At 33.7% G+C, this 137382-nt stretch overlaps 2 protein-coding genes and 1 long non-coding RNA gene across 3 annotated transcripts; 2 read left to right on the forward strand and 1 right to left on the reverse strand.

Annotated features, from left to right (window-relative positions):
• Positions 1–11541: 11541 nt before the first annotated feature.
• On the forward strand, positions 11542–70324 carry Scr (homeobox sex combs reduced). Its single transcript, XM_073073150.1, has 3 exons — positions 11542–11753; positions 14991–15898; positions 68228–70324. The coding sequence occupies exons 2-3, from the start codon at positions 15145–15147 to the stop codon at positions 68530–68532; spliced, it is 1059 nt and encodes a 352-aa protein (XP_072929251.1). The 5' UTR covers positions 11542–11753; positions 14991–15144; the 3' UTR covers positions 68533–70324.
• Positions 70325–75434: 5110 nt separating this feature from the next.
• LOC140742283 (uncharacterized) lies at positions 75435–110630 on the forward strand. Its single transcript, XR_012102263.1, has 3 exons — positions 75435–75555; positions 101912–101973; positions 109694–110630. It is a non-coding gene; the product is annotated as an uncharacterized LOC140742283 (long non-coding RNA).
• LOC140757816 (uncharacterized) lies at positions 104279–105692 on the reverse strand. The gene is made up of 3 exons (XM_073093687.1): positions 104883–105692; positions 104543–104671; positions 104279–104331 (listed from the first exon to the last, which is right to left on the reverse strand). Exons 1-3 carry the CDS (start codon positions 105487–105489, stop codon positions 104279–104281), a joined length of 789 nt encoding a protein of 262 aa, XP_072949788.1. The 5' UTR covers positions 105490–105692.
• Positions 110631–137382: the final 26752 nt, after the last annotated feature.

Raw genomic sequence — 137382 nt, forward strand, 5'->3', positions numbered from 1 at the left:
TTAAGGATATTCGATACTTTTTTAAGTTATTTGACTATAGTTAACTAGTAGGCATGTACTGTTAACTTTTATAATGGACATTAACACATAAATTTTCATGGTGCCACTTTTATGAGTATACATATAATGTTATTTTAATATTAATGTTTTTTATTGTTTCAGGTAGCAGGATTAGCAGAAGAAGTCATCGGAGTAAAAAGAAAATAATTTATTTTAATATAAGACACCAAAAATATATCAATAATACCTATTTTTGTAACTTGTTTTATTACCTCATTAATGTCCTGAAACATAATAATAATAAATAACAATAATCATTTATTTCAGAATTCGATTTCATATTATAAAATTAAAATTAATCACAAATGTCAATAAATATAATGAAATAAAATAAAATTAAATATAAATAAAATAATTTGTATGGTATCATCTCGTTCAGTTTATTTGTAACTCGCCAATTTAAGTAGAGTTTTTACAATCAACGCCATGTTTTTACATACAATAGTACTTGCAACTCAATAAAGGATAGAAAATTTTATTCATATGAATAAGATATGAAAAGATGTTTACAAAAAGGAATAGATTTTCTTATGAATGTCAACTAGCCTATAGTTTTTTTTTCAAAAATCATCTATGTAATACAGAAATATTTATTATGTATTATGATACATAATGAAATATAAATTATGTACTATAAACATTAATTGCTGTTAGAAATATTAATTGGCCTTTGTTCAAACAATAAAAATTTCAATTTTATGACGCTACAAGCTATAAAAATAATTTGTCCTATAGGCTTTTAAAATAATTTTTGTAACAGATTATTAAAATTATAATTTATTTATTAAATATTTAATACAATTACTATTTTAATGTACGAATAAAAGCTTGTTTTTTTAAACGTTTTCTTATATTTATTTTGCTTGTATTACTTGTATAATATGTAACAATGTAGTGTTGTACTGTAAGTGTTGTGGCTGTATGTGTTGTATATTTTTGTAAATCAATAAGAAACGTACAAAAACGTTGTCATTAAACAGTGGGCCTAGTAGTCACATGTCAGCGAAAAGCAAAGAATGTTTAGCATTAAGCGAGCGAGTGTCGAAAGGGCAAGTTCCGTTTGACAAGGGGCGACAGTTTGACTAATGCGCTAACTGTCACTTTCTTAAGGCTTGAGTCGAAATAAGCAGTAGGCTCATAATAAGAAATCTGTAGAAATTTCATTATTGGAAGAAGTTCCGATTTTATAATTTAATTATGTTCTTGAGATCCTTGCGCTAGTTAATAATGATATTGTCAAAATATAATGTCATAAAATTATATATATATATTTTTAAATTGAACATGATATAGAACGAACATGCTGTGCACTTGATAATAAATGGTTAATACCGCCAATGGACATCTGTAACCTCAGAGAAGATAAAAATTCTACCTGAGATTGGCCACTCAAAGTACCTAGTACACAACAGCGCTTAAAACTGCTGTTATATGGGAAAAATATATCTATTTTGCGATGATGTTTCCGGAGTCGAACTAAAATTTATTACTAGGGCTATTTCAAAGAAACTCTATATTTTTGTGACGGTGGAATGTGTAGTTTAAACTTGACGGAAACATTTAGGTATACTCTGGAGCAAAAACTTTCAATTAGTACAAACAACATAGTGGTTACCTACCTATAGTAGTACCTACATCAAAATTAGATTAATCCCAAGATGCAAAATACATTAAGCATATGATAATGTGTAATTAACAATAATCTACAATCATTACCTATATGGAACATATTGCTTTGGCAAGAAAAACACATATCTCACACAGAAAGTATACAATTGTACATAATAAATTTTAGAAATAGTTTTTAATAAAATACTTATTTTCAACATATTCTAAAATAAAAGTTACCGAAGGAATATGCGATATATATCTTACACATAAAAATTCCTCACAATGTGAAAGTTTTTCAGCGCCATCTGTTGAGCCGCTAAAAGCTCGGTCTTCGTTCAGATGTTTTCATTTTCGTCGGTTACTAAAATGGAGCCACTTGTACGTGGCTATAGTTTTCAAAGAAAAATAATTGTGTGGTAAATTGTAATAAATGTAATTAAAACAATATTTTACAATAACTAGGATTTGTAACAATTGCATTGTCGGAGTATTTGAATTATTTTAAATTTATTAATATAAAAATAAGCTGCATTATAAATTTGAACAAATACTTGAAGTAAGTACATTTTACTTACTTAATTTAACAGCTAAGTTATATTTGAACTTCTAAAAAATATTTTATGATTTATTCATTGTTATTATTTATGATTTATCCTTTGACTCTATGTAGAGCTAAATCTTTTTCCTGCTAATATAAAAGCTTAGATATGCTTAAAATTGTTATTTATTAGGATAAAGCTGTAAAATTCTATGTTTTAATTTTATATTATATCCTATTATATAGTAAGTCACTAAAATACTCTACATTTGTATCAAATTTAGCAAAACTCATAGGTACGTTCCAGCTTAGTCCTCAGGGGTAGCGACGCATTTGTAGTCGACCTCAGGTAAGAATCTCATCCTATTTAGGGTTTATTACAGATATCCATGGGCGGCAGTAGCCACTTAACATCAGGTGACTGCATGCGCATCTGCTACTCCTATATTACATAAAAAATACCAAATTGAATATGGTAGATTTTTTAAAATATAGCTCATACATCAGGGAGGTCATTGCTGATCCTCGTTTTCACTACTTAGAAGGTCTAATCTCGGGTATACCCTAGTGGTTTATTTCAGGTTAATCAGTTGCAGATGGAATTCCTGATTTATATAAAGTTGGTTACAGACTCCCATGGACGTTATTGACCACTCAACACTAGGTGAACTGTATAACCCCCTCGCTGCTTCTATTAGATAAAAATAATTGCTATATATTTTTTTATTATATACCTAATCAACTGCCGATATGAATAAGACTTGAATGACAGATAAAATGAGTATGGTTCGACCTGAGAGGTAGGTACCACTGTCACAAGTTTTTCTAGCATGGAGCAGTTCTATGTTTCGGTGGATGAGTGTGGATGCTGGCTGACACAGATGACGTCACCGCCTTCACCTTCAGGAATGTCAACGCGTCGATTTCAGACATAAACCCAATTCTACATACGTTCTACATCTTAGATACGTCCTGGTGGTAGTGACCATGAGGTAGACTCCAAGCCTTACTACTTTAATATTGTTCAAAATAAGTGAAACAGTGGAAGAAACGTTCAGTCCTTCTGATGGTAAAAGGATAGGTAGGTACTATAGCCTAAAGACACATGGCATTAAGTCTTAAGAGGACTGTCCTGAAATAAGTACCGCGGCACCACCGCCACACCTATTTCTACCTAATAACAGCAGTGTTAGGCGCTGCAGTGTTCCGTTTTGAAGGATGTGGTATAAGGGAGACAGACTTTTCCGAGGCGTTCCAGCTTAGTCCTCAGGGGTGGCGGCGCATCTGTGACCGACCTCAAGTAGGAACATCTAATCCTATCTGGGGTTGATCACAAATGTCCATGGGCGGCAGTAGCCACTTACCATCAGGTGGACTTCATGTTCATCTGCTACTCCTATATTATAAAAAAATAAGCTACCTTTGCTTCTGCTATTACATAAACATGCTACATATTTTCATTATGTATGAGAAAACTGCCAATATGATTATAATGTATGAGTATATCTGATGTAGCTCACGTGAGCTATTAGCTGCCAGTGAAGCACAGCAATAGCTATTTACTGCTATAGCTATTAACATCAACTAGTGCTACTTACACTGAGTGATTCACAGGTGGATATTAGTATCTTATTTATTAATAGTCATTTTTAACTTTAATTGAAGTGTGTTCGTACTTACATGTTTATGGAGCTAAGTTTGTGCTACTATGGTCTGAGATAGATGGTCTGATTGGCTAACTTACCTACCCATAGACCATAAGAGGCATTCTAACTTAGATCTCAGGATCTCAGGACAACCCGCGTGGCGGAGCGGTCACCATACTGATCTGACGCGCAAATGGACACGGGTTCGATCCCCGGGCCAGACAGATGTCTAAATGATGAATTTTGATTTCTGTTTCTGGGTTCTTGTGTTTGTGTATTTGTCTATGTGTATGTCCATGTCACCCACGACACAGGGAATCCTTATGTGGTAGCTGTGAGTGTAGAAAGCGTTAGTAGCGTTAAATAAAGCGTTAATAAAAAAATCTGTAGGGAATCGAATTCAGGCTAGATTCGAATCCTAGCTGAACTTGGTGACGCTTTAAATGTATGAGCAGGATGTAATAAAATCTATATTGTTATAACTTATGCAATTTTAATGGTATTATATCTTCTCCCATTATTTAGTCATATTTCGGGAAAGTACTCACCTACACTCTACCTCTACATACCTACCTACCTCTACATATTAAATTAGCATGTGTAGCTAAGAAAGAAAGAAATATTCGATCTCTATTCGATTAGGTACCAACTGTTCACTCCAAACTTGACACCATATTTTTCTGAAATACATATTATGATAGAGAAAATAATTAATTGGTTATTATGTAGGTACTGTTTGTCTATAAAAATTAAAACGATTTTCTGCGTTAAAACTCAACAGATTGGTTTAAAGTTACCGCTCATTAGGACTTCTAGAAATTAGTAGGTACATACCTATTATTAAGCAACAAATATTTTTGTAATTAAAAGCGAAAACTAAGGCTGGCTAAACCTATGTATCTCTACTATGTTCTTATATTTCTACTAGTTATAAGCAACTGTATGCAATACTTACATAGCTGAACATTTATGAAGAATAAGATAAACGAAAAAAATTCAAATAAGGCAAATTCTTAAAAAAAACATATAATAAAAAAGTCACTAAATAAATCCTACATTATAATATAAAAATATTATTTTATATATTTTTTTAATATATTTTCCAAAAAAAAAATCCTACATAGCTACCCTAATTCTCACCATCAGTGTCATCAACATTCTGCCCATGTTCAAAACTTTCAAAGAATGGAAATTTTCTATAATTTTCGAAAGTTTTCGCACGAAAACTCGCGAAGTTACTTTCCACACCCTACTTTTCCAACTCGAGCCGCCAATGAGAGGCGTTAGTTCCACGCACAAGGCCCCGCCCATTGATGCAGTACGCATGCTTCCGCTGCAGCGCAATGACAGTTACACGCCTCTCTCGCTTACTCGTACCTGAAACTCCACGCGTGATAGAGACAGAGAACGCATTTCCCGCGATTATGCATGCAAATTTTTTATTCAATTGCAAATTAAGTGTTGAATTAAGTAATTATGTATTATTATGGAATCACGAGTCGGTTCGTGTACAAGTACAAAGCGGTATTAAACGGTGAGTAAGTAATTAATCTCTATAGTAGAGCATTCCCTTCTGAGATGAGCATTAAAATATTTTTTATATTCACTTTTTGTGCTATGTCATTTTTTCTATTTGAAATATATGTATGTGAACTACAATACGTGTAAGAATAGTTTTGCATGAAATTATTGTTACATCAAAAGAAAGTATTTATTACCTCCATTAATTTTATAAGCAGTAAAAAAATAGTAATAATTATTTAAGGATAGTTATAAGAAACTTTAACATACCTCGACGTTAAATTTGATGAATATAGCACATACTGTTATTTAGAAGAACCAATTTTCTATAAGATAACCATAAAGTGAGCATGTATAGAAACTGTTTTTTAGAACTGTAATGTGAGCTTTATACTTGACGGTGGTTGTCTAATCATTACTATACCATTTCTGGGCGCAGATTTTCTCTCAGATTGCGATGGGGCTTTAGCCATAGTCCACCTTGCTGGCCAACTGCGGAATGGTAGATTGAGAACTTTCAGGCGTCTAGGTTTCCTCACGACGTCAATACATACCTTTGAAAAATCGAGGTTGGAACCTAGCACATTTTTTTTTTGTTACGAGGAGAAAATCTTCAAGGAGCGACGCCGAGTTATGTAGGATTTTTAGAAACCAAGGACAACCTATTGACAAGCTTACAATATCACATCATGGTCACTGTTTCCTATTTTGGAAATATCGCCCAAATTTCTGTACCTACATTTTTTCTTAAGCAGACTTACAAATTAGTTTTACCAAGAAATCAGAAAACTGTAATACCGAAATTGAGAATCCGAGATTAATACGCGTAATCGTTTACAAAAAGCTAAATATAAACATTTTAACCTAATAGAAAAATAAATAATCTAATCAGATTATACAATCTAACTTTCCAACACGAAATACCAACACCAAACTTTGAAAAAATACCTTAAAAAGTCTAACCTCTAACATAATTAAATAGCAATAAACGATTTCTGAATCAACATTAGTGGTTCGCTATCTCTGTCTGTTGTATGGGGTGAGACAGAGATGCGACACTCACCTCTGAGTCGTAAATAATGCTTGAGTCAGACAAGTCACAGTTTGAGTTATGTTTTAGAACATGTGCGTGTTGTCGCCGGACTGGTCGATTATTAAGTTGTAATAAATTTTGTTGTTCTGATAGGGTGTCCAGGTGAGAAGGATAATTGAGGACTAGACTTCTCATCGACCGATTAATGGGGATGACTCTTCACTCTAAGAGGGAAAGGGGATTTGCCTTTGCACGCCTTTGCAAAGTTTTTGTTAATTTCAGTTGGTATAAGTTTGCTCATGATTAAGGTATCGCTACTTCGAACTACACTCAAGATGGCAGGACTCTACGTGGTACGACTCCGGAGGAACCTCCGGCTATGCTTATGTTCTGTTAAGAACTATTGTCATCATTCAGATGATAAGAGAGCGAGGCATAAGGCATGCTAGTTTAGTTCTGACAGACTTGACTTGATTTGACTCTGAACAAAATTGGATTCTAATGTCATATGGGGTTGATTATACATGCGCATGGGCGACAGTTTCCACTTGTCATCAGGACGACTGCATGCCCGTTTGCTAATTCTCAAATACTAAAAATATCTAGTAGGTAACTATATGATAAAATTTTATAACATGAGGGCTTGAGATTTAAATCTTGGCCCCCCTGTCAGAGAGGCCGAATTATAAATCTTTAAGTCACCATTGCAATTAAAGACTAAATCTTTTTTTCAAATATAAAACGATGAAACAAAAAAATCCTATAAGAACTTGAGTGTCAAAAAACGTCTATTGTTTTCACAAATTGTTTCTACAATTTTGGGGTTACCCTACACATGGTAACGTAAGTCTCCTTTGGGAGAAGAGGTTAATTTCGAAGGAACAAAATATGTGTTTCCTATTTAATTTAGTTGAAATATGTTACCTATTGGATACCGTTAGTGGTATCTCATTGGTTGATAATAAATATATGGAATCTCATTCTAATATGACTTTTACGTTGATTTTTGCACTTATTGGAATTTAAATTTTAAGGTCTTAAAGCTTGCAATATGTAGGTAAAGGCTTTGTTCTGGTTTGGTGCAAATATGATTTTTAACTATGTCTACTAGAGATAACAAGTGCAGGTAGAAGTCATGTCCTATTTGGAAATAGGGTTTCGACTATGGTCACACATCGCTGCAGTGACCACATATTATCAGAATTACGAAAAAACGAAACGAAAAAATACATAGAAATTAATAGCGAATTAATGATTTTTTTTATGATTTATGTAAAGAAAATAATTATACACTCAAACTTTATAAAATTTAAAATATATAGCTACTTTAAATAAATACCTGATATACGAGTAATGGTTAAAGTATACGTAAATACCCTATACTCATCCAACAAAACGATATATTTATAAGAATTAAATTCCGATGGAAATAAGGACGCTTTTTACAGAGTGGAAGAAAAAAATAAAAGTAGAAATTGCTACATAAGAGTTGGTATCTTAGTAGCACTTTGTTTTTAAAGAAATGCGCCCTGTATAAAGGGCCCTATATGAAACCTACATATTGAATGTAAAAAGTACATCATCTACATCTCTGACTATTATTACATTTATTTGTATCTACCTAATATAGAATAACTCTACTAATTTGATTAGATTTAGTGCCTTTCATTTTCGGAGATTTCATCGGAACGTCTTGATCTTCTGAAAACTAAAACATACAACACGTGTTATTCCTGAGAGGTTCATTTGTAAAATCAAAAAATATGTTCTTGTAACTTTTTGAGTAATGCTGCTAATATACTAGTAGTCTTACACGTAATATTTAAAATACTCAAAAACTCACACTTCACTTATTACATTGTAATCTGGAAGATCTTTTTTGTATAAAAATTCTGGTACGGAGCAATTTTTACTCTTCATATGTCACGCATCTTGTCCGAGATGCATTGCGGTTGTCCACTTATCCCGACATTTTATGAATAATACGCTTAATACTAATGACATAAACACAAATCAAAAATCTGAATTGGCACGTAAAATTTCAATTATAGTACCTACGTACTGCTGTACTTTAGTGATAGTCATGTTATGTTATCTTAGTATAATCCGCACCAAACTGCTAGTCCGCTCTGAAGTTGTTGCGAGCAGTAGTCATACAATTTAGTATGACGACGTGATTCATTCCTATATTCAGAGCGGACTAGCAGTTTTACGCGACCTATACGGAGGTACATAATTTTACTATTATACTACAGTTGTCATCGTCGCTCCATTACTGACCCACTGCTGGACACGAGTCTCCTCTCAGAGTGAGTCGGGTTCAGGCTATATTCCAACGCTAGACAAGGGTGAATTGAAACTTCACCAAGCATAGCAAGTGATTTCTAGGAAACACATACCTAACTTTGAAAAATTCGTATCTTGGGTTTACGCCTTGAACCACCGTTTCAACTACTAGACACTGTAAACTGTAACGTAATAAGTGTCTAATTTGGAAGTAAAATTAACAAGGCTCTAGTGCTAGTTCAATTTATTCTTCAATAGGATGTGCATAATAGAATGGTGTTGAAAATTAATACTTACGATGAAGAATGTCAGTGCTTCATTTTTATTCATCACACGTCATATAAAATGCAATTGGTAAGTCATCAGACCAAAACAAACTTATGTCTTCCCAGACCTTCATTTCTTAGCTAGGACACCTACAAACTGAATGTATGGTCTTTCGGATTTAGTCAGTTAGTACTTATAAAGGGCAACAGAGTCGGCTTGCAATATCATATATCTACGGCAATCGCGACAATGCAGCCAAGCACGATAACTACTTCATTATTCGGAAAGGCATATGTTCATATAAATCTCAAACATATAATCATTAAAAACAAACAACAACAATACAATTCAAACATTTAACAAAAACAAACATTAAAATTTAAAAATAGAATAATCTAGTTCGTTATTCATTATGAATACGTGCGTAATTTTTATTCTTCACATGTCACGTCACTCGCGGTGATGCATGGAGAATGTCCGTTTCCCCGGACTCGTACTAAGTACTGTGTATGAAGTATTATTTTAATGCATCCCTGACATCCGAATGTAATTTTTATTAACCTAACCGGCAAGGTGTTTGTCATACGAAAGTGTAATAATTCTGTTTTTGTATTTTTAAATAAAATTTGTCTCTATTTGCTTAAGTTGTATAAAATGTAGAGTCGGTAGTTGCTAAGTATGTTTTAAATGATAGGAATACGTAATGTTTGATGTATAAGAATATGTTAAATGCTAAAGTTTTCAAATAGTAAACTGGCAAATCAATGGCCCATATTTATATAGGAATAGGTACATATAAAACCAGTGTTAAAAGGTATTCTGATGTGGTTTAAAGGACTTGCAAAGGCAGCAACACTTATGCAAGCCGTTCCTTTCAGAAGCTTTCAGAGCAACGTAGGCAGGTACGGTTGGTAGATATATTAAATATGAGGTAGGACTCTAATTTTATTTGGGATTAATTACAAATCTTCATGGGCAGCAGTGGCCACTTACTAGGTAAGAGGTAGACTGCATGTTCCGTTGTTACCTATTTATAAATTTATTTATCGATACCGAATTAATTAAATCGCCGAATTCAAATGAAAAGGAATTGTTTTAAAAATTTTGGAAATTGCAGAATTGGTTTTTCTTTTTATTTTATGAGTTTCTAATAATCATTTTAGTATGAAACGTTTTTGATAAAGTCGTGATTATGATACTGAAAAATATTCATAAATAAATTACCAACATTAAATAACATTTTTAAAATATTTTTGCCATATTTACTAGTTTTATTTATTGGAAAATTATATTCAGTTATTTTTTAAAGATGAGAAATATAAAATGTTTATTTATTATTTACCGATCTAACATTAAACATTTAAATTTAAATCAATAAAATATATACATTTTTATTTTATAACAATTTCAAATATTCATAAATCTTGTGTTAAACTAAAAATATAATAAAAAATCATGTGAATATAAATATAATTAATTAAACATAAAAAAATCTGAATATTTTTGCAATGTAAAAGGAATTTATACCTAAACACCTACCTACTCAAGGATGCGAGATTTAAATTCCTAAAAATGTATCTGGCTTCGTTACAGTAAGGTTCTGTAAGCACACATAAATTATTGAAATAACTTTGTTATAACTAAAGGTCTAAATGGTCAAACGTATTAGATATTTTTTAAAAATAAAGTTGACCTTGTGGTGACAGAAAGTGATTATTGCATCAAAGGAACTTTATTCATATGCCGTCGTCCTGAAGCTTATTTTTACCTTACTTTTAGGTATATACATATACACAATTACATATAGTTTACATGCACTAACAATAAGTTAAAAAGTACCTATAGCGAGTATACGTTCTATACCATCTTAGCGGCCTGAATCTTCAACCTGAAGTCACATAAGGTAGCGACGAAAGAACTATAGTGGTAAGAACACGATTTCATTGAGATTAAAAATTTTCTCCATTCGCAAAAATAAAATGTAAAATGTAAAATGAGAACGTATAGTGAATTTTAACTCAGTTCAATCTATTTGTAAATAATGAAAATTTTATCTACCTAAATATTAATAATCGACATTCAAATACAATGTTATTAAATTACCGTGGCTTATCAGACGTCTAAAATAAAATATAATAATAATAATTAAATAGAATAAAAGGAAATTTTAATACTTTTTTAAAATGTAATAATACTTAATTAATGGACTAAATTTGCAAAAAAAATGATCAGAAACTAGGTAATCTAGGAACTCTTTACTACCTAAAAAAAACTATATTTATTTACAATTTTCCAAATACGTTTTTAATATCAAAATATTTATTTACTCTACATAATAAAAAAATAATAACAAACAACAAACCAACAAAGACAAAAAGCAACATTCCTAATAATCGAACGAAAACAATCAACCAAACAAGCAATCCATCAATAAATCGCACTGAAATCGGATACGTAGGCTAATGACGCCACGAGCGGAGCGGGAGCGGGCGCGGGCGCGCACACGTGGCGGCTCAGGTGCGCCCCGCCCCGCGCCCCGCCCCGGCAGCAGCTCACCTCGCTGACAGAGCCGCCTGCACTCGACGCTCGAACGCCGGGAAAACACGAAACGTTTTCCGCCGCGCCGCGAACGCAACGCACGAACTTTCGGACGACCCGATCCTGTAGTTCGATTTGTTTTCGAATACGATTCTTGGTTTCATTTTTTAAGTGCTGTGTTAGTAACTTGTGGGATGTTTGTGATTTTTCGGTTACTGTGAATTTTACTGTGGTCACTCTCGAAGTAATTGGAGTGAGTATTTATTTTTTTATATTTTTTTCTTCGCATTAAAGATTTTTGTCACGGTGCAGTTGGAATTATTGAAAATTATCGCCAATTGATATGACTCTACAAAGGCGCGATGTCATAAAATCAAAGCGTAGCGCAGTAAATCTCTTGGGCCGCCGAGGATTTCAACTGTCCACTCGAAGAAGTGTGATGGTTTATTATATCGTTTGAGCTTAATTTTAGTGGCATTTAAAATAAACATATGTTGCCAACTTTCCAAGAATATGTGTGTAGAAAACTTTACTTTTTGAAAGTTTACGCTGTTTTAAATGTGGGAATTGGTTTAGGTAAAATAATTAATTCTATCTTAATGAAATGTCCGTGAGAAAATATTGAATTATTCATCGTTAATCCACTTATAAATTAATTGTCAATGCATTTATGTACGTAATATTTTAGGAAATTCTGTTTATTTAAAAGAAATTAATTCGTACAAAATTATCTACTTTACATTATGATTGTCTTTTTGTATTTTCTAACTATTATTATTTCAATTATAAAAGTGTCATAATATCATATAATTTATTTTGATACAAATTCATTTCTATAGATTGCGCCATTTTTGCGAGGCATAAAATAAAAACGTGAAACTAAAATTTAGTTTCAATTTTTTAGCAAATAATATTTACATAAATATTTTTATCGAAACAAAACTAAAGAACTTATTCGAACTGCATCAAAGGAAGTCAGTATAAGCGTCGTTGGGATAAAAAATAATAAAAACACAAGCAATGATAGCCGGCCCATTTACCGCGGGCCGGACGGAGTGACAAAAATTCTAAACTGAAATAAACTGAACATGTGTTGTCTGGGTGTCATGCGGGAATACGATTAAGAGTGGGAAACAATTATAGGATTATAATTCCTCATCATTAATGTTCCGAATATCTACAAAAATATCGATGAAAAGTTAACTGCGCATTTGTGCCACGTAGTGCATTCTAGGGTGATTTCTTAGCGTTTTATAATGGTTACTAAAATTTGATACGGTTTGTAAAGTTACTTTTATTTTAGTAAAAAACAACGTAAACGTAAACGTAATAAATGTGATATAGTAAATATGTGACTATAAATCAGTCGTATTTGATAAAATACTTAAATGTCTTAAAAAGTTTAGACTACAAATAATTTCTTGGCATTATTGGTGTCAGACTTTACTAGTATTTGTGTATAAATTTGTTAAAATGTCTAAAAACTAAAAAACAAAAAATAACTGAATAAAAGTATTGATGACATCGCCAATCCAAAATCACACAAACCACGTCAACATCAGAACCGCCCGGGACGTTAAGCGCAAAATTGCCGTCATTCCGCTAAATTCACACATTTGTCATTCGTTTCGCTTGCGCGACAAATAAATCGAATACACAATGACTGCTAATTTGCTCATAAAGATGTATGCACCGACGAAGTTCATAAATCGGGCCGAGTCACATTCGGCCTACCGCTTACACCCATAAACCTCTGCGGACACTTTTATAGCCCAACCACGTGGCGGAGACGAGATTTTTTCAGCACTTGACTCGACATGTGTAGCTTAGCATTCTCAATACTAATTTATCGTTTGTTAATAGACCCCCCAGTATATAGAATGATGTATAATAGTATGAGGAAAATTGTGCGAATTAGCTAAACTTATGCGATTCTACTATAAGAAAACTGTATTCGTCAATGTATAGACGTTTACTTTTGTGGATTTATAAAAAAAGTATTATAACAAACAATCATATTCAGTAAATACGAAGCGGTTATAATTATCTGTCTATAAATAACTTTTAACGTATTCAATTTTCAATAACACCATTTGTAGAGCAATTTTAATTTTCTAACTGTTATAATATAAATAAATGAAGGTTTTTAAAAACTTTAGATAAATTTATTGTTATCTACAGATACTATAAATAATACTATATTTATTATAATCATCTACTTATCTAGTAAGTCACAAACATTTTCATGAATAGACACATACATGTACCTACTACATATTATGGAATGTCTTGTTACCCTAAAGGGTGGCAGAACTTTTTGTACTTTGGCTGCAATATCACCAACATCACCACATCAATTAACAGACTTTATGAGTATGTACCTACATGTAGTTTATTTTTTATTCTTCTTAGCAAGTTTGCAGTCAATCTGTTAAGACATGGTTTCTGCCACCCATGGACAATTACCCAACTCTAAATAGATCAGGGATTCTACCCAAAGTTAATGATAGATGCGAAACCGATCCTGAGGACTTATATGGTCACTTCGTTTGCAATTGTTGTGTTATATACATATAACATATTCTTATAAAGCAATTTAGTTCTCAGAAGTAACAAGACATCTATGAGCGAATCCAGAATATACTACTTTTCTGCAGTTATTACAAATGATCATGATGGTATTCTATTTTAATTTACGAATTGAGGGAAATATTCACATATATCTACGTATTTATCTATTAAAGTAATTTATATTTTAACTCCTCGTTTAACGTAAACCACACGAAAACATTATCTTGCCTTTTTACTCAAACTGAAAACATTGCAGAATATACAATTTAAATATTTTTGATATAAATCTTCCGACGTTAACACGCGAAAATGTGTTAGTATGAACATAATTTCTCTTTTTAGTAAGTAGGTAGCTACCAACTTGTAAATAATTTCCGAAAATATTTTTGTTACGTTGTGTTCTTGATAAAAGTTCGTGATTATTTTAACTTTCCTAATTATTTCGAACACAAATAAATTTTGTAACAGGAATACATTGAACACGTCAACTGAATAGTTAACTGGTTAGTTATTTTAATAAATTCGGTTAAAATATACAAAGAATTATACGAAAGTAAATATTTTCTATTCGCGTGACAATTTTTAGTCTCCGGCCGTTAAAATACCAATGTAACTTTAATTACGGGTTATTAATTAGAAAGCTTACTAAAATGCCGTAAAAGAAAAGTCTAAATCAAATTCATTAGACTTTTTATAAGATAAGAGTTATAAGATAATATGAAAATAATAATAAATAATATAAACAAAAGATACATTCAATTTATTTCATTAATTAGTATTATTTTTATTTAATTCCTTCAATTTTTTAATAAAATCTAAAAATTCTTTATTCCCTCTTCTTACGTCTCGTTAGAAGCAAGACATTCGTTTCTATAACAAGGCGTTGCTTGACCAACTAATGTGTTTCATTTTATCGCAGGTCCATCAATCAAGCTCCACTCTCTGAGGACAATTGAACCGGACCGCGAACATCTGCAGCACTTAACATGTCCAACTAGACTATTCAGTGCTCGTCTGAACGATGACAACCTTGGAGTAAACTTCATAGGAAACGAGAAAAGATACTGTTATCGATGAACGACTTAAATTACAACGCAGGAATGAGTTCCTACCAATTCGTCAACTCCCTGGCTAACTGCTACGGGAATCAAGTTCCCGGGCGCACAGGGACGCCCGTAGAACAATCAGGCCATCCAGGCCTACCGACGCCTGGGGCCGATTACTACAATCCAAATGCTGCAGCTAGCGCTTATCCCAACGCTTGCTATTCACCGCCGCAAGTTGGACATCACTATCCACAACATCCATATGCAACACCTGCGGCAGGCGCACACATGCAACCGCAGACAATGATCGATTACACGCAATTACACCCGCAAAGGGTGGGGAGTACGGCGAGCCATATGCATCAGCATTCAAACCCGAGCCCCGGTGCTTTGTCACCCAACTTGATGTCCACCCCGCCGAACCAAGGCGCTAGCGCTAGCTGCAAATTTGCCGACACAACTTCTACAACTGGAGTTGCTTCTCCGCAAGATCTCTCCACATCTTCGGGTCCGGGCAGAACTTCTCCCGGCTTTGTCGGCGTTGGACAGAATACTGGGTCTACGAGCACTAAACTCGGCCTGACTACGCCTATAGCTTCGCCTGTGGAGCACAAGGCTAATGTGAACCAGAACATTTCGAGCCCGGCTTCGAGCACATCCAGCAACGAGAGCAACGATGCTAACAACTCCAGCTCGAGTAACACGAAGAACGCGAAATCTGCTACTCAAGCGAATCCGCCGCAAATATATCCATGGATGAAGCGGGTGCACCTAGGACAAAGTAAGTAGAATATCAATTCCAATTAGCTGTTTCTCATTATAACAGGACAATTTTAATAACGGCACTGTCAACGTTATGCCTTATCGACTGCGGGAGTAATGAATGAACGATAAAAAGTTCTATTCACACTTTTTTACTCGCGCCGTGAAATTATAAACAGATCGGCTTCCTTGTTACAACAAGCGTGACCACGCCTCCAGTAAAAACCAACATTTTGATCTAAAACAAAACTATTCATCAATTGGATGCCGAGGTGGAGACAAAATAAATTATATATCTGTTTATAAAGCATTAGCACGCATTAATGTAGGATCGATATGGCCTGCTGATGGATGACGTCCATAATAAGGCATAATGGCTTTGTTGGCGGGCGCTTACAACTTAGTATCCGAAGTCTTTTTCTCCTCAGTTCTTAATGATGGGGAAAGCGCATCGTCATCGTGACGTCGGCTTTAATAGATCCTGACCTTCTGGTGTTCACTGTGAATTAGGTTACAAAGTTAATGCGTTTTGAATTGGGAACTTTTTAGGACCTCTATTAGTTTTTTATTCTTATCTCGTAATGATAAATATAATCGTTTCTACCCACATGTGATCGTCATCACCGATTTGATTTCTCTAATACTTTTTAGTCAGTTTGTAAACATTTGGACGACAACTCTATCGTTCACAGTGTCAAGTAGTACTATTAAAAAAACATAAATTTGTGTGTTCCAAATAATAATAAGAGGGGAATATATCGGACTGTCATACGTCGTAGATGTCCTGAGATAAAGACAGGCGCAGATGTTACGTTCACTGTTCCCGGAATCATCGTCTTTGTATTGTTTTCAGCTATTATCCAATATAAGTGACCTTGTCGACGTTTTGTGTGGTTTTAGTAACATTGACATGACCAGATTGAAATAGGAAACGTACCTAAAATAACATTTTAATTATAGCTCCGTTAAGCATTAGAAAACTTACCCGTTATGAGTGGAGAAATATAAACATTATTAAATAATACAGCTATTTTATAGTTATATCATATATAAAGAACATATGTTAAACTTTTATTTATTCTAAATTAAATAGAAAATGTAAAGATTTCAAAAATAAAAACAATTTACAAATGGTTTCTAATATTATGTATAATTTACGCCACAAATCATAATAATAGGTAGTAGTTATCCAAATACTAGGAAAATTTATTATTACTGTACCTTTGAAATTAAAACTAAGTAATCTATGAATCAAAAAATATTTTTTGTGACTTATTACATAGTTTGAAAATTTTGTAAAAGTGTGCACATACCTAACAACCTAACACAATGTTCATTTATTCCTTTTTATAGTAAAACTATGTACTAAATTAGGCTTTAGCAGGCGTTTCTTTTAATGTACTTAACAACATAAAAGGTGCATAAATGCTAATGCTAAAAAATTGACACCTACTTATAAAATAAATAAAAAAGTCCATGTAAGTGTTAATTTAAAAGCAAACGAAATATAAAACTGCCATTGCTAACGACCTATGTAATCCTCATGCATTTAATAACGCAATTTTCAAAATTCCATTTATCTTTCACACTCTTTTGTAGAGAAAAAAGTACCACTCATATTTTACACCTTTACAATAACATTTAAAGTTTGCGTGTTCAATTCTTACTTCGTATTGACTCTACAATAAATGCAGAGTCTGGAATTTTTGCGCTACGGATGGAAAATTCTTATTACTTTTGTACAGCTTTTTACGGCGGCACAAAACTTTAATAAGTATATCTATCGCGTTTAATTATTATTTTTAAGCCTACTTACGCTAAAACTGAAAGTAATAGCTAGTCCATTATAAATTGATAATTATATTACGCCATCATTCGTGGAAAATTACAATCGTAATGAAATATCCTTCAAGTAACTTGTTATGTAATATAAAATGGCGAATGTGTTTGCAATAATTATAATGTTAACCATTCCTTGTACAAAGAGATTTTGCATAAACTTTCTTTCATTTAATTAATGTTAAGTCACTGCCGCACATAAACTATAACTGGCCCCAAATTACCCAAAAATGCTACCTGAAATCAATCACATGAGTTGGTAAGTACTAAGGTATATGGTAGTAGGTATATTTGCCATATGACATTCTACTAACCAAATAATAGCAGCTCAAACTACTTAGGTACTGTTAGAAATAAATACAAAGACAGGTTGATTTTACATAATATGTGTATTATGAAGCTGGTCGCTTAGGCTTTAAGGGTTCACAACGCGTCTGTGATCGGCTTAAGGTTCTGTTTTATATGGTGTATTAACTGTACTAACTATAAGGTGGATTAAGCTTAAGCTTACTTACTACTCCAATCTTATGAAAAATATTACGAGATTAAAATAAACTGCAGCAAACTTAAACTAAATAGGTTCTAGATAGGGACATGAATCCGATAAAGTTCTTATACCGATATCAAAGATAAATGGGACAAAAAATATCGAAACTTGTTAATGTATTTTTAATTTAATATCGTAAATTATTCATCGTGAGTCATTTTTATATTAATATCCACTAGTTGGTAACCTTGTCATACATCTTGTCCGTACCATATGACGTGTATACCTAGTAGGTATTCGAACATTATATATTAGCAAATATGAATATGGTTGCAAAAATATTGACAATTGCAAAATCGAAAATGTTTTATCATAATTTAGGTGGATAGGTTTAGATTTTTAAGTCCAAAAATTGTAATAATAGGTATTTTTAAAATATTAAAAGGCCCTACCCGCGTGACGACCCGCGTGGCGGAGCGGTTGCCATACCGGTCTGACGCGCAGAGGGGTCCCGGGTTCAAACCCCGGCCAGATATCTAAATACTGAATTTAGATTTCTGGGTCTGGGTGTTTGTGTATTTGTCTACGTGTCAATTTTTGTGTTACAGGCTGTGAGTGTAGAAAGTGTGTGTGTTTTCGGATATCCGAACGCGGTAGCCTATGTATCGAATTTTATTGAGTTAATAATTGAGGATGAAAATTTTGAAAGATTTTTATATGAAGTCATTACCAGGGACATATTATGTAAACCATTTATATTCCTGTTTCACCGGGAACCAAACCTCTGACCAAGCGACTGATTTAATCAATTTATTTTTTGTGTTTTATCTTACGTTAATATTTCAGTTATATTCTTTCAAATAAAACACTCTTTCAAATTAAAATTACTCCAAGGGTATAAACTATAATATATTTAAAAAGTGACTCAAACTAATTATCAACTTTAAGTGTTTAAGTTAAAACTTCATAAAAAGGTATAAGTCTCATTAGAAACAGGAAAGTATGTAAATTACGTAGAAAAGAAAATAGAACTTGCTACCCTCACATGTTTAAGGGCAATAACTTAGGGACGAGCGTTCGTGCAACTTGACAACTTCTTAGATTCAATACTCCACTATACTCCGTACCTACTGGTAACTACTTATTGTGTACCTAAGTCTGCTTTAGCGTTTATTTTTATTAAAAAGAAAAAGTTTTTCATGACTAAATATACAGGGTGTATGTTTTAACTGAGAAACTTTAATTCCTTTCAAATTTCCTTTAGCTTTCCTAACTTTTCCTGTAGTTTGCTATTTATCACGTCGTGATTTGATAAGAATCTGATCTTTTTATAATATAGAGTGTTCTTTTTTTCAAAATTATTGTTATACCCTAAATATTATAGAAATCTCTTAAATCTAATTGTTCATTAGTTGCGTTAATTAAAATTGGCCCCAAGACTCCTAGGCATTTTTTGCTATTCTCATACTTTCTATAAGAAATTACTAATAGAGTGTTATTGAACAGCATAGAAAATGATTTTCATTTTAAAATATTCTTTGCAAGCTAATATAACTATGTATTAGGCATCCGCCACACAATATAATATTGAAAATATTGTATTTAATACGTTTTAAATATTTTAATCTCAGGGTAAACATGTTAATTTGATCCATATTTAAGCCTATAAATTAAAAGGTCAAATGAAACTCAAACTGATTATAAATGCCTATAATGTTACATTTAATGTGACATATTTTAAAATTATGTATGGACTTAAGAGAACAAATTATATTACTTATATTTTGTCATTCCGTAGGACATTAATACAGGTGATAAAATAAATTAAAAATGATAATTTCTTACCATAGGTATTTAATTAAAAATTAAATCTTCATATCTTCGTTTGTGTACAAAATTAAAACTCCCTTGGTTACATTAACTTTGATTTCATCTATAATAAGAATATTATATGTATTGTTTACCACATGAAATCAACTACTTGTCCCATCGCTTATTTCGTTAAGTAACAATAGGTAAAACAATGAATTGCATAAAATCACGTTGTCTTAGCAAACAAATTTATAAAAGATATTCGTCATTTATATACAATGAATCATTAACGGCAACAACACATAAAATTATATAAATACGAGTTGACCCGGCAAACTTTGTACCGCCCCAGAATTTATTTATGAAATATATATCATATTTACTCACCTTTTAAACCTTCCCTGGACTTCCACAAATTATTCTAAACTAAAATTAGCCAAATCGGTCCAGCCGTTCTCGAGTTTTAGCGAGACTAACGAATAGAGATTGATTTTTATATATATAGTTTTAAATATAGAGCTCTCTTAACTCTCTTGAAGAGAGTTAAGAGAGCTCTCTATAGAGCCCCATATCATAGCGCTACGGTAATACCTCAGGAGAAAGTCATACGAGTAATGCTAACGATAATATTAATTAAAATACCATTAAACCAAACTTATAGTTAAACAGAAATAAATTACTTTATATAGACAGATAGAATAGCAAATTTTATATAAGATAGGTAAGTAATAAAGGGTTAAACATTTTCTAATAGATATTCCACATAACCAAGATGAAATCTAAAGTACCGGTAGATTATACGATATTGCTACAAGAACCGCTAACGAGTATAAAATGTACGTATAAACGAGTATTATGCATATCTTAACAATCTTGAACGGCTCGATTGTGAGCTAAAATGGATTTTAGATATGTATTTCTAAGTACAGGTACTGGACTATTAGATACTGGTTCTAGGAAATGTAGGGGCAAAATGAGAATATGATTTTAAATTCAATTTCTCTAAGAAAATTAGTTTTTTCTTTAATTGATTTTAGAAGTCTATTATAACTTTTAGACTGTTTAATGCAGTTTATAGCTACAGGTTTTATACTATTAAATGCTAGGTACTTAGCTGAGTTATATAGGGAGTCCCATAGTCAAAGTTATTGCACTCCTAATTTTCATCAACAAATTCCTCACATGATTGATACATTTTTATAATATAGGACGAACGTCACGCAGTTCATCTGATATAAAATAGTTAGTGCTGCTTAAGGTTATCTATGAACAGTCGATAAGATCAGATTCCTACCTGAGGTCGGCCACACATGTGCCGCTGAGGACTAAGCTGAGCAGAGTACCTATAATATCTTCCTTAGCACTCCCTTCAAACCAAAACGAAGCAGCACTTAACACTGCTATTATTAGGCAGAAATAGGTGTGGCGATGGTACCGCCGGAATCGAACCCAGGTAGGAACCACCTTGTAAACATTGAAATTAAGTTGATTACCTTCTTAAATTCAGTTCATTGTATAACGTCTTGTACGTTGTCTTCATTGTATAACCATAAGGGTCTTGATGTGTACAAAATGACAGAAACAGTACTTGAAGCTACTTGTTCTTTGACATGCAATCATATTTCATTGACTATTCTGACTACTTCTGACTAATGACTAATAGTTCCATTGTCTTTATATGCCACGATGAGTTGTATTAATTGAATTGCGTAATAGCTCAGCTATTGCAGATCAACTGAAAGTCATTTGAATAAAGATGGTCAATTACAATTTATTAGGCTTAGGCAGAATTATGAAGAATTCGCGTCTAAGTTTCATAATTTTAAATAAACTTATATTTATATCGTCTATAGCCGATATTATTGTTAAAAAACCTGAGAAAAAGGAACAATAAAATTACAAGTATCACAAAATAAAAGTACAGTTTATTTTAGGCTTGGTAAAAATATATCTGATATTTTATTTAGATAAATATGATCTCATAGAGACTGCAGTGAGTATTAATTATAAAGACTAGATACTAACTTGGTTACTATAATTGATTATAATGAAATACTCTAGCTAACAGAAAGATTTGTATGCATAGCTTTGTTAAACGATATTGGATTACATTTCACTCAATTTGGATAAATTCTTGATAAATATAGCTTTACATTATTACAGACCAGTTTTTCAGTAGGTATATAAACCAACAGTTGTCACAAGAGCCTTAAGGCGTGGTTAAGTCGGCCACATGCCAAGTGTCGCCGTTAACAAATTATAATATCCAAATCTTATATTTATTGCCACGCAATAAAGCATACTGTGGCGTGGTTTCTTAAACTAGGGTTAACAAGTACTTAAATTCAATACTGTCCATAACTAATCTATTGTTAAGCCAATGAACGGAGCAAATAATAAGTTAGCTCGAATTTTAACGACGATTCGATGATTAAAGATAGCAGTGTGCGGTAACCCTAGCGGAGAGACGTTCTTAATTTAAATGAAATTTAACCTTACCTGTTCTTAAGTACGACGGGCGATTAGTAAATAAATAACAAATTAAATTCCAGTAAAGATTAGCTCCAAGTGAGCGTTGGTTCATAAATAAATCAAGCAGTTCGGTCGCTCGACGGTAAATTATGACTCAAATAATATTATGGTAAAGGTACGCTCCGTGCTGCCTCGAGTTCAGTACTCGCTTATTGAGGCATTTTATAATGCGGCGAGCGTTAGTGTTTTGATTTTAATCGATGCAAATTGTATTGGGACCATTGCGAAAACCGTAACGTTGCGAAATCAAATGCATGGTTGAATTTACAATTTCACCGAAGACCTAAATATACAATTTCATGTGGTATTTTATGGTTAATGAGAGGCAATTTTAGCTATTTTAAATGGCATAAAATAATAATAGAAAATAAAATACTTTTTTTCCCAGTACAGTCGTCGCCAGAAATTATTACAGTGTTTTATTGTTTATTTATTTATTTAAGGAAGTGTACGTACTTGTATGTACGTACTATTTAAATTAATTTGTAATTATTAATTGCCTTTACTAGACTTACAATAGGTCGTAAACATTTAATGCTACTTTCCATCATAATAATTTAAGTAGGCAGCTATAAGATTCCATGTCTAACCATAGATGAAGCTAATTTCTTACTGCATCTTCCAAAACAATTCAACTTTTTCATACAACAGCACTCTATTCATACACTTTTTCATACAACGGCGTGTGCTAGTTGGTCTCAATGTCACATGTATTTTTTATCGTTCTACAGTTGGTTCTCACGTCGATACAACTTAGAACGTAATCAATTTATATCTGTAAGAACTAGCTATTCTTCTTACACATTTTTATTTGAAACATAAGTAGATATCGCACAAAATAAGATGTAAGTAACTAAGTTAATACATTGTAACATATCTGAACTAATTGCTAAACTGTAAACATATTTATCACTTATTTCAAGCAATTAGAGACTAATTGAAGACTTCTCTATAAAAACGGTAAGTTCATTTTAATATGTAGTTTAGTACGTAATTGTACCAATAATTTAATCTTCATATAGTTCCTACATTTCGTACTTCATACAATTATGAATTCTTAACATTAATTTGAAAACATTATACCTACCCACTTTCAGACTTTTTGTTTAGATTTTTTTCAAGTTATTTAATTAATATACACAACAGTTAGCAAGTTATTTAATTAGTATATACAGCTGATGTATGTAATTCTGTACTTAAAGGCCCTCCTATAGGTATAAACTAAACTTAAGATGAACCGATAAAATCGTAAGACGTCCATATCGCTGGAATTCTAGACCGAGGCCCGCCCGACGACCGCTCGGCCACTCATGCCCTTTAAATATGCATAAAAGGGTTTGAAAAATAAACCAGAGCTTGACTGGTTAGCAAAATAAGTAAATAAACCTTTGCAAGGGGATTAGTGGCGGGGCGCGGCTGGTCGTGCAATGGCGGCGATGACGCTGCAAATTCTCCTTGCAGAATCATACCTATAGATTCTGCTTTAGGTATAGCTGTCTCTTTCTGTACCCTTACCAGGAGTTTTTACGTTTCGACAAATATGACTGTTTTGGTATTTGTTTACGTATTGGCCCATAGGATTTCCTAGTTTTGACACAATCCGCTAGGGGCGCTCACAGTCACATTTGTCGAAACGTAAAAACTCCTGGTAAGGGTACTGTTTAGGTAGTGTTAGATAATATTGTTAAATCTTACCTTACTATCTTATTTTATCTTACTAACGCTTGTTACGAGTAATTACTAATCTAACCTACCTATCACACCTAACCTACCTATCACAGAACGCACTTTGATAATTTCTGCCTACCTACTAAAACTTGTCAATGTTTATTTTTTGATAGGCAAAAATTTAAAAGATGGTTAATTATCAATCAACTAGCGTTAATATCGCTTATATAGATATTGATCAATAAGCACAGCTAAGCAACCTTAAGCGCTGCTTTGAGTTAGGGGGGTGACCGTTAGTGATTTAATGGGATAGCACTTGTTAACAATGACTTGCAATTGTTGGACATCAAAATGATTACTTAGATTTCGCAAATATCGTTGAAACAACCAAAACACATACACCTACCAAATACCTACTTCATACTTAGTTTCAAGCTTACGGTATTACAACACAAAATGTTTAAAAACTTTCTGACCTAAATGTTTGTAGTGTAGGTGTGAAGTTTGGTGCGGCATTTTTGCACATTGCAATATTTTAATTAATGTAGTAGACATACCTACCTGATAGTAGCACAACCTACGCATTGCAAATAAAATACTGTGTCGCAAATTGTGAAAATGTCGACATAAATTGCCGTATTTTTTAAGGTAAAATCGAAGTACCTAAGTAAGTTCTACCACCTTTCTTTTTGGTGGGAGAGTGTGCTGATTTAACAATATATGAGAAGACCATCATACTCCTCCGGAATGGTAATGCGTGTGTGTTTAGCTTCATGAAAAACTCCTATTCAATATGAATTTGGTTACCGAAGTCACGCAGTAAACAATAACCACTTACCATTAAGTCGACTGCTTGCTCGTTATATAATATAATAAGAAAGGTACATAGTACCTTAACGGTAAAGGTACCATTAAACCCAAACAGAAGTACACAGACCAATAATTTCTTGGCGTGTGAGTTTTCATGCAAAAACTAATTAATTTGCGAACGCGATTACTTCCTCCGTTCCGATATTTACCCGTGGCTGTCAGTAATTATAGAGACAGACTGCCAATTATTTTATTAATTACTTTTGAAATATTCTTCAATGAAACTGTATAATGCTTGTGCTATTTATAACGAAGTTCTACTTTGATGTTGCAATAAAGTATTTTCAATTATCACTGAACTACCCGGGTGTGGCACTGAATGATGGAATGCCTACGGCTATGGGTTCGATTTCCGGTGGGAGCCTATATTTATAGACAATGCATGTGCATGGTAGGTATACAGAGTGATTTTTTTCAAATAGGCCTTCAGGGCCAAATCCGATATTATAAGGATTAGCGAAAAATGCTGAAAGGAGTTACAAGGCCGATTTTGACAAACAAACTAAAACTGTAACATTACTTTTTTAAAATAGCTTTTTCCTTAGCCGGGGATCGAACGAGTTCATTTTGAAAAAAAATCAACCTATTTTTTTTCACTATCTGATAGTGTCGCTTATAAGGATTAAATTCTGGGAAGTAATGTTATGTGACAAATTAAAGAAAAAGCCTCAATTTTAAGAAAATACTTATTTTTTTCATATTAATTTGGCAGTTAAGTTCCCGCCATTCATTAATTTGATTACGTACATCATTTACGGAGTATGCTTTATACAAAAGAATCTGAACTTTATTAGGTAACTCAATCAACGTTTAAAGTCACCAAACACTAACTACCTTGGGAGTTATAAACCTTTTCAATTTCTTTGAAATGTATATTTATTTTCTACTTATTAAACTTTGTTCAGTACGTAAGTGAAAACTAAGTTCGTATCAAAGATGCCAGTGATCCCCCGAACTCCCCGAGGACATACCAACTTCAATTATTGATGGCAAGTTCAGCCGATATAAAATATAGCGGTAAACGGCTATTTTTCACTTGCTTTAACATTAAATAAGTAGCTTCATGCTGTTTCGAGGGTTTTATTTGTGATATACGGGGTTAGGGTAATGAGCTTTGCGGTATTTTGCATATATCTTGTACGTAAGTAGCTAATATTTTTATATATTATTTTTATGACGTCGGCGGATTATATAGTTAGTCTCGGAAACTATCAATTACTAAGAAGTAATTGATAGTTTCCGAGACTAATTTTAATATTAATATTTCATTTAATAAGTACAAAAACTAGAAGTGTACTAAGCAAATTTCTCAATACCCTAATGTAGGGTCAATCGTAGTCGTATTAAGATCGGATTCGAAATGTCATGAACATAAGGCCAAAAAGAAAGGACCAAATAAAATACTAACTGGTAGATAGATAACTATCTATCTGTACTATATGAAATAGCAAACCCTATTTTGACGCGACTATCGGACTAACGTCTCTACCTAGACATTAGCTACATAACATAGTTTTGTACCCCGAAAATATTTCTAAGGTTGAAAGTGAAAAATCACGAAAAAGTTTAGAACTAAGAAAGAACGAAATAAACGAACATAAATAATAAATTATGTGCTGTACACTATGAAGATATAACTTAACACGAAAGTTCAAACCGGCGTTCAAATGCTAAATGTTGGCAGGTGTATCCATCGATTGATCTTATTCCGGTGGAGTGCCTCTGATGTAAAATACTTTGATGTATTTGGTACATCAGAATTAATCCCTGTATATTCTCCTCCCATTAATCTTATAGTACACCTTTTCTGCCATCAAAGATTTGCAGTTTCATTATGCATTCAATCTCGCGATATCTCGATCAATTTCTATGTTAATTTTAAAGCAATTAATTAGTTTCATATGCATAAAGGTAGCCTTTTAGTGCCAGACTTAGATAAAATGAAATAATAATGAATGGCCAATATAAATTATGAGTTTGTATACATTTTTGATTCATCATCATCAACTCATTAATGTCCCACTGCTGGGCACGGGTCTCCTCTCATAATGAGAAGGATTAGGCCATCGTCCACCGCGCTACCCAAGTGCGTATTGGTAGACTTAAACATTTTTAATTAGATTTATTGAAAATCATATCCACGCCCCGTGTATAACATATTTACCTAAAGTTTAGTTTAGTAACATTTTAGTATTTCATTACAGTGAAAATATTAAATCGAGAACATTTGATCTTATTTTACGATCCTGTAATATAATAATAATTTTAATTATAAATTAACTAGTATTATCTGTCTATATATTAATATTTTAATAAATAAGATAAAATTACACATACTATAATTTTGTAAAATAAAAATAATTATCAAATTAATAGATTAATAGATTAATTAAAATTGTTACACATAGTAATATCTTCACGTTACTATGTAATTAGTAGTCAGTCACGTACGAAGGTGTTACATAAATAGATTTCCTATCAAGATACAACAACTTCAATAGTGTTTAAACGAATCAATTTACGCAATCCTCGTGAGATCAGGTAAAACTATAATTTGCACGAAGATGTTATAAAAAATTATGCATCATAGCTAGTATGCATTATAAAACTATTTTATATCGAATAATATTGTGTTCGAATGCTTTTATCAATTAAATAAGTATCTAAGTTAAAAACATTTCGTATTTTCATTATCACCTTGATATTAATAAGAATTATAAAATTTTGATAATAATTACAAAAGTTACAACGACTTTTTTATTTAATTACTAGCTCACCCGGCAAACGTTGTATAGCCATATAAAAAAAATGTTAAGGGTGAACAACTCTTATCACTTAGGGGTATGAAAAATAGATAGTAACCGATTCCTAGACCTACTGAATATGCATATAAAATTTGGTGAAAATGGGTAAAGCCTTTTGGAGGAGTACGGTAACTAACATTGTGACACGAGAATTTTATATATGTATAAGAAGATGTAATTACGTGCACCATAAAAGCACCATAAATTAAAAACAAAAACATAATTTTGTACTATGTATATATATTCTTTCTTTATACCTAAATTAACAATATTAAATTCATAATGATTTTAAAATGTAAACATTGCGAAGATAAACGAAAATAAATAACATATAAAAACTTTACTGTAATTTACTCATTAAACGATCTAATTAATACGCAAAAAATACAATTAACTATTTTCATTACAGATGGATTTAGACACGGATTTATTGAAACTTATCGCAAGTTGCGTGTAGAAGTATTATATTACTCAATTTCCTTAGTAGAACAGTTTTATAAGTAACGCTTAGAAATAAAAAGTTATAGATACCTACATGCGGGATTCAGAGATACAAAATTATATTAATTATTTTTGAGCAAGAGACTAATATTATATTTTTGAAATGTGTCGTTTAAGTACGTTCTTTCATTTGCCATCAAACACAGCCAAAAACAATAGTTTCTTTACTTCATGGCTTTAGGTCCTCTAGAGAGCGTTGTATTTAATTTAATATGACGTCACATAGCTTATAACCTGAGGACGATCAAAACGCTTACAAGCGTCGCAAGCATATCATTTGATAAGTTATAAGGGAACAAATGAACATACATCCACATACATATCCACATACATACCCGTCAAAAATAATAAAAAAAATTTTTGCTTCGCCATAGTCGGATAAATAAAGAGCTTCATCAAAAATCAAAGTAGTTCTTAGTAAAAAAAAAATATTTCAGCCAAAACTTAAAATGTATATATAATGTAGAAAATGGATAAATTAGTTGGAAGAGAGTACTAAAAGCAAATGTTGACTGGCCTGTGTTTGAGAAACGACGCGAGATGCCTATGCTAATTCGGAATACGCAATATTGCGCGGGCGCATGCGAATCAGAGGAGCCTTTATGAGGAACTTAATCAGTGTCTGCGGCGACATGCGTTATTGAAACGAAATTAAAACACTTAGTCGGTTCTTCGGCCTGTATACTTCACATACATTTCATACATATAGTAGGGATGGAGGTTCTTTCGAGAGATCGATTCTTGAATCGATTCGATTTGAAGTGCAATAAATCGATTCTCCAAAAATCGATCTTTGATCTATTCATCTAAGAAAAGGGACGAGGGTAGCGACAAAAAAGGCCATCTGGACCAAACAAGCACTGAAATACGTATCCGTCAGCAAAAAAAAATGTCTATAAAAGATTCGACCAATTTCGAAAAGATCGACTTTCGATTTTCTAGGTTGAAAAATCGATCCACTACTGGATATCGATTAAAATAATCGACTTTTTTTGGCTCAAAAGATCGATTCTTCGATTAATTGATCACAGATCGCATCCCTAACATAGGTAGGTACTAAAAAAGTGCCTACTTCGTGTAGGCAGTTAGTGGTTAATGTAAACGAATGGAGTTTTACCAGGCACATTTTGAAAGATTTAAGCATAATGGTTTTCAATACCTATGCACTTGTTTAGCTAAATCTTGGCGAACATTTAATTTAATTGAAATAAAATCTTTACGCGCGTACGTACGGCTAAGTACCTTATAGCAGAAGTTATCTCAATAATGTTGTCTGATTTGAAAGAATTACGTTACTTAAGTAAGTTCTCAGTTCCTAAATGCAAAATCATTATATATAATCTCCATACTATATTTGTCAAATCTTTGTGGGTTATATACATCTGTGATTACCTGTCATTTTGGTGTTAGGGATATTTAATAGCCCTTATTTATTAAGCGTAGTTGCGTTTTGTGTGATCAAGTTATTGCGGTAACGTTAAAATATTTTATTTTATATTTTTGATTGAACAGAAGTAGGCACTATAAATCTACTGTGTAGGTATAATGAGTACCAACTATAAAACTGGAATATAAAATTTAACAAAAATACTGTGTAAGCTGGCTGTTTAACCATTAGAAATTCGCCAAACGAATTGTTGGAGCGTAGAATTTAGCAAACCGAATATTGTGACTTGGAAAATGTTTCGACTACACAACGTAGTCGAATGAATCATCCTTCCTAAGATTTGGTACATTACCTAAAGCTGAAATAGGCACTTAAGCGGCAAGTAAGCGTAACTGTTGTATGAAGTACTAGCTACATCAGAATGTGAAGCTTAGTCAAGGATTTAAATAACTACATTTGTTACAACTATTCTCATTACCGCATACATTAACGCGCCGTTCAAAGATACCTTTATTAATTGCCGCTAAGAAATAACATGAAATCAGAATTCAATTTACATTTCAAATCGGTCGCAGTTATTAAGGTGCTAATAGATTTACCCATTCGTATAACAATTTTATTTGCATAATGGCAACCAAAAAGATTTATACCTATAATTTGAGATATACCATTTAATAAAATTACCAATCATGAGCGTTCTAATTTAAATAACTCGTGAAGGCTATGGAAAATATAGAGCTGAGTAAGCGCCTCTTAAGTCGATGTCTTTTTTGTGTTTTGCTACAATTTTAATTGAAATTCAATGCCATAAATGGCTCAAAAAACATTTTCGTAACAGCTCACTTTACGCACAACACAATGTACTCGGACTATTGTGGAACCAAAATGAACTGAACGTCTTCATCTCGTGTACGCGACAAAAAACAATATAATACACTTATTGCTGTCATATTTGATATAATGGTAACACCGCAATTGTTTTCGAGTCCATAAATAACTTTTTACAAAAGATTCGCGGTTTACTCAAAAGCTAAACGGCTGATAAACATTTTTTTTCTTCGTCTCGGGCCGGCTTTCCTGCGGCGGGACGGTGCCTATAAATATTAATACAATCAAATGTTTTGACGTGGGCCTTTTTTAAGCTTTTATCTTGTACCTTCGCTTATTTTTTGTAAGCATCGATTTCGTTTTTATTTCGTGTTAATTTGGGCAGTGAAGTTGGTCTTTTAACAGATCGTAAAGTAGAAACGGAATCGGCAGCGCGCGTTGGCGCCAGGTGTCTATATAGGGCATTTTGGCAAATTATGGGAAATAATTCAATAAAATGGGGAGAAAGTGGCGGGATACTTACCATTATGGTTTTTTTTTTCCATTATGAGTTTAAATTTACTTCTAACATATAAATGCAATGTTAGAAGTAAATTTAAAGGACTTTTTTTAGGACTTAAATAAAACAAACTCTTTCAAAAACTAGAGAACATGAGCAAATAATTGAATATTCAACTCTAACTATTCATAATCATCTATTTCTTGTATAAAACCAAGCAATTTTTGACTACTTACATAGTCCTGAACTGTACACCTATCTACGTAAAGATTTATCTTACGGTAATGAATACCTTAACATTATTGATTACATTTACATTAAACAAATTATACCGTTATTAAGACTGGTACGCGTTAAAGTTTATAAGATAAATTTAATTTTGGTAAGTACATAAAAATAATAAATATTTACCTATATTAAATAATATTAAAACCACCAATATAAACTTAACCTACTATACTACCTACTTAAGTTTTATCTTTATGAGCAGAGATTATTTCAAATTAGCATAACGGCGATTACTCACACTATATCATTAGTTCTTAAATAAAAACATAAATCTTCACGGTGACTCTAAAGACTTTAGAACAAACACCCACTATTTTATCAGCCGCCCGTTCTAAATCCAACTGTAGTACTATCAAATACGATATAAAAGAGCGTACACATACAACTCAGGTTCGGTTTCGACAGATTTGATCAAAGTATCTAAAATGGTCACAGTTAGTGGGTTAACCACTTTAAATTGTCATCTGTCTGATTTATTTCTGTGTTTGCGGTCAACACATTTTTGTGCTTGTGTCCTGTATTTAATTTTCTTTTTCGAAACGCGGCGTTTCTTTACGAGCGTGTGGAATTTGATAGTGTCTAATATCGCTCTAGTCATTTATAGAGGAAGGAATAAACATTTTGTAAGCGGTGGAAGTAATATATTTTGAAGTAAAACTAGTATGGTTAGGTTAGGAAGGTCCAACTCCACATGTTCTGATTTGAAGCAGTTAGTTCATTTTGGTGAAAGTGTGTGGATATCCGCTGACTTGCATATCAGACGACCAGTCTTTAGAAAGGAAGATATTAGCTACCTTGATGGTAGTGACTTACTTACCGTTATTTAAAGGTGGGAATCTAATCTTATCTGGGGTTGATTATAGATGTCCATGGTCGGCAGTACCTTCAGATGGACATTATGTTCGTATATTTAAAAATCAGGAAAACTCAAAGCTTATTTGCTGTTTCAATATTATTAAGAAACAATAAAGGGCTAATGTAATTCTAAATGGCTACTGCAGTCTAGGGACACCTGGTATTAAATCTAAAGAGGGCTGTTGTCCTGCAATAAAGTAGTTACAGGTGCATTTTTCTTAGTGATAACGTCTGAGGTATGTAAATATAGTAATTTGTGTACCACCTTTTATTCCGGAATACAGCGCTAAAATGCAAAATAGAAATAGGAACGGCGTTATCATCTTTATAATAAGAGACAATTGGAAAATTTACTTTAGTTGTACCCTAATCTTTATCTTAAAAAAAAGTATTTCACTTGGATGAAAGTTCCATTCAGATTAAAACTAAGTCAGTTTTAATAATAGGCTATAAAGGCAGCAAAAATAATTAAAAAAAAAATGTTAATTGCAAAATTTGTCTGGCAATTCATAATTAGCAGCTGTTTTTTCATCACACATTCAAATTGTACTAAGTAGTACAACTGGTATTATGACACAGTTTTCCATTCGATTACTCCGATTGCCACGGGCGTATTCAGAGACGCTCGTAAACTATAATCATTTGCGGACCCCATAAATAATCGCGTAGTCCGGCCCTGGTTTTTGTTGCTGCGATGCGCCCGCGCAGGTAATATAGTCATAAATTTCCATAACCGCCACTCGATGTTATCAAACATGATTTTAATTTGATTTTGGAACCACACGTGTTGAGGTCGTTTCGTACGAGTTATGGTCGTAGGTATTGGCAATAAACGCTTAGTTTAGTAGCACGTCGTAAATTTGTGGAACTCTTAAATGTATCGTAAAATATTTTAGTGGTTGTTCAAGACTAATTTTACAGCCGTATTCATCATGTCTCGTTATTTGGTTTCCATTTAATTTTTATTTGATTATGTCACGAATATATTACATAAACACAATTATATTATAAACATAAACTTGAATGAAGATTTTTTGGAAAAGGAATTAAAAATTTACACGTTACACGGTACGTTCTAACTTAGTCTTCAGGAATGGCAACTTCATGTGGCCGACCTCGGATAAAACTATAATATTATCTGGGATTAGTTACAAACGTCCCTATGCGGCAGGAGCCGCTGACCATCAAGAGGACTGCGTACTAGCTTGCTACTCCTTAATTCCCTATAAAAAGCTGAGACATATTTACCTACATATAGTAAGTATATGAAAATAACAAAAAAAAGCGAAATACTCTAAAGTTAAAGGCGTGACGAAAACATAATATGTAAGTACTCTGCCGAAATATATTTCACTGGGCCCATTACATCGACACAGAGGTGAAAGTTGAAGATCATTACTCGCTATCAATACTAGCCTAATTCCCACACGATATCAAAACGATACAAATTGTTGTCATACGTAATCAATAACGAAATGAAATCGACTTCTAATGACACGTTGTAACTAAACGCGCCTTTTAAATATCACGTTCTGACAGACGATATGTCTTTCAAATGATATTTAGTGTTGGTATACCTATTCCTATTCAAGGTATGTTTAAGTATGAAATACTAGGCATATCTATCGAATGCTTATGTAACTGAAGTATTTTTAATTCTCATGTTGGATGGGCAGTTTGTATATAAAACTTGGTCCTCATTAATTTTTGGTGTGTAACCCATCTCTAGTATCACAGTAAGTAGAGAGGGCTTTAGGCCGTAATCTACTGTGCTGGCCAAGTACGTATTGGTGAAGACTCCTTTGAAACTTTTATGAAATTACAGGCATCTCGGTTTCCTTACGACGTTTTCTTTCACCGTTTAAACAAGTAATAACTAATTTCTTATGCGCACATATCTACGAACATCAAAGGCATGCCTAGGTTTTGAACCTCGAACCTTCCTAATAAAACCGCTATTCCAACCACTACATTATATCGATATTATATCAGTTCATTATATCGATACCTTAATTCGAAAATCAGCCAATTCCACTTTTTTTCAAAATGTTTTTTTTATTTATTTTTATTTCGTTCAACGCCATTTACTATCAAAATAAAAAAAAAAACATTTTGACAAAAAGTGGAGTTGGCTGATTTGCGAATTAAGGTATCGTTGTGTATGGTTAGGATAATACATACTTAGTTGTAGAGTAGGTGAGATAGAGTTCTAAGATATAGTGTTAAATTGTTAGCATAATTTGAATGTAGCTATAATGTATTCCTTTTAATTACTAATTTATTTTAATTAAATTGTGCATACATTCGTTGTAGACTAATATATCAATTATACGAGCAGGTATTTTACTTCATAAATATAAATCTTATTTATTTAGGCAATTAATTTGAAATAAATGCTTAAAATTGTAACCAAAAACATTTAATTATGGTATATGACACTAAAATGAGCTATTATAAGTGAAATAAAAACATTATCTTGGCAATTACAATTCAATTAAATGTCGTTTTTAGTTTATTTTAAATTTAATTACTGTAATTTCTAAATTAAATTGAATATACTTAAACATACAAAATATTTAAGTATATTCAATTTAAACTGTATAATTTTATTTTACAGATAAATTTGTAATACTTATAAATACAATTTAGAACTAGGTATAAAAGAGTAGGTAAATAATAAATTTTAGTTAATACTGAAGGTTAGAACGTAGCAATACAAAATTATACATACATTTAGGCCCTAAAATTGTTATACTTTATATAATTTTATTAAGTTCTTTGAAAAGTAAAATTATTAAAAAAAATAAGATTGAAAAAAGGCAACAAGAGCTTCAAGTTATAAGCCTAAACATCGTCTAATTTTAGTGCTTACATGGTTCATATTTATTCAATTAAAATTATTACGATAAAATGCATTTTATTTTACTCGCTTAACAACATACAAGGATAAATATCAAGATTACTCAAACGAAATTCACTTAACTTACATTTGTGTAATTTTAATTCAATCAGCATTTTATTTCTTACAAACCTACGGGCCCCTAAAATTTGAGAAGTGACCGGTCGGTTACGAAAGCACGATTTACAACCCACAGGTCGCATTATCTAGTATCAAGCTATAATCCATTTATCACCGCTTTTGTTTACGATCCTCGCGTATCATCGACTATTAATTATAATACGTTCCTCACTTCGAACTTTGACGTTCTCGCTGTGTGACAGACTAGAGATAAGAATGTTAATGTTGTTCGATACCAAACTAAACCGTTGTTATGTTTCGGTAGAGAAAACTCTAGCTTACTGGCTCGCAATAAGAATCAATGCAGCTGTTTTTCTTACCGCGAAATGTAGAGTCGAGTTTAGCTTCTATTCTAATGATTTAGAGTCCGTTATTGAATGTAGAGTTCGAAGAATTCAAACACCTTCGACCGAAGCGGAGTTGAGAATTTTGATGGATGTGGTTATAATTGTTTCTGTATCGATTATGCCATTGATAAATATTTCTACTATTGCTCATTTTATTAATGACGTGGAAACGGAAGAGCGGCCAGAGACAGCGTAACGTCACAATTAATATTGGAGCTGTCAAAACATCTGTCGACAGCCGCGACTTAAACTTTGTGTTTTGGTGTAGGTAATTAAATTTATTGAATGTAATTATAACCCTGTTTAGTTAGTTTTTTTCAACGTTTAAAAGTTTGAACATGATAAGTTTAAAAATTATAAAAAAAAAATTTAATTAAAGGTTTTAGTTGTCAATATTTTTGATTTGAAGATTAACATGACAAATTAGATCTTCAGCTCATTAAACAAACTAGTCTATAGCGTTAGAATTATAATCAAAAAAATGAATAATTATGTAAAAATATTAAAACCTTAAATGAAATATATAAAATCTATTTTGTTATCATTATTTAAGAACTTATTTAAAAAAAGAAGAATGAAAGTTAAAGGAGAAGAGTCAGAAACAAACAGATTATTTTACAAAGCGTGCCTCTTATAACCGAAAAGCACGATCCCTGCAAATCCAACAAAATACTCGCAAAATCAATAATAGCCCCTAGTTCAATTTCTCTAAAATTAACGGCACCGTATAAACCAGCGAAGCAACGAACCGGACTGGAATTTAAATAGTCTGAAGAGTGAAGTCGACTTTGCAACCACTCTATTCTTGTTTCACAAGGGATTAACTGAAATAACGGAGTTTGAAAATTAAAACTTCGGTTAACGTAGCAGAGCTCAAAATTTGAAGTGTAGTTCAAATTTTCAATGAGAAGAAAATTATTAATTGGAAAAGTTATATAGTTTTTGAGTGTTCGACGGACCTAGTAATGGAATGGGAGGCAAATAGGGATTTAGTGCAATAGAAATGGTAAGCGAATATGCAGTATATCTGATGGTAGCCGACCGGACACTCCCCAAGAAAATGTGTTACATCTTTAGTCGACCAGCGATTGTTACACTTGAAAGCATTAAGTTTTAATACATAAAATATTGTTAATATATTTATGTTGGTATTAATGTTTGTTTGTGCCTATAATTAAGGTGACACTGAGTTGTTTAGTCAAGCATGTCTATTGAAGGAAATAGTGTTGGTGCACTTTGTTGGTGCACCTAATAAACAAATAAAAGACTAAGTGGGTCTCGTATAAGGAGATAGTGTACAACTGTACACATTGTTGGTACAACTAATATTCAAATAAAGAAAAGGCACACTTAGTGCCTCGTATATGTGTGTATAAGTTCCCTTTCCATATTATTCAAATCAGAATAAAAAACAATTAACACCTACCTTCCTACATTTGATGAGGTAATCTTAAACGCTAGGTACATTCTCATATAATTATATAATACCTAAGTATAATTCTACAGAATAAACCAGATACCTACATAATATTTCAACTGACGTCATGTTTGTAAATATTAATCGACTTGGCGGAGGCACTGCCGTGCCTCCTGATTGAGCTTTAAATACTACGTTTTAAAAATAACGTACTTTGTTGCCTATTTATAATTGCATTTAAGATTTTTTTGTGGTCAAACTAATAATAAGAATATTACTTCCTTTACATATAAAAAAATATTATCATTATACATACTTTACTTAAATTATATACGATTTTCTCAAGGCCTTCGTTTGGCATTTTCACAAGGTTATATCGTTATTTATTGAGAAATATTACGAAAAAGCTGACTTTATTGTATAAGTTATTACCTTATACAGTAATATAGAGAAGATGCATTTAACAGAAATAAGGCTACGATCAATATTAAGATTGCGAATGTTACTTAATTTCCCTCGTTTACATAAACATGATGTAATGAACAAGTAATTCTTGTTTACCAGCTGGTAACATGTAATCTGGGAAGTTGTGGTATCGAATTAAATAAGCCATCACGAAATACTTAAATCTGCATATTGTAAGTTTGTGCATTTTCTCATCAACGCAACTTTTCGGTAGATAGTTAAGATTTTCTTAATTAATTAGTAGTATATTGGGCATACCATAATAGCTTATATTTGAGAAACATATACATGTATGAAGTGGAAACACATGAAGAATCATGTAGATACTTGTAAGACGGATAGATCTTACTACAAACTAATTCTATAACATCTTCTTAAGCCAAAGCGCAAGTTGTACCTATATGCTGCTAGTATAAGTATACAACTTAATACTTAATTTAAAAATAGACAAACATTTAGTAGAGAATACACCAAAACATTGAGCATGGCTCTTACAACGCTAATTTTACAATGCTTCAAAACTATCCGAGTGTTTTTAAAATAAGAGTAGGTAAGTAGGTATCTAGCTGCTAAGAATTTATTATTTCCTGACGCATCCAAACATGGCAAAACGTTCACGGCAATCTAAAATCCAATATCTTACGCAAACAGTAGGCGTAATTCAATAACAATGCCTAATCGTTGGCAAATACTGTTTAAATAATGCCGAAGCCCACACGTTTTGTATAGACATTCCGTTAAAAGGTCAGACCCGGAGTCAGGAGTTGAGGACAGGCTCGACAGCATGTGACGGGGGTCGACGTGCCCACTTCATTAATTCTTGCGCCTGATCAATACCTACCATATTGCTTGCTGAGACGTGACACAGAGGGAAACTTGTCGAAATTTTAACGATTTTAGCGAAGTTTTACCGGGTTTTGTTTGTGCTGACTCTTAGGTACATCTAGCTAAGGTTTTCCCACTGTTTGCATTTAGTATTGATATCTGATAGCTAATTAATAGATTGTATTAATAATGAATCCATCTAATTTTGTCTTCCAAAGATCAAAATTTAAAAATGTCTGGTATGCAGAAATTGATGAGATTTTGATACGAAAAACATTGATTATATTATTAGTAAGAAGAATAGATATGTTATATGTCGTTGTATACCCATTCCGATGGAAGGTCAGGCCCGGATTCAGGAGTTGAGGACAGGCTCGACAGCATGTGACGGGGTTCGACGTGCCCACTTCATTAATTCTTGCGCCTGATCAATACCTACCATATTGCTTGCTGAGACGTGACATGGAGGGAAACTTGTCGAAATTTTAACGGTTTTAGCGAAGTTTTACCGGGTTTTGTTTGTGCTCTTAGATTTATCTAGCTAAGGATTTATATTTTTTGCATTTAGTATTAATATCTCACAGCAATAGTTATGGTATGCTCGTATTAATAATGAATCTATCCAATTTTTTCTACTAAAGATTAAAATTTGGACAATGTCTGATATACACAAATTGTTGAACCTTTGATAAGAAAAACATTGATTATTATTAGTAAGGAGAATAGTATGTTATATGTCGTTCTAAAGACATGCCTTATCAGTACCTACCATATTGCTTGCTGAGACGTGAAACGGAGGGAATGTTGATGAAATTTTAACAGTTTGAGCGAGTTTTGTTTGTGCTGACTCTTAGATCTTTTTAGCTAAGGATTTTCACATTTTTCGCTTTAAGTACTTACCTACACGTGATAAAATGATTATTAGTAATTATACCTATGTTATATTTTAAACTAAATATTTTATTTCAGAAAATGTTTCGTAACTAAAAACCTTCTATAAATTCTAAGAAAACAATATTAATCTATAAATGATCTCGTTTAAAAAATATTATTTTTCGCTAAGATATACAAAACATAAACTTTAATTCAAGAATATGAAGAGATACTCCAAGATCAGCGTCGAGTGGAGTACCAACGCTCAGGGGTGAGGTCATCCACTTTCTGGACACTAATAAAATGGTCACATAGTGATTTGTCGAACAATAGGTTGGACTTGTAATATCAACATCAGAAGCAGATGGAAATACATTACAATAGCGTCAATCGAGATTTTAAAAGGAGAAAGTCTTGGTGGTTCTTCACCAAAAGGACATACTATTTCTGTCATATGCCTTATATCTTCTAAAAGGGCAACAGGGGGTATCATTTTTTTTATAATATAGGAGACGAGCATGCAGTCCACCTGATGGTAAGTGGCTACTGCCGCCCATGGACATCTGTAATCAACCCCAGATAGGATTAGATATTCCTACCTGAGGTCGGCCACAGATGCGCCGCTACCCCTGAGGACTAAGCTGGAACGCCTCAGAAAAGTCTGTCTCCCTTACCACTCCCTTCAAAACGGAACTCAGCAGTGCCTAACACTGCTGTTATTAGGTAGAAATAGTTGTGTCGGTGGTGCCGCCGGAGTCGAACCACAAAGGGTTCTACCACTCCAACTTAGTCTTCTGGCATAACAGCGCGTCTATAACCGATCTCTGCTAGAATTTGAACACTAACTTCATACTATTACTCGTTTAGTTTAGTTAAAATAGACCCTTTTAGAACAGTTTCACTGTGTCAAAAATGTGCTACTATAAAACACGTAATTAGAACACATTTTGAACTTGTAAACAAAGGCATCGACAGCTAAGCAACAAGCACCCCTAACCGCGGGGCGAGACAAACGGACAGATATTAATGGTTATATGGAAAAAATATTGTTACGTTTCCTTTCCCCAGCTTTTAAAGCGCAATAAACAATGTGCAATTAAAACGCCAATACCAGATTGATGGTTTGATTAATAGATTGTAGTTTGGATTTTGGGAAGTTTGTTACGATTAATAATGTAGTTTCGGGGTGGCGTGATTACAAATTGTTTAACTAATGTGCTGTAAAAGTTTTTATTGCGCATTATTAGAATTGAAAGGTTTAAATAAATGTTTGTGCTTGACCAATTTTCTACAGATCTTTTAAAGGTCATTAGGTATTAAAATGATATTATCTAGCAGAATTTCTGAGACATGTAAAAAAATAAATAGGTATAAGTACCTAGTTGTAAGTAGGTTGATATAGCCTATCCAATATCTAACAGGTTAATAAGAACGTTAACTATAGTCCAGTAGTTAAAGCTATAGACCAGAATCTATAGTTTTAACGTATAGTACAGCAGACTATTATTAAAAAATAAGGAAGCATTGACCACTATGACTCTACATGAAAATTTTTTTTTTGGTTTCCCATGCGTATGACTGGACATGACTCTCTTCTCAGTGTAAGAATGTTTTCTTAGGCCACTATCGACCACACCGGACGACCACCAGGGGGATTTAGTGCGGTAAGAATCCCACATAAACCCGTGGCACTCCCACGTACCTTTTGAAGGTTTCCCCATCGTCAAGAAAAAAAGGCTTTTTTATACACTTTCCTTTGCTATCTTTTGATTTGCTATTAATGAATCATATCACCTAAAAAAAATACGTCGTCTATAATTTGAACCTCAACCTCCAGAATTGTAACCAAAGCCCATACTTCAATAGTATCCATACACAGCTACTCTACAATACGCGGTCAAAATATCTCCACATACCTACAAGACACGTACTTAATACCAACCTTAATGCAGAACGCGCCAACAGATTTATGGATCAATGCATAGCGAACGGCTAACCAATTAAAATGGCGGCGATAGGTTGTCATTCTGTAATTGGTTAATTATTATCAGCGGGCTGGGCGTGGCGATCGTACAGTTACTATAAGGAATTATGTCGCGTGTATTTTCACGTTTGCGATTACTGACTGATGACTGATGACCGACTTCAGGATGCGTACGTAACACATAGGTACGTATGTAACACATAATTTACGTATGCACTAAGTGAAACACAAATTCTATTATTTGGCTGAAATTTTAAGTAGGTTCAATAATTGATCTCTAAGATAAAGATCTTAGGTAGGTACCTTACTTACACCCGTTAGTAATAATTATAATAAATTTTAACCAATTTTTGCCTGACAAACTTCTAAATTTGACAATTATTGCCTAAGATATTTACTAACGAGCGTTAGGCGATATGTAATCCGATTTGTACTGCCCTTGATATAAGGTCTCAGAGTAAAAAAGAAAGACAGTGCCCAGCAAAAAAAACTTCATTGCACCACTTGTGTGAGTAACTTTAAATTTTTCTGGAACATTTGATGAAAGTACTCTGTACAAATCAGAACTTTTTATCTTTCAATATTTTGTTGTCTTTTATTTTTGGTCTGCGTATTAGGCGTTACGTCAGTGAATGGTCGCTAGTCGCTTTACGTTCTCAGTAGAAACCTATTTCACATATTGCCACATTAAAAGCAATCAGTACTGATTACCTATGTAGGTAATACTAACTTCAAAGTAAGTTTTTACCTTATGTCAAGTAGGTAGTAGATACCATCGTTTAATTATAATGACGCAAAACAACACTGCATCTTTCTAGTCGATACTTAAAAGTACCCATAAATCATAATGCAATATTTAAGTGATATTGTAAACGACCTTTAATTAAGTATCTACGATACTTTTACTTAATTAATGTTAATAAACTTAGCCTTAGCCGGTCATTTAATTCTTTTGTATAATACGATCCTACCAGGATTTTTCTGAATAGAAATTTGCTACGGCGCTATAGGTATAGTCCATGCCAAATTGCTAATCCACTCTGAATATAAAAATGAGTCGCGTCGCCATAGCAAATCGTATGACTAGACCTGCTCGCAACAACTTCAAAGCGGACTAGCAGTGTGGCGCGGATTATACGTACCTCGTATACCACTCCGTGTACTCGTGTATGATCAAGGTGTTTTTAATAATTTATGACTGACGATTTTGAACTCTATTAAGACCCTTTGCGCGTCAGACCGGTATGGTGGCCGCTCCGCCACGCGGGTCGTCACATATCTATAGACTAGAGTCGTCATCAACGTTTCATTGGATACAGATATCCTCTTAGAATAAGTGTGCCGTTTAGGACATAATAGCAATACTTATAGGTACATATGAGAGAAATCAATTTCAATAATGCATTAGAAAGTTTCCATGTAGGTCCTATGAATGTGACCCCTTACCATCAAACCATCGAATAGTCCTCTCAATGTCCTTTTTGGTATATATTCGCTATAGGTACACATATAAATATATCAGTTAGATGTTTTAATTAAAAAATATATATTTTTACGCACTATTTTGTCATAAATTAAATTGTTTAATTTAATTAAAATGTTCCTCAAAATATCCAATACAACAGAATGTTGTATCGAGCATTGGCTATTGGGTAGGTATTATTAGAGTAATCTACTATATACCAAGCAGAAAAATCTACTAACACGTAAATATTATGACACAAATTAACGTACACACTCCAATAATAGGCAATGTTGTTGAACTGAAGTGTATTTGCGTATTTACCATACAATGGTTTACACACCGATTTAGCCAGTCAAAATATGCTCAAACAGAGTGAAGTCTTGCGAGAAACACGCGTCCAAATACTGACATGTTAGAGTTCGGTTTGTTTTGAAATGTCGTGCGCCTACTCTACCGCCGTTTCATGTCACGATCGCCCCCGAGTTTACGAAATATTTCTGGATCTAGCACGCTCATTTTGGTAATATGCGAAGCAAAAATTCATGCTAGAAATAGAATTTGAAATTGGAATGTTTAAATGATTTATGACTTTTTATGAAATATTTAAAATTAGAATTTAAAATGATTAATTAATTTTAATGCTACAAATATAATTAATTTAAAATTGGAACATTTTTTTTACATTTAAAATTGCCTTGAGATTATTTGTAGGATTGACACAGTCACGTAAAATGGTTAGTTTGTTTTGAAATGTCTTGTTGCCTCGTGTCACAATTAACTCTGAGCTTATGAAATATTTTTGGACGTACCTAATACGTAGATATTAGGTACCTACGTCCAAAAATATTGCATAGTTGCTTGCTTAGAATTTGATATATTTACTTTTCATTTATAATAAATATAAAGTTCATAATACGGTATTTTTAAGACTATTTTAAAATAAATCATTATTGAAAAATTATAGGGTTGGCACATAAGTAGTTATTTGAAATGTGTAAATTTACTCTACGCGGGCTTTGTGTCACTGTGAGCTCATGCTTACGAAACGTTTCTAAGTCTAATACGTTTCAAATAGCTTGAGTTAATACAATAGAGCGCAAGATCAACTATAGATACTAAAACTTATTAGGTAACTAAAATAATTATAGTAATTTATAATGCAAGGGTTACCAAAAATATATATAACGAGCTTTTGCCCGCGGCTTCGCTCGCGTTATGAAGTAATATTTCCACCCCCTATTTTATCCCCTTGGCGGTAGATTTGATCAAAATCCTTTCTTAGCGGATGCCCACGTCATAACATCTACCTGTATGCCAAATTTCAGCCCGATCCGTTCAGTGGTTTGGGCTGTGCGTTGATAGATCACTATGTCAGTCAGTCACCTTTGAGTTATATATATTTAAGAAGATTTGTAGCCACAGTTATAATTTTCACTGAATATTTAATAAGCTGAATATTTTTCTGGAATTTATTATTCCATAAATTAAAAACAATATGTAAATTGATTTCATTAACCTTAACTAAACAACCATTTACCTACTTTAGGTAAACATATTTCATTTTATTAATTACATAAGAGTGACCATAGCATGTGATTTATTGTATTAGTTAAGGTCAACAAATAAGTTACTTTAAACTAAACGGAATAGATATCTATTGTTTAATATAGGTATTTTATTATTTTTTAATAACTATTTAATACAAGAACGAACAAACACCCATCCATCCTCACAAATTTCGCCTTTATAACATTAGTAGGATGTTTTATTTACTTGATCTTTTATATGTTTTAGGAAGATATTTTCTTTTAAAAGAAAACACTTTAAAAATTCTTTAAAACACTACAAAATGTAAAATTATACTTAAAAAAACTCTTAAAAGCACTATTGCAACACTCGACTCCTTTTTATAAGCGTATCAAAATTGCAGTCCAATACTTTTTATTGGCGTTCGAGAACTGTCTGGAGCAGTGAGGAGAGGCGCGCCTGCGCATATCCAGATGACAGATCGACATACACCGGCCTCATGTACTTAGAAACTCGGATTAAATAAATCCATCTGCTAAGACGAAAAGTCCCAATAGAGCCGAACGATTACTTTATTAATTGGTTCAGTAATTAAATACACTACAGGACACCTTACATCGCGATTCTACTTGTAATTCGTAATGATGCGATATTAATTATGACACTCATATCTTCAATTGTGATACAGACATGTGTTAGATCTGGGACACAGATAGCCTGTGTTGCACTTATTGTTCTGCAGCAAAAACTAAAACTATTTGTTTGATGCAGTCAGTATGAATATTTTAATATTGAACCAGTTTACGTTTTAATTAATTTATATAATATATGATAGGGTGATTAGATAGATTACTTAAATGACTATAGATGCTATTAATAATCGATCATGTCTTAGTAACAAATGGTATATGAGTTGAAGCCACATAGCCTCATGGTTAGATACTAAATTTGAAATATTTTTTTAATAATATCTAAAAATTGATGTATTTAATCACCTTACCTAGTAACTATAGTGTTTCAGTAGAATTCTTTGTACCATTAACAAACAAAATAAATTATCGATTAAATATTTACTATATGTTTGGAATATAAATACGTTCTATCAAAAAGGTATGAAATTAATTTATATCATTTGCTTCCAAGCGAAATGAAATATTAGCAAAGATCTGTTTTTTGACATACGTAAAGAGTACAGTTTCATTCTGTCAACGGAGTTTATGCGTGGGCGCATGACACTCGCATTACTTAAAATGAAGAATTATTATTTACGAATTTCGCAACGGGAAAAATTAAATGTCTTCAAACTTAGTATCAAACCAGATGGAAGTATTTCAAAATATTTGTAAATTTACACTTCCTTTTAAAATTCGCTTAAAAGATTTATTAAAATCCGCGCGCAGAACCGAGTTGAACAAACCACCGGAATCGACAATCAATTCTTAAGTAACCGAATTCATACTCAACGGAATTACGTAGTAGGTGTTGCTAATATAAACTTTGCTTCCTCTCTACGTTGAAAGTTAATATACTTGAACGATCTCTAAACATAAACCATCTCTTTCCCCGCTGTTGGCTCATCAGTCGGCCAACAAATTAGTCGGTGTCACTACAATAATATACAATAAGGAGCATACTGTGCTCTTCAAGCTCTGAGCCGTCGCATAAATCGCTCAACACACCCGAGTAATGTTTTGTATGGAGATTTCTTTCGACGGTACCGTGGTTGCCGTGTAGTGGCCTTTATCTAGCCGTAAATTAATGCTTGAAATTGATAAACGCTGGCCGTTTCTTTCTTTCTGGTGCCGGCATCGACATAATTATTCCATTTCAATTTATTGCACCACGAATGTTGCACGTCAACCGGCGAAATTTAGTAGCTTTGAAACACGAACGAAAAATCCCTTGGTTCGCTATTTATCAAATGGATTTTAAAGACTGCTTAAATTTTCTAAGTAGATAACTAGATACCCGTTATGATATCATGATCTATTCTTGGCCTATTATAGCGCACATTTACATCCGCGCGACGCCGAGGTCTTTAAACTTGATACTCGATGTACTGTATTATTATAGTACCGCACTTAACAATAACTACATAATATCTATTACACACATTACGTTTTTATAATCGATTCCAAGAATGCTTTTGTGGTCCTTAAAAGTGTTCAATTTCGATACAATTACGCCGCAAGCGGTAAGTTTAAGACAACATGGTTTTGAACTAGAATGAACAAAGGCGCAGTATTAGCAATAAATCACTTGTTTTGTGCGAAAATTACCAAATGTTGCAAAAGCATGGTTTGCATGCCTTTGGAAGGTCAAGTAAAATGGAGCAAAATGCATTTTTTCTGTCTATTGTGTTTAGTGAAAAGACTTTCTTTGCGAATGTCGTGGCAATTAATCTACTAATGGCCATTGAAAGCGACAAAGACACTTTTACTCTCTTTCAAAGAGTGTAATAATTGTTTCTGAGGAAAGTAAGATTTGCATGGGCCGGACCACCAAGGGCAGGTAGTGTTCCGTAATCGGTCGATTTGTCTTATTGTCGGAGATGTCGCTTGTTTGTGTGCGGTGACCGCGACTGTGCTCGAGATAAAAGTAATAAATTACACGAAACGGAAGGTGTTTGTAATGACCGACGCCGAAGGTGTGGCCGTAAGCATTAGGCGCACTTTACTGTCTGGTTCAAATTAAACAAGTAACTAAATAAATATACTTTACAGTCTTATCAATACAATGTAAGTAACAGCTTTTACTTCTAGTCTGAATACTGATAATGCTGATAGAATTAAATTGTGCCAATTTAACCTACTCAATTATGCAACTCTGCTTTACGTAACATTGAAATTCTAATATTCTAATATTTGAAATATTCTGGGTTTGATACCCAGCTATGTAGGAAGAAGGTGACTTTTTAATACAGTTTGGATATATGTATGTATTTTAATCAGAGAACTAACTCATTTTAATGTACCTATTCTCATATAAGGCTATGCACAAATAAAGCTTAAGAAAACTAATATTAATTTTGAAATAATTCCGTACCTACTTATGTAATTTCAATCCGTTCAAAAAGTGAAGCCAATTTCTGATCTGGTTTCATAAATTTGAATATGCCCATGTTCAAAATATATCTACATATTCGCATACAGATTCACATCTTGTGCAAGAATCCTTTAACTCTACTTACCTATAATTATCTTGATCGAAATATAGGTACCTACTCATTCCTATACACCTGTCTCACACAAGAGGCCTCTAATTCAGTAATAAAGCATCGAAAAATAAAATACCCGAGACTAGATCGAACTTGGGATATTGATAACCAGTTGGGAGTTCCAACTAGTTACTAGTTATAGTATCCACAAAGACTCGTTCAACCAGATTTATTATGAAATTAATATTCAATTAGCTTTCCGCACATGGAACCGTGGCGCTGTTGGGCGTGCGTATTATTAAATATAATTTATGGCATCATTTACCGGCAGATATTTTTTAAATTATTGTCGGTCCCGTATCAACCGCGGTAATTGTGGTTCCAGTCAATTTGAGTAGCTATCGGAACATACCAACGATTAATACGGATATTTAATTACGTAACATGCTTTAAAAACTAAAACTTATATATATATATATATATATATATATATATATATAGGACATGGGTAGGTCTGTATTTTATGCAGTTGTAAATAAACATTGCAAAAATCTAAATTTATTGTCACTGATATGCTAGCATAATTAACCGACTTCCCAAAGGAAAGAGGTTATCTATATACTTGATACATTATGTATGATCATTCAAATAAATAAAATGTAGGTAATTTCCAATTACATTTTAGACTACGAAGCTTAGCTTCTGATTAGATCAGTTATATTTTTAAATAAAATATCTTCAAAGTATTTCATACATCTCTGTAATGTGTCAATCCTACGAGTACATAGCGGTCAAAATAGGTTTTGTAAGCCAATTTTAGTGCAACCAAAAGTTAGTAGGTAAACGCTTTTGAAGAATAAATATTTGACTAAAATTGAATCAAGCGGATCTAAAATATCGCTCCATAATATTGCAGGCCAGAATAAATCTTATATATAAAATTCCCGTGTCACAATGTTAGTTACCGTACTCCTCAGAAACGGCTTTACCAATATTCACCAAATTTTATATGCATATTCAGTAGGTCTGAGAATCGGCTACTATCTATTTTTCATACCCCTAAGTGATAAGAGTTGTTCACTCTTAACATTTTTTTATTTATATGACAACACAACGTTTGCCGGGTTAGCTAGTATTATTATAAGTATAACATAACTATTATAACAATAAGATATTGAATAAGACTTTCGAACCTAGAATGAATCATGCATTATGACTAATAACTTGTATAACAATCGCTACCTTTCTAAAACAATGAACTTTACACTTCTAAATTATTTCTGATAGTTATTTAACTTCGCAAACTATTTAACCTACGTGCAAGTTATTGGAATTATAATGCTACTGGCCAATAAGGAGTGAATTGGAGTGAACAGTTAATTTCTGTGAAAGCCCTTTCGCGTGAAGGAGGTCCTTATAGAGCCCAACCCAGTACGTACCTAAGTACAACTATAATCGTCCGTATAATATCCATACAGTAGCGTATGTTTCAAGGGTCCATAATAAGCGATAGAATAATTCGGATTTGATTGTTTAAGATCACATTTTTCTTACGTACGTACTGTGTAGAGCCGCGGTCTCTACAATGGTCTGTAAAGTGCAGATTCGATTCCAGCTTAGGTATAGGTTCGATATTTTAAAAGAAGAGATTTATTTTCTTAATTCATTTAAATATGTTTTATTAAATTAGACTGAAATTAAATTTCAATGAGTTTTATTCAATCACAGTCTAAGTTCATAATCAGAAGATACGCAAGCTCTTGCAAAAATCTAAGACGACAATGAGACTGAATGAGAAAATTTATAATAAAAAATTGTACCTACTTTTCTTATGTAATTATAATCTTGGTTACGAGTATATATAATTTTAGAAATCTACGTTGCTATACGACTCGTTCATAGAAGAAAATGAAACAATATTCTGTTAATATAGGTAGACACTCCTAGGTAATAAAGCTACAAATAAACAAATACTTAGCCATTTCTATACTTACGAAGCCTTACATTTCCCTCATTCCGGGTTGCCTACTTCCTTGAACGAGGACTACCTAGTACCGGTTTCTACCGGCTTACTATCTACATGGATACAGACGGACGATTTGTCTTACAGATAACAAATCTAAACATGAATTATACCCAAGATTTATAACATTATCACTATCAAATCCGAACAATCAGGCCTAGTTGGGTATGGTTACACTAAAAGTCGCTTGTCAATCTCATTTTGATATCAACTTGACACACCTTGCTGTATACAACCTGCGCCTTTTATCATAAACATTTGCGAATTTAAACTTACGCATGATTTTGTATAAAAGTTTATAGTTTTCTGCAATAGTATCACCTCAATTTAGATATTTATTCCTATTAACAACCATACAATTGATAGGGGTTAGGTAGACATGTTAATATAAGGCAATGAGGTTAAGATTGCAATTTAGTCTCCTAAAACTGTAACAATATGTGATCGACATCAGGTAAGACTCCTGTTTTATTTGAAGTCACTCATACATTATTTTTATTTTTAACACAATTTTATATTTATGTGCACGTTGAAACTATTACTTGGGTTTCGTGCCATCGCCCTACTTCAGTAGACTAGAAAATGGTAGGTATATTTGTAGATGAACCTTACCCGTGTGTAAGTCCGTAGATCCTTACGAGTCTTTTATATAGTCCTTTATGAATATTTTATGATCTCTTGTATAATTGTATAGTAACGTTATTATTTTTCTCGTTATAATAAATCTTTAAAAACAAATAGATTAATACCTATACATTAAATACAGATAATAATGAAGCGACAGCTACGTAAGACTCTACATATATCTTAAAATTACACCGCTTAGAAGTTTCATTTTTTGTACAATCCACCATTATTAAACGTAATGTCAGTGAGTGAGGATGTGAAGTGTCTCCGCGCATCAAAGTCACGTGTATTTTCAAGTGCGCAGCCGCAAAGCGGGCAACAAGACAATTCGAGATTAAGTCCGCACGGCCACCGCATCGAAATAGACCATCAAAAACTCTAATAAGAATTTATCAACGGCGCCGTCTGAAGCGCTCGAACACGTAGATTTATTGCGTGTTATGTAAATGTGTACAAGATATTAGCGTCCTTAATATTTCCACGTCGTGATTACCGCTCACATGAACGTGAGAAATTCAGTCTTAAGTACTCAGTACCCTTAGTATGAGTTTTTACGTTTTTACAAAAATGACTGTTTTTGTTTTTGTTTACGTATTTCTTGTATATTTCCAATCAGTTCTGATACAGTCGCTAGGGGCGCTGTTTGGAAATGTATCGGAAAATACGTAAACAAATACAAAAACAGTTATTTTCGTAAAAACGTAAAAACTCATACTAAGGGTACAGTACTCGCTCGGACCCAATCGGGCGATCTACGGATGCCTTTTTATGCACCGACCGCTTACCTACTTAGCTCCTCGACGCAAATAGATTTCGATGCATTGCTCATTAATATTGTTAACGTGCTTTTAAACATAGAGTTCCGACAATGATACATGCTTTACTTTCGTTCTAAATACGTCTGTTCAGTTGTTGATAGTGCAATGCGTAACAGCAATTAACAATTAAATGTAGCTGATCAAACGATGTGTCTCTATAACCTTACAACGTTTCGACAATATATTTCAGACAACATTTCTTCATCAGGACTTTTTCATCTTCAGCAATCTTTTCTTATCGGATTGCAACACAAATCCATTTGCAATGAAATTGGTTCGTTAGGTTATAAGTAAACCACATCTGAAGAGACCATAAAACGGAACGCGTTTCGAAATTTAATTCAGTTTCACTCATTTTTGTCAAACGCTAGAGTCAATAACGTGAGGCAACGAGCCAAATAATAAGTAGCCGAGACTAGCCAGTGACATTTGGAGTAGCAGAACACGATCCAACGGGTTGGTTGATGACATAATTCATAGCATGCGTGCGTTGCGCTGCATATCTCTCTATATCATTTCTCTATATATCATTAGGCATATTTCAGACGCTTCTATGACTGGCTGTCCGCGCGATGATGTATATCGTTTCGCGAATGCACCTTTCCGTTTCTTCTTCCTCTGTTTTTTAATGTATTTTCGTTGGAGATAAATTTTAAAACGCGCAGCTTGAAAATAATACCGTTTCTCATAAATAAGTTGCATACATTATGTTGATAAGGGATTATTATGTGACTAATAGATGTATCATTGTTACATTTACTATACTCGTCCTATCTATCTGATAAGTTTGGCAAATTAGTAATTGCATTTAAGGTCCTGCATTCGATTCCTAGTCAGACTTCTGGATCAAGGTGTTTTGTGCCCATAGAATCCATAAACGAGAAATCCTAGTAAAACGAAAGTAGTATTTATTGCCATAAATGATAATACTGACAATCGCATTTAAAATAACACTGATCATTAATCACATTTAAAGCTTTCACAGTTTGCTGTCCTCGTACTAATGTTTTTGATATATTAGGCAAATACTCGTACCTACTGTCCACCTGATATGTGCTACTATGAAAGTCTTTAAACCAATCTATACTAATATTATAAAGAGGAAAACTTTGTTTGTTTCTTTGGTTGTAATGAATAGGCTCAAAAACGACTGGACCGATTTTAAAAATTCTTTCCATCCATCCATCCATCCATCCATCAGCCTTTTGAGGTCCACTGCTGGACATAGGCCTCCCCTAATTGGCGCCACTCCAACCGGTCCCGTGCCCTTTGAATCCAGATCCAAACATTCTTTCACCATTCGAAAACTACATTATCCACGAGTAACATAGGCTATATTTTACATGAAATATATTTGATAAAAAGATTTTGAGGCAATACAAAGTTTTCCGGGCCAGCTAGTATTAAATAAAGAGAGTCTACTAAGTCAAATTCCGATAGATTGCCACTCTTAAGAAATAAGTTAGAAGTCAACTTATCATGATAGGTATAATCCTTAAACCAGAACACTGTTACTTATCACACAAAGATAACTCTGCTTTTGCCGTCACAGTAAACATTAAGATTACTACCTCTCTGAAAATATGTACCGGTTTGCACTGATTTCTTTTTTACTTCCCCTAAGTCGCCTGCTTTAGTCTTAGTAAAACCATGTGCATTATTATCAATTATTTTTAAGCTTTAATTAAAAATACACCACATTAAACTTATATATTTTGCAACACGTTACTAGATACTTCGGGGGATCAATTTTGACGGTCTATATTGCGTTACTGAGTAATTTATCACACTTTTTATGTGGGATAAAATCTTGCTAGTGAAATCATAACTACAATTCCCAGCATCTATTACTCTATCATAAAACGAGTTAAGTAAACTTCTGTTTAAGTAAATCTAACTTTCGTAAAGTGGCACCATGGGACAGGCTAACACATCGTCGTGATACGACCCCGGAGATAATGGACAATAATTGGCCAAGTGCAAGTCGAACTCGCACACGGAGGGTTCCGCACCATACATTTTTTATTTTGAGCATTTGTTATCAGCATATTTAGTATGTTGACAATTTGGACTGTCTACCCATTACGGTTCAATGTATAAAGCGAAAAACGCCGAAAAATAGCGGTTTCTTGTACGTCGACTCCTATTTATTTTCAAGATTTTTTTAGTTTCAGTTTAGTATTTGTTGTTATAGAGTCCACCATTATACATATTCCGTGAAAATTTCAAGGGTCTATCTACTACAGTTCCAGAGATAGAGATCTGTGGCAGATGGACAGACAGCGGAGTCTTAGTAATAAGTTTACCCTTTGGGTACGGAACCCTAGAAAGAGAAAAACAAAAACTTACTCGAATCACGAAGAGCGGGTAGCTCTTTAAAGTAGGATCGTGATAGGTAGGCGACATGTAAAAATAATTACCGTCTACTAAACAGAAATACACAGCGTTCGAAATAAAACCTTATTGTTTGCTATACAGAACCACTCTTCAACGCCCAAAGATGCACCGCTGTGCAATTATTCACTTCAAGGATTAGTAGCTTACCAACATGACCTTAACTAAATTACTCGAAGATACAGAAGATTTATTTACGTGCGATAAATTACAAAGTAAACATATTTTTGTTATCTTAAACGGATTTAACATTTGCGGAATTGTCCAATATCGAATCAAGGTTTTGGAAACGTCTCGAGAAAAACGGTTTTCATTGAAAACTTTGGATAGATCAAGGTCTATGCGCAGGGTCATTGGGCTAAAACAAAAATCAATTTTAACGCTAATAAAATTACTCCTAATAGAGACACTATATTGACATATTTTAATTAATCAAAGCTAGTCTTGCAATGTTTTCGCTTCGGTCTCGTTGGGTGGATGTCACAAGAGGTAACTAAAGGAATACAACCAGGAGGTGGATAGCATCTTTTTCCTGCTACTTGTATATTGTGATAACTAACACGCAAAGCCAAGGGTCACAAATCCAGAAATACACACGCCTTTATCCAGAACTAAACTTGTAAAAACCAAGAAATACATTATGTAATGTAAAGTACGAGTAGTAATGTAATGTAAACAAGTTTGTTTTCTAAAAAAATAAGATACACCTAAGTAGGTACCTATGTATTATGATTTTTTAAAGTGAAACATATGTATCTAAGTTAATTTCTTATTAACATACAATATTAAGTGGACGAAATCGTACGCTAATACGACTAAATAGAGATAACTGAAGAACTCATTTTAAATAATAAGATATTAAGGATACCTCAGGTAGACACAAAAGAGAATAACAAAATAATATGCCATCAAAAACACTGCTTGTAAAAAAATCCAAGCCTCGCCATTCAGCTCTTCCACCGTAAAAAGTCGTGAGATCCATGCAATCCAAGTCACGCAGTCTCTACTTAAGAGACCTTCTGTCTTAAGATATTATCTCACTATCTAACCTAACAACATCTCATGGGACCATATCAATATTAAAAATATTTTATGATTCAAATAAATAGATTGGATTTGGCAATCGTACTAAACAAACTAATTTAATTTAATATACATATACTTGTGAGATACATTGTTTTTTTTTTATAATATAGAGGAAGCAGACTAAGCTGGAACGGAAAGTATATCTTCCTTACCGCACTCTTGAAACTAGAACATAGCAGCGCTTAAGACGCAAAAATTGATCTAGCGGTGGTGCCGCTGGAAGCGGCGATACCACAAACAGTTCACATTGTGTTTTAATCGCATCATATCGCAGCACACGAGTAACATTACTACGATTGCCAAGTCCAATCTATTTATTTGAATCATAAAATATTTTTAATATTGATATGGTCCCATGAGATGTTGTTAGGTTAGATAGTGAGATAATATCTTAAGACAGAAGGTCTCTTAAGTAGAGACTGCGTGACTTGGATTGCATGGATCTCACGACTTTTTACGGTGGAAGAGCTGAATGGCGAGGCTTGGATTTTTTTACAAGCAGTGTTTTTGATGGCATCTCATTCCTTTTTGTAGGTATGCCTACTTTTTTTCCTTTCCGGGACCTTCTATTACTTGAATATCAACAACAGATTTTTTTAAAGCCCTCTCACTGTCTTACGACAATGAGCGTTCTTTTTTGTTATTGTGAGAATTACTATTTGAAGAGTATATTAATAAAAAACATATTTTCCACTAGACCACGTTTTTATTCATTTCTATTTTAATCTTGAGTCATCGAACAATATCATTTTATACACAACCAGTAATAAAGATTACAATTTATATTAAAAAGGTTCTTACAATACGCCCCCTTTATCTATATTACCCACCTTTAACAATCCTCTACATAAATACTAGCAAACATAACTCTTTCGTGGAACTAGCTAAATAGTTGAATCTCTACACTCTGACACGGTAGACTACTGTTACTATCTGAGTTAACTTTTGTTTATTTCAAATCAACCTCCATTGAAGTTGTCACGGACTTACAAATGGACACACCAAACGCTTGCAATAATTTTAAAATACATTGTTTTTGGTCTCAAATAATCACTCAGTCATCTATAAGCATGCTATCACGCGAATGGCCAAAAAGAACTCAAGTTTAATTTTATTTTAGCATAAATTACGATCAGGCCTACAATCAGGCCGTTACAGGACCACTCTCTGAAAGTAAATCACATATTATAAAGTTGTACAATTCAGTTTATTTCCTCTCTCTAACAGGATAACCTATTACTATCATTACTTATATCAACAGATTCACGTTCCATTACTTCAGACTCGCTTACATCCGTCATATCCCTAGTCACATTACTTACATCACTTGTATCTGCACATACATAGCTTGTATCTTGCACTAGTCACATTACTTACATCACTTGTATCTGTAACCGCAGGCACACGTACACCTATATCACCTGTAACACCAGCATCAGTCACGCACTCTTTTCATTCATCATCTCTTTCATTCGAACATGATAAATTAAATCTAAAAAGTTAATATTTTAACAACTGGAATTACTCCCGTTATCCTCAGGAAAAACATCGTCTAAAACCTTAACACCTCGACTGATTGTAATTTCACGTGTCTTCGTATTAAATAATCGATATCTTCTTATGAATATCCGACAAAAATCATTGGTTTTGACTTTGCATCCAATTTTCGTCTTTTCTGTTTGGTATAAGAGTATACGCTGCACATCCAAATAAGCATAAATGGGTAACATCTACTCGTTTCCCAGACCATTTTTGTAGTGGCACGCAGTCTTTCACTGCCTTCGTCGGACTCCGGTTTTTGATATAAATCTCAGTATTTAACGCTCTTGCTCAAATTCGCTTCAATTTATAATAGACTTCTCGCTTTTTCGATAATAGTTCTGTTAGCTCTTTCAACCATACCATTCTGTTTGGTGGTATATACTATATATCGCTTTCTGATGTAGAATTTCATTTGTTGACAAAAAAATATCGTAAGCTCTATTACAAAACTTCGTTCCACCATCTGATCTCATACACTTGTTCCACTTGCTAGTTGCCTTTTCAACGCGAATTTTATATTTTTTCAATTTCGTAAAGTCTCACTCTTATGTTTGAGAAAATTAACATGTGTCATTCGAGTATAATCGTCGATAAATAATAACATGTACCTTGAACCGTTGAATGAAGTAGTTTCCATGGGACCACATAAACCTGTATGTACGATCTCCAGTACATCGTGCGCTCCTGTTCAGAGTTTTGGAAATGGTTTCTTACTAGTCGACATATCCGTCGTAATGTTTACATCATCAAGACGAGTCACAATATTCTTTAAAATTCGCATATATTCCAGATTAGTACGGGCTAGTCTTCTATGCCAATATTTATTTGACATTGTCAAATTACATATCGGTGATTTGACAAATTGTTTAAAATGTATACCATGTACGTTGTGGCCAGTTGCGATGATATTATCCATAGAGTTACTAATAGTGCAACCGTTTTTCAGGAAATTAACAGTAAATCGTTTTTCAGTAAGTTTACTCACCAATAACGAAATCATACTTAAATTATTAATCTGTATTTGTCTACTGAATTCAACCTGTAGTTATTTTTAAAATTATTATTTGCAAAGTATATTAATAATACATATTTTCAGCTAGACCATATTTTTCACCGAACAATATCATCTTATACAGGTTGAATTTTTCAAATAGGCCTTGAGGGCCAAATCCGAAACTATGAGGATTAGCGAAAAGTGCTGAAAGTGATTACGAGGCCGATTTTGATAAAAACTATAACTGCATCATTAGTTTTTTAAAATATATTTTTCCGTAGCCGGGAATCGAACGAGTTCAGTTTTAAAAAAATACACCCTCTATATTATTCCACTATATGATAGTGTTGCTTATAAGGATAAAATTCTGGAAAGTAATGTTATGTGACAAATTAAAGTAAAAGGAAAATTTTGAAGAAAATACATATTTTTCATACCTTGGCATACTAATCCTTAAGGATTATACATAACATATGACTTATGTATAATTCTTTAGGACTATACATAAGTCATAACATTGAAGAATTTGTTGGTTAATCAACTAATTCTTCGATGGCCATAACGGCCATGACTTACGGCTTAGTATGAGAAAGTAATAGGTTGGCAACTAAGTTCCCGCCGAGGATTTATTTTTTAATAAATATAGATAACTGATTAATTAGTAAATTCTTATTTTTTGTTGTTCACAACTTCGTAATAACGTTGAATATGATTTTCAATATCTCTTTGTTAAGTAATCACTCGGATTTGACTCGAAAAAGTCATTCTCGCAAATTGTCAACTTTACATCTGTATATAAACTCCGCATACGCATAGCAAGTTACAAACGCATAGCAATTTACAAATCTATTATAATGATCCTAAAAATAACCTTAACTAAATCGAATACAAAAATATAAATTCTTGGGGAACAAAACGTCCGCTTTCGAATGATTTAAAACATAAGGCCAAGAAATTGTTAATATGCGAAATGTTTAAATTAATGAATGGCGGAAACTTAACTGCCAAATTATTATGAAAAAATTTGAATTTTCTTAAAAATGAGGCTTTTCCTTTACTTTTTCATTTATCATTACTTTCAAGAATTTGATCCTTATAAGCAACACTATGAGGTAGTGGAATAATATAGAGGGTGTATTTTTTTTCAAATATTACGTAAGTTGAAAACATGATTTTTTGTTTGTGTAGATATTGGTTTGTCTTTAATAGTAATTGGTAGGTTTAGGTCTAAAACGGATAGGGCAAAAGAAATTGTGTAATTAGGGTAATCCGTTTAAAAGTTATTAAGGATTTTACATTGTGAACTTTGTAAAACTTTATATGTAAGCTTATTTTCATACAGACATTTATTTAAGCGCAACAAGGCCGAAATTTGCCTAAACATTTGTTTCCTTGGAAACAAACTTATTATTATTTTATAATACGGTGACAGTTGCTTTACATCACGACAGTTATTGTATTTTGTGTATGTTACCGTTAGATTGCAGAATACGTTAGCATACACATTAACTAGTTAGTCTCAAGATTAGCTAGAAGATAATAATATGCAGATTAACTATGTAGTAAAATTCGAAACATCTTTTCAGACTTGTTCTTAGGGTTAAAACATATGCCTTTTTACGACATAACGACGTATCGTGACACATAGCGACATCGTGCCGCAAAGCGATATTGTTTCTTGAAAATATGCAATGTTTGTCGTAAATTCATGACACGACGACGCATCATGGCATGCACGAAACGACGTCAAGGGGTGAAAATTGATACAATCTTCGTTTTGTACTTTAGGTAATGGGCAAGTTAATCTGCGTTTTAACTGATTAGGCACATTAGCCGTAACATATAGTTTTATTCTCATGACATTTGTCAGAAATTCGGAATGTTTTTGATATCATATTAATATACTCTTTAGGGTTCCGTACCTAAAGGGTAAAAACGGAACCCTATTACTAAGCTGTCCGTTTGTCTGTCTGACATAGAGCTCTATTTCTGGAACCTAAATAGATGGAAACTTAATTTTTTTACGGAATATGTATAATTATGGCCACTTTAACAACAAGTACTAAAAGTAAAAAGAAAAGCTTTCAAATAAAGGAGTTTTTTTTTTCTTTATGAGGAGGAAATCTTCAAAAGGTACCCGATGACGTGGAAGTGACGCAGGGTTATGTGGGACTTTTACCGCACTAAAACCCCCCGGTGGCCGTCCTCAATGTTTGTTGGAGAACTCCGGAATCTCCGACGGAACGCAACCGAAGTCCTCCAAGCGCGATGCCCCGATCGAGCTCTGCCCTGGGAGCAGTTTTCGCTCCTCCCAAACTATCCGGTGTTCACGACAGTATGCGACCACACATACCGCCGTCCTTCCCGGGGACACATATAGGACGGTTCGAGCTCCCACTCTTGCCACGCCCAACTCCGGCAGGCAAACAGGCAGGGGATATCGTAGCCCTACTTTAGTCCAGGAACTACAGGGACAAACATATAATGACCTGCTATTTTTTGGCGTTTTTCACTTTATCTATTGAACCGTAATAGATGTTATAGTTGACATTTTCACAATGCATTCTATGGCTGCTATAATATCAATTAGTAAATATAAAAAACACATGTTTTTTGGTACGGAACCCTCAGTGTACGAGTTCGATTCGCACTTCACCCATTATTTGTATTGAAGTTAAATTGAAGTTGGAATTGAAAACTTCTTTTGTCTCGAGAATAAAAACAATTGACGTCGCCAATAATAGTAGGGGAGCCCAAGAGGGGATTTTGAAATTTCTGCTGCGCCTTGAGTATGTTCGTGTGACTCATTTTTTTACATCTTTCGAATCCTTTAGGAGCTATTCCCACCGTGAATCGAAAAATATCATACAAACTTTTCTTCACTCACTAAAGTGTAATCTATACAATCGTATAGGTCCAAACGACGCTCGAGTTTCTACCCATTTAGCATCATGGGCTCCCCTACTACTCGTACATTTCGCGGACAGGAACACAGATTCATTAACTGCAAATGTAACTTTGTAATCCTATATACTTATATAGGATACAAAGTTATTTTATGTAGTTGGTGTATCTAGATAACCGGACAGAAATTGCAAAATATTTTAGTTTTTCCATGAGTTATATACTAAACACTAATCGTATTCTCAATCTTAACCTTCTATGTCTGCTAGAAGTGCCTTAACATTTTGATGATCGGTCAGTCAGTGAGTGACAAAATTACGAACTTTGACTACTTGTAATTCTTAAACTACTGGTTCAAATTGAATGAAATTGGTAATACACCGTCTCTATACAATGCTTGCTTGGCTCCTGAAAATTCAAGCTTCTAGCTTCATATGCAACGAAGTTACAGGGGGTCAAAAATGGGCCGAATTGCTTCGGGAAAAGGATGGTACGGCCGTGCCGCTTCTTTTGGCTCGACTTGGCGGAGGCACTGCCGTGCCTCCAGATTTTTAAACAAAAAAGTAATCGTCGACAACAATTCTGATTTTGATTGATTAATGGAAGTAGAAATACGTGTCCTTTAATATCAAAATATATTTTACGCGAGAACACTGCACAATACCGGAATAATAAAAAGGCGAATTTGTAAAACAGAAGTATCAAGGCTAGAAAAACAGGTCTGAAATAGGTGGTTTTACCGTCTTAACAGATGCAGTAAACAGGAAGAGTGGCTTGGAATTCCACCTTACGCCCGTCATAGAGTCTATCCACTTACTTGTGAGACGCAGGTGAAAATTTTAAACAAATATACATAAGCTCATAAGCATTTTGCATTACATTATCGATGCCGAATTTGCGATTTATATCTCTGAATTTTACCTTGAAATGAAAATTATGATACACGTGTTGGTAGATTATTTACCTACAACATACATTTTACCTACTTAAACGAAATTATGAATATAATATTTAAGTACATTACATTTCTTAAAAAAAAGTGTCCCTTCATTTTAGAATGATTTTTTAAAATAATTTCTTATCATAGTATAAAATGATCATTTTCATTATTAAAAGAATTTCGCCCAAAATTTTACTTCCATGAACCTTTGATATAAAGTGCGGGATCCTTATACCCATTTTTTTTTTCATATAATGAAGACGTGAAAGTACCTCAAGTAAATTTGAAAATAAATTTTAAATGAAATAAAATATGAAAATACACATGCATACATGCGTTACGATTGACACTTATATACATACAGTAAACCTAGTTCATAGTAACTCCAAAACATAATTACTATGCAGGTTTGTGCAGCAAGTAGTAAAGTCCTTATCAAGCAATCTTGTTTCTGTGCCAACTAGCTGTAAGAAAAGCAAGAAAAACACTACTTTTATTTTTTCATACACTAATATGGTTCGGTCGAATAATATTAATCGATATGGTTACGGACGTTAACTGAACTTACAGTTGACTTATTAAACGTGTTATTATGTAATACTAAATGTATGTTGCATTAGGTCTCTAAGAAAACAATTGCAAAACAGTGATTTTCTAGCACAAAAGTTCAATGAATTTCTTGCAGGATGCGTGGTTAAAGCCGTAGTCAACCAAGCTGGTCCAGTGCTAGTTAGTGGACTTGTTGGTTAACTTGGTTGGTAGACACACCTTTGAGAATATTACCTAGAACTCTCAGTTACGTAGGTTTCCTTAGCACGTTTTCCTTTTAGTTAATTGAAATAATAATGCATATGAGTTATGTTAGGTTAGGTTAGCACGTAAAAAAAAGGGCTTTATAGGTAAGTTTAAGTTATATCTGTACCAATCTAATTAACACACTACACTTATATTATGGGAATACTGTAGATCGCCGTTTTGTCGGTGTCATGGGTACAGACAATTTCACTAGCACCCAGACCAGATTAGATGCAGAACGGAAAACTAACTTAACTAATCATCCAGGTTTCACAACGGGGATCAAACTCGGAACCCTGTAGCGATCGCATAGGCTATCATATTATATTTTACTATGTGCGATGTTATATTCACATTTCCTCCAAAAATGGTGATTCGGGATCGAATATAAAATAATGTGTTTCCATGGGACCGATATGTATAACATCTGCCCATTATAAACAGTCGGTGCATCGTCAAACAGGTCATCCCGCAGTATTCACAACAGCAGACACATCAATCATGAATAGCGGGTTTTTAAATTCAGATCTAGACTAGTTTTGTATTCTGAGCTAGGTTTTTACGGAGCATCTTTGGTCATCCCAGGAAATAAACGTTTGAAACGCATTTGAATTTACATTTTGTTTGTTACCTCTGTATTTTTTTGCTAACCTTGTAGTGTTTTGTCATCTACCTACTTACTGCACAGTATTTGAAGATTTCTATTGTGTATAAGAAAAAATAGCTGGTAATTATTATATGTGGTTAAATTAACTAACTATAACAATATTTACGTTGGTTGTTACAATTATGTAGAGTTATGTTTAAATTCTTAACGTTATTCGTGTAAAACTTACAATTTTTGATTTGAAGATGAATACATTATAAGTAATTGTATGATGGGCGTAAATAGATCTTATAAGCTGGAAGCCATAGTTGAAATCGCAAACGCGCAATTTTTCAAAGTTATATGCAATGAAGGAAAATATTATGTGGAAACCAGCAAGCGTGGAAGTTCTCTAAACTATTAAACACCTTTAACTTTGATAACAATCGACAAGCAGTAGGGTAATATGTTTTATAGTATAGTTAAGAATTAAACCTTTTTAACTGTGGTTAGCAGTAATTATCTAATGAGTTGATGATAATAAATAAATAAACGCTTTCTACACTCACAGCCCCACACTAGGATTCCCCAATCCCCATGTCGTGGGTGCCATTGACACACACATAGACAAATACGCAAACACCCAGACCCAGAAACAGAAATCTAAATTCATCATTTAGATATCTGTCTGGCCGGGGATCGAACCCGGACCCTTTGCTCAGACCGGTATGGTTACCGCCCCGCCACGCGGGTCGTCATGATGATTCTGTAATGGCTAAAGTCGATTACAATGACATCTTTACTCATTAGGCATCTTTAAAATGATTCCATGAGCGATCGGTTTGCGCGGGCGCCCCTACTAAATCCTTACAAATCTTATATGTACCTACTCATGTGTTATTATAAGATGATTTATTCGCAATATACTTCTTACTTTGAGTAGCTAACAAGACACTTCCATATTATACTCAATTGAGTAAGTACTTGCAAGTAGCGAATCAGTGTAAAACTGTACATAAATTCCACTAAATGGACATGATACATATTTTTGTCATTTGTTTTGATTAGTTTAACAATACAATACATATATATTTTTTTTAATTATTGAAGTCTAGTTGTACAAGATGTTAAGCATGGGGTTTCATTATCAAGATTAAATAATGTAATCTAACCTTATTCTCTCTATTTTGATTATTACTTAACTTGAAAATTTCAATCAAACAGTATACCTGCAAACAAACAGTATAATACAAAATTTTATTTTTCATTAGATTACAAAATCAATACATTAATTGTTAACATGTTCTAATTTGGTCGGTTCGCTAAAACATTAGTTGCCCTCAGGTTGAATCATCTATATGATGTTTATTCCTCCTCCCTACAAACAAATACCTACTACTTGTTAATATGCCACTTCAGTTGTATAGAATAAATATTCCTGCTCCAGCTATCAGGTAGCTACCGTCAGTAATTTCAAACACTCAACTATTAAATGCTAGCTGATTATAATCTTAGTTAAGAAAAAATGTAATTGCCTTATGACTCATCCATTACTGTCTCACTACTGGGAACGGGTCTCCTCTCCGAAAAAAAGAGTAAACTATACAAAACAATAAGTTATTATCTGGAGGCACGGCAGTGCCTCCACCAAGTCGAGCCAAAAAACAAAAAAAAAGCGGCATTTAATTTAATTAATTTTTTTTTGCAAAATTTAGTATTTATTACCTCCTTTAAAAATATGAAAACAGGTCTGAATAGATGTTTATGTAAAGTTACAAAATTCAAATATATTAAGTAGCTATACACTTTTAAATTCCCACTTCACTATTGACAAATGTCTTTTGCTAACGTTTAATTCAGAACTCTTTCTCATTTGGTAACCTGTCGGAAAGCCTATAATTTTTTTGTTCTGTATAATTCAGTAGTGTGGTATACATACCTATATTTATCAGTTCTGTAGGTATATCGGTCTTGGGATATAAAAAGTTATAGATAGAGTATACTACAATCCTAAACATGATTACAGACAAAAAAGTTATACTCCTATACAAATACATCGTCGATTTTTTTAATATTGAAGATTGTATATAAAAGAAAGCTTAAATTAAAATAGAAATAGAAAGAAACAATAAAATTAGACTTATGGAATTTTCTGTCAAAAAGTCAATTTTTCGGAAGATTTTGTTAGTAGACTTTAGCTACTAATTGTTTTAAACAAACGAAATATAATCCAGCCACCTTCCTTCCATAATAACAATTTCAAGTGTTACCTCAGTTATTTTTAAATCCAAACCTTTTTTTCTACATTATTAAACAATCTATTTCTAAAACAGCGTGACAAATGACGATTCGGATCTACAGAGCACATTATCTCAATGCTTCTGTTATTCAACTGTTCTGTGGTGCTTGATATTGGTCAAAGCCATAAAAACTACATGTGACACTTTTATTGCATGTATTCTGTTTTCATCTAGATATCATTAGTCATGTTCTCTTTGATGTTTTATCGCTAAACATTTTTATGTTGGCATATCTAGAGGCACCGTTATTAAGTACCAACGTTGATGGAAAGATATGAGCTTGATAGAAAAATATTCCAAATAGTTTCTATAATCATTTTTCACGTCCACTTTTATCCGGGAACGAAGCTGAAATGACATGGACGATTAAAAATAGGTACCTACCATTGGAAGCCATTGAGTGATACGTTATGTACCTATCTGTATAATTTATGCATTCCCAGTATAATTTTATTCTTGAAATCATGTTTATTTCGTTATGGTGGAATTTAATTAATTTAAATGACCGTAGGTAGTTTTTTTCTTTTAACTAGCTAATTAAATATATTATGCTAACGTATAAATGGAAATAAATATTTACTTTACATATTTTAACGCAATTTAAGAATATGATATGCAAGTCTAAGTGCGAATTTATTTATAAAAATAGCATATATTAACGAATTTAACAACCAGGATTTTAAGTATATTTTTTTCATTATACCTACAGTTAAATATAATAACTTGTGAACTGTTGTATTGTTAAGCCAGTTTATAAACCTGTATAAAATCCATAAGAAAAAAAAACGAAAAAAAAGAAATAATTTACATTGTATCAGAAGAACACAAAGTAAAATATTTCTTAATATTATTAAGAGATAATTTGTCAAAAACAGCTAACAAATTTAGCATTCCTCTAAGAAACTGTTTTACGAAAAACGTTTCCAGACACTAGCTATTTTAGTTTTCAAATTTAAGTCTCATCCATAGGTAACGCAAAGTCATTCGTTTAAAATTCGACCATGCAATATGTCTAGACTCAGGCAGACGGAATATCAATGGCCTGTGACCTAGAATTACATACGATAAGAATAAAGTTTTGTTTTTCACATCGTACGGTCTATTGCTTTACCTGCGCAGTATTTTTTGAAAATAGCAAATCGAAATGCAATCCTGATCTTAGTGTAAATCGTACATCGAGTTAATCTTAAAGACAGATGTATTGCTTCTCTTAAATTGCTTCTAATTATAACACAAGCAGCTCTAAAGCGATAGGTGGGAGAGATGCTGTAAGAAAAATTTTAAGATTCAACTCCCGAAATTTTTTATACGATTTTGAAGAATACTCCTTAACCATAGCTTGGAACTAAATATTTCGTGATTATTATGTACACTACGTGTGAATATAACAATGTATTGTATAGGCAAAAAGAGTTTCGCATATGATGCAGGCAAGATAATTGCATGTAATTATTTTGCATATGAGGAAACTTACGGCACATACCTACTACCGCAACTACATAATAATTGTATGCAATTAAAAGTCAACTAGTAGTATTCAATAAAATGAAAAAATATTGATTATGTCTATCTGTCTATCTGTGATACACCTACGTATTCTAAAATATTTGAAATAGAAAAATGTTAACATAAAATACCTAAACTTTGGTGTAACGCGAAAAGTTCTGAAAAAATATTTTCCTTAACATTATTCGTGATTAGTCGTGATTTTTTTCTTTAATTTTTTAATATTTTAATGTATAATATCATATTTTTTGTTACTTACACTAAAAAATCGGTGTAAAATACTATACCTACGAAATTTTACTACAGATAGTGTCGTAACTTCCTACTTTTATCCGTACAAACTCTTGTAGGTCCTAACCAGTTAGCCAGGCAAGAAACAGCTGTACACTAATACAATCCAGGCTGTAACTGGGCCTATGCCAGCAGTTTTCAGCAGCTCCTCTAATGACTAATTCACAGCGGCCACTTGAGAAAGCGATTCATTACGTCTGTCTTGAACTGACTAGGCAAGGATGAGAGTATGGAAATTATGTTATTGTTTGGTAATCATAGACTTTTTGTAATCAAGAAAAAAATAGTAAGAATAAAAAAAAACAAAAGAGAATAAATAGTTACATTTTTACAAAAAAAATGATGCTAAAATTTTCTAATTTCCAGACAGGGTCCCTTCATATTCATCCACAAATTTAATTAAATAAGAATTCGTTTCCTATTTAACGCAAATGTATGTTAAAATAAAAGTGAATACATTTTAAAATAATTTATATAACTCAATAATTTTTAAAGGTGGTAGAACCCTTTGTGGTTCGACTCCGGCGGCACCACCGCCACACCTATTTCTACCTAATAACAGCAGTGTTAGGCGCTGCTGTGTTCCGGTTTGAAGGGTGTGGTAAGGGAGACAGACTTTTCCGAGGCGTTCCAGCTTAGTCCTCAGGGGTAGCGGCGCATCTGTGGCCGACCTCAGGTAGGAATATCTAATCCTATCTGGGGTTGATTACAGATGTCCATGGGCGGCAGTAGCCACATCAGGTGGACTGCATGCTCGTCTGCTATTCTTATATTATAAAAAAAAAAAAAAAAAAAAAGAAACTCAATGAAAAATGTGCGATCGTTACTACAGTTCATTTAAAAATAATATCAAACGACCGTCCATCATCTGCACTTCCTAATAATAATATCTTATTCAAATTACAAACTTGATGTAAGCGTTTCATCTAAATAAACATTCGTGAATCCGCATTGAAATTCATACGCCCTCGTATTGCGTCCATTCGTTTTGTATCTCTACAAGGATTATGTTAAAATAATGCTGTCCATCAGTTGTTTGTGCATCAGACTGTCACTAACATTTCAATCGCGAAGGGTTTTTGCCGTGTCTTCACTTGTAGTACTTGGGACGGCATCGAATATTTATGGTTTTTAAACATCTTTATCGACGCGGGCTTGACATCTTGAACGGAATAAGGGAAAGTATTAGGCGCGTGTGCTGTATTCATTTCGGCTATTTTTTATGTATTAGCCGATTGTTTCGAGTATTAATGTTTTGTTCAGTTTTTTACAACGTTTTAATCAATGTTTGCTTCAATGATAATACAATTAGCAGATGCGTTAACCGATGCGTACTACGAAATAGCCATTAGGGAGCGAGGCTGCTTAAAGAAATATAACAAATGGCACAGTTTAATTTGGTAGACATAGCCGAGACGGGCCGCGTATCGATCAAGAGTTGACTGGCGACCGTCCAAGCCGGACCAAGTGGTGGGCCGTGCCGGCGACACGCGGAGACAGGTGCGGCATGCAACCCATGACTCGATCGACGCTTCGCACCACCGACACTCCCTTCTTTGATATCAACAAACGCCATTTCAACCTTCCACACTTCACTGACTAGCTTACTAATGTTCTTCTACACTAACTAAACTATCACTATTGTCAGTGCCGTATTGTAGGTACTCTTGACGAAGAGTTTGGACTATTCGCTGTTATTTAACAACTTGTATGAAAAGGTATTATGTACCAAAACAATACGTAATAAACACCATGTTGTTTTATACTAACTATATAGGTAGGTACGAGTATCTACAGAAATACCCATAAAAAATGAAAAAAAGATAAAGAACGCTTTTTTAACTCCTACTAGGAATCTTGTTTGAATCGTGCGCATTGCCGCAAGCTGTACATCACAATCGAGCAAGCGTAGCAAGGCACGAAGTCGATCGAGCCAACTATTCATTGGCGCTCAAACGGGCATTTAGTTCTAAATATTAGCCCACCTCGTATTTTGCGCGCAACATAATACATAATGAAGTAGCACATTTAATATAACTCGTTCTATTAAATATGTTAGACATTGTATTAATAGTCCACGTTGTTATTTTCAGGTACGGTGAACGCTAACGGGGAGACGAAGCGTCAGCGGACTTCCTACACGCGGTACCAGACCCTCGAGCTGGAGAAGGAGTTCCACTTCAACCGATACCTGACGCGGAGGAGACGGATCGAGATCGCGCACGCGCTCTGCCTCACCGAGCGCCAGATCAAGATCTGGTTCCAGAACCGCCGCATGAAGTGGAAGAAGGAGCACAAGATGGCGTCGATGAACATAGTGCCCTACCACATGAACCCGTACGGCCATCCCTATCAGTTCGACCTTCACCCCAGTCAATTCGCCCATCTCTCTGCATAGGATCAGTGGAATTTTTCGAACAGTGGATAACTGATTCATTGAGATAAATCAGTCGGTCGTCGCTGACGAGGTTGTATGTAACGTCGTCTGTGACGAAGACGCGCGTTACAGCAACCAGACTGGGATCAGTTATTCGCTGCTCGAAAAATTTATGTGCAATAGACAAATTTGTTGAACTTGTTGTTGTGACTTCTGTGGCGTTAGTGAGTGCAAGTGCTTCGGCGAGTGATTTGAATGGACAAAAGAGACTACAAATGGAAGTGTTAATTTAAGACCAAACTTGTAACAAATCTATTAGGTATATAAATTCGAGGCGTTAGAACCTACGTTAGGTACCTAAAATTTGACTAATTTGTTAAAATCAAGTAAAGAAATTGTACTATCAAGTATTGCAATTACTTTATTATGTACTTTTAAAACGTTAATGCGTTGTTTAAACTCTCGTGTAGAAAGAATTTTACCTAGTCATAAGCTATAATTCGTTCTGCATATTATTCCTAAATTTGTAAGATAATCAAATTCATGACTAATAGTGTAAATTGTGATGGCTGCGTAGATCTTAAGATAGATGTGTTTTAGATTCAAGTTATTTAAAGGTTTAATGTAATAACGCTGTAAAAATCAAAACATCCTACGTAATTTGAAATGATTAATTATTAGCCATCGAATCGGAAACAAATTCGGAATTGTACAGGGATAAAGTAAATTTGGAGAATTTCAAAAAGCACAGAACGAAGCAAAAACAGCTGTTTCAAATAAATTTTACTTAAATTATGTCATAACTTTATCTACTTAGTAATGAATAACGGCTAATAAATATTATTATAATTAGTAACGGCTTGTACAAGCGCTGTGAACTTGATAAAAAATTTAAGCTCAGTAACATTAGATCTGTGAATAGGTAGATTTTTCTTAATTGTAAATAATAATGATTTGTCACTAGCAAGTATGGCAAAAGTTAATATATTCGGTATAGTAACTTCTTCTCGAAGAACTGTTTTATGTTCCTGTCTTAGGTGTAAATAACAAACAAATATTTATCATTTACGTTTCACAGTTAATATTAAAATATCCTAGAATGTTTATGAATAGGAACTTTTGAATCCACCAACGATACCATTTAAATATTACATGTGACTATTGCGTACTATAAATCTTTAATGTCGTATTTGTATAATGTACTTAATATACTTAGTGAGTAAATAATTTTATTTCTTCCCTAAAGTGTTCTTTGTTTTCTTAATTTCGCTCAAGCACCTTCCATTCAAATGGCACGTTTTGAATCATGGCCTATCGTTTTGTTTTTATTAGAAATGTCGTGGTCAACTGTGATATTTTGTTAAATTTTATTCTTAAGTAAACTGCGCAATTTGAGTTTTTTAATTGAAATCTTCAGTGTGTTTGAAAAGCTTATCGATTTCCCTCTTTGGTTCACTCGTTGCTTTATTTATTGTTTGTATATATAATGACGTAGTATAATTAAATAATTTTCGAATTAGACTAATGTAATGTCTTTCCTCTTGTAAAGCTTAATGTGAATTATTACGTGCAATAGGAAGTTGCCTAATGTTTACGAACCCTTCTGTTCTTTTCTATTTGTACAATATTGTTTATTTAGTTGTGTTATTTCTTTCTAATTAATAAAATATAAATATGTTTATCGTTCATTCCAGTTCAAATGAGAACTCTAGGGAAGTATGCTACATGATCATTTAAATTATTGTATTGTACCTATTGATAAAATGTATTAAATTTGAAAATTGGTGAAGATGATAAATAAATTATGAAGAAATACGAGTCTTTGATTGCTGATCTTGGATGAATAACAAGAGTCTGTAAACATCAATAGTTAGTGAATAGTAGAAACATAAGACTACAGTAGCGTTAGTAAGAGTTTTTACGTTTTGGCAAAAATGACTGTTTTTGTATTTGTTTACGTATTTCCCATACATTTCAAACTTTAAAAGTTACTTTAAAGTTACTTTTTTCAAAACGTAAAAACTAATATTAAAGGGTACAGAGAATGTTATTGAGCAAACGTTACAAAGAGTTAGATATTTTCCGGGTATGCTTTCAAACATCGCTGCAACCGCCAACTAGACGCCGTTTGATGGTTGTATTGAGTAATGATTAATGATCGGTACCAATGACACGACAGCCGCTGCCGCGAGGGGGCGCTCACCACGTGCCAACAAAGGAGTGTCGAAAAATGTGAAGGTTGCCTTAGTTTGTAGGTCGCGGGTGCTGCGTATCGGAGGCTGAACCTATAAATCATCCCGTCAGAATATTTTGCTTTGTACCCAGAGCTGGTGTGTTTGCACTAGAAAGGCACTAGCTTCGAATATGCTTTAAAATTCAGAGATAGACAACACAAACATATTTTCTTCAGTTTTGACGCATTGCTAAGTTAAACGAGTAAACACTTATCTTTGACATGCTATTGATAAACTTGTCCTAAACCGTACTGAATTATCTTAATAACACAAAGATATCTAGTATAAATGTATTTTAATGATATTCATAGGTATTATACTAAAACATAACAACTAAGAGCAAACTGTAATGTATTGTAAATTGGTAGGAATGAGCCTAATAAAATTAAAAATCTGTTTGAATTTTACATGTCTAGAATTCTTAAATTATTTACATATCAGTTTTGCCTATGTATTATTACATACGGGTAAACTTTAATATCCCATTGAACCTGAAATAATATCCCCTCTTTAACTCCTCACCCTAAGGTTGCCTGGAAGAAATCGCTGTGCTAGCGATAAGGCCGCCTTTTGTATCGTCGTAAATTGTATGTTTTTTTTATTTTGTTTACTATATTGGGTACAATAAAGAATATTATTATTATTATAATATATTTACCTTAATATAAAAGATTGCACTAATTAAACTAAGTTCCTTTTGGTAAGAAAAGACTGCATGAGGATGGAGGTAGAGCTGTATTGAATTTCACAAGTAATAGTTTGTTTTTGATTTATTATAAGCAATAGCAACAAGGCAAAACTTGATGTTAAGTGGTCACTGCTACAAATTGACAACACAAATATGAAATGACTTCTATCTAAGATTAGCGGATGCGGACCTTTACATTGGAACGCTTTGTATCAGAGCCTATTCCATCACTCGAGGTAACCACATGCGGGTCTGGTCTGCATGGGTACCACTTGCGTCCTATCTTTTCACATCTATGAAACTATCTAGTTTCTCGTGTCATGGGTGCATCTCTTACTATGGTGGCAACGAGACTGCAGTCAGTTAAGTCACGCTGTGGATGGAACATGCAGGCATTGACCCGCTTGATAGAAAAAAGACTTAGCAATGTGTCTACTGGCCCGAACGCCTTTATCGTATCTTACTTTTTTATAATATAGGAGTAGCAGACGAGCTTGCAGTCCACCTGATAGTAAGTGGCTACTGCCGCACATGGACATCTGTAATCAACCCCAGATAGGCTTAGATACTCCTACCTGAGGTTTGCCACAGATGCGCCGCTACCCCCTGAGGACTAAGCTGGAACGCGTCGAAAAAGTATGTTTCCCTTCAACTTCAACCACACCCTTCAAAACGGAACACAACAACGCCTAACACTGCTGTTATTAGGCGAAATAGGTGTGGCGGTGGTGCCGCCGGAGTTGAACCACAAAGGGTTCTACCACCTTCTAAACTACACTCATTATACTAAAAAGACAGCACCTACATAGCTAAAATAGATATTGCATTGATGTAGCGGTAGCACCGCCATACTTAAACCATAAAGAGCTTCCACGTTCATAAATAAATCTCTACCTTTAACTAATAAAATAATAACTAAGTTAGAGTTACTTAAATATTTGCAAGTGACCCACAATATCGAATTGAATCAAATAAAAAGTAGCGCCGAAGTCATTGGACGGGCAAATGACAATACTAAAGGTAAGATGTGTATCTGGCATACCGTGTCGCGTTACAATGACTAATATTATTAATGTTGGTCTGTCCATCCGATTGTGGGACTGGACGATCGCGAGATACCTTACATTAAGGTGTGCTCGAGTCGCGAATCATTTTTCATCTCACGGACAGAACAGATGTCAATTAGAAATGCCTTGCGCTGATTTTGAAAAATGTAACTAATGTTGTTTAAGTATATAATATAAATTGATAATTTGGTGAACTAGTTACATTAATCTACGTTGCAACGGTAGTAAGCACTATTAATGTGAATGACTTCTGTGCCCAGGATTTCTCTAAGGCTGAAAGGGTTTTTAGGTCATGTCACCGAGCCGATCAAGTGCGAATTGGTTGACTTCACACACGTTTGAAATTAAAAAAAATACTCTTGAAAACTCTTTAAAAAAATACCTCTTATTATTCTATTATTGTTAAAACAAGTAATAATTAATCTATCACACGCAATAATAGGTAGCATATTAAAAATATTACTCAAAATTAATATATGGAGTTAAACATAGGAAAATATCACGAGGAAATACCTCAAAGTAGGAAAACTTCAGACGAAGTTTTTACTCAGAAGTCAGTAACCGATTTCAAGCACCATTCCAGTTCTATTTGGAGTTGATAACAGGTGATCGTAATTGACATTGACTTACCATCACGTGCATCATTATAATGTCATTTGCTCCTTCAAATTCATAAACGAGAAAACAGTTCAATTTTAATTTAAAGGTCAAAATACTGCGCTGTATCAATGTAAACTGACTGTACAATGACTGACAAAAGTACAAATGTACATAATACCAGCATGCGCAACGGATTTACATTTATGCCATTTCTAAGTGTTTGTAATCCTATGGGCAGCCACACCGTGCGAGACTTGTATGACATTGTTTTGACGACTGATAAGATTCCTCTCGGGTTTTTAAGAATATTACTATAGCAGAGACGAAAGCTGTTGATTTTATAAATTAATCCGCTCTGAATTCTTGGCATGTCTAAGATTAATTTTATAGGAGTAAAATGAAAAATTACAAGTTATATCGGTGACTTTGTCAAACCTTACTAAAGTAGATAGCGGTATGGTTTACATAAATGTGTTTGAGGTGGTTACCATTAAACAACCATCATTCATATTAATGTAGCGCTCGTGGTTTAGTAGCGCGTATAGTCGAAGGAAATATACCAGTTTAAGTATCATAGAAAACGTTTATGCTGCAGATTACAGATTATCGTGTCTTTATAGATGTTGCAAAATCTTTCTGATTTTACGACATCACTGTCATTTACAATCTTCTGGCTCTTGATTCGGTTCCTTTATACATAAGATGAAAATAACATAAAGGTCTGGTTAATCTCCTACTTTTTATTTTTATTTCTCGATTTGTTTTTTCTATTAGTAATTAAATAAATTGTCGTTTATTGATAACATATATTATATCACTCTCACGAATACTCACTTAAACAAGAAGTACTTTGAAAAAACAGTCTCTACATAGTTTATCTGAGTATCTATGTTGTTTGATTAACTGTAAAGATGTGAGGCTACACCGTATTAGAGGAAATCCTAAGAGGCGTTCCAGCTTAGTCCCCTGTAGGATCAATTTATCGATTGTATATCCTGTAACTTCCTGCATAGTAAAAGATACTTATTAAGTGTTCAAACTTAGTCTTTAGGGGCTACACGGTATCCTCAATGAATTCTAGAACCCTCCATACGGTAGAGCGTTGCTTCTATAGCTTCCTGAAAATTTTGGATTCTGATTCAACGTTACCTACTTGATCAAAGCTAGAGAGAATGAATAAGCAACTTCATTGAAAACAGTTGAAGTGAGTAAACTCCACTACACAAATTCCTTCCCGGTGGCTGGGAATATAAAAGAGGGAATACAAAGAGGAGGGTCTTCATCAATCATATGATTTCATTACTATCGAGCTAATAGTACGGGATGTGACTGCATTATCACTGTATCCATCTGCTTTTTGGTAAAAAAAATATATTTTAATCATAATTACCTAATAATAATTGACTTCTGAACAAAATAATATGGTTCCAAGTTTTTATTTTCATTTTTTTAGCAAAATAAAATTCAGTATTCAATTATGGGTAATTTATGCTAGAAACTGTTTGGATGATTCATTATTTATTTAATCAATTTGCTTATAAAATACCTAAATTAATTTTGAACACGAAATTTGCTGTAGTAATAAATAATTAGTTTTTAGTTAAACGTAACAACCAAGTAATGCGCAATTCGATATAAATAACCATATTTCTCTATCAATACTTATGTGTAAAATAATATATTATTATTTTTCACCTTCACACAGACGTATCTAATAATTACGCAGTTGGGTCTTAGACTACGTATACATAACTGATTAATACATTTGATTTTTTTACAACAATCACTAAGGATACGCTAATTAATTACAATTTTACTAATATATTTTTAGTAATAATTTCGTATCTAAAAATAAAAATCTTTGTAGCGCCACCTACCCAAATAGACATGAACTTACATGTACATAAAATCAGGCACGGTGCTTTGTGTAGCAGTAAACAAAAGCGTACTGGTATTGTACCGATAGTACTTGCTTAAAAACTTTCGTCTACATTTCATAGATGTCGCTTTTTACGATTTTTAATATTAGCAAATCTTATAAGAATACATTCTTGTACAAACTTAATTTCTTACAAGAAAAACACGGAAAAGTAAGAATGATACTGTGATAATCTGTTATTAAATACATGTATAATACGAATATAAGATAATACGTAGCGACGCCTAGCGGAAACAATTGACACTTTTTACTAAGGTCGGGCCATAAAAAGGTTCATATCGAAGTTGAGATAGTTCGACTATTCGCTTAGAGATGGCGCTGTGAGCCAAGCAGTGGAAATGTCGATAAAACAGGGTTCTAGGTTTTTCAATGACAGCCCCGACCGAAGCTTTGAATAAGCTCTCAGAGGGAGGTTGTGTCGACACTGTCGACGCGTTATCGATGGCGCAGAGCAGAAGAAAATTTTCTTTATCCTTTTTTCACAATAACTACAGCTGCGAAGAGGACGACGGTAAGGTAAGTGGTGTTTTATATATTCATCTTCTTACATAATTGTCAATTTGATACTATTTCTGTGACAAACGTAACCTAATAGAAAATCGTTAATTTCGCCAAAGATAACGCTAGATATACGATGCAGTGGATCGCTACGTCTAGGATTCAGGCTCCATACAATAGAATTGTGTTTCTTTTTGAATTTATACGGTTCCATTGTCTTTTTAAATATGTCTACGTTTTTCAAATGATGTAGAGAAAATAATTTTGATAAGCTAATATGCGAATGTCATAACACAATTGTGAATTTTTGAATTTTCCGCTTAAATTTTACTAATTAGCCATACAAGAGAATAGGGGTCATGTAGATTATTTGATTCTCCAGATTTGCTTCAGATTTTTATATAATTTGTTGTGTATTTGAACAATACAAATGAAATCCTATTTAGTATATAAAATAATGATAGATTATCGTCCGCGTATGTTTTTTAATTATGTCTACGGAATTATTTAAATTATACTCAATTAAACTTAAAAAATGAAACCAAAATAGGGATTATAAAATATAAACAAAAATATTTTAAAATTCAATTTGAACATAATCTTCTTACCTAAATAGTTAAACATTCAAAAAAAATATAATCCCATTACCAGACGCTTTACAAAAAGTGTTTAACATATTTAGTCTAAAGTTAATCCTATGTAACAAGTAGCTGGCTTGCAACACGATCCCTTTTGTCAGAAAAAAAAGTTAACGTGAAACTTATACCTGGCCTCATGAATGGATATTTTCGTCTTAAGGTTTTAATGAAAAAAAGCAATAAAAATGGCCGACACAAAGGCACCTCCAGTGCGCCTGCGCCGACTTCGGACTTGCGCATTTTGATTGAACGGATTCGGGGCGCGGGTTACTATGGTAACTCGATCGGGATGGGCGTTGGATGTCGCACAAAACTCTCTTTTGTTGGATGAGGAAAATGGTTATGTAGTTGTAATATGAGATTACTGAGCGTTTATGTACTTGTATTCTGATTATATAACAGCATTTTACATTAAACTTGTTCAGCTTATTGTAGCATTATTAGCTTAACTATTTGATTATTTTACTTAATTATTTAATTATACTGATGATCTATACTGATAGTTATTTTTTTTTAATATAAGTGTAACAAGGGCTCAAGTCCAAATAATAAAATACTAAAAATACTTTTTTTATTAAATTAATAACAACACGAGCACATTTAATTTTATCATGTTTCATTATGGCAATACTTTTTCATTAAACGATTTTATGTGGAGGAGGGGTAAGTATTTTAGAAGAGATATTTTAGTGCAAAGTTTATATCTTTTCTATACTCAATAATTTAAAATTTTCCTTTTCACCTTACGTATTGGAGGCATTTCATTTTGCTTTAATTTTTGTTTGTCGATAAATGGATGCTATTTAACGTTGGTAAACAATACAATAGTATTTTTATTACTTTTTACAACAAAACGAAAAACGTTGTGGAAAGTAGATGGCGCTACTATCTCGATCCGTTTTGCCGTCGATCGAGATCCAGTAGTAACGCCTAAGTACACTCACGTAGCCGGGGCTGCGCGCGTCGTCTGGGAAACCATTACGTTTTTATTGTTCCCCTTATGCGATGAGCTTTTACCAAAATATTTGGGAAAATTTTAGAGATAACTTCGACGTCTGGTCTTTTAACTTACTTTGATAGTTATAGGGAATGAATGAGGTAAAATAATGTACAGATCTCGTAGCATCAGTAGCTTAACCAGCTTAACAAACTAATCAATACTATATTTGACAGATAAGTGTCAAATCATCTTACTCTGACGTATTCACTATTCATCTGGAACTTAAATGCACTTGTATTAAGTATTGTGCCGAAATAGTTCAAGCTTTTATTGGTATTTTAATCGTTTTGAACTATTGAGTGATCTAAATTACATAACCAACTTACCATAAGCATTTATGCATACTCTACTGATTCCACATCAGCTACGTTATAAATATAACTGATGATCTCGAAGTATCTTGATATAATAATACTAATATTTCTAAAATTTAACTTAAACATTTTTTTATAGTTTTTTATCTATATCTTATATTTACATATGCATGTCCTTAACGATATATTGCAGTTATGACAGATTATGGATTACAGAAAAGTCTTATTCTCAATATTCTTTTCAAGAATAAGATACTGGATATACAATTCAACAGTGAGCTTTCAAGCTTATAAATGAATTAGGTAATTAATATACTACTATAAAGCTTTAGAGAAAACTTTGTAAAATCGTTTCAAAATACTGTAAATTTAACCATTTTAATTGGACCTTCTTAATGTACGGTTGCGCTTATGAAGGAGAGGTCAAACATAACTGGACATTAACACACTTGTGACACTTGTTTTTAATTAATCTCAATGAGATATTTTAAATTTAATGAATATATTTTGCATGGTGCAAAATTTAATTTAAAAATAATACGATTAATGAATACATTTCAGTTGGCCACTTTTAAATATTTTAATGGACTGTCCTAGCACAGTGATAATTCTATATAGTAAAATCTAATTAATATTATTCGTATTATGCGATTTTTTTTTCATAAATTTACTCATAGGACTTGACAGATGTAATATAGAGTAATATTTATATATTCAGCTTTCTTAATTATAGATGTTATTAACTAAGTAGTTATTATTATTTATTTGGTGGTTAATTAGTCTATGGACGGTCGACTAGGTGCTCGTTTAGTAGTTTTATATTATAAAAATAAATAATAGTTAGTACCACCCTTTGTGGTTCGACTTCGGAGGCACCACCGCCATACCTTGTTCTGACTTACAACATCAGTGTTAAGCTCTGCTGTGTCCCGATTTGAAAGGTATGGTATGGAAGACATACTTATCTGAGGCGTTCCAACTTAGTCCTCAGAGATAAAACGCATCTGTGACTGATCTCAGATAGGACTATTATCCTATCTGAAGATAATTACAGGTATTTATGGGTGGCAGTTGTCATATATATATGAAGGTGGTAGAACCCGTTGTGGTTCGACTCCGGCGGCACCACCGCCACAACTATTTCTACCTAATAACAGCAGTGTTAAGCGCTGCTGTGTTCCGGTTTGAAGGGTGTGGTAAGGGAGACAGACTTTTCCGAGGCGTTTCAGCTTAGTCCTCAGGGGTAGCAGCGCATCTGTGGCCGACCTTAGGTAGGAATATCTAATCTTATCTGGGGTTGATTACAGATGTCCATGGGCGGCAGTAGCCACTTACCATCAGGTGGACTGCATGCTCGTCTGCTACTCCTATATTATATATAAAAAAAATATATATATATATATATATATAAAAATATATAAAAAATCACAAGATTCAGGAACAAGAGACATTTAATTTATTTTCTTAAGGATCTTTTTTCTTTTTATTTACTATTGTCCACCGCCTTGTTACCAATAAGTGTTGGCTTTTGGACATTGGCTTTTGGCATTCTGACCGGTTGCATGCCATTTTTATTTTTGTTTTGAGATCCTAGTATTTTGACCAGGTTTCTTACACTTCTTCTCCATAGCGAAACACCTTCCCAACTGGTGGAAGATTACATTTAAGAAAACTTCTAGATACATGAATATTTTTTTAAAAAAATAGTTTGGAATTTTGAGTTTAGGTCATCAGTCATCATACTTGTAATCTCCCAGGCTTTCTTCTTTTCTATATCAGCTTCCACTTGATATTGTTTTATACATAAAATTCTCGTGTCACAATGTTAGTTACCGTACTCCTCCAAAACGGCTTTACCGATTTTCACCAAATTCTTTACGCATATTCAGTAGGTCTGAGAATCAGCTACTATCTATTTTTCATACCCCTAAGTGACAAGGGTTGTTCACCCTTAACATTTTTTTTTTATTTATATTGCAACACAACGTTTGCCGGGTCAGCTAGTTATATTAAAATTTGCATTTTAATATTGTTATTTATTATAACTTCCCTATTTTGAAAATTGTAATTGAATCTTTTGTTTCATTACAAACTTTTATTTTTTAAGGACTTCTTAAGAACTTCTAAAGAATTCTTCTAAAGACTTCTTAAGAAAAGAGTCCTCCTTATATGTCCTATTCCCACAACTGGGAATAGGACATACATACATACATAAATACATAGTTATATAATTATTCAGTAGAGCTATTAAATAATTTTGTTACTAAATTTACCTACCTATTTGTTACTGAGTATGTAGTTACAATACAATACATATTCATTCATAAAGGTAATAATACAACTTGTAAATAATTTGTTTTGTATATATGAAGCATCTGATCATCAGATGAATGCGATTTTTTACTTATTACAGCATTCTATTTTATTTTAAATATTATATAACTACTAATGCATACTACTTGACCTGTGTATATTGTTTATTGTAAATTTAACTGTAAGTGTGCAATAAAGAGTATATATTCTATCTATCTATCTAACTACATCTCACAACTGTAACATTTAATTATGATAGCTCATATAAGTCCACAGCTTTGCATAGGCCTCAACCATGATCATCATTGGCTCTTTACAGTTCTACTAATGAACAAGGGTTATAGAGAATTATATTACAGAAGCAATTAGCTATCATTCTCACTTAAGCACCGCGGTGAAACCGATTCCAGCAGTGGGATAGTCTTGGAATATAAATAATTAACACCGAAAATAGATTGAACAAAAAACGGTTTATTGCGCGTTAGTTACAACAGAGTGAAGTTGTCAAAAGAATAAGAGCACAGATAAACATAAAGTAGCAGCGCCGCCAGTGAGCATAAAAGGAACTAAATTATTTTAATAGGGATGTGTTTATTAACTTCCAATATCCTCCCTTAAACATAATCCCATCTTCGCTGCACAGTAAGCCAATTTGGTGTGTGACGTTGCTTTGGTGAGGGCATCTGCAACCATTTCATCCGTCTGTATGTATCGAACATCAATGGCACCTCCTAGTACATTGTCTCGAACAAAATGGTGCCTCACATCAATGTGCTTGGTCCTACAATGATAACCATCAGTACCTGAAAGTTTGATAGAACTTTGATTATCACTGTAAATAAGCATAGATTCATTCTTGAGTTGTGGCCAAAAAGTTTCTTGGAACTGCTTTAACCACAAAGCTTCTTGTACACATGAGGCCAGAGACATATATTCTGCCTCTGTAGTGGATAGGGCAACAGTAGGTTGACGTCTGGAGTTCCAGCTGATTGTTCCTCCCTGAAACAAGAACGTGTACCCTGTGCAGGAGCGCCGATCATCCTCTGAGCTAGCCCAGTCTGCATCACAGTAACCATGAGTCATAGCTTCATTTGAGTTCCGTCTATAACTCAGTCTATAATCTTGAGTACCTTTTAAGTAACGCATGACTCTCTTGAGAGCGACCCAATGTTTTAATTCAGGTTTATTATTATATTTGCTTAACATATTAATAGCAAAACTTATTGTTTCTTCTGAGTTTTCTTGTAACTTTTAATTTATATCTATTGGGGTTTTAACAGTTTTACAATCAGACATTCCATATCTTTGTAATACTTCTTGTATGTATTTCTTTTGGTCCAAATATATAATGCTTCTCTTCCTGTCTCTTTCTACATGTATACCAAGACAATAACAAAGCTCGCCAATATCCTTCATTTTAAATTTCTTGTGTAACTCTTCTTTTATATATAATTTTGACTCTTGACTATTTGTAAACAATACTAAATCATCAACATAGATAGCTAGAAAAATCAAGTTACTATTGTCTATTTTATAATATATACAGGGATCTAATTTAGACTGTAATAGCCCCATTTCTTTAAGTGAAAAATCAAGTTTCTTATTCCACTGCCGACTAGCCTGTTTTAATCCATATAAAGATTTTTTAAGTCGACAAACTTTGTTACCATATTTATATAAAGGGGGTTGCACCATATAAATCTCCTCTTCTATGTCACCTTGAAGAAAAGCTGATTCAGCATCCATTTGACATATATCCAAATCATATTTAACTGCTAAGCCAAACAAATATCTTAAAGAAGCAAATCTTACCACTGGTGAAAATACTTCAGTATAATCAATTCCTGGTTTTTGTGAACATCCTTTTATAACAAGCCGTGCCTTGTATTTTACTATATGTCCATTTTCATTTATTTTAGTCTTAAAAACCCATTTACATGGTCTAGGATGTTTATTACTTGGTAGATCAGTCAATTCCCACGTATTGTTTTTCAATAAGCACTTATACTCTTCATCCATTGCATCCTTCCAATGTTTAGCATTAGTAGATGATAAGGCTTCATCAACAGTTAACGGATCTGAAATTTTCATAATGCACATAAAATTATTACCTTTTTGATGTGACCTCAAAGTGATGTTTCTATCGAAACTGTCATTGTTTTCACTCTCATCATTCTCACTAGGGTAATATGTTTCATCATCATTTCTGTTAGTGTTACAACTGTCAAATGATGCATCAGCGCTTGTGGGTGACAAAGTAATATTTGATGTATTTCTTTGTAAGCTCTCACCGACAGATGCTGTTTCATCATCTTCTTTTATACAATTATATGAGTTAGAACTATTGTTTGTGTTTGAGTTTAGTGTGACTGAAACATGCTGTGGGATAGATACATTTTCTTGTGTGATATTATCAACATTCACCGTGTTTTCAATGAAAATTACATCTCTACTAATTATCATTTTTTTATTAATAGTATCATACACTCTGTATCCCTTTGTGTTGTCACAGTACCCCACAAAAATTAATTCACGTGACTTACGATCCCATTTTAAACGATTCTGCTTTGGAACATGTACCATGGCTTTGCAACCAAAAATCTTTAAATGTGAAATATTTGGTTTCTTACCAGTCCATTTTTCATAAGGTGTTACCTCAGCCAAAACTCGTGATGGGGATCTATTAATAACATAAGCTGCAGTCGCTACTGCCTCAGCCCAATAAGTTTTCTTCAAATTTGCTTCGAAAAGCATACATTTGGCACGCTCCACCAAAGTCCTATTCATACGTTCTGCCAGACCATTCTGCTCAGGCGTATACGGTGTGCTGGTTTGATGTTTGATGCCAGAAGCTGCTAGAAAATCAGAAAAATCCTTATTACAATATTCTTTACCGTTGTCACTTCTTACTATCTTAATTTTCTTTTCTAACTCATTTTCTACTTCTTCCTTAAATTTTTGAAACACTGACTTAATATCCATTTTATTCTTTAGAAAATACACATATACTTTTCTGGAGTAATCATCTATGAAAGTTACGAAGTACTTCGCACCACCAGCTGATGATGTCTCCATCGAACCACATAGATCAGTGTGTATTATCTCGAGCAATGCTTTTGCTCTAGAACCGGAATGAGGAAAAGGTAGTCGTGTTTGTTTTGCTTCACAACATGGTATACAGACAGAATCAACTTCTTTATTAGTGATTTTTATACCCTCAGCACATGACTCTAACCTCTTTACATCTGACATATTTAAATGACCCATTCTTTTATGCCAAGTAATTATATTTGTGTTACTCTCACAAGTTACAGCATAAGCATTCCCAGTAATAGTATCGAGCTTATACATATTATCAGACAGTTTTGCAGTTGCTATGAGAATCTTATTGGCATTATATATATTACAACCCATGTCAGTGAACTCTAGTTTACAACCATTTTTAGTTAATTGACTGACTGATAACAAGTTTGCACTCAACTCAGGAATAAATAAAACATTTCTCACCTGGATCTGATGCACATCTTTACATACATTGGTCTGAATATTTACTTTACCCATGTTCTGCACGGAGACAGCATTACTATTCGCCACCATTATTTTGTCTATTGGACATGGCTGCAGATCGTACATCCAGTCTGAGCGTCTTGTCATATGCATTGTTGCACCTGAGTCGATGTACCAGTCATCTATATTTATTTTGTTGTAAGCTGAAAAAATTGCTGAAAAACTATTTTGACTATTGTTCTTCAAAGTGCACTGATTTTTATAATGTCCATATTTGTTGCAATTGTAGCAACGTGGGCCTTTTCCTTTTATTTTAGGGTGTTTATTAGAGGTATTAAAGTTGTTTTTGTGCTTTGTAAGGAACGCTGAAGACTCAGAAACTTTCACCTCCTGTAGAAGCTTTGTCTTGACAAAATCTGACGAAATTTTAATGCTAGAACTTTCTAAACCCATTATCATCGGTTTATAATTATCCGGTAAACCTGCCAGCATGAGTGTTCCTAGCCATTCGTCTCCAACTTCGAAACCAATATTTCGTAATTTGTATGCGGTACTCATAATTTTATTAACATATTCCTCGATGCTAACACAATTATCCAATGTTGTGTTGATCAAATCTTTTAATAAACCGACTTTTCTTGATAGCCCGGAGTCCTCGAAAGCATTTTGAAGGTTTTTCCATACCTCACGAGATGACTTTGCATTTTCGATGTGGACATAATTTATCGGTTCCACTAGCAAAATTATCTTTGACTTGGCCTTTATGTCTTTCTTAGGATCTACTTGACCAGTAGAATCAACACACTCCCACAAATCTTCATGTTCAAGATATGATCGAACTGCAAACTTCCACGTGGAATAGTTTTCTCGCCCGGCGAGTTTTTCAATATGTAGGTTAGACATATTCATGTCGGAAATTACCGCGAATTACTTTACTGATATTTACTGCATAAATAATTGTTCGTACGGATCTATTTTAGGCATACGGGACGGCCCATAACCTCTTGGAATATAAATAATTAACACCGAAAATAGATTGAACAAAAAACGGTTTATTGCGCGTTAGTTACAACAGAGTGAAGTTGTCAAAAGAATAAGAGCACAGATAAACATAAAGTAGCAGCGCCGCCAGTGAGCATAAAAGGAACTAAATTATTTTAATAGGGATGTGTTTATTAACTTCCAATAGATAGTAATACGGAGACGACATATTAGAGAGAAAAACGAATATCCCATGACAACTACCAGTAAAGGACATCTGTAATCAATTGACAGGGTTAGAGTAACACCTTACGTCGGCCACAGATGCGTTGCTACACCTAAGGGCTGAGTGGGAATGCCTCCTCTGCGTCTGTCTTAATAAATCCTTCAAACCAGAACACAGCAGCACTTGGCTGGTATTATTAGGCAAAGATAGGTGTGGCACTGGACAGGGCCGGGTTTAGAGGTCTAGAGGCCTTGGGGCAACAATGGAGTGGAGGCCCCATGGCCCAAAATTATTTCCCGAATAAAATGAACAATTTTTTCAGTTCAGTTTTTCAATAAATATTTTATTGTGAAACGCAGGTAGATAGATTCTTCTAGTATTCATGTTTGTACAAAGTACTGTAGATAAAGGTAAAACAGCAAAAAAAAATATAAAAGGAAAAGGTATATATATTTTTTTACTAGATAGTGTTTACTAGTCGGATTTAAAAAAATATATATCCGACGTCTCTATTTTGGGGGCCCCTCTTTTGTGGAGGCCCCGGGGCTGCCGCCCCGGTTGCCCTCCCTTAAATTCGGCCCTAGCACTGGAACGTAAAGTGTTCATCAAAGTCTATCACGTTGCTAGACCAACGTGATGAAAATGATAATGAAAAATTATTTATTGATTCACAATTACTTTACAAAGCGTTGCCAGGGCCCCTGTACTGAGTACAACTCGTATTACTGGGTACCCCGCACAAACCTCCTAGAATACAATTGAATCAACTAATAATATATGTAGAAAACAATAACAAAGTTTGATATAGCCACTGTGCGTTTGTGCGAGAGTGTGTGTGTGTGTGTGTGTGAGTGTGTGTCTAACCTAACCTAACCTAACGTTAACTAATTTGTTGCCGTTTCTTTTTAGTAGATAGAAATTAAATATAGTTAATAAATTAGATTTTCAGTTTCACTGTAAGTTTGTGGACTTTAATGAATCGGTCGTGGTTTAAGCCACTAAACTATTGCTGCCTGCAATACATTAGATATTCGTATGTTAAAATTTCAAAATATAAAAACAATTATGGATAAACAAAATAATGTAAAGCCAAGTCTGTGGCCCACACATCTGTGGCCGACCTCAGGTAGGAATATCTAATCCTATCTGGGGTTGATTACAGATGTCCATGGGTGGCAGTAGCCACTTACCATCAGGTGGAGTGTATGCTCGTCTGCTACCCCTATATTATTATTTAAAAAAAAACCAAACCTTCTAATATTAGATTGGACTGCAGGCCCACTGACTCTACAAGCTTTTTTAAGATAATTCCTATCAACTTTAAATAGAGTAGGTTACTCTTGATTAATATTTACATCGTTATTAAGTTATTCAATAAATAATAACTTAAATTATAAAACTCAAATCAACAAAAATTCCTATCAATAATAATAATGCTCAAAGTGAATTCCATCCTATGTTATAAAGTGCGAAAAGAGCCTTATATTTATTATTATATTCGAACATTCGAAGACCGTTTAAAAAACGAACGCCGATTATTATTCGTCCGGTAAATTTCGAAGGGGAACGGATAAAATTGGAATTCGTTTTTGAATTCACCAATGGGGGAAGGGTGGGATTGGCGCCGCTCGAGCGAAATAATCTTTAGTTTAGCCTGAGTGACGGGTGACGGGTGCAACGCTATGGAACTAGTTTTGTTCGTTTTTCGAAACTGCATCGCCTAATCCGATTTTATAGCCTAAGTTCTTTATGGAGCTTTTAAGCATTTGTACAAATATGTAGAGCATTTCGATTTTTAGTCTAGTCTTAATAAAAATTCTTTGTGGATTTAAAAAATACAAAGTATTGGATAGACAATAAGATTTTTTTTATTTTATGCATTATATTTACCTGAATATTCCTTCAATTGGAGTTAACATTATTATTTTTACTATGAATAAAAAGATAGAGGCCCTATTCAAATTCCTATTCTAAAAAGTAAAAAAATCTATCTGCAAAATAAATCAAAGTTCTAATGAAATAAAAAGAGTCATCTTGAATAAAAATTAATTTATATGACAATGGTATGAAAAGTACAAAAGAGAAAGAGATTAAAAATAAGTCTAAGAAAAAAATTCAAGCTTTTGTAAAAACAGGTGTTGTGAAATCTATACATATGAATTAAATTGGAGTGTCTATTTTTAATATTGAAATAACCGCTGTTTACTACATCCACGAATATACATACGGTACATACACCAAAATAACATTTTTTACAATATTTTTCTGTCTGTCTGTTTGTTCTTCTTCCTTCGATTGTGATGGGACTTTTATTGGCAGGTAGCTGATGTAATAAGGAGTAACTTAGGCTACTTATGTTTACGTGGATAGCCTAAAGGAAGACCTTGAAATCAAATTATGGCCCCGGGAGGCACATTTAGTCTTGACGAATTTTTTGTTTATGATATTGTTAGATTTCTTTTTAACGCGGGTGAAACCGCGGGGCACAGCTAATTTATAATATAAATCTAATTTGTACTTAATAAAATATTAAACTTTCTCATAATTTGTTTTAAACGGAACTTTACTTTTACACTAAGTCCTCCGACATGGAAGTGTTTAAAAATGGTGCAAAAGTAGTTCACTTTTAAATTAGCAATGTATTGGTGACGACGCTGATATTTTTTTTTGCGCCTTTCTACCCGATGGTAGTCTACCATCAGTCTACCAAGTGGCTTCCGCTTTCCATGGACATGGAGGCCTCCAATAAATATGTATTACCACAAATTTCAAACTGGATCACAGCAACACTTAATACTGCTATTGTTTTAGAAATCGGTGAAGCAGTGATGCTTGGAATCGAACCACAAAGGCTACCTAATAGCACTAATACGGTCAGAAATCTTCCTCGCTTTCGTGATCCTTTCTATTCTCAAATATATATTGGATATTTTAGCCAAAATTATCTGGACTGCCTATAGATGGTTTTTTTACTAGAACCAAAGCTATGCTTAGTAGGTTGAGAACATCAAACATAACCCAGTAACGACAAAAACACGTTTTGTCTCCGCTGGCCCGATGTTTACAGTACGTACTAAATGTATTGAGTCATCGTCTTGACAACATATGGCGTCTCATGGGCCGTTTGGGCGTATTTTAAATAGATATTTCAGTTTTTAGATGGAATTTAGAGGTATATTTTAAATGTTGTTTAATAATACTTAATTAGAAGTGATTATTCCTGAAATACTATTTTATATGGTAGTATGGTAGTTATGTATGATAGTTTGAAGGTGGTAGAACCCTTTGTGGTTCAACTCCGGCGGCACCGCCACACCTATATCTACCTAATAACAGCAGTGTTAAACGCTGCTGTGTTCCTATTTGAAGGGTGTGGTAAGGGAGACAGACTTTTCAAAGGCGTTCCAGCTTAGACCTCAAGGGTAGCGGCGCAGCTGTAGCCGACCTCAGGTAGGAATATGTAATCCTATCTGGGGTTGATTACAGGTGTCCATGGGCGGCAGTAACCACTTACCATCAGGTGGACTGCATGCTTGTTTGCTACTCCTATATAATAAAAAAATATATATACAAAAGATTCAATAATAGCTCTATTCGATATTTTCTCTAATAATCCATTTCATGACATGTTATTCCCTAATCAATATAATTTATTTTTATATAGTTTCCCGCTAGATTGCTACTCACCAGCAATTAAATGGACTCTTATTAATATAAAATAATTTAAAAAGTATTGTAATGAAAATATACCCTTACAATAGATGATACATTGGTTCTATTTTTCTTTTTTTTACCATTAACTCTGAGAGGCCTTAAAGAAAGCAACGCGCGTATCTTCAGACGAATATCACAGTGTCCACACTATTCAACTCAGAACGCAGCAGTACTTAATAGTAGTATTTTAAGGCAGAATTTTTTATCAGAAGTTCCTCTAGAGTAGAGTGACAAAGAGTGCTATTACCTATCTTCTTAGTTTCATTTTTGGTACAAATTGTTTATATAAGTCTATGGGTACGTAACATCAGCCAGACTGGTCCCGTTAACTACTTTCATAAAAAAAATCTATATTTAACTAAACCAACTTTTTTAACTCACGTGTCTGGCAATCCGTCCGTCTGTCAACTCCATTCAATCAGTGAAGTAGATTTTACCGGATATGACGTAAACTTAGTTTGGCATAAAAGTCAAATTTCAACATAAAACGTCGAAAAAACAGGTGTCGTAATAATACGACAATTTTCCACGTATGAAGATTTTTCTATTAAATTTGTTTTAAAATATCAGTATCGTATACGTATAGTATCGAAGTGATCTATTAAAATACAAACCAAACCACCATATGGTATCTTGTCAGTGGATATAAACATAGACACCGGACGGATACGTCATGGCGGTTAAGGCGTGTCCATATTGAACGTTTCATACTTGCGACACGGCGACATGTCACAATTAGACTTGTAAGATTTATTAGTAGTAGGTATGTTCTGTAAAATAATATGTTGAACAGCCATAAATCTTAGGTATTCTGGATTAGTGATTTACTAATATCATTGGATTATAGTAAATTTTGAAAATAAAAGCAATTATGAAAAATAGATAAAATTCTTTGAAGGTGGTGGAATAGATAAAATATTTTGAACCCTTTATGGCTCGGCGCCGTGGGCACCACCGCCACACCTATTTCCTAATAACAGCAGAATTTTCTGCTCTGTTCTGGTTTGAAGGGGACATACATAGCTTTCCGAGGCGTTCCAGCTTAGTCCTCAAGGGTAGCGGCGCATCTGTGGCTGATCTCAGGTAGGAATATCTAATCCAATCTGGGGACGCAAATGTCCAGGCGCGGTAGTAGCCACTTACCAACAGGTGGACTGCATGCTCGTCTGCTACTCCTATATTATAAAAAAAATATGAAATGACTAGGCTAATTTGGGAAATAGGCAACCAACTTGGTTGCCTATTCCCCAGTTTCCAGACAGTCAAGGACTCATTGTCTTGAAGCCGATGAGTGTCGGGTGTTTTATTACGTCCTAAATTCCCAATCTTATGAACCGTATCGAAGTCCAATAATAAAATACTTTTTCCGCTAGAATTTAAATAGGCTCCTGGATTTTATCTTGTTTTACTTCCAAAATCAGCATTTAATTATAACAGTCATCATTATTAAAACCTAGTACAAGTAGGTAGGTACTAAAAGATCTTATGGTAGAATTAGTCACATAACATTTTCAATTATGAAAAATCCTAAGATTTACACAATGTTCTCGTTTCATATTATATACCTATTAGTATTTTGAAGAACGATCAATATTATATGCTACCGATTTGATTACTATCAGATTTAATAATGACTACTGCAGCCCAACGATATCTGTAAGCAACCCCAAATTGATGGAAGGAGGCACGGTTAGTTGCCAACCAAATTTGAATGTTTTTAAATCGCTTTCAACGTCTAAGACCTGATTTATTGACTATACCATAATAACAATTCCGACTGCTTCACGCATCTTATGAAGCGCTAAAGTTTGCATGAAATTTACCCATCTAGCGGTGTCCCATCTGGCTGCCGACCGCGTCCATTTTGGCCTAACTTTGTACATCAGATATTCTACACTAACCGCAGGACAACTTCACAAGCTGCAGCACTCTGCATGCTTATATTATTGTTGTAGTACCTAGGCTTGCCTTGCCTTATTTAAAGTAATTACTAAGATTAAAGGGGTACATAAATAATTCCATAGACCAATTTTATTAGTAGCGGTAACAGGGACCAAATGATTGAATGTTACAAATCACTACTTTAAGAAGTAATATTAGTAGAGAGCTATAGCGTGGATCCAAATATAAGAAATTTCTAGATGTTATCGATTTTCATGATTATACTACATCTACATAGATTTATTTTTACAATTAAAAAACACGACACTCTAGCAACTAGTAAGACAAACAGTGCCGCCATGAGACATCGCGCTTATTTTCTCGTCAAGAACTCCCAACGTAGACAGACCTTAAGGCGGAGAGGCTCTATTGGTTACGTCACACGCGACGGAGCCGCCTCCAGTAACGGTTTCACTGTCAATTGCCATTTTTGTTTAAATAAATTTGTACATACTTGCTATGTTTGCGTAATTTTACGACACTATGTTTGTTCAAACTCGCATCCTTTACACTTACGATTAGCATCTCATTATATTAACTTGAATGGTGAGTTTTCTTTTACTTAAGTATGTCTTAAATTTGTGTAGGTATTAAGATTTTTTCTAATATTATAAGCAATACGAAATGTGATAGAATCCATAGTTTGATTGCCTGACAAAAGCAGTGTTATAACTCTAGTGAGGTCTGGTTTAAAGAATAGAGAAAGGCATTTTTTTAATTAATTTAAGCGTAATGTGAGTCACTCTATATTTACAACTTGTCTTCAAAGGTGGCCTCGGACCTGTGATCCATCTCATATAGGGTCAAATTCTATTTGGGGTTTGATTATATTCTATCTATGTAAACCTTGTTTGCTACTTCTATTACGTAAAAAATGGATGGGATTATTCTTGCTGTTTCAGTAGCTAAATTTTTAGGTTCGTATTCATTTGTACCTTCGAAAACGCAGATTAGTCTCTAACCTAACATCACATTGAATTTTAAAACATCGTAATACTTCAAATAATGTTTATTATCCGTCTCCTAATAAAATCGGGACCGATTCTTGAACACCGTTTCAAGCAATAAATACGTTAGAAAAATACTCTTAACTGTCAAACATCCAAGGACTGACCGCGCTTAATATTGTTTAAACATGAGATTTCTGAACAATCGACTTAATCTGATTTATCGTTGCCGATAAGCCGGCGCCACAGATCAATAGGTGCTTAAAGGGTATAATCAATTCTGTAAAGGCGAGCTTAGCTAGACTTCTTTTATTATACTGTAAATGTATAATTGGCTTTAATTTTTTTCTAGATAGATATATCTATTTAAAAGTACAAAAAATACTACATAGGACTTTACTTCGACTCCAGATACATATCATAAGTTCCTTTAATTTTATAATTTACAGAATAGATGAGTTTTAAGCATTGTTCGTTCAATTAGGTATCATATTTAATCTGGATCTGTATAACATATTTTACCGGTACAAAAGAACTTTGAATGTAGATATCTGTATGGAAAAATGGTGTCCCGGAAATCACCAAAAATACCTCTACCTAAAAATCATAGTTAGCGTAAAATAACTATATAAAAAGAATCATTACCATAGCTGCCCTACAATAACCATTTGTACTATGTAAGGTTGTACCAGTTAATTGAAAATGTATCTTAAAGTCCATACAATCAAGGACCCATTTTATCGAGCGAGCAGGCCTGAACCAGACAAAATTATGTTAGGTATTTGTGAGGGTGGGTAGGTTCCGACTTGAAAAGGGAGTTAGACGAGGACGTAATATCCCGTCTAGACTTCTGTCGAGGGCTATGAATATATTAATATATCGTAGAAAGTCAATGACGTCTTATTTTTATATGGAGAATTGGAGAGGTTACCTAATATCTAATCTATAAAAGACACATGTACGCTATAAAAAGTGTACCCATAAAAACCATTTTCCATCTTGTAGCCAAAAATTATGATACAAAGTAATTAAATACAAATAATATGTAGATAACTGTACCGCACTTTATTATTACATAGCTACAAAATATGCTTTTTAAAGTAACTTTTAAAAATATAAAAATTAGGTACTTATATACAATGTTATTTTCAATTATTCAACTAATAATTTGTAGAGCTCAGTTATATCTGAGAATTTCGTGCAGCAATATCCCGTAGAATTTGTAGAAAGCATAATCACAGTTGCCATCGATTCCCGATAGTCCCTGGCGTGAAGTCCCGCCCTTGGCGAAAGGGTAGTAGGCAAATGCGGAGTAGGGGTGAGGGGTCGGGCGTGTCGGGCACGTCGCCCGCCGCACTACAGCGCGCAGCCGCTCGCAAGCTCCACGCCTCCGACCGGGTAAGTTGCTTAGGTAAGCTATGCTCTTGACTCTTCTATTGTATTGTGTGTTTTATTTTTGGTTGGTTAATTTGATTTATATTTAGTGGGTAGAATACCTTTTAATGGAAAGCTAGTTTCTTTTTCTTCTTTCTTCTAGTTATCATTTTTGTAGCCTATTGGATTTATTTTAAGGTAGACATTTTAAATTTTGGTTATTAATATCTCTTGCCAAATAGATTATTATTTGATTATTGTTGTAATCATCATTTTTGTTACCAATATTTTGGTTTATTTATACCTAGATAGTTATCGAATATTGTATAAGTTATAAATAGATACTAAATTATTGTCAATTGTGATTGGGTAGGTAAGTATTTTTGTAATCATCGTTTTTATCACCTTTTATTCGGTTTATTTCTAATCATCATTTTCTAGCCTGTTTAGGTACAAGGTTTACATTAAATTAAACATTGAAAAATTTGAGTAAAGCTTATTTAGGTAAAATTGATTTATCATCGGGTAAGTATGCTCTAATTATCATATTTGTTGCTTGTAAGATTGATAGATATTAGAAATGTTAGTAACTACATAGATAGATACCTTTTTTTTTTTTTTGTCGAGGGGGTAACCTTCAAAAGGTCCTCTGCGCTGCGTTGAGGGCTCCGGGATCTCCAAAGGAACGCAACCGGAGTCCTCTAAGCGCGTTGCCCCGTCGGGCTCCGCCCAGGTGAGCTTGACGCTCGCCACACCATCTGGTGTATACGACGGTATGCGACCACACATACCGTCGTCCTTCCCGGGGCCGCTGGCCGGGCGGTTCGAGCTCCCACTCTTGCCGCCCGCAACCCCGGAAGCCCCCTTTTAGTCGCCTCTTACGACAGGCAGGAGATACCGTAGCCCTATTCTAGTCCCGGAACTACAGGGACAACATAGATAGATACCTAATCAGTTAAGTTTACTGGTTAATACTGCATTACGTTTCGCCTGTTACTCAATTTAACTTTTAAATAGGCCTCGCAAAATTTAGTTCATTTGCCGCAAGAAACCTTCGACCGTTTCAGGTAAACGCCCCAGTTGCATAATGTATTATAATTTTGTCCGTTACTCGGGTTTTGTTGTACTTTTAGGGTTTTATTATCTTATTATTAAAGTCGTAAAGGGATTTGGCCGCTCCAACGTACGCCAATGTAAAGTATTCAACTTTAACTACTCAATTTTGAGTGACTTTATTATTTGATACTACATTTTCTTTTGCGTCGGTACTAAAATATTTTATCTTATTCCTTGCTTGGGTAGAGTCAGTAACTATAATACTTATCTGCTCCTGTGTCGAGCAAGGTCTAACCTAATGAGTCATTACGTAATAACTATTAACTGTTATTTGATTTTACTCTTACGTAAATCTAATTTTTATCTACATAGGATCATTGTAATTAACTTGAAAATAACACACAATAATATAAAGACAATCAGTTTCTAGGATATACGATGTTTTTTTTTATTTTTTGTAACTTTCAATTCGCACATATAAAATTTTCATGTTATTTTTAATTTTTAAACAAAAACAGAAAAGACAAATTTCAAAATCACTACATCTGATTAGCTTTGAATATTTTGCAATTACCTACTTCTCGTAATTAATATATACAAATAAAAATAAATAAATAAACTTACTCTTCGTATAGAAATATGTAGGTTTATTCTTTTATGTTAGCATGTCAGTCTGATCCTTTTTATTCTAAAACTAAAATATTATAGGCCTATAAGGGAATTAACGGCAACAGTTAGCTGTGTTCGGATTAGTTAACAAATAATTTGTGTTTCACATTTAACCTCATTTCTCATTATGGCGTACAATTTTATGGTTAACGAGATAATGAACATATGTTTAATATAAATAATGTAGCGCCATATATAGTTAATTGTATTTAGCGGGCCAAGTTCGTCTTGAGATTTTATGAAATGCTGCATTTCATACATATTTGATTCTTAAAGGGCCTCTGGGAATACCGGTAAGAAATTCCTAATGTCTTAATTACAAGTAAACTGGATAATTTTAAATGTTTCTTGGACATTTTAGATGATCACATTTTAATAATATACCTATGTATGTAATTTTAATAAAATTTTACTAAACCACATCTTTAAAGCTAGGTAGGTACACATAGATATCCGCAGATATTTGCAAATTCTAAAACTAACACAGCTTAACATAAAATCTACATAGGTCTTTATAAATTCATAGGTATTGAAATATAAAAGATATCGATTTATATCTACTGTATTTTTTTAAATATATACGAAATTTCATGCTCCGTAAAACTGCTTGGAATATGTTTCGATAAAACTAATTTTACAAATATCTATTAAAAATAAAGTTATAGCTCTTATACCTTTTATGAACTATCAAATTATAAATAATAATATGTGTAATAAACTTTGTAAATAGTATTTCTCCCTTAAATTTATAATTTAAACAATGCATTACACGCCATATGCGACCTATTTAAAATGTCTATTTGCTGCAGTCGTTTATTTAAATGTAAATGGTTATTATCATTTGTCGGATGTCCGGACGCCTACGACATAGTTTAACGCTAGCTAACAAATGTGAGATAGCATAGCATGGAATCTTAAAGAATGCGCTAGCGATATCCAAAGACCAATCGCCTACTTAGTTTTTTATATTAAAATATCAGTTGAAACCTCATTTACGTTAGAAATAATGATTATCAATCTCAATCACAATTTTTTCCTATCAAATTTCGAAAATTGGCAAATTTGGAACTTTCGGATATAATTAAATTATGTTTAGTATGTTTAATTATGATGTTTATGAGTTTAATTAAAATTATCTTGTTTTATTTGTTAGTTTATCATTTTACAAAAAAAGCGCGAGATTCGTTCGAATAATTAGAACAATATTCATTGAAATCTACCTATTTACACAAAAACTGCAGTTAGAATTTAGCGTAACCTTAAATGTGTCCAACATGCGTTTTGATAAATTAAACCCTCATATTCTTCTCGTAATGTAAATTTAAGCTCATTCAGTTCCAATTCGAGAATCAAGATACAATTTTATGTTTATGTATGTTGATTCCATATTTCGTCTAACGCGTTTAAAAGATTTGTAAATGCAGTATTTCTAAACATATATGGTAAAGTCGTGCGATGTGGCCGAGACATTTATCATTCCACATCACTGGCTAGTATGGTCTTCTATGGCAGTACTAAATATTTATAGCATAAAGTCTCAATCTAACTACTTTGTACACGTAGAAAGTTCACATCAATTGTATATTAATTTACGCTGTCAGTTATTGGTATGATGGGAATAGAACTATGATAGGCCATTTTTATGTTTTATTAATCATGTTTAAGAAGTCTATAAATGTAAGTTATGATACAGCTATATAAATAAAGTAATTTCTTTAGTTACGGTCGTTATGGTGGGTGGTGCTTCGCAAAGTTGCCGGTTCGATTCCAGGCTTACAATATGATACATAATAGTTCAAAGTTTTTTTTTCACATTGTTAAGTTTTTATTCCATCCGTCGCATAAAAATCCTCTGTTGTGTGTGTCTGTGTCGTCAGGCATATGTTTTGAATCATCTGTATACGAATCATATAAAAATAGCCGAGTGTTTAGAAGGTGTTTCCTTGTCAGGATTCTTTTAACTAAATGACTTTGGTCTTTAAAGTAGGTACATAAGTCAATAAGTAGCAAAAATCGGCTAAGTGTAAGTCAACATTTGGCTAAATATTCCGAACTAAATAAAAGTAATATATTTTTTATGCTTACGTTTAGGTATAAAGTTGGATTTAAGCCGCAAGTCCGGCTCGCACTTGACCGAATTTATTTTATTCGTAAGTCTATCCACAAAACACGAGACACATTAATCGTCATTATGTTTAACTCTTTAAATTGACTTATATACTAACGGTCAGATATCTAAAGTATAATCCTTGTTAAGTGGCTCTAACAGATGCAGTGGGCGGGGATTACGCGGATTATCTGGGATATAATAGAATGCACAGATGTTTGCAGATGCTGCAGTACTTGTACATATGGGCAATGTATTCGCTTTATTGCATTTTGCGCGAAGCTACATATTTTATGTCGCTAAAATAAATATTGATTGGGGCATAACAAATAAATTACGGGAGCCACATTACTCATGATTTTTTATAGGATCGTAGTGACTTAGAATTTTAATTTAAAAATTTCTTGCCTCTTCAAATTTCGAACACTATTACACTAATTTGAAAATTTCTTGATTGTATCTGTTATGTGAATGATTTGTATCTTTTATTTGTTCATATATTTTTTTGTTCATTATCTTTATAATTCTTTGTAAGAATGTGTGAAAATAGCACACATGTATTCTAGAGACATATCCTTCTTTGCCCTATAGCCATAGTACCTATTAAGTAATTTAAGAATAGGTAGAAACTTTATTTTAGAGTTTATCATTTGAACTTATTCGGATTGTCTGACTATTTACCAACTAAGAAATAAATTAATAAACGTTAAGGAAAATTAAAATATTTTAAAATCTCCCTTGAGAATGTTAAACTATATTATCGCGCAATCTGTGTGACAAGAACCTTCTCGAAAGGCACCTCGTGACAGGTTCCTTATCTGGAGATAAATCTGAGGCGAACAAGGCCCAAACGTATTAAGCTAGCTCCCGAAGCATTTGCTTTGTCAATATTGATATTCCCGTAGAAGGTCCACTTCTAAGTATTTTCACTATTTTCCTACTAATATTTGTCTGTTACCCATCTTTGTATATTAAATTTCAGTGTGTGTGTGTGTGTGTGTGTTCTTAACTTTTTATAAATAGCTCTACCAATATTAATAAAGTTTTTTTAGGTACTTATGGGATCATAAGCGACGCTGTTGTTGAGATTCAAATTTCTTTTTAAATTTTCCGACATTACTTTTTATATTTACCTAAACCTACGTCGACCAACGTGTTTTTTTGTCTTTGATTTCATTGAACTTAACTTTTTGAACAAATCAGATCCGATTATTATTCCCTTCGTTAGTTTTGTTCTTATATAAACAATATACATACATTAGATATATTTTAACGTGCTGAAATCTTTTTTGAAATGCGTTACGGACGGAAATATTATGGACTTTATTATCATTGATCAGAATATTTTAGGAGAAACCAAATGTTTCATTTCGCTTATGTTGGCATATTTATGGTATATGGTAATATACACATTTTCATCTGCATTTCTGGGAGTTACGTTGAAAAAAGTTCTCCATGGTGTGAGAAATCTACTGATCGGTTTGACACGTGAGTTCCGGATTCAATCCCCGGCCAGACAGACGACTGTTAAATGATAAATTTAGATTTCCATCCTAAGTCTGGGTGTTACTGTATCCATCTTAGTGTGTGTTCATAGCACCCACAACACAGGACATCTAGTGTGAGACCATTAGTATAGATATTAGTAGTTATCTTATAGCGTACTTTATAAAAATACGAGTAAATAACAAACACACAGATACACAGCACAGTAACAAGTTACAATAATGGAGATTTACGTTATCAGAGCTCGGAGTCTGCGCCGCTCGATACCCCAGCACCCACTGCGCATGTGCGGAACCTGGCTGATTCCTCCCTTTATGCATGTTAATATGCTATATCAAAAGGTCTGACCTTTCGCCTCCCTACAGCCTCTTAGGCTTGCTGATACATGTTCGTTTTGACGTAGATATTTCATCTAAATACATTTATTTGTCACTTTCCTGGTGAATCGAGAAAAAATACAAACAAAATGTCGCCTTTGCTACTACAAGAAAATTAAAAAGTAGTGATTTAATTTATATAAACTACCTATATAAAATAGTATATAAAGTAACCATATCAATTAAACAATTAACTTAGGTTCAAAAATATTTAATTTTATTAAATTGAATTACAAGGACTTAAATGACAGAGTTTCCAATCTTCCCTTTTTTGATTAGAAGCGAGAGTCGAAAAAACCTAAGTTATAACGTATGTATGACATACATGTATATGTATGTATGTATATGTATATATATACGTATGTATGCGTTGTCAAAACTGAAAAATATAAGCTTATATACCTCAAATATTTCGTCGCTTTTTAAGGTAAAAATCTAGGCATAAGTTTATACAGAACAGTATTCGACACATTATATTTTAAGCCAAAAATAAATTTTCATACTATTGCATGTTCATATTAACTAATTTCTCTAAAACCGCTCCAGATTCACACATTCCTTATTACCACTCAAACCGGATTCCTAGAGAGCCGTTCAGCCAGGTAGCTGTTATTGTAATTCGGGAACTAATTTTATCCCTCCATCAGCCCTGCATTCCCTCGCTCCCTAAAAGTAAACAACGAAACGAGGGGCCACGTTAGAAGCTTTAACTCGAGTGGGGAGACGCTAAAAGAGGGAAATTCGTTATAGAAGGTAATCGTTAAATGAAATCCAGTTATTGTTAACAAAAATGAAAAAATATAAAAAATACCTATTACGTATGTCGTATATGTATTACTCGTATGTACATCGGGCCTTTATTATAACGTACTCACATAGTAGCATTTTGGAAATATTATCATAATGTCTAAATAGGACGAGGAAAGGAAAAGTAAAAAAGGTTCTTGGTAGATAATAATTATCATGAATAAAAATTAAGGTAGCTGTAGGTATATTAGATGCCGATTATCTTTTAAAACAGTGACGTCATTCTAAATCCAATATGGCGTATGTGTCAATATGGCGGATCAATTAATTTTATGGTGCGGGTAAAAAATTAAAGGGAATGTTATTTAAAAATGTATAAATTTCTTTTAATTTAAAATTTCACTATTGACTTATACTGCTTTAAACATGTCACCTTTTGAAGATTGAGAACCTCTTACCTCACTTTGAGAAGTTACTTGAAAAGGGAAAGGATGGCTGTCATTTGAATATTTCATGAAATAAATAACACGGCATAAACAAGAGTTTCCATCAGCCCCCGGTAAAAGTTTGGAACCCTGGGAGGAAAGTTGCGTGACAAAGTTGTATCAAAATTAATGCATTTTATTACCCCGCTGAGTTATTTTCATTGTCATTAAACTTCCAAAGTTCATAAACAGTCCTGTAAATAAATAATATGTTCTCGGCTTTTGCGATCGCGTGTCTTCCCAGTTTCACCTTCTTGACAATTCAGTTTTTATGGACTTTGGTTGTTTTGTAATAATTTAAGCATAATAAATTAATAAGCCCATTTACGAAGACTTCGAGCGCCCCATTATGTCTTTTGTTATTAACGTTTATTTTATATACCTAAGTATTATGGTAGGTATAAACAATGTTATTTTGACGAAACTTAAAGTTAATGTAATTACATAGTAATTTATTAAGAACAATAAGAAAAACGATTAGGTATAGTCCGCGCCAAACTGCTAGTCCGCTCTGAATATGTTGCGAGCAGGTGTAGCCATACAATTTGCTATGGCGACGCGATTCATTTCTATATTCAACGCGGACTATTCATATAGGTTACTTAGGTATCTACATACTTTACCATGTATATGTATATGTACTTATGCATATGTACCTAGATGATTTATAAAGTATGATAGATCGTCTGATAAACGTTAAGTAAATGAATATATCGTAATAATCGTATATTTTATGAATATCATATAATAACACACCTTTAGGTCCAAAAATACCACGAATTAACATAGGTAGGTATTGATTTTACAAAGATATCGGAACGGCCCTAAATTTTCCCCACGATATAATCTCTCAAGTCGCTTCAAGGCGTTTTGGATAAAATTTAAATTCTCCGAAAGAGCACTTCATAATATTTCATTCCGAGATAATCCGAGTTATCTTGTCTAAATAAAGTTTTATCAGCTACCTGTTTACCGAATGACAAACAAATGGTGCCTTAGTCTATGTTGATAGGATATTATTAAGTGTAAGCAAACACTTGATACGGCAGCTTCCGTTGCCTTAATCTTTTATCTTTTAGATATCTTATTATAAAGCAAATTTAGGTAATAATTGGGTTAGCATCATAATCGTTTATCTTACACGCGGCTTAAGATTAAAGTTATTAATCTATAGCCTATTAAACCATTTAGCTATTAATTTTTAACTCAAAGAAACATTTGATTTTTATCTTATATATAAAATTCTCGTGTCACAATGTTAGTTACCGTACTCCTCCGAAACGGGATTACCGATTTTCACCAAATTTTATATGCATATTCAGTAGATCTGAGAATCGGTTACTATCTATTTTTCATAGCCCTAAGTGATAACGTTTCTCCCTTAACACTTTTTTATTTATATGCCAACACAACGTTTGCCGGGTCAGCTAGTTTTAATATAAATGTAAGTTAGTAAATAATACTCAGTTCAAAATAAAAATATAATAGCTACTATTTGCTCTCGCGATCGAATGCATTGTTCTCGTGGAATAATATTATGACACAATAAAACATGTCTGACCGAAAAACTGGAACCAATGTTGGAACTAAATTAAATATGACGCAGTAAAACAGTTTGGTAAAAATATGAACTTTAATAAAACGCCAGGAAGCGTATAATAAATCCTAAGTCAGTGACCCCGTGACTTGAATTATGTATAATTCCGTTATGCGAAACGCGTTTTGTTAGAATAAAAATAACTCGACGAAACTATCATTCGACTAGACTCATAATTGCGATTAGTCATACAACCATTAACATGGTTATATGAGTATAAAAATTTAGTAATACTTCGTGATCGTACACGTGAGTCGCTTACGATCGAAAATAGATTAATGGAAAAATTTGTGAACCAAACGTCGGTAATAAAACGAAGACACGACATCTGAAATCAAAAGCTCGGTGAATTCGAAGTGAAAGTTATAATGTTCTTCCTTATAACAGGCAGAGGGTTTCGTAGCAATGTGGCAAAAATGTCGTTCAATTTATGCCCAAATTTTAGTCCCGACTGGTCCCTTTTTGTTACCATCTGCGCGCCGCGCCGAACCGAGAGTCCAGACAGCTCCACCCTAAAAACCGTTTAGATGAGATTCCTATCCTTTCGCTCGCCTGTCAGTTCCCATATCGTTATCTCTGTCTAAACGCTGGAACGGCCAGGACCTGTCGCCCGTCTCGTTTTTGCACACGGGCTCAGATTGTTCCATCCTCTCTGACTCGTAGTAATTCGTGTATTTCCGCTTCCCACACGAATGGCAGCCATGTTTGGCGGGACTGTCAAGTCAACGCTAGTTTGGCGCGATCGAGCAGGATGAACAAGGTCGGTTTCCATCACTGGAAGCTTCCAACATTAATAAATTAATATAGACAGTGCTTTAATCCGGTCACGCAACATTTTCTTATAAATATTTATGATATATGTGAAAATATTTCAGATGCGGCCATGAAATTTCTACACGGAGCGCATGGACGCCGAAGGATATAGGATTGGATAATGGTAAGCAATATTTATTTTAATTATCATGAATATTCAAATTTAAAAAATATTTATTTCGGCAAATAAATTTACTAATAATACTAATCAATAAATTTACTTATAATAATTTAATAAAGCTTAAAAGATATTACTATTTTCGATTTAAATCAAAAATACTAAGATATATTACATTTTTATTTGATGGTGACAATTTATTAAAAAATATACAATGATTAGGTAATCGCTATTCACAGCTCTATAAACGGATAAAATGTTAATTACCTGTTATTCGTAGGTTTAGGTATTTTTGATGATTATTTTAATTATAATTTATTCATCAATATAATTTTTAATGATTCACATTTTTTCATTAAATTGTATATTAAAAAAACGGAATATTAAAATTTAATACATTAATAGATATTGCTTAAAAATGTAAAATGTAAGTCTGTTCAAACCAATTAAATTTTTAACAATAATCTATTTTATATAAAACTATCGTGTAACTTGCAATAGTTAATTTATATTAATCTTTACATACTATTATTTAATATTATTTCTTCACATAACTTATATAATTCATGTTATTTAAAAAAAAAACCTCGACATCGATTTATTGGAATGGTAACACGGTACCGAATTCCTAAAAATAAAATCTACCTACGGCTTACGACGTAGAGTATTGTAAGTTGTATCTGACAAAAATGTTTTAAGTATACAACTGGGTACCATAAAGAGCATGAAAGGCGTGGAGTAGACAAAGCCGACTATGCACTGCATTAAACTGTTTAACAAAGCAGGCCTGATAATTGTTGGAATCAACTTTCTATAACTCCAGCCAAATTGGAAGAAGAATGTTTACCAACAATCGTCGCTTAGCAACCGATAACGGGCATATAACAATAACCTTTTTTCATTAGCACAATTTATTAATGTATAATATTATGTAAAATAAAAGAAAATTTCCGTTATTTTCTATCCTATTCTATACACTATACCTAATGTCTGGTTTGAATTAAATATTGTGAATAAATATTTGACCTTGAGTTTAATTAGATTTCGAGAATAATCTCGCAAGATATATTTTAAATCAGCATTTAAATGCGTATTAAGTGAATTTATACAATTTTCTTAGATATTATGCTGTGTGATATTCTATTTTAATCAGAATGAATAAAATAATGTAATTTAGAGTAATGGTAGTTTAATATCCTCCATGGCAATATGTACACGTCTCGTATTTGGACTCTAAGAGAATAAATAGACTGTAAGTTAGTAAATACTCTACTCCCAGAGTAGATTGGAAAATAAAATTGAAATTGGTTTAGTAGTAACTAAAAATAAAAATAAAAACTTGGAGTTTTGTACATATTTATTTAGCTATTATTACATGTATGAACGGGTTAAAATGATTAAATTAAATAGCACAAATTACAAGTATGTAATACATCATGTAAAAATACAAATCCTTAAGGTTTTTTGGCCGCCCATTATAGATTTTGAATAAGACTCCTGAAGAAATTTCGAAGGTTAGTCCAGTTAGTACTTTTATATATAAAGAGAATGCAGATATTAGTAAACTCCAGATTGTAATTATTATAGTTTGTAAGAGTCTTGTTCAAAATTACAGACATGTTGTTATTATTCATCAAATTTACGTCAAACGGGAATTACATCAAACGGGAAAGAATACCATCATAAATAAATTATTCATCTTCTTCATCACTGGCAGAACTTGATGGACTTGTTGAACTGTCTGTCACTCGAATAATAAAATTGTCTATTACATTATCTGAAATGCCGTCAAGTTCTGCCATTTTCTTTTCCTCTTTAATTACATGATTGACACATTGTTGCCATGCCGCAGAAGTTATAGATTTAATTGCTTCACTTAATATTTTTTTTTAAATCAATTATTTTAAATGTTTTGTTTTTTTCTGCGACATGGCCTTTTACTTGGCCCCATATCAACTCGATAGGATTTAATTCGCAATGGTACGGTGGTAATCTTAATACCTCAATGTTGTGCTGCTTCGCCATTGTATCGCATACAAATGCTGAGTATTTTTCCCGTTCAGGTGTTACCAAGTCGATAAGCTGTGCTTTTATCATCTCTGCTTGGAACGAGATACCTTTTTCTGTTAGCCAACTTTGTATGTCTTTTTTTAACCAATTCATAGAAGGAACTCGTTCCAAGCGTCGAGAATGATATGGGGCATTGTCCATTACAATTATGGAGTTTGGTTCTAAGTTTTCCAGAGTTCTAGAGAACCACTCTTCAAACACCTTCGAGTTCATCTCTCTATGATAGTCGCCTTCACCTTTTTTACTTTCGAAAATTAAGTCTGCATTTTCCACAAATCCATCCATCCTCGTTACCTATAAAAAAATGATAAATATTAAAATGTGAAAAGTACATGTAGCAGTCTAGTGATCATATATTGACTATATGGCATAGAAACTATACTTTTACGTTAACCTGATTAGCTATGCATGAGTTTATTTTTTTACAAAACTTTTTTCAATTCCATGATAACACACATCTAAAATTATGTGATCTTAAGCTAACAATATTAGGATGATAACATACCAATGTGTACAACTATCAAGCGCTTCCCTTTTCCCGATGGAGCTTTCAAGCCAGTTGAGAGTCCCTCCTGATAGGCTTGTCGAGCAGACTCAATGGAAAGGTCTTGCCATATTTTACTTTTTGTATGTCCTGAAACCAAATAATATATTATTGCTTTAAATTATTTTAATATAAATAATTTTATACACAGTGTGTGCCAAAGATGTGATAAAATATTGATCATGACATTTAAATTCTACTTATTAATAATAATTTATATGGTTACTGTTTAAATAAAGATCAATAAGTATACAGAAATGATTGATTCTATATAAAAAATAAGTTAAAATTGTTTATGTACCTTCGTTAACCCAAGTCTCATCCAAATAATACATTTTGCGTCTTTGTTCTCTCATCCTTAACATTTTTTGAAGATAATAGAAGCGCCATCGCACAATTTCTTCCTTTTCAATGCGAACACTTCGTCTCGACCGTTTCAAATATTTAATCTTTAGTTTATTTAAAACTTTTTGAAAGGTAGTTCTTTTAAAGCTTGGTAAGCTGTCGTCCTCGTTCACTAAATTTAAAACTTTTTCAATTGTTGGTGGATCGTTATCAAAGAATAACATGTGCACCTTCCTACGAATTCCACTCAAGGTCATATCGTCCAATTTGTCCATTATTGTCCCCTTTTTAGGAGCTGGAGTCGGTGACGAAACTCGTTTATGAGTTCGATATTCTTTTATTATTCGGTACACAGTACTCAAATGTACGCCGGCAGTTTCTGCAGTTTTTTTTGCGACATCTTTACTGTATATAAAACTATCTTTTGGCCACATTTCTTCGATAGTTTTATAAATGTTACATATAACTGTTTTCTCCGAGGAACTGAGTGAACACCTCGCTCGTTTCTTCTTTGGAGAAGAAAACTTCTGCAGGCCACTCGGACCCGGTTGGGAATCACTCATTATAACAAGAACAACAAAACAAACAAAACGAAACAAAAAAAAACTCAACAAAATAACAGAACAACACTATAACAGGAATATTTAACAAACAAATAACAATGGATAACAGAGATATTAACACGCACAGTACTCGTAATCGTAAGCAGCCATGTTGTAAACATCATTGTAACACGACCAAATTCGGAGAGTGCGTTTCGTTATAGCTAAGCAATCAATGTAAACAAAATGTTTTTTTTTGTATTTGTAACAATGAACTATTATTATAAAGTTATATTTAAAATATTATACATTAGTATAAATAAAATTATTTTCAAATAATAATTTAATCATATACTACGAAAATAGTGGATAAATTAAAATGTCAGCTTACACTTCAAAAAATATTATTTGCTACTTTAAATAAAACGAAACGCAATTGTGTTTTTTAAATAGTCGGATTATAAAGCAATTATTATGCAGCTAATTTAAAATGAAGCAGTAAAAGTGGGGTTGTAAAGAAATTTACGTACTCTTTTTTTTTATGGACTGTTTCGATTTTTCAAAATCGTAACCAAAAGTTCTTATTACCTGGCATACGCTTATTTACAGGGTTTTCACTTACTTACTGATAAGGATATTTTATTCATCTTTGTCTATACGCAACAATATGAAAGTTGTGAGAGTACTTTGCATGTAATAAGGTATAGAAATAATGGATACAATTTAATTGTGAAGTTTTTTGTTGAATTAAAAATGAAAACAAGGATAATAGTAATTTTTACAGTACCAAAATTTTGATGACCCTAATATCTGTTTGTTTACATGAATTCTCTTCGCATCGTGGCGGAGATAGGTCGGCGCTTTTAGCGGCCCAACGTCGGTCCGTCGATGATTCTTTTGTAAATGTTACTCATGGTGTTAATAATTATTGCTTCCTTTCCACTGGAATGTTCATTTTGTTTGTTTCTTTTTTAAATTTTTAATAGAACGTTTGTTGCCAGTACCATTTTTGGAAGCTTTGAAAAGTATAACGATAAATCTTACATAAATAGGTCTCTTACATATTAAATTTTAGGGTAAGATTTAAGTATTAGAATAGGATAATATTTCTAAATTTGACATAAAATACATGTCAAAATTAAATTCAAATTATTCATTGATACATAATGGCTTGCTGTATTTAATATAAATTATTGTACTAAAAATAGTAGAGCGGTAAATTATTTTTTTAATCTGGCAGAAAGACCATTTGTATATTTAAAAGATATGGGCAATTAATTTTAAACCAGATATATCACAAAATTACATTACATAATAATCAATATAGATTAAATCTTGGCCATTCATCAATCATGTTCAAAAATAACACCTTCCGTTTGACTAGCGATTATAACACTTATAATTCTAATTTGAATGCTACCTATCGCTTTGTTCGTCACTGTTCACAGCTGTGCAACTTGTAGATGATCTAACTGACTCCATTGTCTCATACATGTTCAATAGTAGAAATGCAAATGACTCCTACATACTCGTAACCAGTCTCGAGTACTTGCATAATTATTGAGAAGTAGCTTATATGACCCCAGTTCACGGTTTAAAGTAGGTATTAAAATGCGTTATTTGACACAAATATTTTTTTGTAATTATTTGTAATTGTCAAGAATATTAATCGTAATTTTACAGTTAATTATTATATTTTACTCCGCTGTCTAAAAGACAAATTATCATTGATATTTCTTATTATTGTTTCTCCAAAGTTTAGTACTTTGAAGAAACAATTTCGAACGAATAATGAATTGTGTTTCCACCCACATATTCTTGGGTTACAAAAATATGGCATAAAAATTACATATATAAATTTCTATTTTCAAAAAAATATGTGTATTCTATTTTTGCTATTTTCAATAGCTTTTCCGTGCTTTGGATAGAAGAATAGTATTTTTTTTTTAAAAATAACCGTTTTTTGATTGCATATATGGTCATAGTTTTTTTCTAATTATCGGGCCCAGTAATTTAGTGTTCAGTGCCTACTATATGCACTCATTTAGCACATTAGCTTCATTATGCTAGCCCTGTTGAAACAGTAGGAACAATTTGTAAAATGGTATTCCGCTCGTGGCTGGCACATTCGTATCATCCCGTGTAAACAACGGCAATTATGCAGAGCGAACTAACAAAACGTGTAAATGGGCCAATTACCGCTGCTATGTAGGCTGCCGTACAATTAGTGGCTTGCTAATAGTTTTCATCACCAATAGTTTCATGTTCGACGCGGCGTGGAAGCTCATCAGACAGAGATCGCCTCTCGTTGTGATCACATCAGTTTTCGGTTGTGATACGTACATTTTTTTATTCGTTTCCTTTAGTTTACTTCTCTCACTTCTTTCGTATTGTTGTTTATTTCCTTTATTACATTTTTAACTTTGCATCACAGTTTTTCGGTATTATTAATTAAAATCTTGTGTTCTATTCGGTGTTTCACCGCTCCCACCTAAATTAGGTAAGTAATTTTATTAAGGATCTTTTTGCGCTCCTAATTTTCAATTATCCCCTCTTGCTCTAATTTGTTCAGAAGTGAAATAACACATTTAATTATCCGTGAAGCTAAATTATTTGCCAAAAATAGGTCGACTTTTCAAGCTTCCAGGGTGGAAATGTTCTTAGCCTTACATTTTACAACGAAATTTATGATAATGGCACTAAACGTTGTCGGAAGAAAATCTTGCTTATTTTCTTGTTATTCTTCTTTATTTATCCAATACCTAATTTCGTGAGCCGGATAATTACCTACATTTGTTGCGGCCATATTTATTATTATACGAATAACGACAACGAAATTTTAAATTGGATTAGGTTACTTTAATTGTCTAAATTAAAACATCACATTTAAATTTTAATATCGTAGTTTCAATTACAAGAATATAATAAATTATAATCACACATAATTTGTTTAATTTTAACAGATTATTACATGATTATGTCTAAGTATCTGTCTGATTAAATACTTACATAACGATAAGCCCACATTTTGGCTAAAAGTTACTACAAATTTATCGAAATCGAGATTCGTCCAACAGCTGCTAGTTTAGCCAGATACACGAGAGCTTCGTATAAGTCGCGAGCTTTCGGAATTAAACAGTTTGTTCGAGGGAAGTCGTAATTGGTTGATGAGAAGGGGAGGTCAGGTTAGAGTGGCTTTTATAAAGTGGGGGTCCGGGCCATTCATTCGGTCCCGGGCCGGGGGCGGGCTCATTGCCTGTGTCCGGAGCACGCATGCGCGTCCCCTGACCCAGTTGCCAGCGCCGCCGCGCCGCCGCGCCGCGCCGGATGCCGGCCTCGTTGCCCCAAGGTTGGCGTTGGCGAATCAACCGACGAATTCGCGACCCGCACAGACTTAGTGACGCGCCGGTTTTCAATCGAGCCACCGCAAAAACTATTGGTTTAATTTTTTGCTACCTTATTCATATTGTCTGCATCTAAAATTATCTTAGCAATTTGAATAGTGTTAGATAACAATCGTAATTGCAAAATCATACGTAACGTGATTATCGATCGCAGGCGTTTTGCTGGAACATGCTTCAACGGCTAAAGTGCCTTCAGTAGCTTCGTGTTTTTTGATAAATTTTCGTCGTGGCTCAAACGTTTTGTGACTCATAGTGATGTAATAATTGCGAAATGCTATATTATTACGTAGACACGCAACACGCTTTGTTGAATTTTGATTAGCACGTCCGTTCTAAAATGCATAGTGACTAGTTACGGGCGATTTCCTTCCGTCGAACATGTCGTTCGTTTAAATTAACCAGCTAAATTTTTCTACGCAACTTTCTTTTTGCGTGTCACTTTCTAACCTTGTCAGTTAATACTTTATGATTTAGCGATCAGTCATCCTTGGACACCAGCGCTGTTCAAACAGTGCCGTCCTCTCTTGTCTCAAATGTTTGTTTAACGCCGGGGCCTAAAGATAGCCTACTACAATTACGATGATCGATTACGTCGGTGACGCTACCGTGGCTCGTTACACGTTTTAATAAATTCATTGTGCTCGTGACACTGTATCGTGCGGCGATGTTTTTGTAATCAATAAAATTCTGCCAAACTTGACATCACTAATTTCAATTATGATCGATGTGCCTTCGACGATGCGTTTTAAATATAGAGTCTATTTAGTAAGTGACTCATGACTTGTTCAATTTTTCACTCGATAATTTTCTTCTTATTTCAGATGGTGTGGCCGTGCAAGCGCCTCGCGAAGTGGATGCAGAGAAGTTTATAATTATTATATTAATTTTAGTTAATAGTCTATTATTTTATTCACTAATATCTTCTATTTTGTTACTCGCATTATAATCTGTTCTCATAATTTTGTCTAGTTCCCACGTACTTATTTGTTTTTGGATATTAATCACCGAATATGGCCATCATTGTTACACTCTTGGTATTTTAAAAATCCCTGTCTTGAAGACAAACCGAAATATATTTAGAAATAATTACCGTAATAACTTGGTTACTTACTGTTAACTTTAACTTTACCTTATATTTTTGAGGCCTTGAACAATTTCAATATTAAGCAATAACAATGGAAAGATTCGTCTTAATTTAAACAGTAGCCAGCAAACGCTATCTAGATATTAGATGACTAAGTGATGACGTAATCATGGAAAATATTTCCACGCAATACATTATGAAGTTGATGTTCATGAATATATTCATTATAACACTTTAAATCTAAAACCGTAAAATGTAACATTTTTGTATTTTATTTTATTTTAAGGTATTTTAGGTCGTTCTAGGTTATTTGAAGAAAGAAGAGAAAAAGAATAATTTGGTGCCATCGGCATCAAAATTAGTGCCCTACATCTACCCTGTAGATCCGAATTTGTTTGAAGTGAGGCGACAAATTCGGTTCTAGAGAGGTTTGTGTGGTGCATGCACTGCAACGCCCTCAAGTCACTGATGATGTGAAGAATACGAAAACTGAAGAATTGTTCCTTCATTCCTTTTGTTCTTCATTCTGTGTTCTTCTAATCTTGTTAATTTGAATTATCATCATTGTACTAATTTATTGTATTGTAAGGTGTTAGTTATGTAAGAAATATATTATGTATGTTTTATGTAACAACCGAAAAATAATTTAAATAATACATGTTGTTTAAAATATATTTTGGCTTTTTTCTAATATTCAATACAATTTCTCAATTAAAATCAATAAAATTCAATACAATTTGTTATTACTATTTTCATTAAACAACAGAATTGTTAGATATTTCAGGAAGGAAATCATTAAAATTATTAACATGGGACCTAAACTTGTAATGTTTAATTCCATACATTTTAATAATAAAATACCTTTTATACTTAAATATGTAAATAGTGTAATAGGTACATAAATTTAACTACATTGCTCTCATCATAAACATAGGTTGATATAAAATCAAGAATGTGTTAGATTATAGATAAAAGGACTGACCTGAATAAATCTGTCTCTATATTTATATTGGGAAATCGAGTCACGTATCAAGTTTATGACAAACGTGTCATCCATAACTATTGAATTGGTGGATACATGATACACCGCATTCATTTTTACTATGTCCACACTTAGGTACCTACACACAGAAGAAGAAAAACTAGTAGTTACCTATTTACTAAAAATTCAATCCATTCAAAAAAATAGTTGATTTTATTTAGAATTTTCTAATAATTAATTCTGATAGGATACGAATTTAAGAGACAACGATATATTTTTAAACTGAGATATAATAACAAACAATTCATTATACCAATTTGATAATTTTCTAAAATCTAGATATTGTTTTGTCCTGATGACTACAGTTATTAGGTACAATCTTATTAATGTAGGCTAGAATTCCCCCTATCTAATTGTTAAATCTTATATTTTTCGTGATAACATTGATGAATGTTCAATTATTAACGAGAATGAATGAATAAATAAGAATGAGTCAAATTTACTAATTATTTAAATTTAATAATACCAATTCTTATGTGTTAATAATCCTCTGTAATTTAAATTCTATTTATATTAATTTATTGTAGGAACAATACATAATATAATACAAGATATAATAAATAAATCAAATTATTTTAAGGACTCATATAGTTGTAATAATAGAGGTATCTACTTTGTAATCAATGCGTTAGGATTGTTTTATTGAATCGAAGGTCGATCTAACGTTCTAATCAAAATTCTGTCATGGGACTGTATTCAATAGTAACTTTGTTATATAATAATTGTATAAGGCATTGTTTTATATAAGCAGCGCAATTAATTGCGCGCGTGATGGGACGCACTTCCTTACAAATTTTAATACGAAACCATAAAACGTGCAGCTTCATATATATATTTAGTTCTGTTTGATTTTCAATTTGATTTCCACTTTTCTATCCTTTTAATTTTAGTCTTAATGAAATTAATTTTACATGTACTATGGAATTATTTTTACAAAATATATATTAGGCATAGCGCGGTGGACTATGGCCTAATCCTTCGCATTCTGAGAGGAGACCCGTGCCCAGCAATGGGACTATAATGAGTTAATGATGATATTAGGCATATAATTTGAGTTCATTTGAAAAGTATAGCAATTCGAAATATGTTAGAGCCAGTATGGTTCCACAGGGGACATATCACCGCCACATAAGGTGGGGATGCAGGCTGACATACATATGAGGCGAGCACCTTAGTCCTTAACAGTGGTAACATTTTTTTTTATAATATAAGAGTAGCAGACGAGCATGCAGTCCACCTGATGGTAAGTGGCTACTGCCGCCCATGGACACATGGACTGTAATCAAGCCCAGATAGGATTAGATATTCCTACCTGAGGTCGGCCACAGATGCGCCGCTATCCCTGAGGACTAAGCTGAAACGCCTTGGAAAAGTCTGTCTCCCTTACCACACCCTTCAAACCGGAACACAGCAGCGCCTAAAACTGCCGTTATTAGGTAGAAATAGGTGTGGCGGTGGTGCCGCCGGAGTCGAACCACAAAGGGTTCTACCACCTTCGATAACATATCTGCAATTTGCTTCAAGTAGAATCCCTGTTTCATATGTAGTTCGATACAGATATTCATGGGCGGCAGTGACTCCCTATCAGGTAGACTGCCTAAGTTGCTATTTTAATATTATGAAATTTTTTTTTGGTTACAAGTAAGACCTAGTTTTAAATTCTTCAAGTATCAGTCAGTATCTTCTACCGACTATATCCTAAGATGCCTTAGCATAAAATGCATAATAAACAGCATTACTTCTGCAATGAAAATCTGGGTAAGATGTATATATAAATAAGCAGAATTATCACCATATGCGAAATCCTACACTTTAAATTTATACATTTTTGATATTCGGCTTATATTCAAAATCGAAATAGAAGAATAAGTAGAATGGTATAATAATTTTAAAGAAGTTAGGATTTTCCGTAGTGACTGCAGTGCCATCATTACTCCTACATCAATTTCATAAGCAATATTTTAATGTAGATCTCTGTGCTGGGTATGTACCTATATACTAGATCATGTACATAACTTCATGTAGCCCAGAGGAATTATGTGCAAAGAACGTGCCCTTGTGTTCACGCTGCTATATTCTACAAGAAAATAATATATACTACAATAATATACAACTACTTGCATGAAAAGTACAACTTAATCTTTAGAAGTAGTACGTCATTCATTGTATATAATTTGAAATTAGTTTTCTACAGGAACACAGTAGATATAATTATTCGGTATATTAAAATGTATAATTAATAAACACGTTATGTACCTATTTGTGTAATTTGCAGATAATAAATAACTTACAAAAATAATTATTCTTTTACTTCCCTTTTTAATGTTAGTGTGAAAAATTACCAAATATATTTTTTCATCAATAATACAAAACTTAAATGGATGTTTGTTACTGTTGGGAATAGGTATCACATACTTTTATGTACTAATAGCTGATATATTCTATCATAATTATACGAAACAAATAGGTATAGTTTATTACATAAACTTTGGAGTACTATATAGTTAGTTACTAAGATTTAAAATACTAGTTAAATTTTATTTTACCTATCTTTTGAGGTAGTCATTCTCAATGAGAATTAGGTAGCCAGGAAAACCTTTTAAGAAGTAAGTTTTTGTATCGCGGTGCATTTGAACCTGTACAAAATGCAAGCATATTCAACAATTAAATGCATAACGTACCAAGATATTTTTAATTATATTAAATATATATTTACAGTTGAGTTGTAGTTAGTAGTTAAATCCATATTTATGTCCATGACGTCACCGATTGTGTCTGAATGCTACTCGATAACAGATGGCGTTAGTTACAGTACAAGTTAATTTCGCGCGAAGCTGCTTTAGTACCTATTCTACTAGACGATAGATGGCATTGTATGAACACTATCATGACACGACGCTTTTCAATTCTAACATAGAAGAGAAAAGCAAGTTCTGACCCCTAAAATACAGATAATATACATTACTTTTCTGTCTTGCCATTGTCAAAAAATATTAATATTAAAAATAGTAGATCAATAGGATTGTATATTTAAAAAGTATTTTAGAAAGTTAGAACTTATTAATAAATAGTTATTTGTGGATGCAGACCAATTTTCATATCGCAAAACGGGCGGAGGTACCAGGAATGTATAAGGAGCGAGGAGATTAATGACTAGTGCAGGCCGGCCGACAAGCGCGGGCGTGTTTGACAAGCACAGGTGCGCTATTTTCATAATTGGCCCGACCGGGCGCCCTTTCAGCTTTCAGGTAACTTGGAATTGGTTTCTTATCTTGAGGTCTCGGTATATCGACTATAATTACAAATGCTAACGCGCAATATACGTTAAGCCTTTCTAATTTAGATATGAGAAATAAATAAGATACGGATAAAAATGTAGAATAATACAGTAACTAATTACGGAGTAATCTTTAGTCATTGGCTTCCTATAATTACCATACGACATAACTAAAAGAATATATGTATTTACTTATCCTGTCTAATTAATCGTGTTCTAACATTGTAGGTATCTAGAGACCCATTTGGCTTAAACTTCTAATTTAAGGGCTGGCTCACTGATCATAGAGTAGAACCTAATACCTATATCATAGGTTAGGATTACCTAGAAAATATATTTTTTTAAAATATGGAGATATAAAGTTAAATGACTAAACTAGTCCATAAGTTCAAAAGCATAAAAATAGAGATTATGCTTTTAAAATTATGATTTATTTTTAAGCTGCGTAAAATCTATATATTTTCCTTTATTTATGTAACTTACCTACATCATTCAATTCAGAACCATTACTGTAAATAATCAGTAAATTATTTTACTTACATTTTAGATGCTTCAAAAATAATAATCAACTGAGAAATGAAACATTAAGAAAAGTAGCAATATTCCATTCCTATTCCAACACTGACCACGTATAAGTTTGGTTAAGCTTTACAAAACGGTATTTCATAGTACCTTAGCTTAACTAGCCACAAACTGAGGTAATTAACTAATTTATCTAAACGGAGACAACGGACATGTTACTGCTGGATACCAAAATCTGACATATCCAGGGACTCAGGATCTGTGAGAGTAGGTGACTATTCAAACCATAGACCAAATATTAACTAGAAAAGGCGGGTGTCACTTGATAATGGTGCATTTTCTTACCGACAAGATCCTATTATTTTTGTTTCTAGGTAGAAGGTAACCGAACATACATATTAAAGATAATTTGAAAATATTAAAATGTATACCAAAGTTTTCGTGTTTGTTGACGCCCTTAAGCATTACATTATCTTTTATTGCAAAAAATATCAGTGAATTTTAGCAAATATTTAATCATAATCAGTCAGATACTATACGACTACTGATAAAATAATGAATGATTGTAGATAATTTATCTAATAAATTAGTGTAAAATGGAAGTGACATTAACAGAAGCTAAGACGTCGAAAGATAGCTTTTAATAGGCATTGAAATGAAAATTGCTACTATAAGAACCAGTTACAAAATTGTTTCAAGTTTTAGCGTGCAAAGAATGTTAATTGGGAGACCGGTTAGCATATGAATGCGTAAGAAATTCTACAAATGGCGATATCTATGATAGTAACTATTAATCATAAGTGCGACCCTACCGTCTTGTAACTAAGTTTGCCGCTTAAGCACTCCTTGACAAGCGTGGTGCTTAGCCCTGCATCTGTGCCAAAACTAACGACCTGTGATGGATTAAAAAATTTCAACTGGTACCATATTCTAAAGTCGCTCGATATAATATCACATCTACGCATACGCCATTCGCATCGCAGCAGCGAAACAAAGTTTTCTTTTAGTCTACACTCCACAATCGTGGAAAGAAATTTGTGCATAGCAATAGAACAAATAATTCCTATAGCCACCTAGCGTACAAATGCCTTTTATTTTTATAATATAGGAGTAGCAGACGAGCATACAGTCCACCTGATGGTAAGTGGCTACCGCCGCCCATGGACATCTGTAATCCACCCCAGATAGGATTAGATATTCCTACCTGAGGTCGGCCACAGATACGCCGCTACCCCTGAGGACTAAGCTGGAACGCCTCGGAAAAGTCTGTCTCCCTTACCACACCCTTCAAACCGGAACACAGCAGCGCCTAATAGACCAGGGTCGATAATTTTTAAAACCAATTAAAATCGTAGTAGGATGAAACCCATTAGAAAAGGAGGGGAATATTATAAAAATGAAGGGAAAAATAATTTACGGGCGATCTGAGGTCGGGGAGGGGATGGGGGTGAGTCTTTAAGGGTAAAAAACGGTTTTTCTCGATTTCCGGCAAAACTAAAAGTCCTATCGAAAAAAGTCAAATGGCAAAGTTGTAGGTAATAAAAAGATCTAAAACTTTTGTATTTACACTTTTTTCACATAACCTCAAAATTTATGTGAAAAATTCAAAAAACCAAGTTTTTGGTTTTTTATTTTTATCTTTTACAAAAAAAAATTTTTTTTAACGAAATTTGGCGAAAACTTACCTTTTTATGTCCCAAATACGCTGTAATTTATTTGTTTAAAAATATTTATTTTTTCACCTTATTTTGAATTAATATCGAAAAAACACCCTAATTTTCAATCGAAAACTCGATAGTAGAGTCGTTTAGTGGTATCCAGCACTTCCAAATTTCAAATTCAAATCCAAATTTCGAATTCGAGTTTTTTTTGATTTTTTACATTTTCTGAGAATTTACTACAGTAACATATATTTTTTTTTTCACCATCAAAAAGTAGAGATTTCAACGAACAGAAAACATACCAACTTTTTGAAAAAAGCTGATATTTTGACGGGTGAGTTTTCGATTGAAAATTAGGGTTTTTTATTCGATATTAATTCAAAATAAGGTGAAAAAATAAATATTTTTAATCAAATAAATTACAGCGTATTTGGGACATAAAAAGGTAAGTTTTCGCCAAATTTCGTATAAAAATTTTTTTTTGTAAAAGATAAAAATAAAAAACCAAAAACTTGTTTTTTTTAATTTTTCACATAAATTTTGAGGTTATGTGAAAAAAGTGTAAATACAAAAGTTTTAGATCTTTTTATTACCTACAACTTTGCCATTTGACTTTTTTCGATAGAACTTTTAGTTTTGCCGGAAATCGAGAAAAACCGTTTTTTACCCTTAAAGACTCACCCCCATCCCCTCCCCGACCTCAGATCGCCCGTAAATTATTTTTCCCTTCATTTTTATAATATTCCCCTCCTTTTCTAATGGGTTTCATCCTACTACAATTTTATTTCACTTTTTATTATTTTTAAAGGCTTCTACCCTAGTCTATAACACTGCTGTTATTAGGTAGAAATAGGTGTGGCGGTGGTGCCGCTGGAGTCGAACCACAAAAGGTTCTATCACCTTCGAGGTGGTAGAACCTTTTGTGGTTGACCCACCTAATGAATTAAAAAAAAATATCTGCTGATTACTTGTCACGGTAATTACTGGTAACGGTAATTTATTAAATTGGGTGTATTTAATATTTATTGATATAATTATATGTAAATGTGATATAAATATATCAAATATACATGCTAATAAAAAGTATATAAAAATATCTTTCAGGAATTTAAATTTTTATAAGAAGTAGGTAACTATTCTTTTGAACACTTTTTTGGGTTTCAATTTGAGAAACCAGGCACTAGTATAAATTATTACTAGGTACTATGGAAACTTTGCAGTACTTGAAATATGATAAGTAAATTTTTTACAAACATCCCACACATAACAATATTTCGTACGACCCTACATTTTATCGAACGGCTGCAAAATAGTATCCGACCCAGGATATTGTGTAACTGAACAACACATTGAAAGCAGGAAGGGTCCCGTCAAAAATTACTATTATATCCCGGGCACATAATTAATGAACTGCTTATTCAAATACTTTTAAAACTATTATTCATGCCGTTTACGTTTGAAATGTTCCGACCATTCCTATGAAAGCTCCTTTAGGATTAATTAAAAACGATACCTTATGCGATTTTAAAAACCCTTGATGCAAGGCGTAACGAATTTTTAAGCAGGAATATTTTTTGTTGAGTCTGTGTGTGAATACCAATGTGTAATTACTTATTACCAAAAATATTACGAGTAATACAATGTTTTTATATCTTTATTCTTGGTATAACACATTTTCTCTAAAGACTAGATTAAGACGACGACTTCAGTAGAGAAAAATACCTACATTTTATTTTGTACACCTATAGGATTAGACAGAACTTTATAGAAATACTAGCTGACCCGGCAAACGTTGTGTTGCCATATAAATTTAAAAATGTTAAGGGTGAACAACCCTTATTACTTAGGGGTATGAAAAGTAGACAGTAGCCGATTCTCAGACCTACTGAATATGCATATAAAATTTGGTGAAGGTCGGTAAAGCCGTTTCGGAGGAGTACGGTAACTAACATTGTGACACGAGAATTTTATATATAAGAAGATATAACCTAATATAAATATATTTTATCCCTTTTTTACTAATAATAAAGACAATAATCAATCATTCTCAGACGATGTCGTATTGTCACTACTTCAACTTCTGCGTCAGTAGTTTCGGGTTCGATTTCCGTTGGGAACAAAGTTTGTACAGATAGATGTGTCTCAATAGTATTTATGCTAAATTTATTTGTTGTATGCGTATCATATGAGTCAGAAAAAAACCGTTTTAGTATAAAAACAAAATATCTATGCTGCAGGGGTACAAAGTTTAATTATTTACGAAGTACCTGTAACAATAAGGAAAAAGAGACGATCATTTATTAATTACCTTGAAACATAAAAACACTGAATACACGCTATCCATCTTCATATGTCAGCTTAACCATAAAATATTTCATATCTAAGAAGTTTTCTTAGTAATAAATATGAATCAGTTTACGTGATATTATAATTTCTGATAATATAGGTTTTTCCGACGTGCATATTGGTACCTAATACTCTACTAAGTCGCGTTTGAAACAGCTTTGAAGGAACCCTTTGTGATTCGTCTCCAGAGCTACCACCATCACACCTTGTCTGGCTAATAACAGCAGTGTTAAGTGCTGTACCTATGGTGGTTTAAAAGATATGGTAAAGGAATCATACTTAACCGGAGAATTATAACTAAGTCCACAAAGATAGCAACGAATCTGTAGACAACCTTTAGTTATGACTTTAACCTCACCTGTGGTTATTTACAGATGTACATAAGCGGCAATGGTCACTATAATCAGGTCTGCACGCTCATTTGCTATAAAAAAGCGATTAATTATTAAAGGTGGTAGAACCCTTTGTGGTTCGTCTCCGGCCGCACCACCGCGCTGTTAGGCGCTGCTGTGTTCCGTTTTGTGTGGTAAGGGAAACATACTTTTTCGAGTTTGAGTATTCGAGTGTTTTAAAGGTGTGGTAAGGGAGACATACTTTTTCGAGGCGTTCCAGCTTAGTCCTAAGGGGTAGCGGCGCATCTGTGAGCCGGCGCATCTGATAGCCTCAGGTAGGACTATCTAATCCTATCTGGGGTTGATTACAGAAGTCCATGGGCGGCAGTAGCAACTTACCATCAGGTAGACTTCATGCTCTTCTGCTACTCCTAAGATATAAAAAGAAAGCTACCATTTGACTATTATACCCGTCACCACCAACAACCTCTGCAAATGGTGACATAACTCTTTTTCCTTCTTTCTACATAATATTTGTCTTCTTTTCAATCGTTTAGCTCTTGTCAGCGCGGTCGTGGTCATCATGTGTTGTATGTGGGGCCTGATTGACTCGCCTCACGACATTTTGCCATTTCTCTCTATTGGTGGCCAGTCTAGAGCACACGTGTACAGGGCCACCTACAGCTGATTTTATTTGATCTGTCCATCGCGTGGGTGATCGTCCACGGGGTCTGGTTCCTTCCACTCCATGCACAATATATTTGTAATCAATTCTAAATATCTCATCTAACCTAAACTGTAGCCTCTGAAGAAGGTATATCATAGATATGTTGCTATTAAATAAGAAAGTGAGCATGTATTACTCATAATATACTGTTGGTTGCTTAGGTCGGAAAATATTATTTTCGCTTTATTTATTGTAATTTGTGAAAACTAAATGCAATGTAAATACTCATAACTTAAACTAGTGTTACAACCACTACAGAAAATCTAAAATTAGAATTCGTAACTTCCATCTTGGTTCTTATAATATGACAGTTTCCATATCGAAATCCCATTGCAACATTGCACAGCAAACTTTTAATCAACTCCTGGAGAACCGATTTACTATGACCAAAGAATAAGCATGCAGAAAGTCCTATCGTAGAATATTATTCTGTTTTAAGCAAAGTACCTACGTAACGTGGTGCATTCTTACTCGAAACACTTTTTTACCTTTAAAATTTAGATATTGAAATATGATTTGGGGCCAGGACTATTACGTTAATAAATCGAAGGAGTTTTATTACTGCAATTTAAAAATATTTCAGTTTTGGTAGAAAATATTCGAATATATATTCGAATGGGCTAAGGATTATCTAGATAATCCTTAGCCCATTCTAGGACCAGGGTCAATTAATTATTGTTTATTATTTGCAAAACCTATTCAAATCAAACATCCGTAAGAAGGTAATCTAGAGTAGAAAATGTGAGAAACTTCGGGAATAACTAGGGATTTTGTTGTACAATGTTGTACCTACACCTTTGTTTTTTTATTTTCGAGGGGGTACTTCGGGTACCTTCAAAAGGTACCCGACGACGCCGGCCACTAAGCCCCCCAGGGTAGCCGTCCTCAGCGCTTGTTGGAGAACTCCGGGATCTCCGACGGAACACAACCGGAGGGAGGGAAGAATTCGCTCCTCCCACAACATCTGGTGATTAGGACGGTATGCGGCCACACATACCGCCGTCCTTCCCAGGGTAGCATACTGGACGGTTCGAGCTCCCACTCTTGCCGCCCGCAATCCCGGAAGCCCCCTTTTAGTCGCGTCTTGCGAAAGGCAGGGGATACCGTAGCCCTATTCTAGTTCCGGAATTACAGGGTCAAATGTATCTACATCTAATAAACACTGTAACTGCGAACTGTATACCTATAGCCGCTTACCATAGGCGCTGAAAGTTCTTATGAATAGCACCATTAACTGAGGAACGCTGTGTATTGAGTGAATGACATGTATTGAGTAGGCACACACGCAGCAACGCATTACAGACTCGCTGTGCAATATAAATCAATTTACTTTATATACAATACCAAAAAATAATTATATCAAACGTAAAATTACTCTGTATTTCAAGGTAGACGTTACTTGAGTCTTGAGCAAAACCGTTTAAGACTAGCTAAGATTTACAGAGAGCATTTTAAAATCGAAGGGAAAAACAATCAACAATAACCCTGCGAGCTCCCCCGATGCGTTCTAAACCAAAATTCTGCCTAAGTTTGTGAAGGTGTTAGAACTCTTTGTGGTTTAGCTTCGGCAGCACCACCGCCACACCTTTTTCTGCCTAATAACAGCATTATTAGAGGCTGTTGTGTTCCGTTTTGAAAGGTGTGGTAAGGGAGACACAGGAAAACACACCAAGGCGTTCCAGCTTAGTCCTCAGGGGTAGCGGCCCATCTGTGGCCGACCTCAGGATCTTGATTACACCTCATGATTACAGATATCCATGGGCGGCAGTAGCCACTTACCATCAAGTGGAGTGCATGCTCGTCTGCTACTCCTATATTATAAAAAAAACTTAATCTATGCGGTATTCACCCGCAGCGGTCGGCGGTGCCGTCGCGGGCAGCGCCATTAATCACGGGCACCGCTGCACAGTGCTTCGCTGTACAGTGCTTTGTTGGCAACTCCGTGCCTAAGAAAATCTAATAGTCCATTTAAGAGCCATTTTAAAATTTCAGGAAAAAGCAACATTCAGCTTCTGAAGCCTCCTCCGATGCTTTTTAAGTCCGACTACAATTTTACCTAACAGTCTGTTCTCGTTACTTAATCTATGCCGTATTCACCCGCAGCGGTCGGCGGTGCCGTCGCGGGCAGCGCCATTAATCACGGGCACCGCTGCACAGTGCTTCGCTGTATAGTGCTTTGTTGGCAACTCGTGCCTAAGCAAATCTAATAGACCTATCTAGTTTTTTGGCCTTAAATTATGTTGTTTGATATGAATGTTAGTATCGAATTAGTATTGCCGATATTTAGTTTCTATAATTACTTACAAGGACATTATTTCTATAATAAGAAAATTATTGAAATGTGAACCAGTACAGTACGAGTATTACAAAGGTGGTATCATCCACACACCGGACGGTGGAAACGTGTGAATGTCGGCTGATTTATATAACTCGTAGTTACATTTTAAGCCATTATTTTAGTCCTCAGGAGGATCAAGGTATCTGCAAGTGACTTTAGGTAAAACTCCTGTTGTATGTAATTGGTTTGGTTCTGATGTCATGAGCGGTGGTGACCATTTACCATCAGTTGGGCTTGTTTGCTTATGTTATTAAGAAGATAGGTTATTGAAATGGAAAATCCACAAATGCCCATGCGCATACACATAAATCGATATATTGTTCGTGGAACCGAAAATCATAAAACATAATGGCCGAAGTAAAAATGTATCTTTTCGGGAACATAATAATATATGCACGCCATAATATTTACCTACCATGTGTGTAATAGTAAAATGAGAATGTGATAAATTAACATACAATACAGTCAATACTACACTAGTAAGATTAGTGATAAGACCGGAATTTCACACTACTGATTGCCTATTATTAAAGAACCATATGCAAATAGGTGGTAATTGGACCCAATCAGTCTGCAAATTACAGGATTGTAATACAGATTACAAGTAGGCAATGATTGCAAAAAGTGATGTTGAAGTCGTCGTTTACGTTTACTGCTGGCAAGTATGAGCCGTCAGAACATGTTCGCTTATTAAGTTGTATACAAATCTGGCTTACGAGTACTGACATTGCCAATAAAACTAACATTGAGTTTACTTTCAGTCATGACTTTCGTTAATCTAGAATGTTTATAAAAATGGGTACTAAAGGTAACAAGATTAAAGTAATATTACTTTTGCGTAATGTACGAAAATTATGGATATATTTATAGGAAAAAAACTTCATATATCAAAATAAACATACCTACTTAAGTCACTTTATAGTATTTTAAAATCGATTGTTGTACTTATTGCTGTATATATTTTTTTGCCATCTGTTATTCAAAAATAAAATATAAAGATCTATATTATACTTGTTAGTCTAAATATATAGTTATAATTGAAAAAAAATAGCTACAAGGTTAAGACCTAAGGCAATGTTAAGACATAACGCCTATATAATATGGATATTTATCCATATTATATAGGCGTTACGCTTAAGATATAAATATACTGCCAAATTCTACAAGCAAAATTTTATTAACAATACATATATTTACAACACACACTGCAAATCTCTACCTTACAATTTAATCTATTTTAAACGAATTCCTTCGCCATTTGTTCGGAAGCTGCTCTATTTTTGATTGAAACTATTGAAAGTTCTCAAACACATTCTCACACCAATTAATACCTCGTATGTATCAGAAGTAATTAAATATTGACGTCTATGGTACAAGGGTTGTTTTGCTGTTTTCGCTGAGTCACCGTGCTAGGGGTGTCGAACTTTGGGGCGCTAACGGACTAAGCCATATGGGTCCAATTACTGCATACAAAATTTCGCCTACTGTAGAAATAATTGGTTTTCACGTACGTTGTACTTAACAGGCTATTTAATAATCTTAAACTACTTGCTTAGCTGTGGGTTTGTTTGAAGGTAAGACTAAGAACCCTTTATAAGACTCGGTTAGTATTTGCGAATATATAAAAAAAACATTGCAGATACAAGATATATTTGCAAATATGATTTGGATAATTACGTATTTCATATCTTACAAAAATATTTTTATTCAAACTTACTTATTTCACTAATTTATTAGGTGAATTATCTAGTTATTACAAGCGGGTAAGAGATTAATTAATCTTGGTAATTCCCGATTTAATAATATATCAGGTCTTTATGTAAAATGTGCTACTTAACTCTTCTGGTAGTATTTGAATAAACAAAAAATGCCTGCAAAGGGTTAAACATAAGAGAATATCGCAATGTCACACTTTAAGCCGTTACCATTACAGTATTGTTACATTAACAATAACCCTTTCTTGCAAAATTTTGGCAACTACCGTTTGGATTGTTACAATTTTACTGCTTGCTGTAATTTATGGCGTCTATAGGTGGTCTGAGGTCTGAGTAATCGTTCTGCAAGTCACGTGTCTTTTGTAGGTCAGTTACTGCTTCTTCCCTGGCCCTACTGCTGTACTTTGGCAGAGGTTCTCAATTTTTTTTTTTGTATGGAGAGAATAGTTGAAAGGAAAGTAAGTCGATTTTTCTATCAATGTTTATTTGAATAAGAAACGAAAAACTTAAGTGTTAGAATTAAAAATAACTTAAATAGTAAATAATGTATCCTATAGATGTCATTCCTACAATTTAGACGACTGCAACGACACCTCATATTAAATTGAAAGTACCTGGATGACAGAGCTGTGCTCGGTGTTTTTTAAACGACTTCAAAAAAGGAGAAGGCTTCGAAGAAGGCGTGTTTTTTTTAAACCATATTTTCTGAAAATAAAACCTAGATAGATCGATTCATCGCCCCCGAAACCCCCTAATAACAAAATTTCAAGAAAATCATTGGAGCCGTTTCCGAGATCGTTGATATAAATACCTATATATAGAAGAATTTCTCGTTTAAACATATTAGATCTATCAAGCCATACGCATACGTATATACACTAGAAAAACATTTCCCGTCACAATCGGGCAAAAATGACGTCTTAAAATGAAACATTACTAGAAAACTTAACTTAATACTGATTTTAAATTCATGTCGGGCTAAATGCGACTTCAAGTTAATTAGTTCCTTTATTCACATTATAGAAATGAAAAATAACAATATTATACACTATACAATAGTCATACAGATACATTTCGTTATCGTACATTTTGACCTTAATAAAGCAGGTAATGGGGTGCCTACACATGTAAGGGCATCCATCCTAAATTATAAAATATTCATTAAATATTGCCTTGAAGTTCGAGGTTAAGGTCACATTTTATTATTTTGATTAAAGTTTTTTGATATTTTAACGTTCTTAAGTTTAAAATGCTGTAATAAATGATATGGATACCAAAAAGTTCGTAAGTACTCTTATTAGTCTTCATCTATAAAACTGCTTGGCTTAATAAAATTTGGAAAACAAGTTTATTTAAATTAATTAGCAGCTACCTAATATAAATGCAGATACCTACGTCGACCTATTAAGTTAAAATTTGAGCACCGCAGGCGTCAAATGCCCTGGCATTTTCGACAATGGGGCTCTAATGATCGCCTTAGCATTCAAATCGCCTACACGGCTTTGTCTCCAAAACTCCGAGTTTTTCATTCGCAAGCTATTTTTCAAGCAGCACGATATACGCACAAATGATTGAAAGATATGGGTCAACGGGTTACCGCCTCAATGAACCAGTAGAACATAAGTCAACACATTAGTTGAATTAAATGTTGAAATCCTGTACGGCGTTAAGAACTGAATTGCTTATAATTAAGATCGAGAGTAGCGTGGACGATTGATAAATGTTCTTTTAACTTGCTCGATGGGTTGTATGTATTACGACATGAAGTTTTTGGCTCACGAATGGTGGTTTGATGAGTTCATGGGCAAGTATTTTGCTACTGACTCGTAATTAGCTTACCTAGTTAGTCACGCAAAGCCATATTTAAATGTGTAAAACTATAATTAGTTTTTCGTATTACAGCTACGTTCGTTATGTCACATTTTTTTTAAATTATGTAATTGAAAACCCATAATTGTTATTTATTTTTACATTATATTTCTTAATCATTAAAATATTTCGTGAATTCCACCTATAGGAAAATAAATTATTCCATTGACACGTTTTCCATTTTAAAAAATAAGTATTCATTCACAACTACACCAGGGTATGATCTTGGAAAGATGGCTGATCTTCATACCTTTACAGCTTCACCAGGAAAAACTAGCTTTAGAAAGATGCACTATAAAACACCAGCTGTGACCAGACTGTGTGACCACACTACGAAAATGTAGTCCTGTAAAAGATAAGAAATCCTTATCGTCAAAAAGGCTTCATATTCATCTCCAGAATAGTCTGCATCGATAGGATTTCTATCTAATGTTGCCCCATGAGGACTTAGTTAGAACGTCCAGTAATCTCCCTTATGTCACTCTACTTCATAACTGCCCCAACTGTACTCATAAGATAGAAATAAGTGTGACATTATTCGATTGAATCGCGAATAATTCTAGCTTTGAAACCTAGAAATAAAAATAGAGACAAACAACCACCGTTATTAAATCTCCAGATATCATCAAATCATCTCCAGAATAGTCTGCTCTTTCATCGATAGGACTTCTATCTAATGTTGCCCCATGAGGACTTAGTTAGAACGTGCAGTAATCTCCCTTATATCACTCTTCAAATCGGAACATAACTACCCCAACTGTACTCATAAGATAGAAATAAGAGTGACATTATTCGATTGAATCACGAAGAATTCTAGCTTTAAAACCTAGCAATAAAAATAGAGACAAACAACCACCGTTATTAAATCTCCAGATATCATCAAATCATCTCCAGAATAGTCTGCTCTTTCATTGATAGGATTTCCATCTAATGTTGCCCCATGAGGACTTAGAACGTCCAGTAATCTCCCTTATGTCACTCTTCAGATCGGAACATAACTGCCCCAACTGTACTCATAAGATAGAAATAAGTGTGACATTATTCGATTGAATCGCAAAGAATTCTTGCTTTAAAACCTAGCAATAAATGGAGACAAACAACCACATTATTAAACGTACCACAGCTACCTATTTTCGTACATCTCGGAATACTAGCTATTACGGTTATATTTAAGTTCGGTGGATGTCGGTGAAGCCGTGTGACACTTGAAACTATTAATCACTTAGCTATCCGACCGTCTTCCGATCTTTGAGAAGTGAAATATAATTGTAGGCATGCGTTATTTTGCTTTATTAATTAACTCTACCACCAACAGATACACGAATTAAATCAAAGGTTATGTCTGTCGTAGTCAAAGTATACATAATCGTATCTTTGTACCTAATCGTTAAAGAGATTAAAAAAATATGTATAAACAATCAAAGAGTAAGTTTTTGTCGACTGCAGTGAAACTAAATCTTTGGTGTTTAGATATTTTCAAGGGTGTTGCAAAGGCGAGTTATCTAAAAGAGATGTTCTTGAAATCACAGACATATGAGAAACAATGGATCTATGATCGAATTCAAGTATGAATTTTGATTAATTTACATTTGATAACAGTACCCTTACCATGAGTTTTTATATTTTGACAAATATGACTGTTTTGGTATTTGTTCACGTATTGGCCTATACAATTTTCAAGCTCTGACACAATCTGCTAGGGGCGCATGGACGACAGTGCCTACGTAATATTAGTTGGACGGCGAATTACTTGCTTCTTCCATTACCCTTCTTTACTGAGACATACATGAGTCTCTATATAACCTATGTATATAACGCATAAAAATCTTAAGTAAACTTAAAATTATTTTTATAATAATAACGATAAAACATCAAAACGAAGCTTAAAATCGAAATTCCATGATGTATTGATAAAAAAGCAGAATCTTTGTGAGAAAGCACAGACGGAATCATTAACAACAAACGTCTAAACTGAATTGTATTGTCGGTGTGAAAATGGAAAAATCGTCAGTCCGTGTGTAGGAATGCATTGAATGTAACAATTTCACGCGTCATAAAATATCGGTGTGGCATTTGGATTTTCGATACGACGGAATGGGACCGACCCGTTGGCGGGCATGCCGAATGATATTAATCGATCGTTTTCTGAAATGATATCATTATTTTTCGCCGATCTTATATCGGTGTAAATAAACAGTTTATGTCGATACATTTTTTGCTGTTAAAAACGTATGGAGTAACGGTATTGTTTTACTAGAACATTGTTATATTTTTTTTCCTTACAGCACAGTTCTCAGCCTGGTGTACGCTGATCTCATATGGTAAAGTATGCCTTAATAATTCTGAAAATAGTTCGAAAATACTTTCTTGGTCTGACTATTTATATATGATGTTTAATTTGAGGCTTTTACAAGCTTACTACAATTATAGTACCTACCTATATTTCCATATTATAGGAATAGCAGACAAGCATACACTCCACCTGATGATAAGTGTCTACTACAGCTCATGGACATTTGTAATCAATTCTAGATAAGATTTGATTCCTACCTGAGGTCAACTACAGATGGACGCTTCTTCTGAGGTCTAAGCTCTGCCTGAAATCTGAATGCCTCTGAAAAAGTATGACATTTATTCTTTTGTTTTTTTATTAAGTCACGACCAGACTTTGTGTTAAAAGATATTCTGAATTATACACACAAATTTATTTATTTATAATCGTATATTCTTACTGCTATAAACATCAACGTACGTACGTTTTGGACGTATCTACTTACACATACCCAAGAGTTAAAACGCAGCCATAATGAATCACGTAACTTTCAACATTGAGTAATTCAGAAAGGCCGTGTTAATTCCGCAAATCCCACGGGCCGAGTGGTCATCTCCCTCTGTAATTCGGAGCTGGACCAATCAACACCCCTTCGGAGGGTCATATGGAGGGTAAATGTCCCTAGGGAATAGAAACTGAGGGACATAGCACTCTGATGTTTCAATGGACACTCATGTTTTAGACAAGTGTATTTTTAAGATATGTTTTATTTCTGATATACTTTAAGGTTTTAGTTCGTGTCGGCTTTTATTACTTATCCTTCTAACTTCATATAGCTGCTTTGCAAGTATAATGGCACAACTCAAAATTCATTTTTCTGTTACAGATACAATTTAATCCCAAATATTTCCTATTTTAATGTGTCCAAACAGTACTGTGGTTATATAAATAACTACTTATAGTTGTATTTATCATTATTTTTATTCTCATTAAAATAAAAGATGTCGAAACAAAACATTGTTTAATTTTATACTGGCTCTCCTGGAAAATTACCTTTTTTACTTGTGCCATTATTCTTGCAAAGCATATCTACACAGATTTTTGCCTACTTATAAAATGAGAAGAAAAAGTTAAAAACTAACCAGTATCATAAAGAAATAGTTTTTGTCGATTACATTTTTGTAGGAAAAATTTCTACGAATAATAAATATGGATATACTCGTAGGTACCAACTAAAAAGCACTATCACACAATTGCTTACAACTATTTACCTTTGGTTAGCTTCAAAGAACTTTAAGAACCAGAGAACTCCCAGCCATATTCCGAGACATGGTTTAAACAACTGATAGTTAAATTCTTATACATATATCGAAAGAGCAGAATTTGTACTGGAATTAAACCTCCACCAACATTCACCTCGCCAATTAGCTGTTACAATGTTGCACTTTTATTAATTAAAAACTTTTTTAGATATTTGAAAACTCATAAAAGCTTTTACTTTAAAACTAACTTTGATTTTACTTAAACTTTAGCAATCAGCTGTAGCAGGTAATAATTAAGGTGGACTAACCTTTATGTCAAGGTATTAATTAATCGCGATCTCAGACCACTGTAGTCCATTAAGCCGGTCGTTAGTTGAGGATTGCTTTTCTACACCCCTTCGAAACCCCGTGTACTGACCACCAACGTAAAATGACTCTTAGCATCTACCATATATAAGTAGTTAAAGTGTCTTGTTAGGATGGTCGTGTAGCTATTGTTTTATTCAGCACGGTACCTCGAGAGGTAGCGGTAGGTACCGTTAATTGGATTAAAGATCGTTGATAAGGGCTTTTAATCCAGTCGGACGGTGGGTACTTAGCTGTGACATTTCATTAGGGGATGGGTATTGATTTTTGGTGCCCGACGCCCATTGGTGGAACTCTGTGTAGTTACATAAACGTCATTCGAGGCTTCTACACATATTACAATACTCGACTTTTATACTTTTTCATTTGATCGGAGTACTTACTTACTGACTTAAACAATTTTGATAAAATTAAACTTATCCAGATAAGTGAACTACACTAATTATAAAATCTAAATATATGTATATAACTCAAAGGTGACTGACTGACATAGTGATCTATCAACGCACAGCCCAAACCACTGGACGGATCAGGCTGAAATTTGGCACGCAGGTAGATGTTATGACGTAGGCATCTGCTAAGAAAGGATTTTGATTAATTCTACCCCCAAGGGGATAAAATAGGGGCTGAAAATATTACTTCGTAACGCGAACGAAGCCGCGGGCAAAAGCTCGTAAAAATAATAGTTTACCTGCAACGACAAACACGTATAAACTAACATTTTTAAAGTATGAATTAAATACATTAAACACAAAACTGATTTTTTTTGTCGATTATGTTTTGTTTTTCACACTATTTCCACATAAATATAGCGTTCAGTTAGCTAGTTAGAACAAGTGGATCTAATTGATAAAAAATCTGGTTTCTGCGTTATTTTTAACCGTTCTACCGGCTTTACAATGGTGAATGTTTCGAGGAACTGTTTGACCTGGTGCCTACGTCACCATTCCTCCATCGCACCACTGGCCAAAGGATGAAGTTCCATCCACAGCAGCTGGACTCGTGACGGTCCTCCACGGTTCGGTTTTACACTGACGTTCTTGCCACGAACGTGTAAGATGTGGAATGAACTTCCTCCTAAGGTATTCCCGGAGTGCTATGACGTGGGGCTCTTCAAAAAAGATGCGAAAAGAGCTCTTCTTCAAAGCCGACGATGCATTGGCGTCTCCTCTGATGTTGCAAATATCCATAGGCGGAGTTGACTACTTTCCATCAGGTAGCACGTCTGCTTAATCGTTAGGTTAACCAGTAAAAACAAGTTACACTAGATACTTTGCATACTATAACATATTGTAATATACAACCTAAAAATCATTTGTACTTGTAACTGTAAATTGATTTAGATCTACATTACACGCATGACTGAAGGTATGCATCCGCTCTTCTGATTAGATTTCGCTACTTTGAATTAAAGCAAAGGTCAAGCCTCTCACACTTCGTAACACGAGTAACATTTACCAACAAAAACTGTTCTATATACTCATACAACGGAAGTCGTGATACAATATATATGTGAACACACATACATATATGTTTAAAAATGGAATATGAGTTTGTTCGTATAATAATCGTTCTTAAATTAAGTTTCATGCATCCTTTATCTTAAAAAGATTTACGATCTAAAATGAGAACATGGTTTTCAGTTTATTCACTACCACATTCCAAATTACGCTTGGAACTTATCTTCATTGAATTATTCCAATAATCTATGTAGATGTATTTTTTCTATCTTTCCCCTTTATTATATAAAACTAACCAAGTTTATTATATAAAACTTTTGAAACAACAGTTCAGAATTTAGATATTTCAGCATGAAAGCATATCTACTTTATTCCAATTTATGTACGTCTAATGACAAGTGGTCACATGTCACTGCTGCTCATGTAATGATATTAATAATATAGGTACCAATGACATCACTGTGTATACACTCATAGACATAATACACATAAGTCCTATCAGTAAACATATCAATACACATCATCATCAAACCATTATCTGCTGCCTAACTGCTGGATACCATAGTTTCCTCTCAGAGCATGAAGGATGTAGGACAATAGGGCATAATCTACCTTGGTCAAGTGTGAATTTATAGCTTCACACATGTTTGAGAACTTGTTTGTAAGGACCATTGAGAACTTTTTTTTCTTTTATCGAGGATTTTCACTTCCTCGTGTTGTTTTCGTTAACAGTTAGAGCCTAAATAAGATATAGTCTTGAGCCACGTCTACAAGGTGTTCTCGAGGGCCATCTACAACCGAAGGTGTGAGACAGCATGATGTATTGTCGCCGAAACTGTTTACCGCTGCACTGGAAGACGTGTTCAAACTGATGGAGTGGAAAGGATTCGGCATCAACGTCGATGGCGAATATATCACTCACCTTCGATTCGCAGACGATATCATCATCATGGCGGAGTCGCTGGAAGACCTCAATACCATGCTCAATGACCTCTGTGATGCCTCTCAACGGGTGGGTCTTAAGATGAACATGGACAAAACGAAGATCATGTTTAACGTCCATGTCACACCCATACCGGTCGTTGTTGATGGCGCCACACTCGAAGTTGGTGACGAATACATTTACCTGGGACAGTTAATCCAGATGGGTAAGTCCAACTTCGAGAAAGAGGTCACTCGTAGAATCCAACTTGGCTAGGCAGCGTTCGGGAAATTGCGTAACATCTTCTCATCCAACATACCTCAGAGCCTGAAGTCAAAGATGTTCGAGCAGTGATGACGTACGGTGCCGAGACGTGGTCTTTCACTATGAGCCTCATACGAAGACTCAAAGTCGCTCAGCGAGCTATGGAGAGAGCTATGCTCGGTATTTCCCTACGCGATAAAATCCGTAACAAGGAAATCCGTAGGAGAACGAAAGTCACCGACATAGCTCTCAAAATAAGCAAGCTGAAGTGGCAATGGGCTGGCCACATAGTTCGTAGGACAGATAACCGATGGGGTAGGAAGGTCCTCGAATGGAGACCACGTCACGGTAAAAGGAGTACAGGACGCCCCCCGACCAGGTGGACTGATGACCTGAAGCGGACGGCGGGTCCAACCGCTGGATCCAGATTGCTCAAGACTGGTCGGAGTGGCGTAGATTAGGGGAGGCCTATGTCCAGCAGTGGACTATTAAAGGCTGATGGATGGATGGAAGATATAGTCTAAACTGCACATAACTTGAAAAATAGCAGTATCGGCATGGGCTTTCAACACTGGACCCCGTGAGACATGATTACAAACCAGTAAGCTGTCATAGCTGATACATTACACATCAGTTGTGTTGAAGTTCGTGGAAACTGTCAGTCATAGTGATTGGGTACTGAGTTACTGACGGCACTCGTTTGCCAGATAAACCACAATTTTAAATTACTAAGCGAGGACACTTTCCCTAAGAAAACATATACGGGATTAAAGTCCTAAGATGAATATAATAGACTAAGAAACTCAAAGAGATCAGTAGGTTAAGCTATAACTTAGAAACAATCTGAGGTTCTTGACTGGGAAACGAACCCCAGACCCCGTTCGACATGATTACCAAGCACGCGGTGACTGTGTATATATTACACATCAGCTATGTGGAAACACAGTTCGTGGAAACTGTCAGTCATAGTGATTGGGTGCTGAGTTACTGACGGCACTCGTTTGCCAGATAAACCACAATTGTAAATTACTAAGCGAGAACTTTTTGACTAAGAAAATATATACGGGATTATACTCCTAAGATGAACATGATAGACTCAGAAACTCAAAGAGATCAGTAGGTTAAGCTATAACTTAGAAACAATCTGAGGTTCTTGACTGGGAAACGAACCCCAGACCCCGTTCGACATGATTACCAAGCACGCGGTGACTGTGTATATTACACATCAGCTATGTTGAAACACAGTTCGTGGAAACTGTCAGTCATAGTGATTGGGTACTGAGTTACTGACGGCACTCGTTTGCCAGATCAACCACAATTGTAAATTACTAAGCGAGAACAGTTTGCCTAAGAAAACATATACGGGATTATACTCCTATGATGAATATGATAGACTAAGAAACTCAAAAATATCAGTAGGTTAAGCTATAACTTAGAAACAATCTGAGGTGCATGTCTAGGAAACGAACCCCGGACCGCCGTGCAACATGATTACAAACCACACTGTCACTGCATATATACTCGTATTACACATCAGCTATGTTGAAACTCAGTTCGTGGAAACTGTCAGTCATAGTGATTGGGTACCGAGTTACTGACGGCACTCGTTTGCCAGATAAACCACAATTGTAAATTACTAAGCGAGAACAGTTGATTGCGTGTAGGATGATAGGTATTACTCAGAAACGCAGATTACATCTTCATTCTAATTACTAATGGGGTACTTTGGTTTGATGTAACAATGACATCTATCAAGATTTTTAAATGTACCTACCTCCACATGCCTTATGAGTCTTATTGAGTCTTATGACACAGGACCAATCGTATAATAAGAGGAACAAACCATACAAATTTTAATATTTTTTGAGGAACAATATACTGCTATTAAATAAAATTTAGAATTTAAGATATCTAGGGCATTTTCTCTATGTCCTCGTTTGCCTATAGAAAAGTATACGGAATCAAATTCCTGATCTCGATTGCTTTGCTACTATTTGCTATTATTGCCCATCCAGCGAATCACGCTAGAAATAGGTTTACCGGTAGTACAGCCTCTGTATAATATTACTGGTTCTACTACCTTTCAAATTTCTACATTAGAAGTTATTAATCTTCTTGGTAACCAGAAAATTTCATGCCGCTATTGTAATTCTGCAGTTTGTACTTATGGAAATATTTTAGATATACGTAGTTGTAGGTGCCAAAGGTGGTAGATCCCTCTGTGGTTCGACTCGAGCAGCACCACCGCCTTACCAATTTCTGCCTAATAACAGCAGTGTTATGCGCTGCTGTATTCTGGTTTGAAGGAGGCTAAGGTGACGTACTTTTCCGAGGCATTCCTACTTAGTCCTTATGGTAAAGACGCATGTGAGGCCGATATAAGGTAGTAGGTAATGTAATCTCATCTGGGGTTGATTGCAGATGTCTATGGGTTAGCAGTGATAGCCTAGTGGTTAAGAAACCCGGCCTCTCGATCGAGGGGTCCGAGGTTCAAAGCCCCAGACGAGCACCTCTGATTTTTCAAAGTTATGTGCGTATTAGAAGTTAATTATTAATTGCTAAACGGTGAAGTGAAAACATCGCAGGGAAACCTGCATACCTGAGAGATTTATAAAAAAATCTCAAAGGTATGTTAAGTCTACCAATACGCACTTGGCCAGCGCGGTGGACTATGGCCTAATCCTTTTCATTCTGAGAGGAAACCCGTGCCCAGCAGTGGGACAGTAATGAGTTGATGACGATGATCATTATGTCCATGGGTCGCAGTAGCCAACCGTCAGGTAAACTGCATGTTCCTTCTACTCCTATGTTATAAAAAGTAGGTAGGTACAGTTCAACGCGGTATAAAGCGTACCAATCCCGCGTGAGCCGAGCCAACCGCGCGCCAGGCGGCATGTCACACAGCGGGAGCTCGCCAGTTAAATTGAAAAACAATCTCCCACCATTTTCGCTAGCCGAACGTAATAAATCTATGTACAAAAATTCTACACGTTATTTATGAAATCTATCCGAACAAACCCGATCTATTGTGTAGCACCGGCCGTGATAAAGTATAGCCGTTCGGTGATGGCAGTGATCCCTTCGAAATTGGATTCGAATTTAATATGGATTTATTTTTAATTCAACATTATACTTTTTGTTGGTACTATTTTATACACAAAATGTTTTTCGGGATTTTTATGTTTAGCCACATAGCTAGATACTATATTAGTCTTGCATTGTTTGGCTTCAGCCAAAATAACTTACCATATACCGATTGAAGAAATATAAAGTATTATATTAATTTGTATTATATTAATAAAGTTTCGGGAACATGAATTAAAGGTAGGTACTGTTCCCGCTATATGACACAGGCACGTATGTTACACAAATGTTACACAAATATCAATTAACTCAAATAACCAAATTCCCATATTAATTTGTTGAAAGTATTCTACGCTTACATACATTTACATTATCGTCACAAACGTAAAACAAAAATATATTAATTATCTGTTAAATTTTTAAACATAAAGTAACAAATATACAAAAATCCTACTGTACTAGTGTAGTTCCGGGACTAGAATAGGGCTACGGTATCCCCTGCCTGTCGTAGGAGGCGACTAAAAGGGGGCTTCCGGGGTTGCGGGCGGCAAGAGTGGGAGCTCGAACCGTCCAGCTAGCGACCCCGGGAAGGACGGCGGTATGTGTGGTCGCATACCGTCGTAAACACTAGGTATATACTAAAAACATTAATGTAAAATATGATTTTCAATAACAAAATCCACATCTAAATCGGATTACTATTTTTTTTTTTGGAGAACATTGCAGACATTAGATACATACAAAACTTTTTTGAAAGTCGGTTAAAAAATGACAATTTTTATTATATTTCAAATCAAATCAAATCAAATCAAATTCGTTTATTATGGAATGTAGGTAATCTAGGTACATGTACAGTCATAAAATGATATTCCTCTACATTCCCGCCGCAAGCGGGCATATAATAATTATAAGAAATACAAAAAAAAAATATTACAGCGTGAATGATGATAATTTCAGCGTATGCAAATTTCCTGAGCCCGCGGTGTACAGTCGGGCGATGTGGCTATTGTGGGATTAATTGCATTAATCATGCCCAGTGACAGCTATTACATTTTTGGTGCTCGACTTTTGGTACCGCTTCGGCACGCCAGCACAGTTTCATTTTGAAAACAATAGGTACATGTTTTGTCATGTCGTTTTCATTGAAACCCACTAACAAACCAGTGAAATATATATCGTCTGTCAAATTTTATACAGTCTTAATAATTACTATGCATGCTTTTTGGTCGCAATCGACTTTTTATGCATAATAAGCTTCTTTTTTATTTTCCTTCGTTTATATTTAATCATAGTATATGTAAATTGTAGTAACTACTTAACATTACTAGGTAGCTGGTTCGTTTGATAATTATTTTAATAACAGTACGGCAAGTAATGCTTGTAGTGTGTTTACGATAAAACCACAGTCACAGACATGCTGCCTTATAAAAGTGGTGTAAGGTTAAGTCGTTCTTAGCAAAAATACTCATCATCATCAATCCATTATGTTCCTACTGCTGGGCACGGGTCTCCTCTCAGACTGAGAAGGATTAGAAAAGATTAGATTAGGATAGCAAAGATACTAACACGCGTATAAGGCGTTCCAACTTTGTCTTTAAGCGTATAAAGCTTAGGTTACCTTCAATCATTTTCGTATTCTACTAGGTACCTACATCAGTTTTTAGTAAAATGATAAATAAGTTAATATTTTTTATATATTTCTGATCCACAGTGAAGATAGGATTAAGGACGTACGAACATACTTTTTACGTCATTTTCTGCAAAAACGGAATTCATTAATACTTTAAACGTTACTTATTGAATAAGATAAAACTCTCAGCAGCGGGAAGCATATATTTATAAAAATGCGAAGATTGATTACGTTTTAAAAGCGTTTATCCATTACAATGGCCCTGAACAACTTCATAACCACAACGTCCACCATTAAGGGAACTATAATAAAATTTTAAAATGTAAAGATGACATCA

This window comes from Epargyreus clarus, unplaced genomic scaffold (assembly GCF_041222505.1).
Source record: "Epargyreus clarus isolate Ecla_fem2 unplaced genomic scaffold, WU_Ecla_fem_2.2 ptg000005l, whole genome shotgun sequence".
Classification (NCBI taxonomy): domain Eukaryota; kingdom Metazoa; phylum Arthropoda; class Insecta; order Lepidoptera; family Hesperiidae; genus Epargyreus; species Epargyreus clarus.

Bases quoted from the DNA above. Each gene is read 5' to 3' on its own strand.
- Scr (XM_073073150.1), top strand. From the start codon at position 15,145: ATGAACGACTTAAATTACAACGCAGGAATGAGTTCCTACCAATTCGTC. The intron at 15,899-68,227 runs GTAAGTAGAATA...TGTTATTTTCAG, and splicing joins GCGGGTGCACCTAGGACAAA to GTACGGTGAACGCTAACGGG.
- LOC140757816 (XM_073093687.1), bottom strand. From the start codon at position 105,489: ATGAGTGATTCCCAACCGGGTCCGAGTGGCCTGCAGAAGTTTTCTTCT. The intron at 104,672-104,882 runs GTACATAAACAA...ATTTGGTTTCAG, and splicing joins TGAGACTTGGGTTAACGAAG to GACATACAAAAAGTAAAATA. The intron at 104,332-104,542 runs GTATGTTATCAT...ATTTTTTTATAG, and splicing joins CTTGATAGTTGTACACATTG to GTAACGAGGATGGATGGATT.